Genomic DNA, 139,007 nt, shown 5'->3' on the forward strand with positions numbered 1-139,007 from the left:
AATATCCAAGAGTTATAGTTAGGAACAACTCAACTTGGAACGATTATATTGATAATGTTGTGGAGAAGGCGACCCAAAGACTGCCTTTTGTTATAATATTAAAACACAGCACCTGGAAACGGATATTTTATCAACATATAATTTTATCCCTTTTCTTTCGTTCCTTTTAGTGGTTTGTCCTATGAGAAGAGAATTAGCCGGTTGTACTATGTAAGAGGTAATCTTGACCTGGCTATAATGTTAAATCCCTTATTACAAAAGGTAAGGATTGGAAAGTAACTTGAAACAACGTCAACGATGAGTGTTTCGCAACTTCTAAATTTACTCAGAAAACAATTTCACCTGCTTCTCTACTGGCTTGGAGGAATTGTACCACAAAGAGGCCAAATCTTAGAACAGAGAGGGTGAATGGCTACAGCCGTTCCGTCTACTCTGAAATCAGACTGTCAGTATTAGCCGAGCCTGCACTCACTACACGACACATAGAGCTCCCTAGCTATTGGCTTATGGTTTTATTAGCTGCGCTACTTCTGCCTAGCCCTCCCTGGCTTCTCTCTGCTTCATTCTCCACTCTCTCTACGAGTACTATCTACATGGAGAGTTCTGCCTCCGAGTTATGTTCTGCTTTCTCCTTCAGCCCCGCCTGTCCTTCACACGATGTGACGGAGAAGACCTGTCCTTACCTCATTGGCTTTAACTGTGCACTGCTCGTCAATAGTTTTCTGAGAGGCTGGGTAAAGGGAGAGAGCTGTCTCTCCCGTTATGGTCACACACTGCGTCCTAAGCTTGTCATTGTGTTTTTCGTGACGTATGGGTGTCTCCCTTTATCCCTCTCGTCCCATGCTCTCTGTCTAGCCAGGAAATGCTGGGCTCACTGTCGTTGCCGATATGTGTACTGAGTACACTTGGACGTATGCCTATCTATGTGCGCTCTGTGATGTTCTTGGATCACAGCTTATAACGTTGTCGCTATACGTGGCACCCCAGCGTGCTGGCGCCTAGCCGGCCCGTTGGCTGCTCTGTGACTTCTCCTAGCCATGCCCTAAGACTACTAATATTTAACGTTATTCTCCATACGTTACTATTTATTTACAAAGCTTTTTTCTGCGGATACGACAACACTGATTTCATTACAATTTCCTGCTTTTTAGGGAGGTTGTACAATTAATAATTTATTTATTACAATGATACAGTTAATTTGCTGTGTGCAGCATTTGACATCAATATAGTTGATTTAATCAATGATGCCTCATTTTTATATAACTTACGTACGAAATATATTGATGAAGTTGCAGGAACATAGTTTTGTGTACTGAATCACCTAGATACAGTCCTATCCTGAGACCATTACCAATTCGCAAGATCAGCAGCTAATAATCGTATAATGATTCAGCACCTGTCTAAGCTCAAAACACAGTGAACAAAGCCACACTATTGGCTATTAAAATAGCAACAACATCTAGGCTGCAAGCAAGAAACATCAAATGACATGAAGTATACTACTGTACACGCTTGGATATGCAAATGATTACCAGATCTGCAGAACGGTACAAAGCAGGTATGTCACTCTGTACATAAGACAAGATCACAGAGGGTGTTTGACTGTTTCTGTAGCCAGCATGTTCTTCAGACCTCTCACCCATGAAAACACCTTTCATGGGTCATGGGTTGTCGAGAAACTGGAACTCGCTTGTTAAAGCAGCGTGGATTGATGTAGTCGTGTCTGTGACATAAATTTGGAAATTTGTGGTAAGTTCCTATGGGACCAAACTGCTGAGGTCATCAGTCCCTAGGTTTACATATTACTTAATCTAACTTAAACTGACTTTAAGAACAACACACACATCCATGCCCGACCGAGTATTCGAACTTCCGACGGGGGGGGGGGGGGGGGGGGAGGGGTCTGTCATATAAGCTCAGGTTTACTCGATGCCAGCCGGGTTGGAGCCACTGGCCACTCTCGTTGGGTGCAGCTGGGGTACTAAATTTCGCACTCTCTTCCTCCTCGAACCGAAAAATTCTAATTATGTAATTTCTCTTTCCCTCCATAGTGTCCTTACCTTGTTGTGGTGGTGGGGCTTATGTCGTCGAATGATTCTGAGAGCTAGGCTGGCTGGTAGCCTTGCTACTGGTAGGGTTTCCCACACCAGATAGGTCAAAGGTGATGATCCATACTAAATGGGACATCCTGGTCCTCCAGGTTGGGGGTTGGGCGTGGGGCCAACACCTCTACAACGTAAAAAAAGATGATTGTTATGAAACACCAAGAAATAACCTCGGATTCGGTATGGAACAATGGAAACGACCCCAGCAAGACAAAAGTTAATGCCAGTAGACCACGGAACAAACATAGAGTGAAATGCGGCACTTGGAATGTAAAAACACTATTCTCACCTGGAAAGGTGAAGGTCCTTGATGAAGAACTGAGTAGGTACAAGCTAGACATAGTGGCACTGCAAGAAGGCCTGGAGAAGCAATGCATAAAGTAGTACAGTTACTTCCACAGTGGAAATAAGAAGGTAAACACCAGTTTGGAGTGGGCTTTGCAGTAGCCAACAGAGCAATGTTAATGAAAGAATGTGCTGGATAAGAATAAAAGGAAAATTCTACAATGTAACTCTGGTTTCATTCACGCACCTACAAAAGATAAAGATGACAGTGAAAAAGACTGTTTCTACTGAGACCTAGAATCAGTACGGTATATAAAGATGCACCATCACACGATGTGAAGGTTTTTCTAGGTGATGCCAATGCTAAAGTAGGAAGAGAAGATAGTTTGAGACCTTACGCTGGCCTTCACAGTCTGTATGATTCCTCTAACAACAACGGAATGAGATTAGTCAATCTAGCAGCTTCAAAAAACTTAAGAATTATGAGTATCTACTTTCCTCGCAAAGACATTCATAAGATAACATGGAAGTCACCTGACCAAGAGACTCAGAACCAAATAGACCACATACTTGTGGATGTCAGACACAGAAGTGCTACCCGGAATGTAAAATCGCAAAGAGGTGCAGAAATAGGATCCGACCGTTACCTTGTGGTAACAACCATACAGGAGAGGATAGAAAGCCATAACAGCAGGAGAAGAGAAGCAGACCAGAAAATAAATGCAGAACTGCCGAAAGAGGACCACATTAAGGAAAGATATGCACTTGAAATTGGAAACAGTTTTGCTTCCATAGAAGAAGAAGACGAAGATGAAAATGAAAAGTTTTGGTCGAAAATCAAGACAAGTTTAAAAAATGCTGCAAGTGAGGTGCTGAAACCAATGGAGAAAAGGAGGAAGAGCAGAGGATCGTTTAATAACTGGTGTAGAGGTGCAGTCACCAAGAGAAAAGCAGCGAAACTGTTATGGCTGACAAACGAACAGGATGAAAGAACAAGGTTGGGATACATGGAAACAGCTAGAGAAGCAAGACAAGTCCTTCGAACAGAAAGCGAGAGTTCATAAACAACAACCTAAAACTGGCAGAAGAAGACCGGACAGTAGAAAATTCAAGAAACTTTTACAGGGCAGTCAGGTTCTTCAAGAAAGGATAAAATCCAACGATCAGAGCTCAAGAAGGACAGATACAGATGATATGAAAGCTATGTAGGAATGGAAAAACTACTTCGGAAACCTCCTGAATGTGGATGTAAACACCATGAGTGCTACAACGGAAAATGAAGTAGAAGAATCATACAGAGAAAACGGAGATACCGTAACATGGGGGGAGTATGATCTACCAAGCATGGAAGAGGTAAGAGCGACCATAAGACTGCTGAAGAGGGGGAAGCACCAGGAACAGATGGCATAGCCGGCCGCTGTGGCCGAGTGGCCCTAGGTGCTTCAGTCCGGAAGCGCGCTGCTGCTACAGTCGCAGGTTTGAATCCTGCCTCGGTCATGGATGTGTTGTGTGATGTCCTTAGGTTAGTTAGGTTGAAACAGTTCTAAGTCTAGGTGACTGATGACCTTTTAATATTTTTGTTGTGGTATTCAAAAAATTTAAAAACCTCTCTCACACCGGCCTGATTTAGCTTCACTGATCAGGATAGTAAAAACATGCGCGTATTAAGGGAATTTTCATTCACAAAGGAGGCTTATCACATTCACACAGCTCAATACTGTTCTATCCTCATTAAATTGAGTTTAACTTAAATTCCATAAGGCAGTGAAGCAATTTCGAAGTCTCGGTGCGACGAAAATTGTCAGTCGATCTCCTGAAAACATTTGTAATAATTATTAACTTTCGGTGATCACATGGGGAAGACCGGAGATCTGCTGGTAAGACCGTGTTAGCCTATTTATTTGAAGTAACTGGATATCTTGAGCATACAAAACGGCAGGTTCGTCCAGTGTAAATCAGACGTTCCCCACTGATCCCGTGCAACACAGCGTAGTAAGCAGACACTGTCAATAATAATCTGTTAAATAATACGCGAACACACTTACTTTAGTTTAGTACATGTATTAAATTCCTTCTCATACAGAATCTCATCAAGATGGCGACTAGCTCAACAATACATACATATACATTCTCCTTCTTTCACGGCTAATCGGCAAGCATTGCCTCATTCTTTTCATAAGAGAAAACAGTTAGCAGAGAAGCTATTCCATGGAGTAAATGGACGCTCCAAGGAATAATAGGGCTTGAAACTACTTTGCATTGATAATCATCGCATATTAAAGTTTAGGAATCGGTGAGATAAGAAGAGATATTTCGAGATATGTACTGAGTTATATAATTTCTAAAATTTCTGAAAATATCGCGGAGAGACCGCTGCAAGAGACAATACAACCTCATATGTTAAGTCCCATAGTGCTTAGAGCCATTTGAACCATTTTTTGGACAGATGTCATACCTGCAGAGGTGCTGAATGAGGGATGAGCTACTCTGCAAGCAGGACTATGCCACTTAATCTGCTTAATTTGGAAGAAGGAAAGGATCCCAGAAGAATGGATGGAGTCTGTCATCTGCCCTGTACTAAAGGAAGGAGACCCAATGAGATGTGGAAACTATAGAGGAATCACACTACTATGTACAGCTTATAAGTTCTTGAGCATGTTGTTACTGAAGCGAGAAAGTACTGGGATTCCAACAAGTAGGTTTCAGAAAGGGAAAGTCAACGACATGAAAAGGATTGAATGGTGAAGCCTCTGGCAGTTGATCCTGAACGTAAATAAATGTAACATATTATGCGTACATGGGAAAAGAAATCCACTACTTTACACTTCCTCTATTGATACAAACTGCTGGGTACAGTATCCACTGTAAAATTTCTGGAGTAACTATCCACCTTAAGTGGAGTGACCATATAAAACGAAAAGTAGAAAAAGCAGATGCCAGACGGATACATTGGGAGAATCTTACGTAAATGTAGCTCATACACGAAAGACGTGGCTTAAAGCACATGTTCGAACAATTCTTGAATACTGTTCATTCATATGGGCTTCTCAGCAGGTGGGACCGACAGTAGAGATAGAGAAGATCCAACAAAGAGCAGCGTGTTTCGTCATAGGATCGTTTAGTCTACGCGAGAGTGTTACAGAAACGCTCAACAAACTCCATTGGCACAGCTACAAGAGAGGCTTTGTAGATCAAGGAGAGGTATACTATAAACATTTCGAGACTGTACTTTTCGGGACAAGTTGGACAACATACTACTTCCCCCCCCCCATCCCCCCTCCCCCCATCCCCCCTCCCCCCTCCCCCCTCCCCACATGTGTAACGCGAATTGGCCTCGACAAGAAAGTTCGATAAATTTGATTTAATGCATTGACCTGTTCGCCATTCGCGAGTGAAACAGGAAGGGGGGGAGGGGAATCAGTTAGTGTTAGTAGAAGTACCTTCCGGTACGCACCGTTAAGCGGCTTGCGGAGTATCACGTAGGTGTGCTGCACACTCACGATAAGTAGTGGAATTTTAGTGACCTACAGTAAAAAACCTCATACAATTTTCGTTACACAAGACTCATGTGGGTGATAATAGCTGGTAGTGCCACACTTCAATATGTAAATTCCACTGAAGTTGACAATAACGGGGCGTGGGATTCTGGGACGGAGGGAAACAAACAGCTGCCGCGATAAACTTTGACACCCACGTTGTACACACGTGCAGCAGTAAGAGGGCACGCGCCTGCGCGCTGCTCCTCCAGCGGAGCCTGGAGCAGACACGATTGCAGCCTCCAGGAGACAGATGAAAGAGCTGGATCCAGGAATGTCAGTATCTGTCCAGCAGTTGTGCGCGTCTTACAGGGGAGCAACGGTTGCGTTCTGAGTGTCAGGGTCGTACGAAGCAGCAAGAATCACACAAGTGCCGACACAAACATATTTAATCCGGAGCAAGAAACTGGTTGTTTCTAACGAACTTCGTATCTGCACGAGGTTCAATGTCACACGGGAACATGATGATCGGCGTCTCTGGTAATGTACCTATTCTTCACTTTCCTTCACGCTCTTCATTACATTATCACTCATTCTAAGCATATGTTATAGACGCAGACACTATGGAACAAGTGTGAGAAATTTAGATAACGTGGGAAAGTTAACCTTTGTTTGTTTATAGTGTCGAATTATTACCTATAACTCTGCCTGGAGCCTTCTTCAACCCCTGAGGTACACGCACGGCACATTTTTTTTTTTTTTCGAGGTCCGCGATTCACTCATTATAACGATTAAACTATGATATTAACTCGATCTTTTTTTTTCAAGTAAAGTAAGTCGTCAATATCGTCTTGAAATGAGGAGAACCAGTAGTCGAAAGAACCAGTATCAGTGTCGTCAAAAACCCGCCAGCTTTCGGAAGAACTGTTCTCAGACAATGTCAGATTTTTAAAAAAGGAGGAAAATTGCAGGTGGAAAGCCCATCAGGGGTTTCTACAAATAAGAAATGAAATACAAAATTTCGACGTTTGGGGTGGAAACGACATAATAGATACTTATTACGATGTATTTCGTGCCTTAAAAGCAGGAATGCCGTAATGTCACGTTGTTAATTGCAGTGCTTTCATTAACGTCTTCTTCATAAGGAAATACAGACAACTGGATTGCATCTTGTGGTAGAGGTACATTAAAATAAAGCCGGAAGGCTATGGTTGCTACGCGAGTCATGTACAAAATTTTAAAGCTTGCGGATATATTGTGTTTGGAATTAAATAGACCTGTGAAATATTTAAGGATTGACTGCTAGGACTGTAGGTTAATAGTGAGCCGATTACGATCTAGGAGTTGTAGAAAACACAGAGGTCGTCGATGTGGGGGAGCAACGAGAGACATTTGTTAACCAGATGTAGGAATCCTTAGGGAATATACGAATGTAAAATATGTTTCTTCTAGAACTTGAAAAGAAAGAACTTGAATCCGGAAAGACAGAATGATGCCGTTAAGGCTAAGCCCCGTGTAAGTCTAGAGGCAAAAAGGATTGTGACGGTTTGAAAATTTCTGTGTTCAGCCAACTGATAATTCCTCTATAAAACGGGATTTCGGTTATTCGTTTATAAAATGAGCCAATGCGGTCATATAGAGTTATATTTTGATTATTAATAAGACTATAACATTGAACGTTAGCGAAACTGACCAGTGGTGCATCCTACAATCGAAGTTTATTGGACGTTACGCTAAAGCAGTTACAGTTCACTGGTGTAAACAAATTATTACATTAAAATATTTTACACATTTTATCGTAATTAACAGTTTCTTCGTCACCTTATTTCTTCGATTTCAGCCATATATGGACCACGTGAAGTAACTTCGTCATGATTTTGTATTCTTTCTTGATTTTCGGTCTTTGGAGTATTTCTTCATTCTTTCACTGTGATCTTATCCTCTTTCATCTGACTACACAATGATGAGGTTTCTCACCTTTTCCTGAAACCCTCCGAACTTCCTAATCCTTTTTCGGAAAGTTCGCCTGTATACAATTTCTGCTTTGGTAACGTTAGTTTCTGCTAAGTCGTTTTTCACTTCCCTTGACTGATTTACTTTTTGTGATTTTTCAGAAATTGTCGAATATTCTTTCTGGATTCAGTCTTTCTGGGATCAGTCGAACCAGGTGTTCATACAATGAAATTCTCCTTTTCCTGAGAGTACTAGATAGTTTTTTTTTAATTTGGGCATAGATTTCTTTATTGCTTCTCTTCCTCGCACTTCCAAATTTTTTCACAGTACCTGTCTTTTTCTTCTCCAGCTCACCAGTTTTACCCTTTCTGTTGAAGACAAAACATTCCACTGCTTTAAGTCACTCCGGTTTTATGACAGTATTGTAGGGTTGGATTTTTGTTTCCATTGAGAATAATTTTTATTGAGTATGTTCTTGATAATTCAGAAGCAATTGCCAACTTATGTGCTCTGTTTTTGTTTCCTTCTTCATCTAGACCGTTTGTTTCACCTAGGTAAATTTATTCAATGTGTTGGGCCTACCGTGACGTGTGCTTAGGAATTTTTTGAGCATTTTTAATGTACGTTATGAATTCAGTATTTTCGAAAGAGATTGGCAATCGGGCCTTTTCCGTGCTCTCTTTCAACAGGTTAATTTTCCCAGTTGCTGTATCGATTTTATCGAAAATATTTCTAAATCATGTGCAAAGGTAAGACAGTTGGCTTGACGTTAGAATCTTTATACCCCAAACTGATTTCTTGGATTCCTTTCTCTTGAAGTTCGAGATTCCACGCCTTATTACTTTCTCGAATACGCAGTTGGAAAAGCATTGAGGAAAGACCGCCACCTTGCCTTAAACCAGTTTTGATTTCAAATGCTTCCTAAATTTCTCCAAGGAATTTTATTTTGGACTTTGTTTCTGTCAGTATTTCCTTAATTATTTTTAAAGGTTTTTAGTCTGCCCTGTACTGATGACTGTTTCTCTGTCTGTGGAGTTGTCGGCTTTGTTGGAGAGATTTTTGTTTCTTGGACACCAGTTCTTTACGATTTGTTTCAAATTCATAAACTCAGCAGCGGCCCTTCTTTAATTCCCGTTGGTATTCACCGATCTGACGGTCTAATTGCTCTCAAGCTATTCGAACGGCCTTGGATAGGATTTTGTAACTAACAGCCGTTAAACGCAGTCTATAGTTTCCTTTCTTTTGCAAGCAATGTCTGAGAGCGCAATTCCATTCTTCTGGAATTTTTTCAGTTTCACAAATTTTCTGCAGGATTCTTCGAAGTTTTTCAGTCACATCAGCGCTGGCCTTTTTCCATATTTTCACGATAGCTAAATCGTCTTCAGAAGCCTTTTCATTTTTGAATTTCTAAATTATATTCTGAATAACTATCAGGAGGTTGTGAATATGGAAAAACATTTTCAGGTTCTGTTTTGTTAAAATATATCTTTTTTGTGGCTACTTTGCCGTTTTCTCTTTAAAACATAGACTTGGTGCTTGATTATTCGTTAATTTAGTTTCCAAAGTTTAAAAAAATCACATGTTATTTTTCGCGAAGTCATCTTCAATATCACGTAGAAGAACATTTTAAAATTTCTGATCTCAGCATCAAGCCATTCGCTTTCTATGGTTTATCAATCCCACATAATCAACTTATTTCTTTTTAGAATGCCATCTCTTCCGCGTTCTTAACCTTTCCTCTAAGGAAGCTTCACACTCTTAGTTCCATCATCCGAGTTTCTTTCTTTTTGAGGGGAGCTGTTTCCTTGGCAGCATCTATTATTTTGGAATTAATGGTTTTCCAGTCAACAATTTCTAAGTTGTTTAATTTGTCGTGGAATATTTATTTCTTGTTTCGTAATTTCTCTAGGTCAGTTTTAAATATATTATTTTCCTTGCTCTTAGTCTGGAGAACAAATTTTACCTTAATTATCGTCAAGTAATGGTCTGTTTCAATATTTGCTCCGTTATTCACCTAGGCGTTCTTTATTTAACGTTTCCGCTTGAAATCGCAATATGATCAGTTTGGAACGCTTCTAAATTTGAATTTGGTTACCTCCAAGTTTTTGCTGTCTGAATACCTTTTTGAAGTATTATTTTTGTTGGAAGCTTTGCATGTACTTATCTACCTTTCACAATCTCTATTGAATCTTTCTGTGCTGGGCAATGTCTGACGGTTTTGCGACAAGATTTTTCTTTTCCAATTTCAGAGTTAAAATGTCCTAGCATTAATTTGACACTTTTAGTTTATATTTTAGATACTTCCTAAGGTTTCCCAAAAGTTCCATCTTAGTTGGGTTCTTCTTATTGCCTTTATTTAAAGGAGTATGCACTTAATCGGCGTGCGATCTTTGTTTCCACACCGTAGTGTTAGAAGGGGACAGTCTTTCTGACAGAGAATAAAAGTTTGTCACCGTATCTAACACTTTATAGTTGAGGGAAAATGCCGTCCCTAAATATCGTATACCTCATTTGTGACTACATCCCACGTTTCATTTAAAGATGCAATAGTTCTCATATTCCGCAGCATTATCAATACCGTTTCTTGTAATGCTAGTATGGAAATTCTTTGTTGATCCAAAACTTTTCGTAGTTGTTAAAGTATTCCAGTTTTTAAAAGGGAATTTCTGCTCGGAGTATCCAGGAAAGTATTTCTTTTTGGGTTTTAATTTTGACGACTAATTCTTGCATGTTGCTTTGGACTCTACAGAATCCGCAGGATAAATTGCACCACCCACAATGAATGAAGATTTTCTTCTCAGGACACTCTCTGGAATATTTTATTCCTGTGACGTTTCCATCATACATTCAGAAGTTATATAAACTTCGAAAGGAGGAAATGTATTTCTTCATTTCATTCTTAAAGCTGAACTGTAGGTTCCAGAGTTTCGGGGTGTGCTTGGTCCACGAGAGCTATTTCATTCCTCTAAAGTCCGCCGGCAAGCAGCCAGCGAGGCTCTCCTATCCACCACCTAGGATGCGCCTCGCGCTGCTATGACCTCATAGTAGGTTCGTGGTGAATAATTTATTCTTACTGTATTTAAATATTTTATATAATTTATTGTTCTTATTATTAAAATCGTATACACATGTGGCATGTCAAAAGTGAGGAGAAGCCATGTTGTATTTGGGAGGGAGGGGAGACACAGACAGTGGAAAACTGTGACCTGCTCCAGAATCGAACATATGACTCGAGCTGCAAGAGATTGGATTGTTTGGATTTTGGCTTTAAAAACACTTGGGACACTTTCTGCCTTCGAAGCCACAAAATGTTTCGTCTTGTACATATTTCACACATATGTTCAAAGAACGCAGTACTGTCGACGTATTCATGAGACGGAATGGCTGTTCAGGTGAATCACAGTATACAAATATCATATGTTTAAGGTTTATGGGTGACACAGACAGTAATTCCTTAATGTGAAGAACCGTAAAGCAAGCTGTGGATCACTCTGTACGTTTGTGATACACATTCCTCTGCGCTGACCTATGCCAACAGATACCTTTGCCACTCTCATCAGTTGAAGACAATTTCAATTCTGAAGACTATTTTCGGTCTCCAGTCTCAAAATGAGACAATCTCTCTTCACGATAACTCAGACACTTGTTGGTTTGGCAATATTCTAACTTGCGGTGATAATCGTTGTGGAGACTTTCAACCAGTGATCACGACTGCGTATGAAATGAACTCGTAAGATCCTCTAATGAGGCACTGTGCAGATTTCTGTTCGTAGATCAAATTTGCCAACAAGGAAAACTAGAGAGTTATTAGTGAACTGGCCCGGCTCACTATACTTCCAGGGGACTTCCAGCCACGTCTGCATCCACTTGTTGAGGTCATTTCGGCGATGTATAATTTCTTATGTAGTGAAGTGCATAGTAGCGATCGTAAAAGTGGCTAATTTCTGTTCCATGAATACTGTTTCGATTTGTATGTATCCATTACCAGGGAATAATATTGGCTCAGCAACACTTATCTTGTAAGCGATTACTGCAAAAATACTTTCAACTGTACCATCGTGTTTCTGCAACTTAGCTAAGTAACAGATTTCTTTTTTTTCTTTGGATCACAAATAAAACAGTTTAAATGGATGGAATACATAGAGTAATTTATACAGGATTACTTAATTTAAATGTGATGCATAAAAACGATGACTATCACATTTGTTTCCAGAAAACGTGTTTCGGCCTTCCTTTCTATTGCCACTGCTATTTGGTGGGTGCCTCGCTTCAAAAATATTGGTGGTTGCTCCCACTCCATCCATTAGCCACCAGAAGCCGTTCCAAATCTTAACAACAGCTCTTCTTCAAAGAGGGCACCAAATCACATTCTTCACCGCTAATCCATTGAAGGTGAGTCACGGTAAGCCAAATTTCAGCAGATGAAGTCATACATGATATAACAACAGCACTCCTTAAGTAGTTACGACGTGTTTCGGAGATTTAACTCCAGGTTAAACTCGGCTTTTAATTGCTCAGCACAGTGGTCAAGAGAGATCTAGTAAGCATGCTGACGAACTAAAATCCAAAATTGTAGCAGAGATCGTCCTGCTAACTTTGTAAGTTTTACATGTCGTTCAGTTACAAAAGATTCTGCTTTTCATGTCAAGGAATTATCGCCGCCTCGGCAGAGATCGTTTGCTTCCGGGAGCTACTGTGAACGAATCTAAAGCCTATGCATTCACTGTGAATAGCCAGTAACGAACGCAGGGGACGAGTCACATGTTGACTACTAGCTGCCACCCAACTAAAAATGGTTCAAATGGCTCTGAGCACTATGGGACTTAACTTCTGAGGTCACCAGTGCCCTAGAACTTAGAACTACTTAAACCTAACTAACCTAAGGATATCACACACATCCATCCAGACTGTAGCGCCTAGAGCCGCTCGGCCACTCCGGCCAGCACCACCCAACTAATGAGTTATTTAACACGTCAGGACCTGGCTGTAAGATGTGCTTCCATACTCACACCTCATCAGTTCAAATTACATGATGGAGTTAAGTCTCCCAAACACAACGTAATTAACAAGTCTAATATTTATGGACTGGATTCATCAGACTTTTGCTGCTACAGCAGTTTACAAACGGTTGTGGAGGTAGCATTTGGAATGTGATTAGTGCAAAAATATAGTCGTTGAACAAATTAATATGAATAACGGGGCAATACGAGAATTCAAATGAAATATACCGCATACTCAGGTACTCTACTGTTGGAGGGTTCCGCTATGTTGGCAAAAATCACTGAGTGGTCTTAGCAGGTACTATTATGAAGTAAACTAATGTGACAGAAATAATAAGGTAGCGATTTGCACGTGCACAGATGCCAGTAACATCGCGTACACAAGGACTGTGCACTGGCGGAGCTGTCATTTGTATTCAGGCGACTCACTTGGAAAAGTTACCGACGTAATTATGGCAACGTGACGGAAATTAACAGACTTTGGATGCGTAATTGTAGTTGTAACGAGATGCATAGAACGTTCTATTTCGGAAAGCGGTCCTGAATTCAATATTCCGAGACCCACAGTGTCAAAAGTGTACTGATAATACCAAATTTCAGGCATTGCTGTCACCACGGACAACACAGTGGCCGACGGCCTTCACTTAACGACCGAGAGCAGCGGCATTTGCATAAAGTTAACAGTGCTAAAAGACAAACAACACTGTGTGAAAAAAGCTAGAAATTAATGTGGGACGTAAGACGAACGTATCCGTTACGACCGTGCGGCGAAATTTGGCGTTAATGGGGTATGGCACCAGGCGACCGACGTCATTGCCTTTGCTAACAGCACGACATCGCCTACAGCACCTCTCCTGCGCTCGTGACAATATCGGTTGGACCCTAGACGGCCTGGAAAGAGTCGCCTCGTCAGATTAGTCCCGATTTCAGTCTGTAAGAAATGATGTTAGGCTCCGTGTGTTGCACAGGCTCAACGAGGCCATGGACCCAGTGAGGCAACAAGGCACTGAGCAACCTGGTGGTGGCTCCGTAATGGAGTGGGCTGTGTTTACATCTAATTGACTGGATCCTCTGGTCAAACTGAACGGACCATTCACTGGAAACAGTTATTTTCGGCTACTTGGAGATCATCTGCAGCCATTCTTGGACTTCATGTTCCCAGACAATGATTGAATTTTTATGTATGGCAACGCGCCATGTCACCTGGTCGCAATGGTTCGCGGTTGGTTTGAAGAACATTCTAGACAATTCAAGCGAATGATTTGCTTACCTACATCGCCCGAAATGAGTCTACTCGAACATTTACGGGACATTATAGAGCGCGCAGTTTGCGCACAAAATTATGCACCGACAACACATTCGCAACTATATAAGGATATAGAGGCAGCATGCCTCAGTATTTCTGCAGGGTACTTCTAACGATTTGTTGAGTCCATGCCATGTCGAGCTGCTGCGCTATGCCGGGTAAAACGAGGTCTGGCATGATATTAGGAGGTATCCCATGACTTTAGATACCTCGGCGTAAATGATCTGGCGGTCAGTGTAAGCAGCATTCTGCAGCTGTTTTCTGATGATGCTGTGGTGTATGGGGAGGTGTGTACTATAACGCCCCAGGGGAGGATGTGGGCCAGTGATGCAGAAGGTGACAGACCCCAGGAGGCTCCGGAGAAAGTCGGTTGCAAATTTAAAAAGTTCCCTATTGAAACACGTGCTCTGCGTAGTACAGCGGGTCAGTCGCCGGCTGGCCTTTGAATTCTTCTGGGCCGGCTGCTTGCACGCCCTGCCATGCTGGCGCGTAGAATCCATGGTACGCCGCCCCGCCGGCCTCGTTACTTAAGCCGACAGTGAGGCTACCTTTTCAGTGGCGTGTGTATATTCAACAATGGCGTTTCTGCTGCGGATCCGCATGGCACCCGGCTGTGTCACATGGGGGATGCCAACCACAACGAGGTACCCGTCCTGTGATGGTGAAACACATATGGTGTGTAGGAGAGTTACCCGCTGCTCCTTGGGCAGCATCATTCTGAAGTAAACACGGAATAGCCAGCTGTGCCGTGACACAAAGTCCGGGAGGGATTTGGAGCATAAAGCTGTTGCCCTACTGTGTCCTCTAACCGGTGACCGCTGCTGACAGTTCCATGTGGCGACCTCGTCTGGCACAGTTCTTTTGGCCTGGTAGATCTGCAAGACTGAGAATAATTTCGTTACAAAATATCCACTACTTACAATAAGCAAGCCAGCCCGGTTAGCTGTGCGGTCTAACGCACTGCTTTCTGGGCCGGAAGTTGCGCCGGTCCCCGGCACGAATCCTCCCGGCAGATTAGTGTCGAGATGCGATGTGCCGGCCAGTCTGTGGATGGTTTTTAAGGCGGCTTTCCATCTGCCTTGGCGAATGCGGGCTGGTTCTCATTCCGCCTCAGTTACGCTATGTCGGCGATCGCTGCGCAAACACTTTCTCCACGTATGCGTACACTATAATTACTCTACCACGCAAACATTGGGGATACACTCGTCTGCTGTGAGACTTCCTGGTGGGTTCCACTGGGGCTGAACCGCACAATAGCCCTGGGTTTGGCGTGGGGCGGCAGTTAGGTGACGGGACTGCTGTAGTCGTTTGTGGGATTGTCTACCACTGCGGGCTACGGCGGGGACAAGGCCTCTCCGTCATTTCTAGATCCCCAGGTCAATACGGCACAATACAATACAATATACTCAACAATGACCCGCTAGTTGCGCATATGCGCCACTACCTGAAACACCACTGCCACTGTCAGTGTGGTTTCGAGGTGCCGGGGTGGAGAAGAGTTTATACCTCTTTAATTCAGACGAATTTTGCATGAGAACGAGACATGAACTCGACCCCCTCCTTATCTACCAGCTAATTAATTATGAGCACAATGGTAACGGAAGCAAACGATGGTGGACCCTGTTAGTTGTAAAATAAGGAGTGCACACTCACAATAATTTAATAAAAATTGTGATCTACTAAAAAAAAAGAACGTCTTCATAAGAAACAACGGGAAATGGGATTCTGCCTATATCTACGAAATGATATGCGGATTAAATATTACAATGAGATTTATTATACATCAGGACATAAATACACATGACTGTCGACACACACAGTGAGTTAAAGGACAGGGTATACTGAAATATTATGAGAATAAGATTAGGCTCGAGAACAAGGGGCTCCTACTCTCTGTGATGCAATAGATTGACGATAATGACTGTAGGTCCTAATGAATCAAATATTAATCTCCCGACTATATAGCAGTATCGCAATTAGTAGTGGGAGCTCAAATGGGATCACATGGAGAAACAAGCAGAGCGAGCGCGCATGCTGCTGAGCGATTCAGTATAAAATTGATAAGGTCCTACAATGCCGGAGCCGCAAAATACTGTACCAGTACTGAAATCTGCAGCACGTCGTCGGTAGGCAGCGTCCTGATGATGTAGGCGTCAATTTCTGCCGTGCAGCGACTCTGTGTCAACCCCTGGCCGCGCAGGCTGTCCGAGAATTCTAAGTTCTTCCGAAAACGAGCGACCAGGTCGCAAGACCGTCCGATTCCGAGGAAGATCAGATCCCGAATACCCCTCTGTGATGCGATGCAAGCAGCGAAGCAAGCATTGCTCAACTCCCTACTCTCCTCGAAAACCGCGAATCAGCATTCAGTTCTGATTCCAAAATTCCCCCACACTGTCTCAGAACATCATTCGCGCCAATAGTGACCGTTCCCTCCAATTTCTAGCAGGGCTTTATGACGTCAACTAGCCTCAGTTTCAGTTGACCAATCATGCCTCTGCTACTCAGCTGAGGGCACTGAACTTGCCGTTTGGCCGGCTATCAAAACAACCTACCTAGACCACCGGCCATCCAGTGCCAGACAGTCGTACTCAGCAGGGCACAGTCCACAAGTTTTCTCCGAATCAAGAGGACAATGCAGTAAGTCGATGTCAGGAATTTTCGTTCTGGACGCCGGAACGGTAAACACATAAACTGCTGTGACACTCAGACGTCTCCCAGATCGTTTCGCCCTGCATACAATAGGCGAAACTCGACCGACGTCAGTCGTTCCGGCCAGGCGCTTAAGCCTAATGTACGACCCCCCCCCCCCCCCTCCGAATTCAGGGAAGTGCAGCCCCCAACCGGAAACGCAGTGTGCCGCGTCCTCTGATGGTCGCCTCACACAGGCCACCCAAGGAAGTAAAACAACATGTTTAGGAATCAAGTGAAAAGTATTTTTTGAGCTCTCAGTACAAATACTCTCACTACAATAACCTTATTCGGTCTGTTACTGCCATGTAATGACACAGAACATTAATAAAATTGATGAAAATGAGAGGAGACATGCAAAAGATGGCATGGAACCTCTCATTGTAATCTACCTTGCCCACTGCTGCACGAATTTATGCAGTACCGCTGAGTTCGATGTTGCAACAAGGTGACCTACCTAGCAACATTATGTCGGTCAAGCACGATATTTGGGCTCATGCTGACTGAGATTCTGTAGTGAGAATGGTGTCGCTAGAAGTACCGCGTCGACTATGATGACACTCTGCATAAGAAATACGTCAAGTAGCAAGCAAATTGATCGAAAGGCGAAGATTGTGGAGGCACACAAAGAGTTTAAGGCTCTTTGTTACAAAAATGCACAAGACAAAAACAGCAACTGAAGTAACATCTGAGATATACATATCTGCGAAGCTGCACAGTTAAAAACTGTCTGGCGTGAACCGCATGTCCCAAACATTCACCATTGAGTGGCTGTTTCAAAAAATTCATCGCACCACGTAATGCTTTGAAATGATAAAATTGTTGCCGTTATCTGTCGAGTTGTAGCTCACATTGTTCCCGATCAATGGACATACTGTGGCATACTGGGGGCACTTTGCCGCACCGTGGTCTTCACCCACTTTGCTCTGTCGGGTGTGGGACTGCAGCAGTGGCGGACTAAGGGTAGGAGTGAGTGTCGGGGGCGGGGGAGGAGGGGATGGAGGGGGCAGCCCACGCTGAACCTCTTGTCCTGGAGCGCCTACTAGCTATGAGGGCCTCGAGATTTGGAGGCCCCCAGGCCCAAACAATCACAAAATATGTTCTGTAAAGAAGAGGCTGTTTGAAGGTCCCATAAGTATGAAAAATTTGTGAAAAAATAGTTGTGAAAAATTTCAACAGTAGTAGGAACAAGATGGGTCGATTCTGCGTTGTGTGGAGCTCGAATTTACGACAATGTTGCGTCAATGCCAGAAGTACGTGGAGGAGTACGACGAAAAATTCGAGAAGCCAATACTAACGCTCTGTTCAGTTCCTGTGCTAATCATTCCTGAAATATTTGTGGAGATCATGCACTCTCATACGATCCCTCTTGCACCATCTGTTTTCGTAATACTTATTCTCTTTCGCAGGAGAGCTTCTGTAAAGTTTGGAAGGTAGGAAACGGGGTACTGGCAGAAGTAAAGCTGTGAGGACGGGTCCTGAGTCGTGCTTGGGTAGCTCGGTTGGTAGAGCACTTTCCCGCAAAGGGCAAAGGTCCCGAGTTCGAGTCTCGGTCCGGCACACAGTTTTAATCTGCCAGGAAGTTTCATAAGAGCGCACACTCCGCTGCAGAGTGAAAATATCATTCTGTCCCACACTGATGTTTGCGTCTATGTTACGCGGTGTTGCTTCTCTGTTAACATTGGCAATTCTACGCAAATGCCGCTGCTCTCGGTCGTTACGTTAAGGTCGTTGGCCACTGATTTGACCGTGGTGAGAGGTAATGCCTGAAAATTGGTATTATCGGCGCACTCTTGACACTGTGGATCTTGGAATATCGAATTCCCTAACAATTTCCGAAATGGGACGCCCATGCGTCTGTACCACTACCAGTCCGCCTTCAAAGTCTGTTCACTCCCGTCGTGCAGCCACAGTCGCGTCGGAAACCCTTTCACGTGAATAACCTGAGTACACATGACAGCTCCGCCAGTTTATTGTCCTTTTATACCTTGAGTACGCGATACTACCATTTGGCTCTAAAGACAAAGTCGAAACACGAGTCTAATAGGAGACGAATTCATGCCTTAAGCATGTTCAGGCCAGGATGTAGGGTAGTTGGTGCTCGTTTCCAATCGCACAGCTGGTAACGCGGTTTCACCAATTCACAACGATGAGGAAGTACAATGTCTTGTTTAATTTCATTTAGTCTCCTGAACTATATGATATTCTAGGGTCTTTTGGAGGAGCAAGCTATGCTGTCGTCTTCTTCCTACGAGGAGTTCTATGAAGTGGAGTCCTTTCTAAAGGAGAAGTTGTGCATAGCTGGTATTTGTCAATCAGGCATTGGATAAACAGCTGTAATTCATGCAAAAGGTTTGTATACAGACCAGTGCTGTAGATTTCTTTCTCTTTTCAGATGCGCTCATATTATTTTGTCCCACCACTGTACACTCTACTCTGAGTTACCAAAAAGTACGAACGTTTTAAAGACATATTATATTTATAAATTTTTCTCGCATTTACAGTTAATGCATTAAATGATAGAGAAATTCAAACAGTCTATCCTGCAAGTTTACCATACGAGGAATATGTGTCACAGGTCACACATTCAGTTAATGGGCTACTTCTCTAGTTCGACCACTGTCTGGAATAACAGATGGGGTAAATCTTCTATCCCGAGCTGAATAGCTCAGCTGGTAGCAGAGTAGGACCTACTAAAACGGATAGATTTCTACACGGATTCAAAATGGTTCAAATGGCTCTGAGCACTATGGGACTTAACATCTGTGGTCATCAGTCCACTGGAACTTAGAACTACTTAAACCTAACAAACCTAAGGACATCACACACATCCATGTCCGAAGCGGGATTCGAACCTGCGACCGTAGCGGTCACGCGGTTCCAGACTGAAGCGCCTAGAACCGCACGGCCACAACAGCCGGCTACACGGATTCCTGAATCAGGAAGTGGCAATTGATAAAAGCCACCACAGGACTTGATGTGAAACGTAACGAAATGAGAAGAAGGAGGTAGATGTTGGTAGGGCGTGACAGTGAGTTTGTATGAGAACCTGATTAAACTTGTGACGAATTACAGAACTGGGGAGGAACGGAAATCCGATTAAAGTAAGGATGGATCTGCTACGAATTTCGTACGTTTGAGTGATGGTGGATTCGAGGGAAGTGCCGCAGTGATCAAGGTCTGCAGTCTCATTCGGGGGGATGGCGGTACAAATCCCATTGAGTTTGCGTTGTTTAGGGAGCCCACTGTTTCCTTATGGCAAATACTGGGATTGTTACATTAAAAACGACACGGCCCATTTTAAATTATTCCTCCTTCCACAATACTATCATGTGCTCGCTTTCTATTGATCTCGTCACCGGATAGACGTTAAACAGTGTCGATGGAAGAGTGTACTCGCCATGTCTCGAACATTAGCAATTTTAGTCTGTTTTGGGGGTTTTGCCATACAGCGCGGTTTCCAGGTTCGTTTTCAGTTGAAATTTAATGGTTTAACAAGTTACGTAGGACTGCAATATACAGTGAAGTGGATGTGTCAGAGTTGGAAATTACAGTTGGTCAGGCTATTGCCATCGTTTAAGTTTAGCAGTATTGATTGTTACGTACCAAAATAAGAAAAATCCAGTGTTTCAGAACTGCTACCCATTGCCAGAGAAAGTATCGTGATCTGCTGGAACTGAAGGTGTTCTGTGATGCAGAGGGCGAAGAGTACTTTACAAACATCCCCCTTCGGGGTGAATTTATTCTTTTATCGAGTTCATTTTGTATTATGTATTTTGTATAAGTAAAAGTGAAACATGAATACTGCAATATATAAAAAAATCATGATTTATGCTTAATAATTGAGCTTATATTCATCAACTATATTTTTATTGTACGTGTTGTAAAAGTTGATTGAATGTTTATTGGAAATTAAATACTAGGTGAACGCAAACCTCGAGACAGTAAAGTATAACATGGACTCATTAATCATTATAATTTAAACAAATTCATTCAAAGTGAAAACAGAATACTGAGAGAAATAAACAAGAAACAAACACCGTCCGATGGTACCGACCGGCCACCATGCCATCGTTAGCCCTTAGGCGTCACCGGATGCGGATGCAGGGGGGGCATGTGGTCAGTAGTCAAGTAGCTCCTCAATTGGCTTCACAAGGGCTGCGTGCACCCCGCTTGCCAACAGCACTCGTCAGACATGGATGATGACACATCCAAGTGCTAGCCCAGCCCGGCTTCGGTGATCTGACGGAAACCGGTGTTACCATTGCGGCAAGGCCGTTGGCATTGACAAAAATATTATTCCTAAAAGCCAGTTAGTCATGAACACTTTCTATGACTGACTCAAAAATGCACCGAATTTTGTCGTGGGAGCTTCGCGGAGGTTATGTGGTGAATTATGATCTCAGTATCACATTTGATTCTGAAATTTAGAGTCTGATGCGAGGATTATGCTAAGAAATTGAAAAATATTTTTAATACTTGTAAGGAGTATTAAAAAATGGTCATTCAGTACACTGTATAAACTAAATAACTATATATTTCAATAAACACTGGAAAAATAACGTTTCAGAGAAAGCTGTAAAATGGACGGAACATTTTCTTACCCTATAGTCACCATCAGTTCTTGAAAATGGAGCTTAACACTCTGACGCCCAGACTTTGCCTGCCCCCTTGAACGCCCGGAGGGGTCATTTTGACCCCTACCATTTAAAAAAGTTTTATGCTTTATTACTTTCAAATTTTAAGCATTTATTATATCATAATGTTTACAAGATTTATATCCAGTTGTGCAAAAAAGGAACAGGCTCAAATTGTATTATTTATTGACATATAATCAAATTTCACTGAACCCGGTAACACACAAACAACTGTAAGCAAGTGACAAGCTTTTCTTTGTTCTAAATTCATAAAAAATTGAACTTTTCATGAGCACAGAAATGTCAGCTACTTCATTGTTTTACGCAATTGACACAATTGTATTCAGTTTCCCTTGTACATTTTACACAAACCATCTTCTTACAAACATTGCACATGGAAACAGTTTCATTAAATTTGCTTTTACCGAGCTTATGTGACATTTCGTGTTCAGTTTCATTCTTTTCATACTTGCCTGTGGTCATACAAGGAAAGCGACTCTTCACATGCTCAGAGCGTAGTTCATCTGCAAGCTGCTGAATAAAATATCTTCTTTGATCTTCTTCCCAGTAACAACTCTAAATACTACATATGCATTTATTCCTGCTAGGTCAAGGATATTGTAGAAGTAGTGCACTGGCCACCTTCTTGAGGAAGCCTTGACTGAATGCTGCCTCTCCATTTTGTCTACTATGTCAACCCCAAATTTTGTTTTGTTGTAATAACATACAGTTTGTGGAGTCTTTTCTCATTTGTATTTATGGTAACTCTAGGATGAAGGGAAGACATTACTAGTAAATTTTCTGCTTTCTTTCCTTGATATACTGTCAAGGAAATATCATCATGTTTTAAAACTTTTGTGGAATACAGAGGACTTCCGAACATGTGGCATTCCTCTTCTTGTTCTATTTACTGTTTCTACAATGGAGGTTGATTTTTCTTTCACTTTTTGGCTAGTTTGAGTGAAATGAAGTAATTGCCTGTAGTGTCATTTCGGCCTTTGCCCAGAAATGGTTCCATCATTACATAATCTTGGGATCGTGCAGTAGCCTTACCAAGATAAAGGAAACTATTGAGTATGTACTTGCTTTCAACAGCTTCAGCTAACCAGTATTTGTGCCCATACCTGTCAAGCTTTGAAGCCATGAATTGTGTGAATGGGCATATAGTTTAACTTGGGAAGAGCTTCTCATCTATTGTCATGTCACTTCCAGGTTTGTAACACATTATATAGTTTTCTATGAATTTGATCCAGACAGGATAAACCAATGAAAAATTATCGTTCTGTAATTGCATTGAATGTGTACACTTCTCGTCAAACCTCAGGAATCTCATAATCTCACAGAATCTATTTCTACTCACGGTTTCCACACAAAATGGTACCCCATGAATCTGACCATAAGCTGTGAAGGTCTGTACTTGGGGAACTACTCACACCACGAGCAATAAATGCTTCTAATTCTTCCATGGTCATTGACCAGCTGTCATTTCCTAGTATTCTGTGTGCCTCTGTTACAGTGCATTTCAAAATATGTTTGCTTATATAATTGTCTATGAACAAGTGCCAAGCACTTGATACAAGTTCATCACTTACATTTCTTTCTGCGTGTGATTAGGAAGACGCTCACCTTGTGAATTAGGTACTGCTTCTATCTAGACTGTCCCATCAGGAGCAACTTCTTTCTTTCATCAGCCGATGAAGAAGCAGTAACTTGTTCTACACTCCGAGGAACAGAATTATCTTCTCTTCTGTTACATTATTTTTCTCGATATATAGAGCACGAATAATAGAACAAATGTAAGAAAGCCACCATAAAATCTAAATTAAGTTCAGTAACATTACATGTATATAAGAATATGATGATTATAAATTAGCAGCAATAATAATAATGTACTTAGTAGACTCTAAACTTCCATTATCTGTATCTGAAGAATCAGAATCATTAGTATTAGATGAATCACCTTCTTTCACTGTCTGCGGTAAAAACTCTTCCTCTGAATCCTCACAAAAAAGTGAGCCACCATCTGAATCACACTCCATAACTCTTTGTAACTATGCAAGAATCTTTTGATCCCCTAAATACTCTTTCCGATACGTTTCAATCTTCAGCTCACAATCACCTTTGAAAGACTGATTCTTACAAGGGGATGACGAACAATGGTGAACCGAGTCCATTTTTGTTATTTCATACAGCAGTAATATGAACGAAAGTAAATTATTGCACTACAGAGTAAAGGAGCCGAGACTTGAGAATGCATGGAACAACTATAAATAAAATTATAGCTTTTTTCTAAAGTGGTCAATATGACCCCTCTGGGCGTCAAAGGAAAAACTGGAAAAAGTGATTATGAATTAGGCGAAATGCACTGTTTTTTTAATATAATGAGAGTATATGCGAAATAAATAAATGTCACGAAAGTAAATGTCGCTTGAATCATTCTTCAAAACATAGCTAGCACTTAAAAACCGAAAAGGGTCATCTTGATCCCTCTGGGGGTTCGAGTGTTAAAAGATCTTCAGGAAAGAGGAATACTAGTATGAGATTTTCACTCTGCGGGGGAGTGTGCGCTGATATGAAACTTCCTGGCAGATAAAAAACTGTGTGCCGGACCAAGACTCGAACTCGGGACCTTTGCCTTTCGCGGGCAAGTGCTCTACCGCTGCAGAGTGAAAATCTCATTCTGGAAACATCGCCTAGGCTGTGGCTAAGCCATGTCTCCGCAATATCCTTTCTTTCAGGAGTGCTTGTTCTGCAAGGTTCGCAGCCGGCAGGTGTGGCCGAGCGGTTCTAGGCGCTTTAATCTGGACCCGCGCGACCGCTACGGTCGCAGGTTCGAATCCTGCCTCGGGCATGGATGTGTGTGATGTCCTTAGGTTAGTTAGGTTTAAGTAGTTCTAAGTTCTAGGGGACTGATGACCTCAGATGTAAAGTCCCATAGTGCTCAGAGCCATTTGAACCATTTTTTTGCAAGGTTCGCAGGAGAGCTTCTGTAAAGTTTGTAAGGTAGGAGACGAGATATTGGCAGAAGTAAAGCTGTGAGGACGGGGCGTGAGTCGTGATTGGGTAGCTCAGTTGGTAGAGGAGTTGCCCGCCAAAGGCAAAGGTCCCGAGTTCGAGTCTCGGTCTGGCCCACAGTTTTAATCTGCCAGGAAGTTTCAGGAAGACAACTGTTTAACGTCCCGCCGACATCGAAGCATTAGAGACGGAGCACAAGCTAGAATTGTTTCAAGCATGGAGAAGGAAATCGGCCGTGCTCTTTCCAGGAAACCATCTCGGCATTTGCCTAGAGCTATTTAGGAAATCACGGAAAGCCTAAATCTGTATGGCCGGAGGTGGGTTTGAACCGTCTTCCTGCCGAATGCTGGTGGAGTGTGCTAACCACTGCGCCAACTAGTTCGGTGCGTTCAACATCCAGGCGAGGAAATACGGTTTTATTGGTTGCGGCACAGGGTTTAAAGTTACAGCTACGGCACAAGTGAACAGTGAAACAAGCGGGTATACGTCTGTTGCTAACAGCTGATAACATAAATAGTCAGAAAGATAAAAACTATCGAGTCTACTGTTTTAAGTAGCTGTAAAGTGCGTATACCTGACGAGAGTGGAGTATTGACAGATACATGCGTCTCGTATTTGCAAAGAACGTACCAAATAGCCTAGTTTCTTACTGAAATTAAAATTAGTAGTCTGATCCACAGGACGCAAAACACAATTAATATTTTGAGCTAACAGAAGCTTCTGCGATTTTTTACGAAATAAATAAACTATACCCCTATTTATATAAACGCGCACGATCCGTGGAATTACCCGACCCCTTATGGGCGTAAAGAAGAATTTAAGTAAGGTCACAAAAAACAGCCTTTTCTTGGCCGTTATCAAAAACTACGAAATCAATCAGCGGTACTCCCTCTCTGTAAAATAATGCAGTATCAGTAGACAGTTCAGGAGTCACATTAGAGAAAGTAGGAAAGCCGTGAATAGAAAAGCTGTATTTTGCGGCTGTGCAGAAAGGCGACTGTCGCATGGGACAACGTGGGGGGGGGGGGGGGGGAGAGGGGGGTCCTTTGAAATTCAATGTCAGGTACAGAGGATACACCCCACTCTTTCACAGGTGGTCGGTGAGGCTCCTGGGAATCAACAGAAACGAAAACTGATGGTACGTCTTTTACCGTCACCACATGTTCCGCTGGCAAACTTGGGTCGATCTGATTCTGATCAGCAGCGGTTTGTGGCATACTTTCCCCATCCAGGGGAGCAGAAAAATGGAGGGGGGATACCTTACAGACTCAGGGATGTCAGAAAGTCCATAGATATAGTACGGAGCTCCGGAACAGATCTATCTTCATGTGATTTTGAAGAGGCTGTCTCAGTCTCGGGAGTCAGGTCGGAGGGAGTGCTGGACGCTTTCGACACTTGAACGGCACCCGACATGTTACCATTCGGTCTAAACTCAGTGAGGGGAGAGGCCTCTTCTACCGGAATCTTTTCAGTAGAGCGGAGAAGCGAAGAGGAATGTCTGCCTCGTCACCATCTTGCGTTCGTATTTGTTGTGAAGTGGATGTGGTGGCGGCGCGGAAGCTACAGTGGTGAAGTCCCTTTGCGAGGTTAACGGCGGAAATGCGCTAGGAACATCACGCGACGGCTCGCCTTGCCCCTCAGAAACCTGGTTAGGCACAATGATTGTCATTTGAGAAACAAAATCCGCTAAAGTTAGTTTTTACGTCGTTCATAACTGGTCAGGACGAGAGCAACTTTTACGCAGCTGTCGACTCTTATTACATTTAAAACAGATCCCTTCTTCTCCTGTGTAGATTATAAGTACCCTGTATCCACACATCTGGAAATGATAACCATGTCCACGGATCGAAGTGCGCTATAAACTTGTAACCGATGGTGAGCGGACCAGCGTTCGTGCCGTATATTCCATATACCCCCAAATGGAAGCAGGACGGTCCTCAGAAAAATGTCAACTTCGGGCGGAAGGTTAAACAGCCAAACATTCGAAAATTTTACCTCCGCATTCGCCGGAATAACCACAATAGCAGAGCCATCGCGATGAGTGAAGGGGACTTGTCCGTGCTGCAAAAGGAGCCTGTGAACATACAGATCGTCTAGAAACTTGACGTAAATACATACGATTCGGAACCGAAGTAAGCCACGTGAACCTGTTATGAAGTGATTTTTGTACTTTCAACATTGCAGCTCAGTCAGCAACCGTGATAATTTAATATGTAAGAAACTATCACCCTCGATTGCGGTAATGAAACCAACCTTTACCTAGGTTTCAGCCCAAATAATTGAGCCTTCTTCAGAAGATATACCTGAGTCTATAATTTGTCTAAGAGGGCACGTGAGCTCCCGAGGAGACGAGGCGCACGCCAGAGCTTAAGTCTTGGTGTTGACTTAGTACATACGTACCGCATTTTTAAAATGTGACTACGCCTATTCAGGCTGTTTTAGCTTTATTTCTAGACCATGCCCTCTTAGAAAAATTATAGATTCAGGTATATCTTCTGAAGACGGCTCAATTATTTGGGTTGAAACCTAGCTAAAGTTTGGTTTCATTACCGCAATCGAGGCTGATAGTTTCTTATATATTTGTTATGAAGTGGGTAGAATGTTCCTGGGAGCCATTGACATCACGGGGCAAGACAAAGCCGCATCAAAATGAAATCACAAACACGAGACGCCGAGAGACAATCAATTATGTAAAGCACACAATGACTCACAAGCCATTGAGAACAAATAAGGAAACTCTTGTATTGCTAAGAAAGAGGCGGGAACAAGCAGAACTTTCTCGGCCGTCATGCGAAGCGAAGTGTGCTCGGTGGATCTTCGGAAGGCAGCGGTGTAGTGATACGGGTATGTCAGCTGTGTAAAGGGAAGATAATCGAAAACGGAAGTATCCACAGGAGACTTGTAAAAACCAATGAAAGACATGAAATTGGTTATGGTCGACGGTAATATACGAAGTCCGTTGGGATAAAAACAAGGAAAATTTGTAGACAAGATTGATTTAGTTAAGAGTTTAAACAGAAAAGCTGAATGGCATGCAATATCGAAAGCGTCTTCTATGACTACTAAACAAGGTGGCCGAGCAGCATTTGATTCATTGTTGGTATGAGAGAAGCATTCTACCAAGCTTCGTTCGTCGTATCTAGTGTCTCTTTTTTGCAGATTAGTCATGAGAACTTAACAGAAATCGACTTATCTGTGGGGTACAACATCATCGGCGATTTGGACCTGGAATCTACAGCGCAGCAGTCCCCCGTGGAGACGATGTCGATGCTTCGAGACGCCACACCAGTGTGTGTGCAGTGGATGCTGAGGCAACCCGCCGTCCAGAGTTTCATCAGGTGGGTGTTTTCTCAACGTCTCTTCAGATCCGTTTCGCAGTGAAGCGAACGTACCAACTTTGTCAGTTTCCGGATAGTTGACTTATACGTACAGGGTGTGCCACGAAGAATAGTAAGTACTTTGCGAGAAAGTAGTAAAGACTAATTCGAGTAAAACAATCAGTATCACAGATAGGAACGTGAAGCCACTTTACTCACTATTATTTATTCCAGTGGTTTCGAGCTGCGCTACTTTGAAACGCCTCAAGCTGTGTAGCCATGATTAATTAGTGCGTCGATTTGGATAGGAGGAATAGGCCAAAAACAAGCCAGCATCGTACGTTAGAACGATCTGTGTGTAATAATCGGGGTTCGTGATTGGGTGATAACAGAGACCTTCCTTCCGGTTCTGTGTACTCCTGGTCCAACCACTCTTCCTCTATCTGTCAAAACCTACCTGCTCTTACCTGGTGTGCATTATGTAGTCGCCATGCACCAGAATTCTCGGAGCCTATCCGTAGCGGCTAAATCTGATTGACAAGAACACTTTTATACTCAACTCACAAGCGACTCCTGACTGAAATAATGGTAATAATACTGATACCGACTTCTGACTGAAATAATAATAATAATAATAATAATAATAATAATACTTTCACAAAGGACTTTGATAGTTTACGATCCACTTGGCAATTAAGTACCCACCATATTCTTCAAGGCTACAACAAACGACAGATAAAGTCGCGACGAAAATTGTCATCAGCGACTGTTTAATACAACACCGAGAAAGTTCACAAAACGATGATTACCATCGTCCTGCTTACCATCAGCAGGATGAGAGATGACGTAACGACACGACATAACCTTTGTTCACCTAAGCTACTAATATTTTTGAACTTTCGTATCTTTTTTGGTTCTAATAAAACCCCATGTCATTCCAAGCACGTGTGTCAATTTGTACCTCTCTATCTACATTATTCCGTGATTTATTCAGTTTTCAAATTTATACTGACTTTTTGATCACCCGGTGTTTTGACTTTCCCAACCTATGATAAACGATCAAAAATTTAATTCTGCTTCTGAGGTAACTCTCATCAGTAACAGGTCCGTCTTCGCTCTACACCCTTCACGTTGTTCTTCGAACAAGGGCCTGCGACTCCTACTTACAACTTTTTAGCTGCTTGTGTTGTCACACACATCACATTCCCTAATAGACTCTAACCCCAAAAAAAAGGAAGCAAGCCCAGATGACCATTGGACACACCACGGAAAGCGGTGGGATAACAACCTAACTGTCGCCAGCCGTACGACCCAGAAGTGATAGTCTGGGGTACCATTTCACTCCATAGCATAACTATTTTGGTTGTCATCAGCGTCACCCTTAGAGCACAGTGGTACGGTACGTCAACGGTGTTCTATACCATTCAGGGCAAGCCATCTTGGGCTTACATTGCAGCAAGATAACGTTTGCTTACACCCGATCAGATTTGCTACTGCTTGTCTTCGGGCTTGCCAAACCCTACCTCAGGCAAAAATTTCGCTGTTCTCTCCCCAACTGAAAGCATTTGAAGCATTACGGGCAGCGCCCTCCAACAATCTCGGGAGTTTGACGATCTACGTGCCAATTGGACATAATTTGGCATCCTTCATGGGGACATCCAACAATTCTATCAATAAGTGCTTGCATTCAGGCCAGAGATCGACGAGCGCGTTATTGACATCCCTCAAGGGTGTACCTCCATAAAAGTTATAAAACGGAGTACATTCCGCGGAAAACGGATCTGAAGTTTTACTCACAGCTCATGTACCAGTCAATCTATATGCTATGGCAGTACAGCGAAGTAGCTGCAGCTCCAGCAGACTTGCTTGCCACGTGGCTGGTCCAGCTTCGATCCTTCCTCTGGGTAAGCTTTAATTTTTTAAATTGTTTTAAAACTTATAACAACGTTTAAATTAAGTTAACGACTTAAAATATCATCATTTAACTCATAAAACAAACGCCGTCCAAACAGGTCTCGGAAAGCCCAGTGGTACCGAGCGGCTACCATGTCATCTTGAGCCTTAGCGGATATGGATGCGCATGTGCTCAGCACACCGCTCTCCCGACAGCTGTCAGTTTCCGCATCCAGTGCCGCTTCTTCTCAGTAAATAGAATAGCTAATTCACAGGATAAAATTAAAACCATAATGTCAGCCGTGAAGGAAGTGTCTGGTCAGGAGCACAACGTCAACGATATAAAGTCAGTTCTCAGTAAAAATGTTTCTGTTAGTGTTAAGTCAGATATATGTACAGTACTTAACAACCACTTCCTGAGCATTGCTGGTGAATTAAGTAAAAACTTTGTTTCTACACGGAATCATACAACTGCTGTGGAAAATGCATTTCGGAGACTGATGTCTGAAACACACTTCTGTGATACTGGCAAGGGGGAGATAGAGTCAATAACTAAATCACAGAAGCCTAAGAACCCTCATGGATATAATGGAGTATCTAGCAGAATAATAAAGTACTGGGATGCATTTGTTAGCCCTGTACTTAGCCATATTTGTAATTTTTGCTTTAAGAATGGTCAGTTTCCTGAACGACTGAAGTACCCAGTAATAAAGCCGCATTATAAAATGGGGGAAACGGATAACGTACACGATTTTAGTCCTGTTCCTATGCCATCAGTGTTTGCTAAAGTTTCTGAAAAGAATGTGTTTGTAGGGGTTACTGATGATTTTATTTCACGTAATTTGCTATCAAATGTACAGTTTGGTTTTAGAAGTGGTTTAACAACTGAAAATGCTATATTCTCTTTTCTCTGTGAGGTACAGGATGGCTTAAACAAAAGATTTAGAAGTCTAGACATCCTTTTAATTTAACTAAAGCATTTGATAACAAATTGTTACTCCAGAAGTTGGACCATTATGCAATACGGGGAGTAGCTCATAATTGGTTCACCTCTTACTGTAATAACAGACAGCAAAAGGTTATTCTCCACAGTGTTGAGAATGGCTATGATGTGGCGTCTGAATGGGGCACGGTTCAATTGGGGTGCCCTGGGGATGAGTGCTGGAGCCTTTGCAGTTCCTTATTTATATAAATGATATGCCCTCTAGTATTACAGGTGACTCTAAAATACACTACTGGCCAATAAAATTGCTACACCACGAAGATGACGTGCTACTCACGCGAAATTTAACCGACAGTAAGAAGATGCTGTGATATGGAAATGATTTGCTTTTCAGAGCATTCACACAAGGTTGATGCCGGAGGCGAGACCTACAACGTGCTGACATGAGGAAAGTTTCCAACCGATTTCTCATACGCAAACAACGGTTGACTGGCGTTGCCCAGTGAAACGTTGTTGTGATCCCTCGTGTAAGGAGGAGAAATGCGTACCATCACGTTTCCGACTTTGATAAAGAACGAATTGTAGCCTATCGCGATTGAGGCTAATCGCATCGCGACATTGTTGCTAGCGTTGGTCGAGATCCAATGACTGTTAGCAGAATATGGAATTGGTGGGTTCAGGAGGGTAATACCGAGCGCCGTGCTGGATCCCAACGGCCTCGTATCACTAGCAGTCGAGATGACAGGCATCTTATCCGCATGGCTGTAACGGATCGTACAGCCACGTCTCGATCCCTGAGTCAACAGATGGGGACGTTTGCAAGACAACAACCATCTGCACGAACAGTTCGACGACGTTTGCAGCAGCATGGACTAGCAGCTCGGAGACCATGGATGCGGCTACCCTTGACGCTGCATCACAGACAGAAGCGCCTGCGATGGTGTACTCAACGACGAACCTGGGTGCACGAATGGCAAAACGTCATTTCTTCGGATGAATCCAGGTTCTGTTTACAGCATCATGGTGATTGCATCCGCGTTCGGCGACATCGAGGTGTACGCACATTGGAAGCCTGTATTCGTCATCGCCATACTGGCGTATCGCCCAGCGTGATGGTATGGGGCGCCATTGGTTACACGTCTCGGTCACCTCTTGTTTGCATTGACGGCACTTTGAACAGTGGATGTTACAATTCAGGTGTGATACGACCCGTGGCTCTACCGTTCATTCGATCCCTGCGAAACCCTACATTTCAGCAGGATAATGCACGACGGCATGTTGCAGGTCCTGTGCGGGCCTTTCTGGATACAGGAAATGTTGGACTGCTGCCCTTGCCATAACATTCTCCGGATCTCTCACCAATTTAAAACGTCTGGTCAATGGTGGGCGAGCAACTGGATCGTCACAAAACGCGTTTCACTACTGTTGATGAACTGTGGTATCGTGTTGAAGCTGCATGGGCAGCTGTACCTGTACACGCCATCCAAGCTCTGTTTGACTCATTGCCCAGGCGTATCGAGGCCGTTATTACGCCCAGAGGTGGTTGTTCTGGGTACTGATTTCTCAGGATCTATGCACCCAAATTGCGTGAAAGTATAATCACATGTCAGTTCTAGTATAATATATTTGTCGAATCAATACCCGTTTGTCGTCTGCATTTCTTCTTGGTGTAGCAATTTTAATGGCCAGTAGTGTATTTCTGTTTGATGATGACACTAGCTTGGTACTTAAGGATGTTGTGAACAACGCTGGCGCTGTTTCAAGACATAAGTTCAAGACATAAGTTCATGGCTTATAGAAAATAAACTAAGGCTAAATCACAGTAGGACTCAGTTTCTATAGTTTCTAATGCACAATTCAACAAAACAAGACGTTTTAATTTTATATAATGGGAGTATGGTCAGTGAAACTGAGCGCTTCTGATTTCTGGGTGTTCAGATAGATAGTAGACTGTCGTTGATAGCCAACGTTCAGGATCTTGTTCAAAGACTTAATGCTGCCATTTTTACTATTCGAGCGGTACTTGAAGTAAGTGATAATTCGACACGAAAAGTAGTCTACTTTCCTTATTTTCATTCGCTTATGTCGTATGGTGTTATATTTTGGGGTAACTCTTCCCATTATAAAAGGATATTTTTGGCTCAAAATGGGCGGTTCGGGCAATCAGTGGTGAAAGTTAACGAACCTCTTCTCAATCCCTGTTCACGAGTCTGGGTATTTTGATATTGGCCTTTCAATATACACTCCTGGAAATTGAAATAAGAACACCGTGAATTCATTGTCCCAGGAAGGGGAAACTTTATTGACACATTCCTGGGGTCAGATACATCACATGATCACACTGACAGAACCACAGGCACATGGACACAGGCAACAGAGCATGCACAATGTCGGCACTAGTACAGTGTATATCCACCTTTCGCAGCAATGCAGGCTGCTATTCTCCCATGGAGACGATCGTAGAGATGCTGGATGTAGTCCTGTGGAACGGCTTGCCATGCCATTTCCACCTGGCGCCTCAGTTGGACCAGCGTTCGTGCTGGACGTGCAGACGGCGTGAGACGACGCTTCATCCAGTCCCAAACATGCTCAATGGGGGACAGATCAGGAGATCTTGCTGGCCAGGGTAGTTGACTTACACCTTCTAGAGCACGTTGGGTGGCACGGGATACATGCGGACGTGCATTGTCCTGTTGGAACAGCAAGTTCCCTTGCCGGTCTAGGAATGGTAGAACGATGGGTTCGATGACGGTTTGGATGTACCGTGCACTATTCAGTGTCCCCTCGACGATCACCAGTGGTGTACGGCCAGTGTAGGAGATCGCTCCCCACACCATGATTCCGGGTGTTGGCCCTGTGTGCCTCGGTCGTATGCAGTCCTGATTGTGGCGCTCACCTGCACGGCGCCAAACACGCATACGACCATCATTGGCACCAAGGCAGAAGCGACTCTCATCGCTAAAGACGACACGTCTCCATTCGTTCCTCCATTCACGCCTGTCGCGACACCACTGGAGGCGGGCTGCACGATGTTGGGGTGTGAGCGGAAGACGGCCTAACGGTGTGCGGGACCGTAGCCCAGCTTCATGGAGATGGTTGCGAATGGTCCTCGCCGATACCCCAGGAGCAACAGTGTCCCTAATTTGCTGGGAAGTGGCGGTGCGGTCCCCTACGGCACTGCGTAGGATCCTACGGTCTTGGCGTGCATCTGTGCGTCGCTGCGGTCCGGTCCCAGGTCGACGGGCACGTGCACCTTCCGCCGACCACTGGCGACAACATCGATGTACTGTGGAGACCTCACGCCCCACGTGTTGAGCAATTCGGCGGTACGTCCACCCGGCCTCCCGCATGCCCACTATACGCCCTCGCTCAAAGTCCGTCAACTGCACATACGGTTCACGTCCACGCTGTCGCGGCATGCTACCAGTGTTAAAGACTGCGATGGAGCTTCGTATGCCACGGCAAACTGGCTGACACTGACGGCGGCGGTGCACAAATGCTGCGCAGCTAGCGCCATTCGACGGCCAACACCGCGGTTCCTGGTGTGTCCGCTGTGCCGTGCGTGTGATCATTGCTTGTACAGCTCTCTCGCAGTGTCCGGAGCAAGTATGGTGGGTCTGACACACCGGTGTCAATGTGTTCCTTTTTCCTTTTACAGGAGTGTATATATATTCCTTACTGTTAACAATGTTAGCTTATTCCCAAGAATAAGCAGCTTTCAGTCAGTTAATACTCGACAAAAATCAAACCTGCATTTACATCGGACTTCCTTAACTCTTGTGCAGAAAGGTGTGCAGTATACTACAGAATCCATTTTCAATAAGCTACCACAAGAATTCAAGAATTTTAGCAGTAATCCATGCGCAATCCAATCGAATCTGACTCCTGAGGTATATTGTCGATTGTTGTTGTTGTTGTTGTGGTCTTTAGTCCTGAGACTGGTTTGATGCAGGTCTCCATGCTACTCTATCCTGTGCAAGCTTCTTCATCTCCCAGTACCTACTGCAGCCTACATCCTTTTGAATCTGCTTAGTGGACTCATCTCTTGGTCTCCCTCTACGATTTTTACCCTCCACGCTGCCCTCCAATACTAAATTGGTGATCCCTCGATGTCTCAGAACATGTCCTACCAACCGATCCCTTCTAGTCCAGCATCCAGTTCCGCACGCATACTCCCAGATATTTTACAGAAGTAACTGCAACCAGTGTCTGTTTCTCTATCATATAATCATACAATAAAGGATCCTTCTTTCTATGTATTCGCAATACATTACATTTGTCTATGTTAAGGGTCAGTTGCCACTCCCTGCACCAAGTGCCTATCCGCTGCAAATCTTCCTGCATTTCGCTACAATTTTCTAATGCTGCAACTTCTCTGTATACTACAGCATCAACCGCGAAAAGCCGCATGGAACTTCCGACACTATCTACTAGGTCATTTATATATATTTTGAAAAGCAATGATCCCATAACACTCCCCTGTGGCACGCCAGAAGTTACTTTAACGTCTGTAGACGTCTCTCCATTGATAACAACATGCTGTCTTCTGTTTGCTGAAAACTCTTCAATCGAGCCACACAGCTGGTCTGATATTCCGTAGGCTCTTACTTTGTTTATCAGGCGACAGTGCGGAACTGTATCGAACGCCTTCCGGAAGTCAAGGAAAATAGCATCTACCTGGGAGTCTGTATCTAATATTTTCTGGGTCTCATGAACAAATAAAGCGAATTGGGTCTCACACGATCACTGTTTCCGGAATCCATGTTGATTCGTACAGAGCAGATTCTGGGTTTACAAAAACGACACGATACTCGAGCAAAAAACATGTTCTCAAATTCTACAACAGATCGGCGTCAGAGATATAGGTCTATAGTTTTGCGCAGCTGCTCGACGACATTACAATGTCATCGACGAACCTCAAAGTTTTTATTTCTTCTCCATGGATTTTAATAACTACTCCGAACTTTTCTTTTGTTTCCTTTATTGCTTGCTCAATATACAGATTGAATAACATCGGGGATAGGCTACAACCCTGTCTCACTCCCTTCCCAACCATTGCTTCCCTTTCATACCCCTCGACTCTTAAAACTGCCATCTGCTTTCTGTACAAATTGTAAATAGCCTTTCGCTCACAGTATTTTACCCCTGCCACCTTCATAGTTTGAAAGAGAGTATTCCAATCAACATTGTCAAAAGCTTTCTCTAAGTCTACAAATGCTAGAAACGTAGGTTTGCCTTTCCTTAATCTTTATTCTAAGATAAGTCGTAGGGTCGGTATTGCCTCACGTGTTCCAACATTCCTACGGAATCCAAACTGATCTTCCCCGAGGTCGGCTTCTGCCAGTTTTTCCAGTCGTCTGTAAAGAATTCGCGTTAGTATTTTGCAGCTGTGACTTATTAAACTGATAGTTCGGTAATTTTCATATCTGTCAACACCTGCTTTCTTTGGGATTGGGATTATTATATTCTTCTTGAAGTCTGAGGGTATTTCGCCTGTCTCATACATCTTGCTCACCAGATGTTAGAGTTTCGTTAGGACTGGCTCTCCCAAGGCTGTCAGCAGTTCTAATGGAATGTTGTCTACTCCCAGGGCCTTGTTTCGACTCAAGTCTTTCAGTGCTCTGTCAAACTCTTCACGCAATATCATAACTCCCATTTCATCTTCATCTACATCCTCTTCCATTTCCATAATACTGTCCTCAAGTACATCGCCCTTGTATATACACTCTATATACTATTTCCACCTTTCTGCTTTCCCGTCTTTGCTTAGAACTGGGTTTCAATTTGATCTCTTGATATTCATGCAAGTGATTCTCTTTTCTCCAAAGGTGTCTTTAATTTTCCTGTAGGCAGTATCTATCTTACCCCTAGTGAGATAAGCCTCTACATGCTTACATTTGTCCTCTAGCCATGCCTGGTTAGCCATTTTGCACTTATTGTCGATATCATTTTTGAGACGTTTGTATTCCTTTTTGCCTGCTTCACTTACTGCATTTTCATATTTTCTCCTTTCATAAATTAAATTCAATATTTCTTGTGTTACTCAAGTATTTCTACTAGCCCTCGTCTTTTTACCTATTTGATCCTCTGCTGCCTTCAATATTTCATTCCTCAAAGTTACCCATTCTTCTTCTACTGTATTTCTTTCCCCCATTCCTGTCAATTGGTCAATTGTTCCCTTATGTTCTCCCTTAAACTCTGTAGAACATCTGGTTCTTTCAGTTTATCCAGGTCCCATCTTCTTAAATTCCCAGCTTTTTGCAGTGTCTTCAGTTTTAATCTATAGTTCATAACCAATAGATTGTGGTCAGAGTCCACATCTGCCCCTGGAAATGTCTTACAATTTAAAACCTGGTTCCTAAATCTCTGTCTTACCATTATATAATCTATTTGATACCTTTTAGTATCTCCAGGGTTCTTCCATGTATACCACCTTCCATGTATACAACCTTCTTTCATGATTCTTAAACCAAGTGTTAGCTATGATTAAGCTATGCTCTGCGCAAAATTCTACCAGGCCGCTTCCTCTTTCCTTTCTTAGCCCCAATCCATATTCACCTACTATGTTTCCTTCTTTCTCTTTTCCCACTCTTGAATTCCAGTCACCCATGACTATTAAATTTTCGTCTCCCTTCACTACCTGAATAATTTTTTTTATCTCATCATACATTTAATCAATTCCTTCGTCATCTGCAGAGCTAGTTGGCATATAAACTTGTACCTGTAGTAGGCGTGGGCTTCGTGTCTATCTTGGCCGTTCAAAGTTCTAGGGGACTAATGACCTCAGCAGTTGAGTCCCATAGTTTTCAGAGCCATTTGAACCATTTTTTTTCTATCTTGGCCACAATAATGCGTTCACTATGCTGTTTGTAGTGGCTTGCCCGTACTCCTATTTTTTATTCATTATTAAACCTACTCCTGCATTACCCCTATTTGATTTTGTATTTATAACCCTGTATTCACCTGACCAAAAGTCAAAAGTCTTGTTCCTCCTGCCACCGAACTTCACTAATTCCCACTATATCTAACTTTAACCTATCCATTTACGTTTTTAAATTTTCTAACCGACCTGCCCGACTAAGGGATCTGACATTCCACGCTCCGATCCGTAGAACTCCAGTTTTCTTTCTGCTGATAACAACGTCCTCTTGAGTATTCCCCGCCTGGAGTTCCGGATGGGGGACTATTTTACCTCCGGAATATTTTACGCAAGAGGACGCCATCATCATTTAATCATACAGTAACGCTGCATGCCGTCGGGAAAAACTACGGCTGTAGTTTCCCCTTGCTTTTAGCCGTTCGCAGTACCAGAACAGCAAGGCCATTTTGGTTAGTGTTACACGGCCAGATCAGTCAATCATCCAGACTGTTGGCCCTGCAACTACTGAAAAGGCTGCTGCTCCTCTTCAGGAACCACACTCTGAACAGATACCCCTTCGTTGTGGTTGCACCTACGGTACGGCTATCTGTATCGTTGAGGCACGCAAGCCTCCCCACCAACGGCAAGGTCCATGGTTCATGGGGAGGGGTATTGTTGATTACGTTAACATATATTCCTTGTCTTTTTTTGAATTCATAAACATTTTATTTCATCTGTTAGTACTTTTATGTTGTAATTTGCTCCTCAGTTTGGTCCTACGAAACTAGACGTGTAAAATAAAATAAATAAAAAGTCCTAATATTCCTCAGTTTACTGAGGATTTGCCTTGTCACTTTAACCGATGTGATGTGTTTTCAAATGTGATACGTGCAAATGATAATTAGTTCCATATTTACTGCTGTAAATACATCCTTTTATCCTTTTTTGTTTATGTCCTTGCCTTCCAGTTTAACCATACACACGACATGCAGTAACTCAAAATACACTCTTGTGGATTATCACTTTCGACTCCTTCAAGTATTATCACTTTTGGTGCAAATCAAGATTGTTACGTATCTCGAAAATGTTTGATAGGGAATCGTATTGTCGACAGGAAACTAGGTACAGTGCCACCTAGAAATGGATATTATTCACCCCTGCTGCTGCTCTCTGTTCAAATCATATGGTTCAAATGGCTCTGAGCACTATGGGACTTAACTTCTCAGGTCATCAGTCCCCTAGAACTTAGAACTACTTAACCTAACTAACCTAAGGACATCACACACATCCATGCCCGAGGCAGTATTCCAACCTGCGACCGTAGCAGTCGCGCGGTTCCAGACTGTAGCGCCTAGAACCGCTCGGCGCTCTCTGTTCCCCGCAGTGTATTACATTGAGGAATTAGGATCCTCTCCAAATAATGATACCGTCAAATTCAAGTATTTGTAAAATGGTGTCACCGTCCTTATGAAGGTTATTTTACCAACGACGATTCTAGAAATTGTGCTTCGTTCGAAATGTTTCAGTGTAGAAAATAATTTTTTACATCGAAACTACCAATGTTTAAAGATGGTGTCATTCAAGTAAACTCTGTAGGTTACGAACACTAACCTTTCTTCCTCATTTAAAATTTAAGAAACCATCATTCGCCGGCAGGGGTGGCCGAGCTGTTCTAGGCGCTACAGGCTCGCTACGGTCGCAGGTTCGAATACTGCCTCGGGCATGGATGTGTTTGACGTCCTTAGGTTAGTTATGTTTAAGTAGTAGTACGTTTTAGGGGACTGATGACCTGAGAAGTTAAGTCCCATAGTGCTCAGAGCCATTTGAACCATTTTGAACCAAAACCATCATTCAAAAAGTAATTTTCACTAAAAATATCTATTTATCTTTACAGTAAGCGAGACAACTTCGACTTGGTGATCATGGAGCGGATGCCATCCCAGGCTTTCTTCGGCCTGGTCCACAACGCGGGTTCGCCTCCGCTGGTGGGCATGATCACGCTGCCGGCGTTCGCGCCCGTCTACCACGCCATGGGCAACCTCATGAACCCGGCCTACTCGCCCGACGTCTGGGTCGGGTACTCCGACCATATGAGCTTCTGGCAGCGCACGTACAACGCCTACTTCCAGCTGAGGTTCTGCTACATGTGGTACTTCCAGATACAGCCGACCCAGGAGGCGATCATGAGGCAGTACTTCGGACCGGGACCACCGCCAGTGCACGAGACGGAGCGAAACGTGAGCCTCCTCATCATCAACAGACACTTTTCCGTCGACTACCCTCGCCCCCTTTTACCCAACATCCTGGAGATCACTGGTATCCATGTGCAGACGCAGACGAAGCCATTGGCGAAGGTAATCAGTGTTTTATATTCTTTCTTCCTATGTGGAACTTTCATAACGATACAAACACACTGCTGGTTTTTGTTGTATGGGCATTAGGCCGTAACCCAGTTCACGGGTATTGGATGCCACCACCCAGTCTCGCCTTATGCAAAATTGTAACAAACGGCTAGAAGCTCGGGGCACTGAATTACGTCTGCTGTGGGTTCACGGGTATTGAATGCCAGGATCCAGTCTCGCCTTATGCAAAATTGTAACAAACGGCTAGAAGTTCGGGGCACTGAATTACGTCTGCTGTTTGAGAAATACCGTCTCCTCGGCAGACTAAAAAGATATGTCGAAAGAATTTAAAATATTCATTTATGTTACTGGGACCATGTACATAGAACTGAATAGAAAAGTGAGGAATAAAACCCTAATCAAATTCTGTAAAACAATGGCAGTACCATCCGTGCTTTATGACAGTGAGTCTTGGACACTAACAGCTAAACGTAAGTCACGAATCCAAGACGCAGAAATTGTGGTGTCACCGCCAGACACCACACTTGCTAGGTGGTAGCCTTTAAATCGGCCGCGGTCCGTTAGTATACGTCGGACCCCGTGTCGCCACTATCAGTGATTGCAGACCGAGCGCCGCCACACGGCAGGTCTAGTCTACAGAGACTCCCTAGCACTCGCCCCAGTTGTACAGCCGACTTTGCTAGGGATGGTTCACTGCCTACATACGCTCTCATTTGCAGAGACGACAGTTTAGCGTAGCCTTCAGCTATGTCATTTGCTACGACCTAGCAAGGCGCCATATTCTTCAAGAATGTATTCTGAACAGATAATATTGTGAATCATGCACCGTCAAGAGCGACGTTCATCATTAATGGATTAAAGTTAACTAATTACGTCCGCTTTCTGAATTCTCATTCCTTGTCATGTTCCAGACCTCACGTCAATATAGTTCTTCCCTCCTCAAGCTAGCCTGCTTGAGCTAACACGGTGTTGGCTCTTCTGCTAACACAAAAGAAATATTTTTAAGAAGAGCAGGTAGCTATAGACTATCTGATACAAGGAATACAACAATCAGACTATAATTAGGACTTAAAAGCATAAATGATCAGATGAAGGAATATAGAAATAAATCGACAGGTCATGTCACAAGAATGAATGTGAACAGAATGCGTCAAGAGCAATGAATTATCGACCAATAAGCAAATGATCAAAAGGTAGACCAAGAAAGAGGTGGAAAGATTAAACACTAACTAAGCACCCACAATAGAGGAACTGAACGAGAAGTCATGAAAAGATAGAAGAGGAAATAGGAGAAGAATATTAATATCAGCTAGATCATGAGTCTATTGCATTGAAAAGATCTTGGAAAAATGTAAATGCTCAAAGAAAATCATTTAAAACTCATTCCATCAAGAAGCAATTCGTTTCACTACTAGATATGTTGTCATTGTTTCACATGATCATTCAGGGAGTGCGGCACTATCGACTTTTGTCTACATCTCTCTAAATATTTCGTGCATCTCCAGTGAGGAAAACTCCCATTTACACTTCTAGCATCTCTTGATTTCGTGCTTTATCAGTCCACGTTGTCCATCTATAGCCATAGACTATTATGTACTTAATCAGAAATAAAATGGCAGTACTTAGAAAGAGACCTTTCATTCCCGCAACAGTGCGTGGAATAGCATGATTTTCACCATACATAGACGTTGCTCGTGCTTCGGACGTTGTACATTGTTCATATTTACCTTGAAAGTGTCAACGAGCATGTTTCTTTTAACTATAAATTTTCATTCAGTCATTTCCTCATGTAAATCCTTTAATACCTAATCTGGTTCCGATTCATTAGTTATCAACTGTAGTCCATAAATAAACCATGGCGGATGGCTGCATCAGAGTATGACTGATTTAACATTTCCCTGCTGCTACTAGAGTATATAATATACCGTCAGGTCGTACGTTTTGAATATTTGAAGTGGTTTTGCAGTTTTAGTGAAATTTTCACTTGCCGTTAGACTGGCTGTGAAAACTCGTCAGCAGGTAAGAAAACATAATAAATTCTGCTTTCGATGCAATTTATAAACTGCTGGCAAAATGTGCAACACACTCAAGGACTGTGTTTAATTGCATGAACGTATAATATGCGCATACAAAGGTGTTGTAGTGTGTTATTTATTCGTCACATCCAGCAGCGATCAGATGGCGCTCAGGAGGTCTAACTGTTTTGAGTCTTCGTGCAGCGAATGTGCTGAGTTTACAGGTGAACAGTGTTTGCAGCATTCATTCTCGGGTAGCCGGTTGAAGACTGCGTACTCCTGTTGAACAACTTCAGACATTTGAACGGGGTCGCACTGCGAGCTTTCACGAAGATGGATTGCTCTGCATATTGCGCATAACCCACATCTACATTAATACACTAGAATCCACCTGCGTGGTGGAGGGTACTTCTAGCACTACTAACTGATTCCCCTTCTCCAGTTCAACTCGCGAATGGTGCGGGCTAAGAACAATTACCGGTAAGCCACTGTATTAGCTCTAATTTCTCGATTTTTTTCATCGTGGTGATTTCGAGAGGTATATGTGAGATTAAGTAATATGTCGTGCAACTATTTCCGGAAATTGGTCTCTCTAAACTTCAATAATTAACCTCTCCGCGATGTATGTAATTCCTCTCTTGTAACACTTGTCATTAAGTTTGTTGGCCATCTCTCTAACGCTCTCGCGCCAGCTAAATGATCCCATGACGAAACGCGCCGCTCTCCATTGGATCTTTATCTCCTCTGTCAGCTACTTCCTCCGTGGATGAGCTACATTTCTGTAAGATTCTTCCTATGAATCTCAGCCTGGCATCTGGTTTTCCCACTGTTGCACTCAGCCTCGTGATGCCAATTGAGGAGCTACTCGACCGATCGAAGAGTAGCGGCATCGGTCAAGAATACCATCTTACGACTGGGAGAGCGGTGTGCTGACCCCATGCCCCTCCTGTCGGCATCCTCCTCTGAGGATGACACGGCGGTCAGATGGTCCCAGTAGGCCGCTCGTGGCCTGAAGACGGTGTGCTTTTTTTTATATATGCACAATACATTGCATTTATTTAGGTCCAGAGACGGTGGTGCGTCTCTGCTTTCAGCAGTAGTCTGTGGAACATTCCCACACGCATTGATCACTTTCTGGAGTCTGCATAAAGCAGACGCACTTCAAGTTCGACCCACTGTGCGAGCAGCAATGGCCGACTGCACAGCATCGAGGGAAGAAAACAGGGAACATGTTGCACCTGCAGTGTCTCAAATGACCATTGGGAATTGTCTGCTTGCAACAGGACTAACAACACTTGTGGATCTGGCCAATCTGACACCACGACACCGACAATCTGGGCTACTCTTCTGTCGTGAAAGAGTTGACTTAAGAGTAGAATGGCGCTTTTCTGTATTCAATGATGAGAGTAGTTTCTGACTGCATGCGAGTGATGGACGTACGAGGGCTATTCAGAAAGTAGGGAACGTTTCCGTCTGACGCCGCTAGGCACGCGCTGATCCCATATATTTTCGTATGTGCGTGCTCAGCAGCTCAGTCGGAATCCATCCGTGACAGCGGGGCCGTCTCTGCGCTTCTGGTTTTTTTCGATATTCGAATCTGAAATGTGCGCTACATTCGAAAATCCCGCCAGTTGTGAGGTGCGGTCTGTGATACGGTTTTGTTGGCAAAACACCTAAAACATACAGAAATTTATCATGAACTGTGCGAAGTGTACGGAAATAACGTAATGAGTGAATGTTTCGTCCGGAAATGGTGCATTCGGTTTAAAAATGGCCGAAACAACGTTCATAATGAAGAGAAGAGTGGACGCCCGAGCATTGTGGCTGACTATCTTGTCGCTAAAGTTGATGGAACGCTTCGTGAAAACCGTCGCTTCACAATAATGGAGCTTTCGCTTTCTTTTCCACAAGTTTCACGGACTTTGTTATTTGAAATTGTCACTCAAAAGCTAGGCTACCACAAATATTGTGCCCGACGGGTGCCCAAAATGCTTACAGAGCACCATAGAGAACAGCGAATGGGGACAACGTTGACATTTCTGGAGGCCTACCACAAACATGGTGCTTCATTACTGGATCGAATCGTAACCGGTGACGAAACTTGGGTGAAACACGTCAATTGCGAGACAAAATTACAGTCCATTGAGTGTAGCACACAGGATCCCCCCAAAAACTAAGAAAATGTTTGCAAACCTTGTCAGCAAGGAAGTTGATGGTGACACTGTTTTGAGAAAGGCAAGGTGTGCTTCTTATTGATTTTCTCGAACGTGGAGCAACCATAAATTCTGCCTGGTACTGTCAAGCGTTGCACAGCCTTAGAAGATCACTTCAAAACAAACGCCGAGGAAAGCTGACGTCCAAAATTTTGTTTTTGCACGACAGTGCCCGACCTCACACGACAAACCGCATTACAGAACTCCTTAATGCATTCAAATGGGAAATTTTCTCTAATCCGCCCTTCAGCCCCGATCTTGCACCAAGCGACTTCCACTTGTTTCCCAAGATGAAGAACTGGCTTGCAACGCACTGCTTTGGTGACGACGTGGAACTCCAGGCGGGCGTGACTCACTGGCTGAACGCTCAGGTGGAAGAATTTTACGACGAAGGTATTTCAGATCTTGTCCACCGCTATAAGTGCCTCAATGTGTTTGGTGACTAAGTGGAAAAGTAGTATGTCAGTCGCTCTTTCAGATGTACGAGGGCAGTTCAATAAGTAATGCAACACATTTTTTTTCTCGGCCAATTTTGGTTGAAAAAACCGGAAATTTCTTGTGGAATATTTTCAAACATTCCCGCTTCGTATCGTATAGTTTCATTGACTTCCGACAGGTGGCAGCGCTGTACGGAGCTGTTAAAATGGCATCTGTAACGGATGTGCGTTGCAAACAACGGGCAGTGATCGAGTTTCTTTTGGCGGAAAACCAGGGCATCTCAGATATTCATAGGCGCTTGCAGAATGTCTACGGTGATCTGGCAGTGGACAAAAGCACGGTGAGTCGTTGGGCAAAGCGTGTGTCATCATCGCCACAAGGTCAAGCAAGACTGTCTGATCTCCCGCGTGCGGGCCGGCCGTGCACAGCTGTGACTCCTGCAATGGCGGAGCGTGCGAACACACTCATTCGAGATGATCGACGGATCACCATCAAACAACTCAGTGCTCAACTTGACATCTCTGTTGGTAGTGCTGTCACAATTGTTCACCAGTTAGGATATTCAAAGGTTTGTTCCCGCTGGGTCCCTCGTTGTCTAACCGAACACCATAAAGAACAAAGGAGAACCATCTGTGCGGAATTGCTTGCTCGTCATGTGGCTGAGGGTGACAATTTCTTGTCAAAGATCGTTACAGGCGATGAAACATGGGTTCATTACTTCGAACCTGAAACAAAACGGCAATCATTGGAGTGGCGCCACACCCACTCCCCTACCAAGAAAAAGTTTAAAGCCATACCCTCAGCCGGTAAAGTCATGGTTACAGTCTTCTGGGACGCTGAAGGGGTTATTCTGTTCGATGTCCTTTCCCATGGTCAAACGATCAACTCTGAAGTGTATTGTGCTACTCTTCAGAAATTGAAGAAACGACTTCAGCGTGTTCGTAGGCACAAAAATCAGAACGAACTTCTCCTTCTTCATGACAACGCAAGACCTCACACAAGTCTTCGCACCCGAGAGGAGCTCACAAAACTTCAGTGGACTGTTCTTCCTCATGCACCCTACATCCCCGATCTCGCACCGTCGGATTTCCATATGTTTGGCCCAATGAAGGACGCAATCCGTGGGAGGCACTACGCGGATGATGAAGAAGTTATTGATGCAGTACGACGTTGGCTCCGACATCGACCAGTGGAATGGTACCGTGCAGGCATACAGGCCCTCATTTCAAGGTGGCGTAAGGCCGTAGCATTGAATGGAGATTACGTTGAAAAATAGTGTTGTGTAGCTAAAAGATTGGGGAATAACCTGGTGTATTTCAATGCTGAATAAAACAACCTCTGTTTCAGAAAAAAAATGTGTTGCATTACTTATTGAACTGCCCTCGTATATAATAAAATATACTTCTTGCACTTAGTTTTTTTAATGCCAAAACGTTCCCTACTTTCTGAATAGCCCTCGTACATATGTACGATGTACACCTGGAGAGTGGCCTATTCCATAGTGCATTTGCCGACGTCACAGAGGTCCCACCCCTGGCTTCATGTTGTGAGGAGCCACCAGTTACAGCTCGCGCTCACACTTGGTATTTCTGCAGCCTACAGTAACCAGTGCCTGTTACTTTGCACAGGTTTTTATCCCCGTGCTACTTCTGTTTCTGCGACAGGAAGCTGATGACCTTCTGCAGCATGACAGTGCGCTCCACATACGACTGCTGCGAAGGAACGTGCCCTTTGCGGTATAAAACTGCCCTGGCCAGCAGGATCACCAGATCTCTCGACAACGAAAAACGTATCACACATGATGAACTGGGGACTCACTCGTTCTCCAGGGCCTACAAGAACCATTGCCGAATCACAACAAAAGGCCCCAGCTGCTTAAGATAATCGATCGCAGGATGCCGTTCGGCACCTTTACGGTCGTTTACACACAAGAATATTCGCCTGCTTTGCACTCTGTGTATCCGTGCGACTGTTTGGTGACCCTCTGTGCGAAATATGTGTTTTATTTGGACTTAATTTTTTATCATACATTCCTACAGTTATAGACTATCTGTCACGTCACTTGTCACTAAAATGAACTTGATCTTGAGAATGTCGCATTTCTTTTCTGGGAGTGTATGTTTCAGTACTTCAAACCAAAGAACTGACATTGGGGCCGGCCGCGGTGGCCGAGCGGTTCTAGGCGCTTCAGTCCGGAACCGCGCGACTGCTACGGTCGCAGGTTCGAATCCTGCCTCGGGCATGGATTTGTGTGATGTCCTTAGGTTAGTTAGGTTTAAGTAGTTGTAAGTTCTAGGGGACTGATGACCTCAGAAGTTAAGTCCCATAGTGCTCAGAGCCATTTGAACCATTTGAACTGACATTGGTTGTATATTCTCGTGGCTCTTCCAGGATATCCAGGAGTTTATTGACGGGGCAGAGCACGGTCTGATATACATGAGTCTGGGATCCAATGTCAGGAGCAGCGGTTTGCCGTGGCAGAAAGTCCAGGCCTTCCTGGACGCCTTTCGGGAACTCCCACAGCGCGTCCTCTGGAAGTGGGAGAACAAGACCCTACCCGGACAGCCACCAAACGTGATGGTCAGCAAGTGGTTGCCTCAGCAGGACATACTAGGTGAGCTCCGATTTCGGCTCCTAACAACCGCTTATTTATTTATTTATTTACACGTCAATTTCCGTAAGACCAAATTGAGGAGCAAATTTCCGAGGTCACAGAAGGTGTCAGTAAATTACAACGTAAAAGTAATAACAGATAAAAATAAATGTTTATGAACCCGAGAAAAGTCACTCCATAAGTTTAAGTAAACGCAATCAACAATACAACAAGAATCAGCTTAATTTTTCAAGGAAGTCCTCGACAGAATAAAGGAGTGACCCATCAGGAAACTCTTCAGTTTCGATTTGAAAACGCGTGGATTACTGCTAAGATTTTTGAATTCGTGTGGTAGCTTATAGAAAATGGACGCAGCAGTATACTGCACACCTTTTTGCACAAGTGTTAAGAAGTCCGACCCAAATGCAGGTCTGCATTCTGTCGAGTATTAACCGAGTGAAAGCTGCTTATTCTTGGCAATAAGCGAATATTGTTAATAAGAAATAGCAGTAAGGAATATACATATTGAGAGGCCATTGTCCAAATACCCAGACTCGTGAACAGGGGTGGACAAGAGGTTCATGAACTCACACCACTTATTGCCCGAACCGCCCGTTTGTGAGCCAAGAATATCCTTTTAGAATCGGAAGAGTTACCCCAAAATATAATACCATTCGACATAAGCGCATGAAAATAAGCAAAGTAATTTTCGTGTCGAACTTTCACTCATTTCTGATACCGTTCGCAAAGTAAAAAAGGCAGTATTAAGTTTTTGAACAAGATCCTGAACATGGGCTTTCCACGACAGCTTACTATCTATCTGAACACCTAGGAATTTGAACTGTTCAGATTCACTAATCATATGTCCATTCTGTGAAAAACTTCAGGTTTCGCTGAATTGTTTGTTAGAAACTGTAAAAACTGAGTCTTACTGTGATTTAGCGTTAGTTTATTTTTTACAAGCCATGAACTTAGGTCATGTACTGCACTATTTGAAACCGAGCCAATGTTGCACACAACATCCTTTACTACCAAGCTAATGTCGTCATCAAACAGAAATATTTTAGAGTTACTGGTAATACCAGAGGACATATCATTTATATAAATAAGGAACAGGAGTGGCCCCAACACTGATCCCTGGGGCACTGCCACTTGACAGTACCCTACTCTGACCCCACATCACAGCGTTACCAACATTGTGAATAATGACCTTTTGCTGCCTGTTGCTAAAGTAAGAGGTGAATCAATTGTGAGCTACTTCCCGTATTCCGTGATGGTCCAACTTCTGGAGCAATATTTTGTGATCAACACAATCAAATGGCTTAGTTAAATCAAAAAATATGCCAAGCGTTCGGAACCTATTGTTTAGCCCATCCAGTACCTCACAGAGAAAAGGGAATATAGCTTTTGGAGTTGTTAAACGACTTCTAAAGCCGAACTGTACATTTAATAGCAAATCGTGTGATATGAAATGAACAATTATCCTTACACACACAGCCTTTTCAATAACTTTTGCAAACGTTGGTGGCATAGAAATAGGTCTAAAATTATCTACATTGTCCTTTTTCCCATTTTTATAAAGCGGCTTTACTAACTGAGTATTTTAATCGCTCAGGAAACTGACCATACCTAAAGGAAAAATTACAAATATGGCTAAATACTCGGCTAACGTGTACAGCACAGTACTTTAATATTCTGCTAGACACTCCATCATAACCATGAAAGTCCTTAGTCTTCAGTGATTTAATTATTGACTCAATCTCCCTCTTGTCTGTATCACGGGGGAGTATTTCAGACATCCATTAGGAAAGGCATTTGCCAAGAAAGTTATATGATTTCTTGTAGAAACCAAATTTTTATTTAATTCGCCAGCAATGATAAGAAAATGATTGTTAAATACTGTACATATATCTCATTTTTCGGTGACAGAAATATTTTTACTACAAACTGACTTTATATCGTCGACCTTGTGCTGCTGTCCAGACACTTCCTTCACAACTGACCATAGGGTTTTAATTTTATCCTGTGAATTAGGTATTCTATTTGCATACCACATACTCTTCGCCTTCCTAATAACATTTATCAGCGTCTTTCAGTACAGTTTGTAATGGACTACTGTTGCTTGATTTTGACTACTTCTAACATTTTAGTCATTAATTTCCACTTTGTTCTAAAAGATTGTATTTATCATCTATGTTATCGGCACTATAAATATCCTGCCACTCTTGTTCCTTGACAAGGTTTAAAAAACTCTCTATTGCTGTTGGATTAACGTTACTATATAGTTTGTAATTAAATATGGCATTGGTTTGAGTACAAAAGCCTTTTAATGTTAAAACTTGTGCATCATGGTCTGAAAGGCCATTCACGCTCTTACTAACAGATTGTTCATCTAGTAATGAAGAATGAATAAAACATTGTCTATGGCTGTGCTACTGTTCCCCTGCACCCTAGTTGGAAAAAAGACAGTCTGCATCAGTTCATATGAATTTAGGAGATGTACCAACATCCTTTTTCTTGCACCATCATGTACAAGATTAATATTTAAGTCACCAAATGTAACTAATTTGTGGTACTTCCTACAAATTGAATCAAGAACACTGTCTAGCTTGAGCAGAAATGCTCTGAAGTCGGAGTTAGGGGACCTATAAACAACAAAAATTAGAAGTTTAATTTCACTAAATTCAACTGCCCCTGCACAACATTCAAATATCTGTTCAGTGCAGTGTCGTGATACATCTATGGACTCAAAGGGAATGCTATTTTCTACGTACATAGCCACTCTCCCACCCAGCAAGACACTCCTTGATAAACAGCCAGCTAAGCTTTATCCTGGCTTGCTTACTAAATGAAAATTTCAAGTCTCAGATTAATTTAGCAGACCTCATGTTGACACGTCAAGAGATATGTTGCTGGTAGGTATTCAACCGATATGATAAGTCATGGGATAGCGATATGCCCATATGCATACGGCGGTATATCGCGTACACAAGGTATAAGAGGGCAGTGCATTGGCGGAGCTGTCATTTGCTCTCAGGCGGTTCATGTGAAAAGGATTCCGACGTTATTGTGACCGCACGACAAGAGTCAACAGACTTGGAACGCGGAATGGTGATTGGAACTAGGCGTGTGGGACAGTTCAGTCCCAGTGTACTGATAATACCAAATTTCAGGCATTACCTCTCAACACGGGCAAAGCAGCCGACGCCCTTCACTTAACGACCGACAGCAGCGGCATTTCCGTAGAGACAACAGACAAGCAACTCTGCGTGAATTAACCGCAGAAACCGCTGTGGGACGTACGACGAACGTATTTGTTGGAACTGCGCGACGAAATTTTGCGGTAATGGACTATGGCAGCAGACGACCGATGCGAGTGCCTTTGCTAACAGGATGACATCGCCTGCAGCACCTCTCCTGGGCTCGGGATCATGTCGGTTGGACGCTATACGATTGGAATACTTTGGCCTAGTGAGTCCCGATGTCAGCTGGTAAGAGTTGATAGTAGGTTTCGAGTGCTGCGAAGACCCCACGAAGCCATTGACCCAAGTTTTCAACAGGGCACTGCGCAAGCTGATGGTGGCTCCATAATGGTGAGGGCTGTGATACATGTGACACACACTGTGTCCTCTGTCTAACTGACAGATCGTTGACTGGAAATGGTTATGTTCGGCTACTTGGAGACCATATGAAGCCATGGACATCATGTTTTCAAACAACGATGGAAATTTCATGGATGGCAATGTACCATGTCTCCAGGCCACAAATGTTTGCGATTGGTTTGAACAACGTTCTGGACAGTTCGTGGTTTCCCGGCATGAATTCCATTGAACATTTGTGGGATATAATCGAAAGGCCACAAAATGTGCACCGGCAACACTTTCGCAATTATGGACGGCTATGGTGGCAGCATGGCTCAATATTTCTGCAAAGGACTTCCAACGATTGTCACGTAGAGTTGCTGCACTACGCCGAGGAAAAGAAGGCCAAACACGATATTAAGACGTATCCCATGACTTTTGTCACGGCAGTGTCTTTAATGTCGCAGTTTTCTGAAACTATGGCCCGAACACGTAACTGCGGGGCAAGCACTCAGTCGCGAATTATTAGTTGTGTAGACCCGAACAGCTGTTATCTGCATTTCTTTTGCACTCCACTTGGCAGTTCGATTGTGCTACATTTTCTGAAACCGATAAATTACTCTATTGGTATACATGGAAAGCGGAAGTTGATGTTGAACTTCCTTGAGAAGCGAACATGATTTCAGTTTTGTTATATACTTTTGCGTGTGATCACAAATTTGTAAGAAAATTTAAATAATACTGTATACTATTCGTATTTCTAATTATTTAGCCTTGATCTGTCACAGATATTTTCAATCTATTTGTAGTACAATGTGTTTTACAAAGAAAAGTAAACTTGAGACGTAACTACGGTCAAAATATCTATCCATAGGGTGTTCATGTTAAATTACACTGAAGCGCCAAAGACACTCGTATAGGCATACGTGTTCAAATACAGAGATATGTAAACAGGCAGAAGACGGCGCCGCGGTCGACAACGGCTAAATAAAACAACACAGCGGTTGTTAGATCGGTTACTGCTGCTACAATGGCACATTATCAAGATTTAAATGAGTTTGAACGTCGTGTTATAGTCGGCGCACGAGCGATGGTACACAGCATCTCCGACGTAGCGATGAAGTGGAGACTTTCCTGTACGACCGTTTTACGAGTGTACCATGAGCATCAGGAAGCCAGTAAAACATCAAATCTCCGACATCGCTGGGCCGGAAAAGATCCTGCAACAACGGGACCAAAGACGACTGAAGAGAATCGTTCAACGTGACAGAAGTGCAACCCTTCCCTAAACTACTGCAGATTTCAATGCTAGGCCGTCAACAAGTGCCAGCGTGCGAACCATTTAACGAAACATCATCGATATGGGCTTCCGGAGCCTAAGGTCCACTCGTGTCCTCTTGATGACTGCACGACACAAACCTTTACGCCTCGCCTGAGCCCGTCAACACAGACATTGGACTGTTGATGACTGGCAACATGTTGCCTTGTCGGACGAGTCTCGTTTCAAACTGATGCCTTGCAATGTGTTGTTTAGAAGAGATCTCCACCCCGTCGTACTCTTACGAATTTATGGGCAGCCCTGCAGTATCCATGGTGTCAGTTCCCTCCAGCACTACTTCAGATAATACTCGAGTCCATGCCAAGTAGTGTTGCGGCACTTCAGCATGCTCGCCTGGTCAGGTGTACCAGTTTCTTTGGCTCTTCAGTGTATTTAGCCTTATTGGTACAGTATTTAAATACCAGAAATCAAAGTAGCTTTTTAATACCAGTTGCAGATTTTACTGCAGTAAATAACGAGCAAGAAAGTAGATGGGACACCATATCGCCCTTATGCCACAAACACATTGGTCTCATGACTGCGCGAAATACTTGAATAAAACTCAGTCAGAGCGAAGAGATTAAAATTATTTGTCATTGTGAAGTATGAGAGCAAAGTTTGGGCAGATATAATCACTGAAGTCTGCTAAATTGAGGCAGATGAGAGTTACATGGCAAGAAGTGATAGACTGTGAAAAAGGATCTTTTTGTGTGAATTTTAAAATTTTTCCGGACATTGAATTTCAGCTTGCAGCTGTCGACGTTTAATTCATCGGACGATATTTCGAGTGGGCACCTGCCAATCAACTCTAGATGAGCCACCCAATACGAAGACTTCCTCCGTTCCGCCATATGTAGCGCGCTGCGAGTTTGAGTTCATTCCCTTAAAATTCAAGTTAGAGGGTCCACACCTCCCGGCGGCAGCGCCCTCGCTAGTGGAACCGCGTGGCTCAACTCTCCTCTGTGTTACCGCTCGCTGCGGCCGATGGCGCAATCTGTCGTCTTCTTTTTTTTTTTTTTTTTGTCGTCAGTCTACTGAATGGTTTGATGCGGCCCGCCACGAATTCCTTTCCTGTGCTAACCTCTTCATCTCAGAGTAGCACTTGCAACCTACGTCCTCAATTATTTGCTTGACGTATTCCAATCTCTGTCTTCCTCTACAGTTTTTGCCCTCTACAGCTCCCTCTATTACCATGGAAGTCATTCCCTCATGTCTTAGCAGATGTCCTATCATCCTGTCCCTTCTCCTTAGCAGTGTTTTCCACATATTCCTTTCCTCTCCGATTCTGCGTAGAACCTCCTCATTCCTTACCTTATCAGTCCACCTAATTTTCAACATTCGTCTATAGCACCACATCTCAAATGCTTCGATTCTCTTCTGTTCCGGTTTTCCCACAGTCCATGTTTCACTACCATACAATGCTGTACTCCAGACGTACATCCTCAGAAATTTCTTCCTCAAATTAAGGCCGGTATTTGATATTAGTAGACTTCTCTTGGCCAGATATGCCTTTTTTGCCATAGCAAGTCTGCTTTTGATGTCCTCCTTGCTCCGTCCGTCATTGGTTATTTTACTACCTAGGTAGCAGAATTCCTTCATTGACTTCGTGACCATCAATCCTGATGTTAAGTTTCTCGCTGTTCTCATTTCTACCACTTCTCATTACCTTCGTCTTTCTCCGATTTACTCTCAAATCATACTGTGTACTCATTAGACTGTTCATTACGTTCAGCAAATCATTTAATTAATCTTCACTTTCACTCAGGATAGCCATCAGCGAATCGTATCATTGATATCCTTTCACCTTGTATTTTAATTCCACTCCTGAACCTTTTTTTTTTATTTCCATCATTGCTTGCTCGATGTACAGATTGAAGAGTAGGGGCGAAAGGCTACAGCCTTGTATTACACCCTTCTTAATACGTGCACTTCGTTCTTGATCGTCCACTCTTATTATTCCCTCTTGGTTGTTGTACATATTGTATATGACCCGTCTCTCCCTATAGCTTATCCCTACTTTTTTCAGAATCTCGAACAGCTTGCACCATTTTATATTGTCGAACGCTTTTTCCAGGTCGACAAATCCTATGAAAGTGACTTTATTTTTTTTTTTAGCCTTTCTTCCATTATTAGCCGTAACGTCAGAATTGCCTCTCTCGTCCCTTTACTTTTCCTAAAGCCAAACTGATCGTCACCTAGCGCATTCTCAATTTTCTTTTACATTCTTCTGTATATTATTTTTGTAAGCAGCTTCGATGCATGAGCTGTTAAGCTGATTGTGCGATAATTCTCGCACTTGTCAGCTCTTGCCGTCTTCGGAATTGTGTTGATGATGCTATTCCGAAAGTCTGATGGTATATCGCAAGACTCATATATTCTACACACCAAAGTGAACAGTCGTTTTGTTGCCACTTCCCCCAATGATTTTAGAAATTCTGATGGAATGTTATCTATCCCTTCTGCCTTATTTGAGCGTAAGTCCTCCAAAGCTCTTTTAAATTCCGATTCTAATACTGGATCCCCTATCTCTTCTAAATCGACTCCTGTTTCTTCTTCTATCACATCAGACAAATCTTCCCCCTCATAGAGGCTTTCAATGTATTCTTTCCACCTACCTACTCTCTCCTCTGCATTTAACAGTGGAATTCCCGTTGCACTCTTAATGTTACCACCGTTGCTTTTAATGTCACCAAAGATTGTTTTGTTTTTCCTGTATGCTGAGTCTGTCCTTCCGACAATCATATCTTTTTCGATGTCTTCACATTTTTCCTGCAGCTATTTCGTCTTAGCTTCCCTGCACTTCCTATTTATTTCATTCCTCAGCGACTTGTATTTCTGTATTCCTGGTTTTCCCGGAACATGTTTGTACTTCCTCCTTTCATCAATCAACTGAAGTATTTCTTCTGTTACCCATGGTTTCTTCGCAGCTACCTTCTTTGTTCCTATGTTTTCCTTCCCAACTTCTGTGATGGCCCTTTTTAGAGATGTCCATTCCTCTTCAACTGTACTGCCCACTGCGCTATCCCTTATTGCTGTATCTATAGCGTTAGAGAACTTCAAACGTATCTCGTCATTCCTTAGTAGTTCCGTATCCCACTTCTTTGCGTATTGATTCTTCCTGACTAATGTCTTGAACTTCAGCCTACTCTTCATCACTACTATATTGTGATCTGAGTCTATATCTGCTCCTGGGTACGCCTTACAATCCAGTATCTGATTTCGGAATCTCTGTCTGACCATGATGTAATCTAATTGAAATCTTCCCGTATCTCCCGGCCTTTTCCAAGTATACCTCCTCCTCTTGTGATTCTTGAACAGGGTATTCGCTATTACTAGCTGAAACTTGTTACAGAACTCAATTAGTCTTTCTCCTCCAAAAAATGGTTCAAATGGCTCTGAGCACTATGGGACTCAACTGCTGAGGTCATTAGTCCCCTAGAACTTAGAACTAGTTAAACCTAACTAACCTAAGGACATCACAAACACCCATGCCCGAGGCAGGATTCGAACCTGTGACCGTAGCGGTCTTGCGGTTCCAGACTGCAGCGCCTTTAACCGCACGGCCACTTCGGCCGGCTCTTTCTCCCCTTTCATTCCTTGTCCCATGCCCATATTCTCCTGTAACCTTTTCTTCTACTCCTTCCCCTACAACTGCATTCCAGTCGGCCATGACTATTAGATATTCGTCCCCCTTTACATGCTGCATTACCCTTTCAATATCCTCATACACTTTCTCTATCTGTTCATCTTCAGCTTGCGACGTCGGCATGTATACCTGAACTATCGTTGTCGGTGTTGGTCTGCTGTCGATTCTGATTAGAACAACCCGGTCACTGAACTGTTCACAGTAACACACCCTCTGCTCTACCTTCCTATTCATAGCGAATCCTACACCTGTTATACCATTTTCTGCTGCTGTTGATATTACCCGATACTCATCTGACCAGAAATCCTTGTCTTCCTTCCACTTCACTTCACTGACCTCTACTATATCTAGATTGAGCCTTTGCATTTCCCTTTTCAGATTTTCTAGTTTCCCTACCACGTTCAAGCTTCTGACATTCCACGCCCCGACTCGTAGAACGTTATCCGTTTGTAGATTATTCAATCTTTTTCTCATGGTAACCTCCCCCTTGGCAGTCCCCTCCCGGAGATCCGAATGGGGGACTATTCCGAAATCTTTTGCCAATGGAGAGATCATCATGACACTTCTTCAATTACAGGCCACATGTCCTGTGGATACAAGTTACGTGTCTTTAATGCAGTGGTTTCCATTGCCTTCTGCATCCTCATGTCGTTGATCATTGCAGATTCTTCCGCCTTTAGGGGCAATTTCCCACCCCTAGGACAAGAGAATGCCCTGAACCTCTATCCGCTCCTCCGCCCTCTTTGACGAGGCCGTTGGCAGAATGAGGCGGACTTCTTATGCCGGAAGTCTTCGGCCGCCAATGCTGATTATTTATCAAAATTTAGGCAGTGGCTGGGATCGAACCCAGGGCCGAAGACGTTTTGATTATGAATCAAAGACGCTACCCCCTTTTTTTTCCCCTTTTTTTTTTGCTACCGCTTTTTTTTTTCTTTTTTATTTTTTTTTCTTTTTTTTTTTTCGCGGGCAAGTGCTCTACCATCTTTTTTTTTTTTTTTTTTTTTGTTTAGACGCTACCCCCTTTTTGGACCACTTTTCTCCCTTAAAAAGCCCCTTAGGAAAATGGAACTAAAAAATAAATATTTAAAAAATAAAAAATAAAAAAAACTAAGTGCCACCGCCACTTGTCATCCTATAACAAAAAAATCTGATCCACTTCAGGCGTTGGCTCCTGAGTAAACCCGCCCCAGAGAGCTGCCTATAGACCAGGGGAAGTATGGGAATCAAGGTTAGGGCTATTCGTTGCCCCTTTTTCTTTTTTTTTTATATATGATTACATTTAGGGAGCGTGTACAAATGAGAATTCTAGTAACTAAGTGTTACAAGTAAGTGTTACAACAACAAAGGTGGCATAAAAGAGTAATCAAAAAAATAAAAATATAAACCACCGATGGAATTCTAACTAAAAGGTTTTTCAATAATGTAACTGGTTCCACTTGGAGCCTTGCCATCGTTATCTGAAATCTCCAATAGCGCCTTTGAAGGGCATCTGCAACGGAGGCATTCTGCTTCGCTAGTGCCGCAAGGAAAACAGTATCCTTGCAGCAGCTTGTCTCTTCCTTTGGTCATGGCTGACAAGACAGAACGTTGAGTCGTTAGTGTGATGCGGCACAGCACATTAACCACAGCCTGGCACTCCCCAGCTGAGTGGGGGGTTAACGAAAACGCTGCGTAAATAATTTGCGAAGAGCGTACGGTATTTCGGTGTGCGTTCGAGGGCATTGTGAGCATTTTGTAGGAACCACCAGTAATCAAGCTGCTCTTTCTCTCCGTCGCTAAAGATGTAGGCGACGGTAAGTCCTTTGAACCATGTAAGCGCATGATATTTTGCAGCCGGAAAGTAAGTTTCATCGGGACAGAGTAGGGTCTGCGGGTCAATCATATCAGGTGTGACCCGGAGGTAACAAGCCAGTATCTTCTGTGTTAGTCGCCAAACTCCGGACGATGATGCGCAAGTAAAACGATGTTCATCGGTATCCAAAAGGTGACAATCTGGGCAATAAGGGGAGTCTGCCAGTCCAATAGTGTGAAGTCGCTGGCGTGTGGCATATTTTTTGTTGGCGATCTGATACCACTTCGAACGCACCGTGGATGACAGAAAGTGGTGGTGTATCGTTTTCCACACTCTTGGCCAGTGAACCGTAGGGTACTTGTTTTCCACCACGTTATGGTGAACAGCCCGAAGAAGGTTGGTATAAAAATCTTTCGCCTTCGGTGGACGTGTGGCGGAGAGGTTCAAGCTGACATAGCTGTAATCAAGAATGAAGATCGACACATGGGAGAACTGTGGTGCGACGTGCGCAACCGACACCGGCGGGACGTTGGAGGCTGGCATCAGAACCTGTAGTAAACGACCCGTGAGAGAGGCATATTGACTTTTCCATCGTTTCCTCATGTTGCTCATGTAAAGGGCAGCTGCTCTCGCCCTGACGTTGACCAGTCCCAGACCTCCTTTGTGCACTGGGAGGGTAAGAGTGTCGTATCGTACTTTAAAGATATGACCTGCGGAAACGTAGTAACTGAAGGCCGCCTGAAGCCGGCGACCTATCTGCAGCGGTAGTGGGAGGACCTGTGCCACGTGGTTGAGTTTGGAGGCTACGTGGAGGTTCAAGTATTCAACACGTTGTAGCTGATTCAAGTCCCGGAGCAGGTTCTGTCGCACCATTGCGCGTATGATCTGTAATAACCGTCGGTAGTTTGCTGCAGCTGTTTTACGTACATCTTTCTTGAACGTGATGCCCAAATATCGCAGATCAGAAACTGGTGGGAGGGGAGCGAGGGCTTCCGGTCCGAGACCACGCCCAATGTCCAACGCCGCCGACTTGTTGATGTTCAGAAGACTGCCTGCGGCCCGTCCGTATCGCTCAATCCAGGTTAGTACACTTTGAACTTCGTCATTGGAACGAACCAGCAGTAGCAGGTCGTCAGCGTATGTCCTATAGCGAAAGGTGACGTCCCGCAGCGTGATACCAGATAGGCGGTGGTTAAGGCCCCCTAGGAGTGGCTCGAGTGCGATTGCATAAAGGTAGGTAGAAAGGGGACAACCCTGTCGTAGAGACCTCTTAATGGGTACTGGTCCTACCGTCCTTCCATTGACCTGGACGTGTGAGCTGGCTGCGGTCCAAAGACGCCGTAGGGTGTCGATGAGGCCCGGGGGGAATCCCATACAGTCCATCACTCGTAGGAGGAAGTTTTGGTGCACTCTATCAAAGGCGCGGTTGAAATCGACGGAGACGATCGCCGCTCTCAGACGGCACGCAGAAGCGATCGCTATTAAGTCCCTGCAGTCACCGGTGGCCATGTGTATGTTGACTTCTCCCCCCTGCGACGTCTGTTCTGGAGCGAGGATCATCGGCAAAGTCGTCTTAATACGGCTCGCCATAAGCCTGGTGAAAATCTTGTAATCGGCGTTCAACATTGTAAGCGGCCGATAGTCGTTAATCGATAGCCCTCCACCTGGCTTGTGTATTGGTATGAGGAGACCTTCTACAAACGCTGGCGGCACAACACAGTCTGGAGACATAAGTTCGCGGAACATTATAACCCAGCGAGGCATCATGATGTCACGGAAAGTCCGGTAGAATTCGATGGGCAATCCATCAGGTCCAGGAGATTTATTGGCCGCACCTTTGTCCACGGCGTCTTCGACTTCTTCGAGTGAGATTTCCTCTGTTAGTGCATTCACGGTAGCCTCGTCGATAGTACGTGTTATCTGCTGTAACACTTCAGTAGTGGCCTCGTCAATGACGGTTCTTTCCTTGTAAAGATGACGAAAATGATCCTCCACCGCCTTTACTATGGTTGCTTGGGTCGTACATAAGCGACCGTCGTGTGTCCTGAGTTGTGTGATTAAATGTTGACGTTGTCGGCGCTTATCCGCCACAACGTGGTGCATAGTGGGTTCCTCTGCAACCGTTCGGTCGTGCCGTCGCGAGCGGACTACTGCACCTTCTAGTCGACGCTTCGTCAATGATAGTATGTGAGCCTTGATTCTGCTTTGGTCATGTTGTCTCTCCGGGGAAGGGGGTAAGGCGTCGAGGTCCCTGAGTGCCGCGTAGTAAAAATCGAGGGTCTGTCGATGCCACGCAGTCACGTCCTTGCCATATCGCATAAGTGTCCTACGGATTGCTGGTTTGGCACAGAGGAGCCACCACTCCAGGGTCGAGGTGTATCGTGGGTGGCGGCGTTCACAGTCAGTCCACGTTGCTGCAACTTGCCGACGGCAATCCAGGTCCTGGAGATGAGTTATGTTGAGCTTCCAAATGCCATTGCTGCGCCAGACTTGTTGGGGGCGTAGGTGTATAGTGCAGATATAGGCACTGTGATCGGAATAGGCTTGAGGCCATAATTCGGCGTCCACCACACCTTGTGTGAGATCTTGTGACACATATATGCGGTCAAGTCGGCTGGCCGAATGACTGGTAAGATGAGTGTGGCCAGAGCGGTTACCGTGGACTTTTTCCCACGTGTCGCACAAGTGAAGTTCTTGGGTCATCGCACCCAGTTCCGGACAAGGCATGTAATGTGGGATTTGGTCCTTGGGGTGAAGTACGCAATTAAAATCGCCGGCGAAGACGCTGTGGTCGTATCGTCCAAGGAAAAGGGGAGCGACATCTGTGGAGTAGAATCTGGCGCGGTCGTGACGTCTTGTGGTCCCCGACGGCGCGTAAACATTAATGAATCGGGTGTTGAGTGCCGTAAATGCTATTCCTCGCGCGGAGGGAAGAAACGTGACGTCGGTAACTTCAATACCTTCACGCACTAATATTGCCACTCCGGTGTCTGCAGGGCTACCGGGCGTCACATGTGTGGCGTAACCGTAAAAGTGCGGGAGTGCAGTCGTTTTCACTTCTTGTAGGAAAGCAAAGTCAACTCCCATGGCTCGTACGGTTTCTTTCAAAAGTTGGATCTTGACAGGAGAACAGATCATGTTGATATTCATTGTCGCCAGGCGGTAAGCCTGGCAACGCGTTGTTTGGGCGAGGTTATCCATGTTGAAGTTGGAGAGAAGCGAACATCGGAAGTGACGTCACCCCTCGCCAAACGCGGTCCTCCTTGCGCTGCTTATGCTGCATGATCCGGCGGCGCCTCAGCTGGCCGCGGGTCGGGATCTTGTGTCTCGACGTCCTCGGCCCACGAAGCGGGCGCGGATGTCTGTTCATGTTCCATAGCCTCGGAATGGTTGGTAGTAAGGGACCGGGCGACTTCGCTGCCTGCACTGGTACCTTCCCGCTGCTCACTGTTTCTGTTAATGGTCTGATGTTCGAAAGCTGCATGTTTTTCTGTCTGTTCTGCAAGGTTGGAGTCAGTGGAAACAGCCTCAGCTTCGCGGCTGGCTTCTTGAGGGGTCAGTTGTTCTTCCCCGGCCGAATGCGAACCGCTGTGTTCCGACACGGTCCGACGACGGCGCTTTCGGCGTTTCGGTGATCGCTGTTTCCGTACATGGCCTTCGTTGTCAGAAGACGGCACTGACTCACGCTCCGCCGGAACAAACGCTTCGGTCGGTACAATAAGGGAGTCAATTGCCATCTTGCCGGCGTCAATGTCTGTCGCGTTCGGTAGCTCCCGAGTCGTAGTACTATTTTCCACCACTGGCCAGGTCGGCGGATCATCCAGGTTTTTGTCCGTGGAAAGTGATTCTTGTACCGCTGAAGCGGTCGTCCGTGTCTGTTGTGTGGAGAACGTCGTGAGCGCAGCCGCGTAAGTCACGGGTAGAACAGTCTTCGCCGCTGGTGGTGCAACGTCCTTCGGTGGTAGTTGTGTGATCCGACGCTGGAGGCACTCGGAACGAAGGTGTCCTTCTTTGCCGCATCCGGAACACGTCTTCGGCTGGCCGTCATAAATAACTATGGCCCGGCATCCTCCTATCTGTAGATAGGATGGCACGTGTCGTTGGAGATCTATGCGCGCTTGGCGTACTCCATTGAGTACTGGATACGTCTTAAACTGGGTCCATTTTTCAGCCACGTGTTCGTGTACCGTGCCGTAGGGGCGGAGCGCCGCGACAACTTCTGCCGCCGGGAGTTCAAATGGAAGTTCGAATATGCGGATAGTCCGCAGTCCCATTGCAGCATGGCCGACCTCGACGTTGCCAACATTGCCATCTGCGTGGCAGAAGCGGAGTTCTTGTTTCATCTCACGAAGCACCTTGTCGCATGTAGTTTCGTTTATGAGCTTTACATAGACCGTGCTACTGACGATCGAAAAGTGAATGCCGACAATGTCGGCAGCCGGGATCTTGGCTTCCTCTTTTAAAAAGCGTTCGACTTCGAGCGCCTTTGGTCGGGTAAAGTCGTTCCGAAATGTGAATTTCAAGGTGGATCTTCTGTATTGGTTTGCCATGGTCTTGTAGCGCTACGGCGTCACGTTAGTGTCGGCCGAAGAAGGTAAACAAGGCGCGCGGGCTCTCTCTGACAGCGGAGAGCACACACCGCACGTCTGCTTCGCTCGGCTGCGAGAGCCGCACTGTCCTTAGACCGCGGGTCTATTAGAGCGAGTCGTACAGATGACGTGGTTCCACGCAATGTCCAACTGGTGGCCGCTATCACCATTCGTCAGATTTTCTGGCAGGCATATTTCCACAGATTCTTTAATACTGTAGTCGCAGAAAGATATTGTTGTGGTCAGAATCATAGGCCCATCACACTCCACTGAATGTCCGTGGACATACTGCTTTCGGCAATAGCGACTTGCTTAGTTGCAAAAGGTGAGTGCAACATTGATGTTCAGTGCAGCGTTCTTTCACAGTCCGTGTGGTCTGTCCTACGTAAGCCATACTAAACTGACAAAGTATTTTGCAAAATTCCGGCCTTCCGCAGTAAGAGGTCGTCTTTCATCGATCCCAATAAGCCTTGAATCTTACATGGTGGACGGAAAGTCACGTTCGCTTGAAATTTGCGGAGGATTCTTGCTATTTTAAACGAAATGTTCCCCATCGAAAGGAAGGAAAGCTAAAGACTTTGTCGGCGGGTTCTCCTCTTTATCCACTCCCTGATTCTTTCTTTTAACTGACAGTACTCCGTTTATCTTCTGGGTGGAATATCCATTTTTTTCTGAACTCTGTCTTACGTGGGCGAGCTCTTTAGCCGAACTATTTAGATCTCAGACTGTGTAAGCTCTGAGTACGAGTGTTTCAAGTACGCTTATTGTTCGCGCTTGCAAATACAGATACGTATGAGTGGCTTTCCGATAAACTGAAAGCCCCAGAGTTCCGTCGTTCTGTCGTCTAACCAATACTTCCATCATCTTCCTCCATTTCCATAGTCAGCCGAATGTTGTCATGAATGGAGTTGAGGCGATGAAAAAACACCATCAGTTTATCCTCTTCATGGGGTCACACTATGAAAGTACTGTCGGTATTTCCTGCAAAATACAGTTGGTTTATGGGCAGCTAATTCAAGCTCTCTCCTCGAATTACTCCATAAAAGGGTTGGGCACCAGGGGAGACAGAGGCCTGTCCATGGTGACACTGTTAGTCTGTTCAAAATATTCTTCATTGAACATAATACAGGTTGAAGATTGAGGATGCCGAAAGAAAGCGGTGGCGTCCACCTGAAACTTGTTCACAATTAGTGACAAAAAATGAGCGAAGGAAACCTTTATAAAAGGTGACACCACATCAAAGTTAGGCATACGGACAGAACTGCTTAGACGGGGAACCGCCTTGTCTATTGATAAAGTCAGCTGAGCTACGGGTGTGATGTGGTCATTTACCTACCAACGGTCTCAGCAAAGAAGTGAGATGTTGGGCTAAAACATATGTAGGCGCTCCAATGTTGCTCGCTATTGGATGTAATGGAACCCTTTCCTTACGAATTTTTGGAAATCCATACAGTCTTGCTGGTACGCAATTATGTGGTCTTAACCTTTTGAAAATGTCCTGAGGTAAAGAGGAGGAATTCAGCAGTACAGCCCTTGATTCTCTCCACTTCGCTTTACTGAACCCCACCATATGTAGACTGAGCCTTAGCATTTCTCTTATCAGATTTTTTTAGTTTCACTACCTCATTCAAACTTCTGACATTTCACGCCTCAACTCGCAGGACGTTATCCTGTCGTTGGTTACTCAGTAATTTCCCTATGGTCACCTTCCCCTAGGCAGTCCACTTCCGGAGATAATGATAATAATGGCGTGTAACGGGGGCCTCCCGTCGGGTAGACCGCCCGCCTGGTGCAAATCGTTCGATTCGACGCAACTCTTTTTTTTTTTTTTTTTTTTTTTTTTTTTAGGCCGAGACTCGAACTCGGGACCTTTGCCTTTCGCGGGCAAGTGCTGTACCAACTTTTTTTTGGAGTGAGGGGTTTTTATTTATTTATTTATATGAAGGAAGGTAGGAGGAACATAAACCTTTATTATTCACAAAATAAACATAGTACGTCCTGACACATGAGAACTGTCCTGGAAGGAACCTCGCTGCCGTTCTACCATGCAGCATGAAATAACAACAAAATCAAAGTGGGGCCACCTCCGGCACCCTAAAGAAAAGTATTTATGGATATTAAAACAAAATTTGAAGTACATCCATTTGCTAACTGTTCAAGCGTGAGTTTTTCGTAGGTCGCATACGCGCATAGTGTTCTTAGTCGCTCACATTACTTGGTCGGTTTCACAACGAAAGCACCGCCGCTCATCTTTGCGCACCCGGCACACCCCAAGTATATGGCGGGTCCGCAAAAACCGTTACTAGGAAATTGACATACCAATCTTTGTACTTTTGTAGCCGTAATAGTTTTGTGTGTCCATCTTGCAAGTATTGCCAGTAATCCAGGACGTTCAGTAAGTTCGTACGTGTGTCGCTATAGATGTAATGGACCGTCATACCTGTGATCCACGCCACTGCGTTCGTCTTATGGCGCGGAAATACGTTTCCTCTGGAAAAAATACTATGTCAGAACAGACTGCTGTATAGATAGTGCGCCGCATGAACGCTATTATCTTTCTTGCGAGAGTCCAGACAGCCAATGCCTCGCCGCAGACCAGCCGATGGTCGTCCGTATCCAGCACGCCGCATTGCTGACACAAGGGCGAATCCGCCAAATGTATTGCGTACTTTTTATCATTTGTAGGGTATTTGCGGTTGTCGACAATGTACCATGTTGATCTGACTGATGTAGGTAGGTGGGGGTGGTGGACCGTGCGCCACACCACGTGCCAATTAACAGCTGGATGTTTGCGTTCCACTCTATTCCGGGCGATTTGTCGAAGAAGCAGATGGTACACGTCCTTCAATGTCGACTGTCGGGTCGTCGGTGAACGCTCTCGAACGTAACTGTGTTCCACGATGAACGTGTGCACATACGTTAAAGGGGGCGATATATGGCCGACACTGACTGGGGGAAGATGCGATGTTGGTACGAGATCTTCGATGATCGTCCCCGTAAGCGAGTGATTCCTGTTGCGCCACCGTTTGAGCATAGTATTAATATACATGGCACGCGCCTTCTCGTGCACGTTCACTAAACCAACGCCCCCCTCTCGCGCTGGGAGGGAAGCGTGTTGTACTGTACCTTAAAGAGTTGTCCCAGGCACACATAGTGGTTAGCACATTGGACTCGCATTCGGGAGGACGACGGTTCAATACCGTCTCCAGCCATCCTGATTTAGGTTTTCCGTGATTTCCCTAAATCGTTTCAGGCAAATGCCGGGATGGTTCCTTTGAAAGGGCACGGCCGATTTCCTTCCCTAACCCGAGCTTGCGCTCCGTCTCTAATGACCTCGTTGTCGACGGGACGTTAAACACTAACCACCACCACCACCAGGCACACATAGTACCCAAAAGCCGCCTGAATCCTCATAGCCATCGTGCGCGTCAAGGGGAGAAGGTGTGTCAGGTGGCACATCATGGGCGCGAGATAAAGGTTGACGAGTAACACTCGCTGCAGCATATCCATCGACCGTAGGGCGTGTAGTCGTACTGCCGTGCGGACTCTTGAGTAACAGTCTTCGGTAGTTGTCCGCACCCGTTCTCGCTGTCTCTTTATGAAAGGTGATACCCAAACAGCGGAGGGTTTCCACCGCAGGTAAGGGTCCTTCCGTTCCTGGTTCTAGTCCACGCCCCACATGCATGAATTGTGATTTTCGGTAGTTGACCACACTTCCAGCTGCCATACGTCTGTAGTCAATCCAGTGCTGTTTGAGTCTCCCTCTCATTCCTTACGAGGAACACAATATCATCCGCGTATGCTCTGCATTTGAATGATAAATGCCGCAGGGAGATCCCGGTAAGACGGCGGCGAAGGCCTGCGAGGCACGGTTCTAAGGCGATCGCATAAAGGAGGATCGACGAGGGGCAATCCTGTCTCACTGATCATAAGATCTTAAAATACTCAGTTCTCCCTCCGTTTACCACCATCGCTGATCGGGCTCCGTGCAACAGCCGCATCACAGCATTGGTCAATAATGGCGAGACACCCATCCTGTTCATCACGGCCGCGAGGTACACATGATCCACGCGATCAAAAGCATGATCGAAATCTACTGCAACCATCGCCCCCCGGAGGCGGCATGCAGCCGCGAGGGCGACGACGTCACGATAGTCTCCCAAGGCTGTGTGGATATTACTGATGCCGCCAAGACAAGTCTGATTGGCATGTATTCGATTCTCCAGCGACTTTTTGATACGACTTCCCAGGATGCGCATGAAGATCTTGTAGTCACTGTTAAGGAGGGTCAAGGGGCGATAATCACAAGACCGTTTGCCACCACGGGGCTTCGATATCGGTATCGTGAGCCCTTCCGTGAATTGAATGTGAACCGGTACTTCTTGCCGCAGAAGCTCATTAAACATACATAGCCACATCGGTGTCATAATGGTCACAAAGGCACGGTAAAACTCCAACGGGAATCCGTCTGGACCTGGGGACTTGTTGCAAGCACCTCGTGTAATCGCTTCCTCCAGCTCCTCACACGTAATTTCAGATAACCCGTCCGCTTCCCCGTTCACACTCGTCGCGTCTGGGATCTCTTCCAGGACGTTCCCCAGCTCCCTCTGGCCCTCCCCGTTGCTCGCATAGAATCCGCTAAAATGATCCGTGAACGCCTGTGCTATGCCCCTTTGTGTTGTAAAACGACGACCATCGCCGAGATCGATCTCATGTATTAAATTCCTGCGTCTTCTTCGTCTTTCCTTTATCATATAATGCATCGAGGGAACCTCGTTGGGCAGGAAATCCTGCGACCTCGCGCGTATCATCGTACCTGCCCTCCTCTGCGTCGCAAGTTGTACCAGCTTCGCCTTAACTCGGTAGACGGCCGTCTGGCGTTCTGGTGTAAGTGGTTGAGCTAACAGTTCCCGGAGAGCCGTAAAGTAAAACTCAGTGGTCGTGCACAGTCATTGAGAAATCTCCTTCCCGTAACCTATTAACGTCCTCCGTAAAGCTGGCTTCGCGCACTCGATCCACCACTGCAGGACAGAACCGAAAGAATTTCGTCGACGGACGCAGCCATGCCACGCGTCATCCACCATGCGTCGGCATTCTGCATCTCGCAGGTAGGAGACGTTCATCTTCCAATTACCCCTCCGTCTCCATACCTGCTGTCTATCAAGGTTAACCGTACAAATATATGCCTCGTGGCCTGTAAACGCTGTCGGCCATATTTCTGCGTCCACCGTCGGCACTGCTAACGCCCTTGAAACGTAGATCCGGTCCAAACAGCCCGCGGAGTGGCTAGTAAAAAATGTGTATCCTGGTTGGTTGCGATACTTCAGGTTCCATGTATCGACTAATTCCATCCCGTTGGCCAGCGCCGGCCGCGGTGGTCTAGCGGTTCTGGCGCTGCAGCCCGGAACCGCGGGACTGCTACGGTCGCAGTTTCGAATCCTGCCTCGGGCATGGGTGTGTGTGATGTCCTTAGGTTAGTTAGGTTTAAGTAGTTCTAAGTTCTAGGGGACTTATGACCTAAGCTGTTGAGTCCCATAGTGCTCAGAGCCATTTTTTGAACCGTTGACCAGCTCCCTAAGTTCTTGGCTAGTAGTATAGTTAGGTTGTTGGTCCTTTCTGTCGAGCACAACTTCGGCGACTTGCGCGTCGGTGGGGATGAAATGATGATAATTAGGACAACACAACACCCAGTCCCTGAGCGGAGAAAATCTCCGACCCAGCCAGAAATCGAACCCGGGCCCTTAGGTTTGACAGTCTGTCGCGCTGACCACTCAGCTACCGGGGGCGGACACTTCCGGCCATCTGAATGGGGCATTATTCAGGAATATTTTGCCCTCTTTGACGAGTCCATTTGCAGCTTGGGGGTGACTTCTTATGCCGGAAGTCATGAGCCGCCTTTGCCGGTGATTTTTGTTCATAACTGAAGCAGTGATGGATTTCGAAACCGGTCCCCTCCACGTTTTAGATTAACAGACAGCGAAGCTACTCTCAGACTACAGGTGCAAACTCTTAGCTTAGTAACCTTAAAATGGGAAACTGTTGGTCTCCACGTGCCAGAAATGCATGACGTCAATTGAGTGATCGACAAGATATGCACACCACTAAGAGGGCGCGAACGAAACAATGACTAAGACAGTAATTTGAACCACCGAGCGAGGTGGCGCAGTGGTTAGCACATTGGACTCGCATTCGGGAGGTCGACGGTTCAATCCCTCGTCGAGCCATCCTGATTTAAGTATTCCGTGATTTGCCTTCATCGCTCCAGGCAAATGCCGGGATGGTCCGTTTGAAAGGGCACGGCCGACTTCCATCCCGGACCTACCCTAATCCGATGATACCGATGACCTCGCAGTTTGGTCTCTTCCCCCCCCCCCCCCCCCCCCAAACAACCCCACCCCAGTAATTTGAAAAAGAAAATGGCCGTTCGACGAAACTCACACGGTTGCTAGGCAGCCAGATACATTCGAAAGAGACGACACGAGATGGTTTAGCCGACCACGATGATGTGCATAGGCTTCTATATTCTTCAACCACTGCCAGTAGCCAGCATACGGATCGCTATGTTGTCCCATCAGACGTGCCCTTAAACATTTCCGCCAAAGCCACGCGTTACATTGACGCGCTTAAGGCTGAATTTCTGCAATGAACTGAAGTCGCACTACTCGAATGGCGTCACCAACGTTGCAAGTGGATTCCTGTAATGTCACTAGCGTGGTAACATGGCACTAAAATAAGTATTTTTTGCTCTCTAATACCTCTCCTTCTCCCACCCCCGATTAGCTACATTTCGACTGCCACCTCGTGGCTGAATTTCGGGGCACCATCGTTGTGTTCTAGTTGTCTTATTAAAAAAATACCTGAAAAGTGTTCATTAGTAACAGCTGAGCAGCTTCTTTAAGTATACAAGGAAAGCCTTGTTTGTGGATTCACAATATTAATTAGTGCAATACCGACAATATATTCAATTATACACACATCAAAAAAAGTTTTGCATCACCTTGTTTCCGAGAGTCCCGGAACCTGTACAGAAAATTGAAATGGAGATTAACATAAATATCATTTCCGCCCTCTTTATTGCTCATGAAAACCACACATTGCATGTTGTACCACCATACAGCGAGACCTTCAGAGGTGGTGGTCCAGATTTCTGTACACACTGGTACCTTTAATACCCAATAGCACATCCTCTTGCACTGATGCATGGCTATATTCGTCGTGGCATACTGTCCACAAGCTCATCAAGGCACTGTTGGTCCAGGTTGTCCCACTCCTCAACGGCGATTCAACGTAGATCCCTCAGAGTGGTTGGTGGATCACGCCGTCCATAAACAACCCTTTTCAATCCATGCCATACATGTTCAGTAGGGTTCGTGTCTGGAGAACATGCTGGTCACTCTAGTCGAGCGATGTCGTTATCCTGGACGAAGTCATTCACAAGATGTGCCCGATGGGGGCGCGAATTTTCGTCCATGAAGAGAATGCCTAGCCAAAATGCTACCGATGTGGTTGCACTGTCGGTCGGAGGGTGGCATTCACGTATCAGATAGCCGTTACGGCGCCTTCCATGATCACCAGAGGCGTACGTCGGCCCCACATAATGCCACCCCAAGACAGCAGGGAACCTGCACTTACTGCACTCGCTGGACAGTGTGTCTAAGGCGTTCAGCCTGACAGGGTTGCCTCCAAACACGTCTCCGATAATTGTATGGTTGAAAGCATATGCGGCACTCATCGGTGAAGAGAAAGTGATGCCAATCATAAGCGGTTCATTCGGCATGTTGTTGGGGCCGTCAGTACCACGCTGTATAGTGTCGTGGTTGCAGAGATGGATCTCACCATGGGCGTCGAGAGCATCATGCAGCCTACTGCGCACAGTTTGAATTGTAACACGACGTCCTGTGGCTACATGAAAAGCATTATTCAACATGGTGGCGTTGCTGACAGGGTGCCTCCGAGCCATAATCCGTAGGTAGCGGAGATCCACTACAGCAGTAGCCCGTGGGCGGCCTGAGTGAGGCATGTCACCGAAGTTTCCTTTCTCTCTGTATCTCTCCATGTACGAACGACATCACTTTGGTTCACACCGAGACGCCCGGACACTTCCCTTATTGAGAACCATTCCTGGCACGGAGTAGCAATGCGGACGCGATGGAACCGTGGTACTGACCGTCTGAGCATGGTTGAACTACAGATATCACTATCCGTGTACCTCCTTCCTGGTGGAATGACTGGAACTGATTGGCTCTCAGACGCCCTCTGTCTAAGAGGCGCTACTCATGCATGGTTGTTTACATCTTTTGGTGGAGTTAGTGACCTCTCTGAATAGTCAAAGGGACTGCATCTGTAATACAATATCCACAGTCAACGTCTATCTTCAGGAGTTCTGGGAACCAGGGTGATGCAAAACTTTTTTTGATGTTTGTAGTATTAGCAACATAAGGACATAAATGCACTTAGACACCGGTCCAATGAATCTGAGAAAGGAAGAAACATTGCATATGGGGACAGTATATCAGCGTTTCTGTAGTTTTTAGTAAAGCAATTTTATTACCCAATTAGCAACAATACTACATTGTGTTTTAGTGCACAAAGCGTAACTCCAAAATTCTATAAAAAATAACATCAATATTTACAACACGTACTATGTCTCACACAAGTAACGGATGTGGGCGGCATGACCGAAAACATTATTTTTCAAATTAGTCTTCAGGATATAGTAAATAGCACTCAACAGATCAGACAAGAATCCTGAAATTTTAGTTTTTAAAATGTACACACATCAGAAATTTTTTTGCATCACCCTGGTTCCCAGAACTCTGGAAGATAGACGTTGATTGTGGATATTGTATCACAGACACAGTTCCTTTGACTGTTGAGAAATGTCACTAAACCCGCCAAAGATGCATGAGCAGCACACATTAGACGGAGGGAGTCCGACAGCCGATCAGTTCCAGTCATTCTACCAGGAAGGAGGTACACGGCTCGAGATGGCTGTAGTTCAATCATGCCCAGACTGTCAATACCGGGGTACGATCGCTTCCGCATTGTTATTTTGTGCCAGGAAGGGCTCTGGACTTGTCCAGGCGCCTCGGAGTGAAAGGAAGTGATGTTTTTCGGACATGGAGGAGATAGAGAGAGACAGGAACTGTCGATGACATGCCTAGCTCTGGCCACCAAAGTGCTACTACTGCAGTGGATGACCGCTACCTACGGATTATGGCTCGGAGGAATTATGACAGTAACGCCACCACTATGATGAACAATGCTTTCCGTGCAGCTATAGGACGTCGTGCTACGACTCAAACTGTGCGCTGCACAGTAGGCTGCATGATGCGCAACTTTACTCCCGACGTCCATGGCGAGATCCATCTCTACAACAACGACACCATTCAGCGCGGTACTGATGGGCCCAACAACACGCCGAATGGATCGCTCAGGATTGGCATCACGTTCTCTTCACCGATGAGTGTCGCATATGCTTTCAGCCAGACAATTGTTTAATGATATTTATAATTCGGGAATTATTCCTAGGGATTGGTTGACATCTACCTTTGTTACATTACCCAAAAAGGCTAATGCCAAAACTTGTAATGATCACCGTACAATAAGCTTAATGAGTCACACCTTAAAGATATTTCTAAAAGTTATACACCAACGAATATACAAAAAAGTAGAAGAAGGTATAAGTGAAACACAATTCGGTTTTAGAAGTTCCCTCGGTACAAGAGAAGCATTGTTTGCTTTTAACATATTAGCGCAACGATGTATGGAGGTTAACCAGCCACTATATGTGTGCTTCCTGGATTATAATAAAGCATTTGACAAAGTTCGTCATGATCATCTCATAGAATTGTTAGAAAAGAAAACACTTGATAAGAAAGACATCCGCATTATATATAACCTCTACTACAATCAAACCGCAACCGTGAAGGTAGAAAATGAGTTATCGAATGATATAGAAATAAAGAGGGGTGTGAGACAAGGTTGCGTTCTCTCACCCTTATTGTTTAATATGTATTCAGAAGACATAATCCAGGCAGCTCTATCAGATGAAATAGCTGGCATTAAAGTGAATGGGCTAAACATTAACAATGTTAGGTTTGCTGATGACACTGCACTACTAGCTGGAAACCTCAAAGATCTACAATTACTTCTTGACAAAGTCGCAGAAAAAAGTGAAGAATTTGGCTTGACTCTTAACGTAAGCAAGACTAAGTTCATGGTGATATCGAAAACACACCAACAAGAAAATCTTACAATCAATAGGGAAAGAGTCGATCAAGTACGTAAATTTAAATATCTCGGAACAATTGTAAATGAGGAGATTGAAAGCTCAGAAGAAATTAAATCGAGAATAGGACAGGCCAGAAGTATCTTTAATAAGATGAAAAATGCATTCTGTTCGAGAGACATTTGTTTAAACACAAAAATGAGGTTGCTAAGATGCTATGTATTCTCAAAATTATTATACGGAATGGAAGCGTGGACATTGAAAAAGAAGGACATGAACAGTTAGAAGCTTTTGAAATGTGGGCATATAGAAGAATACTTAGAACTAGTTGGGTGTCGAGGATTACTAATCAAGATGTCCTAAGAAGAATGGGAAAGGAAAAAGAATTAATTAAAATTATTAAAGTAAGGAAGCTACAATATTTAGGCCATGTTATTAGGGGAGTAAATTACAAAATATTGCAAATAACACTAGAAGGGAAAATTTGTGGGAAGAGAACGAGGGGTAGAAGACGGACATCCTGGATTGACAATTTAAAAAATTGGTACAACTGTTCAACGTCAGAACTCCTTAGATCAGCCAAATCAAGATCAGAAATTGCCATGATGACAGCCAACCTTCTTAGAGGAGACGGCACATGAAGAAGAAGAAGACAATCATCGGAGTCGTGTTTGGAGGCAACTCGGTCAGGCTGAACGCCTTAGACACGCTGTCCAGCGAGTCAGTAAGTGGAGGTTCCCTGTTGTTTTGGGGTGGCACTATGGGGGCCGACGTACGCCGCTGGTGACCATTGAAGGGGCCATAACGGCTGTACGATACGTGAATGCCATACTCCGACCGATAGTGCAACCACATCGGGAGCATTTTGGCGAGGCATTCTCTTCATGGACGACAATTGGCGCCCCTATCGTGCACATCTTGTGAATGACTTCGTCCAGGGTAACGACATCGCTCTAGTAGCGCTGCCAGCATGTTCTCCAGACATCAACCCTGTCGAACATGCCTGTGATAGATTTAAAAGAGCTGTTTATGGATGACGTGACCCACTAACCACTCTGAGGGATCTACGCCGAATCACTCTTGGGGAGTGGGACAATCTGAACCAACAGTGACTTGATGAACCTGTGGATTGTATGCCGCGACGAATATAGGCATGCGTCAATGCAAGAGGACGTGCTACTGGGTATTACAGGTACCGGTGTGTACAGACCACCACCTCAGGTGGACTCGCTGTATGGTGGTGCAACATTCAATGGGTGGTTTTCATGATGTTTATGTTAATCTCTATTCCAATTTTCTGTACAGGTTCCCGAACTCTCGGAAGCAGGTGATGCAAAACTTTTTTTTTTATGTGGGTATTTTGTATACTGAAAAAGTGACAGGTAATCAAATGGTTCAAATGGCTCTGAACACTATGGGACTTAACACCTATGATCATCAGTCCCCTAGAACGTACAACTACTTAAACGTAACTAACCTAAGGACAGCACACAACACCCAGTCATCACGAGGCAGAGAAAATCCCTGACCCCGCCGGAAATCGAACCCGAGAACCCGGGCGTGGGAAGCGAGAACGCTACCGCACGACCACGAGCTGCGGACGACAGGTAATCGCTGGTTGTCAAATATCGACGTATCACTTGCAGTTTTACTCGAGCCAGTTCTGTAGCTGTTCTACTCGAGACAGTTCTGCATGTTTGAATGTCGGAATTTATTATTATAGTCAGCTCAACAACTCAAAATTTAGTTTTGCTATTCGAAAATAGTTCACGAATGCATCTTCGCTGATCAGTGCTACTTCCTTTACGGGTTTGAGAACCCCTTGTTACTTCTACGCAAAATCCACTTCCGAATCCAACTCTTGTGCTTCCTATTCTTGTTATTGGATTCTTGTCTCAGTTCTTATGAATGAGGACAGCAGTTCCGGCGACAGCACTATAATTTTGACAGGAGCGTATGGGAACATCAGTACATGGCGGCTCAGCCGTCGTGCCATTTGCTGTGCGCCACTTTAGCTGCATGTGGAAACCCAGATTAAGGGTATTCGCTGCTCGCACGTCGTCAGTATGGCCCGGCGATAATTTAACAAGGCCACTGAGTCTTGTCGGCGCATTTAGACCGCAGTATCGCCGTCGCATTCGCAGATATCAAGCTGGTTTGTGTTTCTAACGGAGGCCATCGCCGGCTGTCTTGAAACTGGACCTGTGACTGGCTACGTCAGTGTCACTCTAGCCACGCCGTTATTTAGAGAACTGCTCTTCAATTACACTGGTTCTCCGACTTAATACACCTACATCTACATACGAACTCTACAAAGCACTTTGAAGTGCATTTCCGTTGTACCAGATGTCACTGGACATTTTCCGATCCATTCTCATATGGTGTGCGGAAATAACTGCTTAAATGCCTCTGCAGGCGATGTTATTATTCTAATCTTGTCTTCACGATACCTAGAGAAGTTGAGGAACGTTCCTAGATTCCTCGATGCTGGTTTCTGAAACTCTGTTAGTAAGACTTTGTGAGGTAGTTGGCCTTTGTCTTCAAGCTAATGTTTTTCTGAATTTCCGTGACCATTTGTGTTGCCTTTCTTTGTATTGTTTCAGTATATCAGACAGTACTACTCTTTGTGGGTCCCACACACTTCACCAGGTTTCTAGGGTGGGTGACACGACAGTTCTTTGAGGAACTTCTTTCGCAGACTCACAGCATTCTTCCAGTACCTTACCAATACTTACCAGTATCTTCCACTATACTCAGACAGTTGTGTGACGTTCTTAAACTCGCACTTATTTCACCTGATATTTTGGGTTCAAACAAGACTGAAATAAATGCCCTCTCAATATCGTCAGTCACAGAGTCTCATTCTTGAAACAACGAGGAGCAATTCTCAATCCCAGCACACCTGGAATGACATTGAAGTCCAAGTTTCAGCGTGGCCGGTGACAGTCGTTGCTCGATATCCTCGTCTGGAGTGGATCGAAGCCAACAGCTGGGCGAGTGGCGATGCTGCAAAGTAAAAGCGTCGGTGACTACGTGGCCTTGTCTCCTCATCCCCTGATAATGATTTTGACGTGCGGACTGCGAGGCTGCAACATGAAAGTGGTATTAGAGATGAAATAGCATTGAGCCAGCATTATCCGACATACCTCAGATCTGGCTGTTAGGCCGAAACTGCGGTTCACTTTACAATCTCGAAGTCACCAGTCCAGAACAGCGTATGGAAACTGACATCGGCTGAGGAAATCTACGCATAAGCAAGTTATAAATTGCTTCTATGTTATACAGGTGATTTGCCTCCACTGCAGCTCATTCTACAGGTTTTGCACGATCTGCTAATCCATTAGCATTATCATGCAGTAGCGTGGAAGGAAGATGAGGGATGAGCAGTGTTGCAGTACATCTATATCTACATCTGAAATACCCATGCCGCAAGCTACCTTACAGTGTGTGGCGTGGGGCACTTCCGGTACAGTTCGTGAGTAGTACGTGAACTGTATTCGTAAAGCATCCATACGAACTCGATTTTTGCGTGATGGTCGCTTTTCGAGCAGCGCGCGGGAAATGAAGGCTCTCGAAACTTCAACAGTAAGCCTCTCCGTGGAACACAACGCCTCTCTTGCAAGGTCTGCTGCTGGAGATCATTGAACATCATAGTTATGCTCTCCCTCTTTCAATACGTTTCCGTGACAAAATGCCCCCTCTTCGTTGGACTCTCTGTCTCACGCTCTCTCTACGCTCTACCTTCCCTCCCTCCCTCCCTCTCTCTCCTTCTCTCTCTCTCTCTCTCTCTCTCTCTCTCTCTCGCTCTCACTCCCTCTTCTATTAATCCTACCTGGACTACTACTGTCGTAAGTGAACTGAATTTCGTCAGAGTTTTTCAATGAATCTTTGCTACTTCTGCTTTTCCTACAGTTAATTTTTTGTGGTAGTTTCATTTTACGTTGTTCCGGAAGTCTACTCCAACAAATTTTACATTTTGTGCTGTTACCTGTGTTTTATCATCGATAATGTCCTCGAAAAAATATGAATCCTTCCACTATTTATAAGCAATAACTCACATTTTGTGATGAGGAGCAACTGTCAGTCCTCGCACCAACCGTTGATTCTTTCTGTCACAAAGCAGCAAAACATTGTGCATAACTAAAGTTTGAACAGACAAGAAACGTCGTTGATAAAACGCTATTAAATCCGACAGATTTTACATTAACCCTAGTAGTATCAATGCATTTTCCATAACGCGCATTACGACGTTGGGGGGGGGGGGGGGGGGGGGGAGGTGATTTATTTCTACCTTAAAAGATGTTAGTAAAAAATTCGTTAGCTGTTGTTGAATTACATCAACAGCATACTTTGTAAAGAAGTACTGATATGTATGTTCGCTCCAGAACCTGAAAATATCTTTTCCATATTCTTAGTAACATAAATGCATTTTCAATTACGTATATTACCAAGGCGGGGTTATCTCATACCACCACAAAAAAAATTGAAAAAGGCAAATTTCTTTTGTTTTCGTTAACATTTACTCCCAACACACAGTTTTGAAAGATTTTGATACGTAAGTGAGATCGTGAACATGAAAATCTTGAAAAACATTCATTGCAGAAAGTGACATGTACTACTTAGACTTTTGGGTTCAGTTTAACTGAAAAATTTGAGACATTTATAGCATCTGGTAAAAGACATCGTTAAAAACATTAAAAATCTTTTTCAAAGTTTTAAAATATAAAGTGACTGACTGGATTACAATCTTCTCAGAAGGTGAGCATAAAGTAACCCCCCTGGTACTGCGAGGGTTAAATATGCGAAAAACCTGGTGCCTCTTGCTAGTGGAATAACGGAGCGTTCCAGGGTCACAGGACAAATGTGCAGACCACAGACCTATCTCAAAATGTTCAAATGTGTGTGAATTTCTAAGGTACCAAATTGCTGAGATCATCGGTCCCTATACTTTCACACTATTTAAACTAACTTATACTAAGAACAACACACACACTCATGCTCGAGGGAGGACTCCAACCTCCGGCGGGAGGGGCCGCGCAGTCAGTGACATGGCGCATCTAACCGCGCGGCCACACCGCGTGGCACAGACCTATCTCATTGACGTCACACTGTTATGGAGTAATGAGACAAACTCTGTACTTGCTTAATTGCGATATTTTTGGAGACAGACCAAATGCTTTGTAATAACGAACATGGTTTCCGCAAACATCAATAGAGTAAAACTTACCCTACCGTGTTATTTCACGAGATGCAGAAGGCTTTAGAAAAAGCCCTGACTGATGACGTACACGGTTGAGAGAAAACATAGTGTGCTGCTCTATCGTTGGAACGCAAGCAGTGATTGCACGTCGCTTGTATTCGGCAAGTTCTATATGGTACCAGAGTTCTACGCACCGGTCACACAGTACCCAAAACATCTGGCTGTTGATTTGTGAGTGCGGAGCTGGCGGCGGACAGCGTCCCAGATGTGTTCTATCGGGTATACATTAGACTAATTTAGTGGCATAAACGCGAGTTCATTATCATTCTCCTGAAACCACTGTAGCGCAGTTCTGTACTTGTGACGTGGACAGTTATCCCTCTGGAAGATAGCAACACGGTCAGGGAAAAATCAAGCATGAACGGATTCAGGTTATCATCAATAACTTTCAAATAGTCCATAGCTGTCGTGGTGCCTTCGATTTCTACCACAGGATACTTGGAAGCCCTGGAGAATGTCCCCCCCCCCCCCTCCCTGCTTAACACTGCCCCCAGTGTTCTGAAGTTGTGGCGTGGTGCATGTTTGGAACAGCCTTTGTCCCGTATGACGGTATATCCAGACATTTCTTTCGCCCTGGTCTAACGAGAAAATTGATTCATTCGACAAGGCGTCCAGTATCGACCATCTCGTGCCCACTGCAATCGTAAGCGACGATGTCGTTGAGTTAGCATTGGAATGCGTAGTTTCATCTGCTGACGAGTTCAATATTCAGCAGCGTGCGCCGAACGGTATGCTCCGATGGATTGCAACATCGAGCTTTGCACTCTGTCTTCAAATCTGCCACAGGTCGCAGCCTCTTCTATTTCACAGAGGGAGCAAATCTCCGAAGTTCTACGATAAGGCGTGGACGTCCAACACTTCGTCGCCTTCTAGTTTCACAGTCGTTCATCCACTTTCCATACATTATTAAGACATCAGCGCGCGAACAACTGATTCATAATTTTCAAAATTTTTTTCCCGAAGCATTGCGCCATATTAATATGCCCTTTGGCAAAGGTACCTACGTAAGTGGATATCCATGTTTCCTACCCATTCGCCTCTGCTACACTTATGTAGGCGAATGTCGTGGGCGCATCACCATCAAGCGGCATTCAATCTCGTGGTGGGCAGTGGTCATAATGCTCTGGCTCATCGGTGCATTTCTTGGCTTCCTAAAAAGCATCTCATACACTTTCACATCGTCGCCTACTAAACACACTTTCGGAATATGAAATCAGGTACGTAACTGAAGCCTTGCTACCAAACAAGTCTCGTAAAGGGGTTGCACATGCAGAAACGAAAAAGCGTCCGCCGGTGCTCAAGGCAATGTGGTAGAACTGTTACTGTTCATGATAAAATATAGAAACAATCTGACGGGTAATTTTGTAACACAGAATGGAACAGCCCGTTGGTAATATAGGGTATCGTGCGTAAAGCCAGGTTTTTCTAGAAGCTGGAATTTTCCGCCGCATTTTATGTCATCCCCCGAGAGTAACAAATCACTGATACGTAATCAGGGTGCAATTCGTAGCGCGTCGGTGCTTTACGTAACAAGCTAACTGGTCTGGACGAGTTTAATGCGTTGTGCGCTTCAAAGTGAAGTAAGTGCTGAAAGTCACATAACGTTCGTGTGAAGAATATCTACAGAGTGTGCTAAAAAGATACAAGTGCGTTTGAGTGCCTGGGAAGATGAACTGTTAACTGACGCATTGTCTGTACCTATCTGTTCATTAGACATGATGAATCCTGACTTTAGAAATATAGTGAAGAAGTAATTGGGACAGAAACTGGTGAAGTTGTCATAAGACAAATAAGAGAACTGAAATAAAACAACGTTAATGTAAAACACTTTATGTGAACTCTCTTCCAAGACAGCACGTGTAGTGTGAATAGTTAATGCGCTTTCTGTTTCCTGCTATCTGGGAAAACATAAATGAGCGACTTATGTAAGTTAAGCGTTCTTGTCAACGCAAAACGCCCTATGCTGTTAAAGTAGCGCAAAGGTCCTGCTCCTAGAAATCCCTGCTTCATTTGTTTTCGGCAGCAGCGGAAATGTTGCAACTGTGTCGTGCCAATCCAAATGATTTCTTTGCTCATATGCAGTGAACCTCCATAATGTACTTAAACAGGGGAAAAGACCCGATATAGATTGATCATTCTATCGGCGACAGTCACAACTGTGAAAGATTGGAGAGTATATGCTCGGTGTGATTTAACACTGATGAAGCTAGTATAGACGATAAAGTGCGATTTCCAAGTAGAATCCGGAATTCTCTCACCAGAAGATCGCTCATGAAATCCCCATTAGAGCAATCCTTCCTCTCCCAGACACATTTACCAAGTCTGATTTAAAGCTAAAAGATGGAGATTACTCGAAACAGAGGTGCAAGATTTGTCACAGATTTGTTTAGTGGATCCGAGAGCGATAGATGAGATCAACCAATTCCCACAGATACATAGTTCCTAGTCATCTGTTGTGAGCAAAAGACGAGTGCCAACTAATTCCTTGTACTGCGTGTGGTCTTCAGTGAAGTCGGCTACTTTTCCCATGTTCCATTCCCTTCCCTCCCCCCACCCCTCTCTTTTCTCATATTAGCTGTAATAATTTTAAGACTGTAATAACAGATTTATACACTGAATGTAACGGTTAAGTGTCCTTTTTTAAGTGATTGTAAACAAAAATGATTTCTCATACCAGAAATGATCTTGACTCAGTACTTAATGTCTCCTTTATCCTTCTTATCTAACACTATCCAACATCAGCAAACAGAAATATTTTAGAACTTCCTGTATTACTAGAGAGCATATAATGTATGTAAGTAAGGAACAGGAGTGGCCTCAACACTGATCCCTGGGGCACCCCCATTTGACCATACACCACTCAGACCCCATATCATAGCCATTCTCAACATTATGAAAGATGACCTTTTGCTGTCTGTTGTTAAAGTAAGACGTGAAGCACTTGTGAGCTACTCCCCATAATCCATAATGCTCCAGTTTCTGGAGCAGTATTTTGTGATCAATGCAATCAAATGCCTCAGTTAAATCAAAAAAATATGCCTAGCGTTCGAAACCTTTTGTTTAATCCATCCAGTACCTCACAGATAGCGGAGAAAGCATTTTCAGTTGTTAAACCACTTCTAAAACCGAACTGTACGTTTGATAGCAAATTATGTGAAATAAAATGATCAATTAGCTTTTCATAACACCCTTTTCAATAACCTTAGCAAACACTGATGGCATAGAAATAGGTCTAAAATTGCCTACTTTATCCCTTTCTACCTTTTTATAAAGCGGCTTTTCCACCGAGTACTTTAATCGTTCAGGAACCTGACCATTTCTACTGGAAAAGTTACAAATATCGCTAAATACAGGGGTTATATGTACTTTAATATTCTGCTAGGCACTCCATAATATCCATGAGAGTCGTTAGTCTTCAGTGATTTAATTACTGATTCAGTCTCCCTCTTGACAGTATCACAAAGGGGTATTTCAGACATCAATCTCGGAAAGGCATTTTCCAACAGCGTTATGTGATTCCCTGTAGAAACTAAGTTTTTAATTCACCAGCAATGCTCAGAAAATGGTTGTTAAATACTTTACATTTAACTGACTTATCAGTAACAGAAATATTTTTACTACGTACTGACTTTATATCGTAGACATCGCGCTGCTGACCAGACAGTTCCTTCGCAACTGACCATATGGTTTCAGTTTTATCCTGTGAAGTAGCTATTCTATTCGCGTATGTAAGACTTTTCTGGTTTATCGTCAGAGTTTGTAAATATGTTTAAATTTAATGCAAATGGAGGATATATTCATGAAATACAGTAAATTTTAATCATAAGTATGCTGAAATTGTTTTTCATAAGCAACCACACGTATGTTGCTATAAAGTATGGGTCGTATGCGTTTAACGGTGCAGTTATTGTCTGAATATGACAATTTACTTGTTTCATTTCATTTTTAATCTTTGTCTAATTTATTATGAAAAAAATGGAAATGAAGTCCCATGCTTCTTTACAGGGCGTAGGGGAACGATGCGGCAGACCCGCACCGCCTTACTAGGCAAGGTCCTAATGGAGGTGGTTTGCCGTTGCCTTCCTCCGACCGTAGTGGGGATGAATGATGATGGTGATATACACGTCTATAAAATTATTATATGTAAAAATACGAATTGTTACCCTAGGGCCCTCTTGTAGCCTACTTCACTTAAGACTGCAGGTAGTAGCAGGAAGTAGTTTGCGCTCGTCCGTTGTTCATAATGGATAACTAGGTACTATGTATCCATACGTCAAATCCATGCAACTTTTATCGAGTTTCGGTTAATCTTTGCCCATATATCCTCTATATCCATCGTGCTGGAACTAAATGAAGTCAATTTATTGTCTAAGTGGAATGCTATCAACTGTCTATCTGCTCTTTCTAGCGGAAATACCCTTCTAGACTTCTTGATTGGTTTATTAACTTCAGTAACCAAAGCCGTTATGAAGACATCGTGGTAACTAATCATTGTTTTTAAAGTGACGCTATCGATTAGGTCAAGACTGTTTACAGCTACTAGGTCTAAAATATTTCCATTGTGTGTGGGCTATCGAACTAGCTGCTCAAGATAGTTTTCGGAAAGCGTATTCAAAAGAATTTTAGAAGACTGTATTTCTGCAATGAATCCGTACACGGCCCAGTCTCCAATCGCTAGTTTAAAGTCGCCTCCAACTAAAATTGCGTGATCTACACTGCTGGCCACCGTAAATGCAACACCCTGAAGGAAGCATCCGAATCAAGTGAAATTTACACCATGAGTTTGCAGCGATGAGATATGCAACTGATTAGAATTTCAGCGCAGACGCACATCACGCGCGCCTGTGGCGCCACCTCATAGCGCCATTTAAGGCTTGGCGATTTCGACGAGTGTACGTTCGGCACGTGTGTTTACCTCGTGGTTGTTTCACAAGACGATTAGTTATGCCTCATAGACAACAGTGAACATCTTTTGATCAAGTATCCGAGTTCGACAGAGGAAGGATAGTGGCTTACCGAGATTGTGGATTATCATACAGAGAAATCGCTAGTCGTGTTGGACGAAACCAAACAACTGTAATGCGGATATGTGACCGTTGGATGCAGGAGGATACGATGGACCGACGTGGTCGATCGCATTCACCTCGGTGCACCACTGCACATGCTGATAGGCAAATTGTGCGCATGGCAGTGACGGATCGCTCAGTGACATCCCGAACCATAGCACAGCACATTGCGTCTGTAACGCATCATCCAGTGTCTGCGCGTACCATTTGTCGCCGTTTACAGAAGAGTGGTCTGTCCGCAAGACGTCCATTGCTTCGTCTACCATTGACGCAGAACCACAGACGTCTCCGTCGCCAATGGTGTGATGACAGACGGATGTGGACGGCAGAATGGAATGACGTTGTCTTTACTGACGAGGCACGCTTCTGTCTGCAGCACCACGATGGTCGGATTAGAGTGTGGAGACACCGTGGAGAGAGGATGCTGGACAGCTGCATTATGCACCGCCACACTGGTCTTGCACCGGGTATTACGGTATGGGGCGGTATTGGATATTACTCTCGCACGCCTCTAGTACGCATTGCCGGTACTTTAAATAGCCGGCGCTACATATCCGAGGTGCTGGAGCCAGTTGTCCTTCCTTACCTTCAGGGCTCGGCCACAGCCATATTTCAACAGGATAATGCGCGACCACACGTGGCACGCATTGTCCAAAGGTTCTTCGTCAATAACCAGATTGAATTGCTTCCCTGGCCGGCTCGCTCTCCGGATCTTTCGCCGATAGAAAACATGTGGTCCATTTGATACTTGGTCAACATGTTATCTACAAAATAAATTTTGTTGTGCTACCTCTTGTCTTTCTTGGTGTTGCATTTACGGTGGCCAGCAGTGTAGGTATTTCCGCGCTACTGAAATCAAATTTTCTTTCACTGGCTTTAAAACCGTCACAGCGGAATCTGACGGCCGGTAAAACCATCCAACAATTAACTTTATTTTACCTAGACCTGTTGTACGCGACCAGATAACTTTAATGCAGCACTCAAATTCGACCTCAGTAGACATAATGTTCTGATCGGCTGTAATGGACATACCCCTTCCTATGGCCTCTAATCTGTCTTTTCGATATATGTTCCATGAATCGCTGAATATCTCAGAGCTTTCCTAGTTTCAGCCAGCTCTCGGTCCCGGTAATGATTTGACCGCTAGAAGTTTCCTGGAGGGGAGTAAATTCGCTAACTTTGTTACGAATACTTCGGTGAATGACAGCTAAAATTTTGACATTGGAAGTGTCATTACTCTGAACGCGTACAGATTTCTCTGTCTGCGAGATGTCTGGCGATTGTTCATCAGAGAACCTCAATCTATGACCTAGCCTAAAACAAGACCCATGTGCACTCCAGAAGTACACTTCTACCCGAGTAGCAGCTTCCTTTGCACAGTGCACCCCCGCCTATCAAGGGGAGTCCTTCAGTTCCCCAGCCGATAACAAAGCTCCAGAAATCTGTAGCCAATAACGTCTTAGACTCGACGAAACCTTTAAGTGAGACCCTCCACTTGGCTCCAAACCAAAGGACCCCGATCGACTCTGGGAAAAATGTTTCATATTGCGAGCTCTGATTGTTGTCGAACATAGAAGAGTAGGCAGATCTCAAAAGATGGGTCACCCCATGTGCAGTCTCCTGCAAAAAGATCGTAGTAAAATAGTATTTCTTACAGCTGCCACCATGCTGCCTGGATGACGTGACTTCTTCTGTCAACAGCTCACCGAAAAGTGCGCCTCTTCATCACACAGGGAGGCCTTCAGAGCATGAACGAAGCGATGTATCACGCAGTTCCCTTTCTTGCCATTCCGTTCTTTGCTGACCAACCGTACAATGTGGCCAAGATTGTGCAAGCTGAACTTGGAGTCTCTCTGCAATTCAACGATCTCACAAAGGACTCCATACTTCAACATTCGCGAGCTGTTCTAGAGAATCAAAGGTACGTCTACCCTAAATAATAACAATTGTTTGGAAATTATGTACTGTTGCTGAACATATAAGAATAGATGATCTCAAAACTTACGACAGATCACCGCGGGATGTATATTCAACCACACGTAAAGTTTAAGTTCAAATGGTTCAAATGGCTCTGAGCACTATGGGACTCAACTGCTGTGGTCATAAGTCCCCTAGAACTTAGAACTACTTAAACCTAACTAACCTAAGGACAGCACACAACACCCAGCCATCACGAGACAGAGAAAATCCCTGACCCCGCCGGGAATCGAACCCGGGAACCCGGGCGTGGGAAGCGAGAACGCTACCGCACGACCACGAGATGCGGGCAAAGTTTAAGTCACTGCACAGAAACACAGCACAGTATTATTTAAGATATTTAATATTCACTTACCAAAAGAATTCGAATATAATTTTCTGTTTACAGTAAATCAGCTACTAGAGATATCGTGTATGTTCTGTCAACGTATCCCATAAACTCTCAGAAACTCGTTGTATTCAGATCCATGTTATACAGGTCACATTCATTACCACTAAAAGAACCTTAGCTGTGGCAGGAGATAGACACCATCAAAATAATAAAAAGACACAACAGCTACTCTTAAAATCTGCTTGACATGCTATCCATCAAGATCAATGAGACCATTAAAAATAAAATCCATGCTGAAAATGTATTACAATGTTGCCAGGGTACTCAAATCAATAAATAAAATAAATACAACAAACAGATAAATAGGAAACATACCGTATTTATTAGAGTTTTATCGAGGCCAGAACAGAATCAGATAGTGGTAGAGTTTAAGCATAAGATTAATTTGAAAAATTGATGATATACTTGAAAAAGGAGACAGCATTGGTCGTATATTTTTTACTATTGCAAAATCGATTTTCTGTCACTGAGTGACCATCTTCAGTGCTAGAAGTTAAAAATTTTTTCACATTACGATCAGAGAGTACAACATAGAAAATCACAATTACATCTGCATATGAACATAACACTTGTTAGAAGCAAACCTATATTGTATAACTTAAATTGGGATGCACTGTTGTCACTAAGCTTACGGCAATCACATAGACTGAGGTCGCTGTTTACCTGCACTTGTTCAGCAGACCTCGATGTGACGGGGCTTGACACGGCCTCTATGTGACATGTGTCACGTGAAGACATAGTATTATTGGTTTTGCGAATTATTAACACTAAATAACTCTTGTACTTTTGTGAATGGTGTAGTAATTCAAATTTAAAATGTACGTACAACACATAGCAGACGCAGGAGAATACCTAAAATTCATTGGCATATTTTTTTTATAAACTATAAAACATAAAATAGATCGATGATAAGTTGTTAGAGTGCAGAACATATAAAAAGCAAAAGATAATTATGTACTGTTGCTGAACATATAAGAATAGATGATCTCAAAACTTACGACAGATCACCGCGGGATGTATATTCAACCACACGTAAAGTTTAAGTCACTGCACAGAAACACTGCACAGTGTTATTTAAGATATTTAATATTCACTTACCAAAAGAATTCGAATATAATTTTCTGTTTACAGTAAATCAGCTACTAGAGATATCGTGTATGTTCTGTCAACGTATCCCATAAACTCTCAGAAACTCGTTGTATTCAGACCTTTTCCTCACCGCTATCTAGGGGGGAGCTGTTCTAGAGAATCAAAGGTACGTCTACCCTAAATAATAACAATTGTTCGGAAATTCATTGTGGTCTTCAGTCGACGCAGCCTTGTTCCCACATCTTTCTGAACGTGACCTACGCACTCCTGTTTAGTAATGGTAACATTATTTCCATAAGGTTTCAGCTCAGATACAGCAGCAAAAGACTTCGAATCACCATCACCCAGAAACTGTAGGTATCTGACCTTGTACCACAGAAGAGAGCGACTGAAAATGTCTTTCACACCGGAAAGTTCCATGGCCCCACTAGACCCACTGTAATTCCTTCGACAGTTTTCTGAATGCTCGTCCTTCAATCTTTTAGGACACCTACAGTGCTTGGATTTAATTACAACATCTATAACTTTTGTAGTATCAGCACTTGTTGCCGTTATTACCCCATTATGTGGAGTGTGCCCACGCTTCTGCCACGTACCATCTAGTGCGACAGTCAGGTCCCTAGGATTCTGAACGTCTGGAATTTCTTCATTCACCGCCACAGATTCCTCCACTGCTTCTTTCATGGGTTCTTGGGCAATATCTTCAACACAGGATCCAACAACCGAGTTATATTTTGAGAATTTCGTTGGTGGTGATGGTAGATTCATTACACCACAAAACATTTGGCCAGCAGAGTATCCCTTACTGATTGACCTTAGAGCATAAACACATCTAATATTTACACCATAGTGCTTGCTTTTCTCACTATCAGTTTCACCTTGGCCTATTTCGACATATTCTGAGTTCCAAAATGAAACACTGTAATGACAACAAGCACAGTGAAGACAGATTTCTGCTGCAAGTCCTATGTGTCGCTTAACATTTACTGACATACTCAATTTGCAACATTCCTTACACAGTACTGAACTCTCAATCACCTTTGAGGGCAATGAAATGTTAATTATTTCGTTCACATTATCCTCACTACACTTCTCCAATAAACTGCAGTATTTTTCAGTTGATCCATGCAACTTCTTGCTTCTGCTAGAGACAGGAGTAGATTTCACTTCATGAATAACCTCACTATTTTCAGAATCATTTCCCAAGGTCGGAGAAATTGTCACAGTTCCATTAGTGTACCTCGGAGGAGGCTTCTTCCTCTTGTGAACTCTGTCACTAAATCGAGGCATTATGATAAGTTCCATTTACGCAATAGAAATACAAGACAAATCGTGCAATAATCACCAAATGCTCAATGTAAACAACAGTATCCAAAGACTACAATACGCAGACAAAAGAATTGCCTATCAAATCGTGTTGCCAACATAATATAAAGTCTTTGGAAAGACCAGAAGTTTTGAAAAACGATGTTTTCAATGAACATGTATCCATGGAAATTCAACGTCGCGACATGCGCTCTACAGCACATTATTGAAAATAATATTTTCAGTACTTGGAGTTGAGCTACAGGTAAGATTAATATGTCATTTTAAAGAGGAAGATCTGTAGTATTTTATTTCACAATAAACTGAAAACCCATAATTTCATCATTTTTAGGTTCTGGGCTCCCTTAAGGTAACTTTCATTAACACCTAAGAAGTGAGGGCATTTCGTTAGTATATGCTGTGCACATTTTTTAAATTATTAACATGATTACGGCTGCCGTCCTTTAAGAGCTAATAATTTAAAATTATATTTCTATATGATTAAATCGAACGTCCACTTCCAGTTAACAAGTAAATTTAGAAAATATTCACAATAAATGATGTTATTTTTTTTCCATATTTTTGTGGTAAGTTCCTATGGGACCAAACTGCTGAGGTCATCGGTCCCTAGGCTTACACGCAACATAATCAAACCAATTCACGCTAAGGACAACACACACACCCATGCCCGAGGAGGACTTGAACCTCCGACTGGGGTAGCTGCGCGAACCGTACGAAGACGCCTGAGACCGCGCGGCTACCCCGCGTGGCTAATGATTTTATTCACATACCAATAATAATGGCTTGACATTCGAAAAAGTCAGAATGACTGGAGAAACTTTTGCTGTATAGCCACAAAAATAATAGAAAATCAAGAAATAAAGTTTTAAAAATAATTATGGTACAACTTTCGTAGAATCACTAATATTTTGTTTGCTTTCGAAACTTTACATCACCTATGTTAATGGATTCATTGAATTAATTTCGTTACAAAGTGAATCGAGGGCCAGCATTCCACTAGATGAATATGCGATCGTTCACAAAACCATAGTTAAATTGACCTTAGACTTAACCAAGACTATAGTGACCACAGTGAGTCCAAACAAACAAATAATTGTTCTCAGATATTACAACAACGAACACTTTATTTCTAACACAGGAAATGAGAGTAAGTAACAAGTAGGTGAGACTGGGGCACATTGGCCGTAGAGGCACGATGAGCAGTTGATATTATTTCGTGAAACTGCCGTCAGAACACGCAACCGACCAAGGGGGGTTGGTAGCAACAGTACCGTCGTTTTCCCACAAACACGTCGATACAGTTAAATTGTCGAGTGAGGGTATGCACGCATTTCGTGCTTTCTTGTTCGTGAAAGTAAATTTTGCTTACTCAAGCTATTTTGTTGTGTGCTCGAATACAATACTCTTTCTAAACAAATAAGTAGAGCGATCGAAGTCTATAGCTTAAGAATTATTTTAACAGTGTTTACAGAGGTAAAGTTCTAAACGTTTTCATAAAAGAACTAAAATAATTCCAATATGATAATGGAGCACAGTGGCCCACTTAAGTATGGGCACGTCTGTTCATATGGTCAGCCTGCCCCACTCTCTTTATGAAAGTAAGTACTCTTATCTAATAAGTATATTCGTAATCAAAGTCTACATCACATAGGATGCAATTTTTACGTAAGAAAATTGTGTCTTGCATCGATTTTTAGCCGGTGGCATGTATGTGATTTTCATTTTTATTTCTATTTAATTTTTTGTCACCGATTCCCTCTTAGATAACAGATAGACGTGATCCCGATACTGTTGGCTGTGTTTTCATTGTTTAAGTTGTCCCTTCAATTATTCAAGAACTCAGTGGTAGGCTTATGCTGTCGAAACAATGGCTATTAATTTGAAAGTCGTGCTACCCAACGCCTGAAAAACGTAACCATTTGAGAAATGGCAACCAAAGAAAACGATAGAAAACTGACGATAAGGAACTTCAGCAATACTGACCGACCCTCCAGTGAAATACGCGTTACAATAAAAACAACAAGCCTCCACAGACAGAAAAGAAAACACTATAAAGGGAAAGATGGGTGTTCTGCGTAATAATAAGCTATACTCTAAAGAAGTTCCCCTGATCATGCAAAATCACACGATAAAACTCAGTAAGCCAGTATATATTCCTAAGATGGTTCTTTAAGACGAAGAAGATGAGGATGCCCTGTCTCGTAGTTGTCTTAAACCTTTTCCTCACCGCTATCTAGGGGGTGAAACGATTCAATGGACAAAATGTAAGCGTTGGTCACAACTGTCATGTGTTAAAAATGACACAAAAGGACTGTTTTTAAATAATGTTGAACTATGAAGATGCTGTTGGACACTCAAACGAAGATTTATAAAATTTCTGGACATACTTTTCCGTCAAACTATTACTATAACAAAGAAAACACGATTTATGATTGTAGCCTTTGTCATAATGCTGTAGGAATTTATATCAAAATAAACTGTGAATATTAAAGTCGATATTTTTTCGATTAAATAACCAAAGTCGTAATTAATCAAATGATACAATCACCTGGGTCAACTTGCCGCACTTGCTGGGCCAAGTTGCGCCATAGGTGAGATAGATTGCCCTAGGTGATATTACTCTACCAAACAATTTTTTTATGAAAAGACAGTCGGTGAGACGCCATGATTATTTAGTTGTAAGGATCCCGATAGAATAAAAGATCAATGGAAACATTTTATATACAAGCTGGAAAAAGATCAAGGAAAAAGTTTTGCCAACCTGCCCTGGTCTCCACTGCATTTCCATAGGGACGCTATTCTAGGTAAATCTGAAGGACACACAAGATGTAATGTTCCTGAATGAGGAGTAGCAAGAAAATTATAGCTCCCCTAAGGTTATTAAATCTTAATTGCGAAAAACAACACTTTTATTATTTTGAGTCTGGTCGGATGAAGGCAATCGCATGACACCAGCATGAGGTATTAAGTTGAAGCAATGTATACTGTCGCAGGAGCGCAGTGTCTAACTGATGCCGTTGTCAGGGTAGGCGATGACACTGGTGACTCCTCGCAGTACCACTTCTGTGTAGATGCTCCATTGATGTTGCTGCAGTTGGAACCCTAGATGCCACGAGCAGTAGATCCCACTGTGGCTTTATGAACGGAACTGATCGCTCTGTGTCCTCGTGGCTACTTAACTACAATCTCGACGGTCTGATACTTGTTCAATAGCTCTGCGAATACGTGATCGGCGGATGCAAAGTCGTGCCGCGAATGTGGCGCCGACAGCAGTGGGTGGCTATGCGGGTGCCACTCATTCCCGTGGAGTCCACTGGAAGCTAACTCAGAAGCAGACCACCGTCTTTTGGTCGGCCACTGTGTTGGTATACATGCGCAGCGCACCAGACTGTGTTGTACTGCCTGTGGTGGATTTGCAACGCGGCAACCCGCTGGTCTCCGCTTCATTGCACACTACAGTACTCTGCAGCCATCTAAACAGGGCTGCTGTATTCATATTGTATGACTGCACGTTCCGCAGCGTTCACTCCATAAATTTCGGGAAAATGTCAAATCCAGGTACAGACTATTTTCTAAAATTTAAATTTTCACGCTTTCCTTTCCTTTCCTAGTGCTGAAAAGTTTCTTTTTACCTCATTCTGACTGTTGCAATTGGGTGCACAAAGAAGAGTAGACCTACGTCATAAGTCGAAGACGTTCTTCAGACTTTACTAAAATTACTCTACCATGTAAAAGTGACTGTAACCTCACGAAGCCACCAGACAGTCTTTATCTGTCAACGGATAATGGGTAAACTATAGCTGTCTTTAAATTTTGTGGCAGGGAAAGAAGGAATGCCCTTGTGAGAATTGGGGTCAGGTTTTGGCCAAGTTTACTCTAGGCATGTTTATGCTGCACTGGTGAAAGAGAGGAAAAGTGAGCTGGGGTGTTTCTACACTCTTCCCTAAAGATTTGCATCCACATTGACTACAAGACAGCATCCAAACTTCCGGCGTACCAAGGAAGCTCCACGGCAACTCATTATCATGCTGACAAAGAAATAGACACGAATTAAGTATTGACGGCTTTAGCCACACTGTTACCATGCCCTAGACGTCTATTTGTGGTTTATTGGAACCTTACAATATTATTGCTAGACATGCGGGATAATTATGTAAGGAATAAGAAATTTGCCACCCAGGCTACTGGACGGCCAAAGCAGGTTCTCTTCTAGCCATTAAATACCTTCTTTCTAGCAGATCGGTGTTGGAGCTGGATTCCTATTCTTCGTTGTGGCATCGGGCTTACCTAAAGGCTAATTAAAGCTTTACCCGTACTGTATAATTCTTCACAGCAGGAAAAATCAATATAGGATTTGAAGTCCAATGCTGCTAAAAGAACTAGAAAAATTCGTTAGGGAAGTTGAGTCATAAGGCTCATTATACATTATTAAAACTCGTTATATATCACCCAGCCGCGCGGGATTAGCCGAGCGGTCTGAGGCGCTGCAGTCGTAGACTGTGCGGTTGGTCCCGGCGGAGGTTCGAGTCCTCTCTCGGGCACGGATGTGTGTGTTTGTCCTTAGGATAATTTAGGTTAAGTAGTGTGTAAGATTAGGGACTGATGACCTTAGCAATTAAGTCCCATAAGATTTCACACACAGTTGAACATATATCACCCAGTTTATTAACTGTTGGTCCACAGCTTATAAATATGAGTAATGTTGGTATACAGACAATCACGAGAACAGTTATTTATGTCTGTCCCCTACCATAACGCAGAGGCAAAGAAAAAAAGATACCTTAGTTCAAGTCTCTTCATTTTTTACCAAACAAACTATGTGAAATTTTTGCAAATGCCTCCAGGAAATTACAATTACTTCAGATGATGTCCGTTACACTTGTGTTTTTCACCAATATAATGTGATGTAATATAATATTAAATAATCGCTCGAGACTGTTACACTTAGTGACGTTCATCACTCCAGCGCAATCTTCTGTTAGACCACTGACCCGACTCTAATAATCGTTGCCTTGTTATAGTGGTCCTCAGTCCGAACAGTGATACGATGCAACTGTCTGTGGCAGTCTATCCTGTGGAGACCTCTTCATCGCTACATCACTACCGCAACCTACATCATTTTGAACCTGCTTACTGGATTCAAGCCTTCATTCTCTCTCCGCTTTATCATCCCCACCCCAATACGAGGTTGCTGGTGCTACCCCCACAGCATTTATTTTCAGATAGTAAGTAATGTGTGTACTAGTTTTGATTGAAATCGATCGAGGTGTTTAGGAGGAGCTTTTTATCAGGAGCTTTGCCCACATGCGCACGTATCACATATATATGTACACATATTTCTCCTGTGTCTCCAGCGAAATTCCCCTGGCAGTTTCGTTTTTATGCAGGTTAAGGATTGTGACATCATATCTCTTGAACAAATTATATAATTTTGAGGGCACTTTCAACGGCATACACACACTGAAGAGCCAAAGAAACTGTTACATCTGCCTAATATTGTGTAGGGCCCCCACGAGCACGCAGAAGAGTCGCAACACAACCTGACATGAACTCGAGTAATGTCTGAAGTAGTGCTGGAGGGAAGTGACACCATGAATCCTGCAGGGCTGTCAATAAATCTGTAAGAGTGCAAGGGGATGAAGATCTCTTCTGAACAGCACATTGCAAGACATTTCGAATATGCCCCATAATGTTCATTTCTAGGGATTTTGGCGGCCAGCGGAAGTGTTTAAACTCAGAAGAGTGTTCCTGGAGACATTCTGTAGCAATTCTGGACGTGTGGGGGTGTCTAATTGTCCTGCTGGAATTGCCCAAGTCTGTCGCAATACACATTGGACATGAATGGATGTAGGTGATCAGATTGGATGCTTACGTACTTGTCACCTATCAGAGTCGTATCTAGACACATCACGAGTCCCATAAAACCCCAACTGCATACAGAGCCTCCTACCAGCTTGAACAGTCCCCTGCTGACATGCAGGGTCCATGCATTCATGAGGCTGTCTCCATACCAGTACAAGTCCATCTGCACAATCTGAAACGAGACTCGTCCGACCAGGCAACATGTTTCCAGTCACCAACAGTCCAATGTCGGTGATGACGAGTCCAGGCGAGGTGTAGAGCTTTGTGCCGTGCAGTCATCAAGGGTACATTAGTGGGCCTTCCGCTCTGAAAGCCCATATCGATGATGTTTCGTTGAATGTTCGCACGCTGACACTTGTTGATGGCCCAGCATTGAGATCTGTATCAATTTACGGAAGGATTGCACTTCTGTCACGTTGAACGCTTCTCTGCAGTAGCCGTTGGTCTCGGTCTTGCAGGATCTTTTTCCGGCCGTAGTAATGTCGGAGATTTGATGTTTTACTGGATTCCTGATGTTCACGTTACAGTCGTGGAACGGTCGTACGTGAAAATCCCCACTTCATCGCTAGCTCGGAGACGCTGTGTCCCATCGTTCGTGCGCCGACTATAACACCATGTTCAAACTCGCTTAAATCTTGATAACCTGCCATTGTAGCAGCACTAACGGATCTGAGGACTGTGTCATACACCTGTCTTCTATAGACGTTGCCGACCGCAGTGCCGTATTCTGCCTGTCTACAAATCTCAGTATTTGAATACACATGCCTATACCAGTTTCTTTGGCACTTCAGTGTAGATACTTCTGCGAAATGTGTTGCGAATAGAGTTAGTAGGAAAGAAATAACAAATGTAAACGTCATGCATAGTGCAGTAATTTTTCACGCATCTCAAGAGTTTATGAGGTTATGTCTCCTGAACTATCTGCCCTACAATGATATATTCAGTGGCATATGTGAACAGTGTCTGCCAAGTATGTACCTATACAGTTAGCAGTAAAGAAATAATAAATTAAAACGCCATGCCTAATGAATGAACAGCAAAAATGTAGTAAGCAATTAATTTTTTTCGTCATTTTGTGGGGGTTTTCTGCGAGAAAAAGTTTCGTAAAGATTTCAAATTTTGTGTGAAGTTTGTTAGAATTCACGAAGTTCTCTCATTCTCAAATACTGGATTAGTAAGTTCTGGGTGCTGTCGAGGCGTGAGCCTTAATCCATTTTCACCCCCTCCCCCATACCTTTGATAGTAGGTGGTTCTTACCCCCCACAGTGATTCTTTCTAAGTAATAAGTGATATGTGTGCGAACTTTGGTTGACATCGCTCTAGAGGTTTAAGAGAAGACGTGGAACTTCTAATAGCAACAAACACGTCACCGCCAACTGTATTTAGCCTATACTCTCCGAGCACCGTTAGGTCTTACCCAGAAATATCGGCAGAACTTACCTCTAACTTTAGCCAGCTTTCAGTGCCTATATTGATTTGAGCATCAGTGCTTCGTATTAGCGCTACCTGTGTAGCCACCTCCTGTGTGTAATGGATTCAAAAATGGCTCTGAGCACTATGGGACTTAACATCTGAGGTCATCAGTCCCCTAGAACTTAGAACTACTTAAACCTAACCAACCTAAGGACATCATACACATCCATGCCCGAGGCAGGATTCGAACCTGCCACCGTAGAGGTAGCACGGTTCCAGACTGTAGCGCCTAGAACCGCTCGGCCACCCTGGCCGGCTGTATATCGGACTTCTGACCTATTTAGCGGAAGTCTGAACTCCACCAGCCTATGGAGCAAGTGGAAGAATCTGCAGCCTACATTGTAACAGGACCATCTGAGGCTCTGACTCAGAACCTGCACTCGGCTATGTAGCACACGTTCGCAATCGGTCCCGTCGTCTGTGCTGGCAACGGTGAGCTCTGCTTCCATCTCGTAAGCTAGACTGGCAGCCTTTATGACTCTCTCGAAACCAGAGATAACTTCTTCCGATCGAAAGCGACACACATCTTTGGTACTAACGTGAGCCGCTACCTGCACTTGGCGTTGCACACTGTGCTCCACATGGCGTCGGAAGCCCACATTCCACGTCCTGAATGATTTCAGCCAGTATGAACATGGAGTGCACACTGACTTTCGCTCTATCCTTGGCAGCCGTGTCCCTGAAGGGTCCCATAACGCGTCTAACATAGGAGTTTCCAACTACCAATAATCATTTCCTCTATGACTGTCCGGATCTTGCAGGCTGAGAGGTTTACTCTGAATCAGGGTCAGATTAGATTAGATTTGTACTTAATCCATAGATCATGAATACTACGCTTCGTAATGATGTGGAACGTGTCAGGTTATAAAACATTACACAAAATATTACATGACACTTAATATTTTTAATTTTTTTTTGTGGCGATTGGGGAAATTACTCACTTACTATATCCAAAAATTCATCTAATGAGTAGAAGGGGTTGCCATTAAGAAATTCTTTTAATTTCCTTTTAAATGCTGTATGGCTATCTGTCAGTCATTTGATGCTATTAGGTAAGTGACCAAAGACTTTTGTGGCAGCATAATTTACCCCCTTCTGAGCCAAAGTTAGATTTAACCTCGAGTAGTGAAGATCATTCTTTCTCCTAGTGTTGTAGCCATGTACACTGCTATTACTTTTGAATTCGTTAGGATTGTTAATAACAAATTTCATAAGTGAATATATATATTGTGATGCTACAGTGAAAATTCCTAGCTCTTTAAATAAGTGTCTACAGGATGATCTTGGATGAGCTCCAGCAATTATTCTGATTACACGCTTTTTTGCAATGAACACTCTTTTACTCAATGATGAGTTACTCCAGAATATGATGCCATACGAAAGCAGAGAATGAAAATAGGCGTGGTAAGCTAATTTACTGAGATGTATATCGCCAAAATTTGTAATGACCCTAATGAACTGAAACGTTTCAGCAGATCTTCAATGTGTTTTTTCCAGTTCAACCCCTTATCAATGCATACACCTAGAAATTTTGAATATTCTACCTTAGCTACCGATTTCTGATAGAAGTCTATCTTTATTAATGGTGTCATTCCATTTACTGTGTGGAACTGTATATACCGTGTTTTGTCAAAGTTTAATGAGAGCCCATTTGCAGAGAACCACTTAATGATTTTCTGAAAAAACATCGTTTACAATTTCACCAGTTAATTTTTGTCTGTTGGGTATGATAGCTATATTTGTATCATTGGCAAAAAGTACCAGCTTTGCATCTTCGTGAATATAGAATGGCAGGGTATTAATATATATTAAGAACAGCAGAGGACCCAAGACTGAACCTTGCGGCACCCCATTCTTGCGACTGCATCTGGCTGAAAGCGTCAGCCACAGACAGCACCTGGAAGCTGTTTGTCAGACTAACAGGGTAGACATTACATTCGCCCCTGGGAAGTTTTTTTCAGCCTTCCATGCCCTGAGGCCACCTCCCATTCTACCACGGATGAGAGGTCAACTTCAATGCAAGGAGTAAGTGGCCTCATCATTGGGGCGGACTGAATGGCGAACTCGTAGAGGTCGTTCTGGACGTCCGCTGGGTCCCCACAGGCGGCCCACATAAGTGATATCTATCCATTGCAGCCTCAAGCTGTGTACCTGAAGCCAACACAGCCTGAAGCTGAGAGCGAAGTGTCACATCCGCACACAGCAGTCACAGTCCCTATCCGTGCTAAAGTCCGTGGAAAAGTACACTATACAGACAGGCATAGGACTGTCGGCAGACGCTGCGGAATTCTACTGTAGACCCCACGAAAATGCAAGAACTGTCTAATAAATTATCCTAACACTCAGAGATTCAAAAACTAAACTACCAAAGCACACAGGTGAGACCAAATAATTCACTCCTTGTTAGGAACCTGTTAAATGTCACCTAATTAGATACTTTCCGACGCAAACGGTAACGTGAGAACTGTGTCTAATAAAACAGATTGACACGCAGAAATTCATAATCTTAACTACCAAAGAACACAGATGAAACTATATAATTCACTGCTGGTTAGGAACTTGTAAAGTGTTGCTGCTCTGCCTTGGTCGGCGACTGCTGCCTATTATCTATCATACCTTCTACAGTTTGCCACATGCAAACAACAAACCATTTCCTATTTTCTGTTTTTTGTTCACTTCAGACTGAAATTCGAGTTATGTGTCGCGTTGTTTACGGCATCTGATGTTGTAATCTTGTTTCTCGTTATTTTAGGCGTATTAAAAGACTCAATTCTTGTAGTACTACTGCCCTTGACAGCTACACTCCTGTTTAATTGGTTTTATCACAAAACAAAAGTTTTTACTGCCAGGTCACGTGTTATTGTACTGTAGGCATTCTATGTTCATTTGTACAGCTGCCTTTTTTGGGGGGGGGGGGGGGGGGAATAATAGACAAAACCCAGTCAACATAAGACAGAAGATGCTGAAACATATTTGGGGAAACCAAAACTAAATAAATGATTAAGTAGAATTTCTGCCCTTTTTTTCTTAGCAATCACAGAAATTAAAGCACAACATCCAAAATACTGTATTGTGCACAACTTCATAGCGCTTTTGTTTTACATTTTGGTATTTCCATTCCAATAGGTCTGTTTGTAGATTGTCGTATTTCATTTGTAGTTCACTGTTACTATTTGAGTTTAAACATCGTCATTTTGTGAGTTAGTGAGTCAAGCTGTGGACGCTAGACAGTGGAACGCCAAGAACAATCAGGACATTAATAACCTACTTTTCTGTTTGAGTTTAACAGAGGAGTGACTGCAGCGGAGGGAGCCAGAGACATTTGCGTCGTGCATGGGACAATGCCATTGGACAGAAAGCAAATGGTCTTCTCGTTTTAAGGAGGATCGTTTTGATATTAGTTAGTCTCCATATTCAGGCAGATCTAATCCACGATAATCGACGTCACTGTACCCCAGAACTGGCAGATGTGACGAACTGTGACTATTTCATCATGGAGCAATATTTACATGCATTGAGAGAGGTTGAAAATTCTCATATATGGGCACTGCATTATCTAAGAAAAAATCATAGAAATCTGCAAGTGGCCATACGTGCATCTCTGCTTGATCGTCATCGATTAGCTCGTGAACAACACCGATCATTCGTATCCTGTACTGTTAGTGTGACGAGAAATAATGTCTTTATGCTAGCATAAGGAAAAGAAGGAACGGTTCAGCCCAAACAAAAAACAACAACAACTGTACACATACACCAATGATAAGTGTTTTGCATCTGGTGGAACAACGACAGTGTGGTGTTCTAAAAACTGCTTCCCCGAGGAAATAAAAAAGACACTCACTGCACGAGAGTTCCTATGGGAAGTTATTCTGCACTCACCTTAACCAATTGATCTAGGGCCCACAGATATTCACCTTTTCCACTCTTTATCGAACAACTTTCAAGGAACTTCCTTTCTGGATAAAACTGCGCTCCGAACGTGACTCGACAAGTTCCTCGTTTCAAAGCCACGTGATTTCCACAGTTGCAGAACCGAAACGTTACGCCAACGTTAGCAGACTATCCTAAATAGTGAAGGAAAACACATTATTGACGACTATAAAGTGTTATGTTTAGCTGGCCGGTGTGGGCGAACGGTTCTAGGCGCTTCAGTCTGGAACCGCGCGACCGCTACTGTCGCAGGTTCGAATCCTGCCTCGGGCATGGATGTGTGTAATGTCCTTAGTTAGGTTTAAGTAGTTCTATGTTCTAGGGGACTGATGACCTCAGATGTTAAGTCCCGTAGTGCTCAGAGCCATTTGAACCATGTTGTTACGTTTATCTGTTTTGTTTATTTAGCTCATGGTAAAACTCTACGAACTTTCTGCTCGTATCTCTTCCTACTCATACCTTTCGTCTTCCTGTGCAGGTACAAAGAGAACATGAACAGGCTATCAGAGATATTCCGCGAGCACCAGGCGGACTCTTTGGAGCGCGCCGTGTGGTGGGTGGAGTATGTGATACGTCACAAGGGGGCCCCGCACATGCGCAGTGCTGCCCTCGACCTGCACTGGTGGCAGCTGCTACTACTCGACGTCATCGCTTTCATCTTGCTGTCAACGTGCGCCGTTATGTACGCCGCCTTCTACTTCATACGGCAGATCACTGTTGCGATGAAGGATACTAAGAGAAAAGTGCAGAAACAGTTGTGATGTACGACGCCTCTATTTAGCTGTTTAATCACGTTTCTCATACTGAACTGCCTCATATGTTGAAGAGTGTACTCTTCTTTCTAAGTATGATTCATGCTATAAACATTATGATGTGAATGCACAACACCAGATTGATCCTGTTATACTGCAATGTATTGGTTGTAAAGAGGAAACAAGTAATCGATTTCCTTCTCAGTGTTTTTTTTTCGTTCTTAAAATAATAATATGTGTCTAGGGTATTGATAAATCGCTTCAGCTGTGTTTAGTCCTTTATTTTTAGACCGCTATCGGTTTCATGGCATTAACAGGCACATCTGAGGGTGAACATTTAAGTAAAACATTACAGCTAAAAGGCTTGACAGTTTGTAGCCAATATCCGTTGCCTGTCACAATAAAACGCCTCTAAACGCCGGTGCGCCATTGAATAAAACAGCCTGATGGATGGATTGACTTCAGTCTCATATGGTAGATGGGGCCGCTTCTATAGACAGTTGCAAATGTGGGACACGGCCATGTGATGTGCTTCTGTTAGACACAGCACGTGCCCATCTCCCCTATTCATGATTGTCTATAGACTGGAGAAATGGCACCACCCACCAGATTAAATTGGAAGAAATACATTCATCTGGCTCTTTTATTAATTGACATAGCGCCTTTTAGTAGTGTGACGGACAACGATTTTTGGGCACAAAGGTCCGAGCACTTTAGGTATAATGTTTTAGCTATATGATCACCTGAGGATGTGGTTTTTAATGCCACAAAACCGGTGGTGATATGAAAATAAAGGACTGAATACAATGAAGCGGTTTCTTATTACCCAAGATGATTGCTCATAGCTCTGGTTGCCCTACCTGCATGATTGGCTGCAATAACATTTGTTGTCACCATACTTAGCAAGTAGGTTGGGTTATGGTAATGGGATTCTAATTCTCTTTGGGATTCAGACAAGCTACTCACCAAGCCCTTGTGACTACATTAATTTTTAATTCATACTCGAATATTGACTACCGCTCTCAGAGAAGAAGTACTGCAACCGTGTGTGTGTGTGTGTGTGTGTATGTGTGTGTGTGTGTGTGTGTGTGTGTGTGTGTGTGTGCGCGTGTGTGTGTGTGTGTGTGTGTATGAGTTGGCCATTATGAAGGTATACACATGTGGGTGGCTTATCGAATTTCCAGCTCTCGAGCCACTGGTTATCGACGCAGGTGTAGCTGCACCTCTACAGTCGTCAGATAATTTGGGTGGCTTATTGGAATGGCGGATCTAGAGCCAGCAGCTGTCGACTTAGCCATGGCTGTATTTGTGTGGTTGTCCGACAATGTGGGCGCCTTATGGAATTAGCTGCTCTCAAGCCAGCGGTTCTTGACCTAGAGTCGGCTATACGAGTATCTCTATGTTCGTTGGACACTGTCTCCCACTGCTGCTACTGCATAAAGGGAGCATTTGATGTGGCGCGTGGCAGGACAGAGGGTGACGGCGGCAGCGGTGACGAGGGCAGTGGGACACTAGCACCCATTCATGGCAAGTAACAGTACTTTCTGTGTTTCTCACTCTTTCAACAACATAGGTAGCTTTCTTCGATAAGGCAGGGCAAGAACAAGAACAATTTGTAGGAAACATTTTGTTTTTATATCCATACGTACAGTTTACTTCCATTGTATTCTGCGATATTTTACAAACAATTGTCTTCTATAAGCCTTAAATTTAGCTTGTATTACATTCAGTGCAGTAGGCATGACAATGTACGTAGCAATACTGTCTGAGAATTGTGCTTCTATGGACTTTATAAGGTCAACACTTGTATTCTTAAAACACTTGTGTACTTTGGCTCTGGCTGAATATATGCATTCATACACTGTTATAATTGATTCACATTATTTAGACATTTATAAATTCATATTATGTATTTATGTTTTTGTGCAAATAGTTCACAAAGTCGTGGTACATGCCTCTAACATACGGACACCAGTGATTCAGTCTGTCTATGGGAATCCTCAAAGCACAGCATATTAAGAATACTAATTCGTTTTACGTAGATTACTGTGCCAACGTAATCAGTTCAAGCACAGCTTCCTCATGTACATTAACTATTGGAACATTCCTCCTAAACCTATGAATGTCGATTCGGGTATGTGATTGATCAAACTCGGTGGTCATCTTCTTCTCAACGTACTTCACTGCTATCTGGCTGCACAGAGAGTCCCATTCATACTAAGAATACAGCACTCTAGCACCAACACACTGAAAGCTTTCTAAAATTTTGTACATGGCTGCACGTTCAGAGACCGTGAATAGTTACAATTAAAAGAAAACAGCCCTCGGTCACTATTAACCGGGTTTCAACACTGCTAGGAGTGTCTTCCTCAGAATTTAAATCAAAAGAATGGTCTATAACATGGTCACAGAATTATGACTAAAAACGTATGATAGAGTATAAGTACGGAATTATCGTGAAAGACTGGCAGTACTTATGTCATTTATAAAATAATAAATATGCCAAAAGGACATTAGTCACAAAGATATTCAAGATAAAGAAAACTGTGATGGCGAGTCACTAAGGGCTGCTCGTTACTTGCGTGGTGCAGGTTGAAAAACGGACTGAGGTGCCCTCGTTAACAAATGCGGCCAGGTGAACATGGCACTGCGACGAGCGTACTTCGCATTGAAATATAGGCAGAAATGATTATAAATAAACAGTATTTGATACATAATGGAAAGCATTGTTAGTTTGATAGTTAGCATACAACATTACATTTTGTCTACATCAAAACTTGTAACAGATAAAACATGAAAACATCATTATGAAAGTGTAGATAGAACTGAATGACAAATTGTAGAAAGCAATTTTACGTGAAATGGAGCCAAGAAACATTTGATAATTGAAAAACATAGGACTACCTTAGAAGGAAAAGAACATATCGGCAACCTGCACAAGGAGATCCGAAGTCAGATATCGAGTAACGGCTTTATACCGTTCAAAAAATTTGTGTTACGTAGCTGTAGCTGTTCGTTAAGGATGAGGCTATCATTTCGAGCAAAATGCTTGAAAATCTCTAATTCTTCTAGAATATCTAGTCTACGCCCTTTCTTTTCGGTGTGCAAAATGTTGCTATCGCAGATGGCTTTAGGTGAATGACCTGTAATTAGAAGATGGTCGGCAAAAGACGAATTTTGGGGGCTAGTGCCATTTTTTCTTAGCAAGTGTTCTTTATATCTGGTAGCGAAGGCACGCCCAGTTTGTCCTATATAGTAAGAGGAGCAAGTATCGTAGACAATTTTGTAGACACCAGAATTTTCTAAAGGGGAACGCATTAGATGTAAATTATGAATGAAGTTCTTTTTTTTTTCAAATTGTTATTAGTAGAAAAAGCAACGTTGCAATCGTATTTCTTTCGAAGAATGCGTTGGATCTGATAAGAGATAGGCCCCACGAAAGGAATAGAGAATTTTTTTTTCGTTAGATTCGATAACAGAAGTGCCTAGCGTAGTAATTCTTTCAGCTGTTTCCTTTTTAAGGACGTCATCTGCTATGTTAGGTTTATACTCGTCGTTAACTGCTATTGTTTTAAGTAAATTGATTTCGTCGTTGAAGTTTTCTTTAGAAAGTGGGACGGAAATGGCTCGGTGAACAGCAGAATGAAAGAAGGCTTTTTTATGCGATTGTGGATGAGTAGTAGATGCAGGAACGATCTGGTCGGTATAGGTTACTTTACGAAAAATATTGAAAGAAATTTTATTTGTTTCTATAGTAAGCGTCAAGTCAAGGAAGTTTAATTGACAGGCCTAATTTTCAAATGCGATAGTGAAAGAAATTTTCTCATAAAGATCATTGAATAGGTTAAAGATACGATCAACACCGTCAACGGGTCCTTTTTAGATTATTAGAATATGATCAACGTATCTGGGATAAGAAAGAGTGCCTAGTGACGCAGCTGGAAAACAATTAAAAATTTTTCTTCTATGGAGTTGATGAAAATATCGGCAAGGATACCATCTAACGGATTTCCCATAGCGAAACCGTCGGATTGCTGGTACAAATGTCCATTAAATTCTAAATAGTTGTACTTGACTACGACTGAGATGAGATTCATGAAGTCTGTGATTTGTTCAATTGAAATATCTTTTTTGAACCGACGTAATTTTTTTTTCTACAGTTGAAGGCGTTTCCTGTACAAGGACGTTAGTATAAAGATTTTTAATATCGAAAGAAGCTAACTTGGTGTCTGAACTGCATTCTAAATCTTTTATTTTTTGGACTAAGGTGTGACTGTTTGGGAAGGAAAAATTGTTCACAAAAACAAAGGATTTCCTAAGAGCTTCATGCAGAAATTTGGCCAGATCATGGTATGCACTGTTCATACTTTTAGATATCGGGCGTATCTGATGATTAGGTTATTGGATTTTAAATAGAGACCGAAGTTTTGGGGGCTGAGGGTACATGTTAATGAGCATTTTCTTCTGAAACGGTTTGAGTAGGAAATTTGCGCTGTTGATGGCTGTCATGACCTCGTTTTGTAAAACTGGAGAGACCAACTTTAAGATCTACAAGTTGGTCTCGATAGTAAAAAAATAGATAATGCTTGTCAAACTCATATTGCTATGACTACATTTACACATTTAGACCCACTGGCAGTCAAATTATATGTGTTGGCGAATAGAAGTATTCTGCTAGAACTTAACCAACGATGGGCGATGTGAGGATGTTCGAGTCGTCGCTGCTGTAGCGGTTGTGGAGGTACAGGATAGGAAGACTGTGCCTCCTGCTGCAGCTGCGGTGGCACACCTTCTGCAAGTACTGGACAGGAGAACACAGAGCTGCTGGTAAATAACAATATGAATATATGATTGAATATATTAATAAATGATTATAACAGTAAAAATATTAATAATAATGGATGGATAAATGCTTACTTTCATATGAAAGTCTTATTGTTCTTATTTTGCCTAGGAGCGCTGCTTAGTCCCTGACAATGGTGGTCTTTTCACCACAGAACTCGAATAAGGAGGCTCAGGCAACAGGATTTTTATAAAATAAAGTAGGGAAGGTGAAGAGAGAACTCGATTCCTATTGGTCCAAGGATTTCGCGCCTTCTTTTAAGACGGAAAGGAGACGAGGGAGAGATGTGACCTGGAATGTAACACTACCAGTGCATGGGCAGGTCTCGGGGGAGGGGGGGGGGAGAAGTATGTGCGTTGTACTGGTGTTCCTCTGGGTGGCAATGAATACATGTTACTCAACTGTCCCAGGTGTAGCCTGTCACTAGAAGTGACCTTAAGATTGTTATCTCAGCTCATATGACCACTTGATAACTCATGGACTCAAGTTTGCAATAAGGAAGCTCAAAAAGTCCCTGTAACTTTCCTCGTATCCTCTTTTTCCAGGAGCTCTAGTTAAAGAAGTCAAGCGTGTCTAGAGTGATTTCAGGTGGTAGACTCGAGCACTTGTGTCTGATGTGCATGGTGACAGCACTGACCAGCCGGCCAGTGTGACCGAGCGGTTCTTGGCGCTTCAGTCTGGAACTGCGCGACCGCTACGGTCGCAGGTTCGAATCCTGCTTCGGGCATGGATGTGTGTGATGTCCTTAGGTTAGTTAGGTTTAAGTAGTTCTAAGTGACTGGTGACCTCAGATGTTGAGTCCCATAGTGCTCAGAGCCATTTTGAACACTGTCCATGAAATACAGGAGTCCTCGTTTGAGTCCCAGTACACAAAATAAGAAAAAGAATTGGTTTCATTAAATTTAAATCAAAACAAGAAATAATGCAGCAAGTAACTAAAGCAATAAATCTATGATATAAATGCACTTGTATGCCATAAAATATGATTACTTCATGTTTAGTAGCCTTAAGGGGATCGCCCTCTCTGAAAGCTTGAAAAGTAAGTTACAATCATGATTTTTTTTCAGCTAAAATATTTAATGCTGTATCAGATGAGACAGTTTCTCTTCTAACACTTTTGTCCTTAAGAAATCATTTTTGTGTTCACTTCAGACGCTACCTGTAACCGCAGCACCAGGTGGACAGACTCATGGCCCCCTGAACGTTGGTCGTCGGTAGGAATTCCGGACACCCTTCTATTGGACTTATGACAACATAACTTTCCATAAGCAGTTTTCAACATATTGAGTTACAGCAAAATGGTGACACGTTGAAACGATTGTCATGTTCTTTGCCCACAAAATCGAAGCGAAACCGTACACAGAAAATAAATTTTTGAAAATATCAGCTACATACGCTGGTAGAAAATTTAATTTAGAATTACAGCATCAGATTTCGATCTCGGTCGTATGTACCGTTCGCACGTTATATTTCCCTCCGATCTGAAAAATAGTGTTTCGAGAGAATGGCGTTTAGAGTCTTAGCTTCCATTTCTCTAGTTAAGTTAAACATGCCCGTAATCAGCGATTTATGGAGCAAACAGCAATTCTTCCAGATCGAAAGATCCATTTTTCCGAGGCCATGGTGGTCGTTCGGGCCTCTTTGGCAGCTTCTGTCATCGGCTGCGCTGTTCGCCCAATACGCTTTCAGTCCGCTTGTCAGCAGACGTTGTAACAGGCTGGTCCGATCTCAAGTTCGAGCATGTTCATAATTTCGATAATCCCTGTCACCCCGTCGTTGAAATTACATGCTGCCACACTGGCCGCGATGTCGACTATTTTCCCCCTTTGCTTGAATGGTTTTCGGAAATGTTTCTTCCCAAATCGCCTTGTAACTCGATAACGGAGTTTCTGCGGACTTGAGATGAAAGCAATATTTTAAGCATAAAGAAAAAAAAGAATGAAAAGAGAGAAATTCTTTGAAACTTTCGAAGAGGATAACCCCCCTTTAAGACGGCCCAACAGCGTTGACGTTACAAGTAGGCAGTCGTGACTCATATGATACTTACCTACAGGAGAGCAGTCAAACTAATCTTTTGGATCCTCCGAGTCGTCAGGCACATTTTCTCTGGTCGTCCAGAAGGCACTTGCAATGTCCTTTTTGTGTTGTGTGGCTGGAGTCAGTCGAAACAAATACTGCTCATCATCACGACTCACATATGACTCTGTGTCGATGAAAGGCGTCAGTTCGTTTCCCCTTGCAAACAAAATTATTTTTATAGCGGAATTTTACGTGTCCTTTCGACAGAGCAGTTCCAGGTAAGTCTCGTCCGACACCCGTTTTGTAGTACGTATTAACAGGGGCAGTAAAACACGTAGCGTAACGAGTACCCCAGCAACGACACCACTGAGCTGGCAAGCGCTGTCTGCTACTGCCAAGCATACAGCGGTAGAAAGTCGCTGCTGTTTATTCTTCGTGTCTTACGGTCCCTGTTAATACATATCTACACACATCAATAAAAGTTCCGGAACCTGTACAGAAAACTGGAATAGAGATCAACATAAACATCACATCTGTCCTTCTTATTGTTCATGAAAACCACACATTACATGTTCCTCCAAACAGCGAGACCCTCAGAGGTGGTGGTCCAGATTGTTGTACACACCGGTATCTCTAATACCCAGTAGCACGACCTTTCGCATTGATGCATGCCTGTATTCGTCGTGGCATACTATCCACAAGTTCATCAAGGCACTGTTGGTCCAGATTGTCCCACTCCTCGACGGCGATTCAACGTAGATTCCTCAGAGTGGTTGGTGGGTCACGTCGCCCATTAACAGCTCTTTTCAATCTATGCCACACATGTTCAGTAGGGTTCATGTCTGGAGAACGTGCTAGCCACTCTAGTCGAGCATTGTCGTTGTCCTGAGGTAAGTTAAAATGGTTCAAATGGCTCTGAGCACTATGGGACTTCTGAGGTCATCAGTCCTATAGAACCTAGAACCACTTAAACCTAACTAACCTAAGGACATCACATACATCCATGACCGAGGCAGGATTCGAACCTGCGACCGTAGCGGTCGCGCGGTTCCAGACTGTAGCGCCTAGAACCACTCGGCCACCCTGGCCGGCTGAGGCAAGTCATTCACAAGATGTGCACGATGGGGTCGCGAATTGTCATCCCTGAAGACGAATACCTCGCCAGTACGCTGCCGATATGGTTACACTATCGGTCGGAGGATTGCATTCACGTCTCTTACAGCCGTTACGGCGCCTTCCACGAGCACCAGCGGCGTTCATCGGCCCCACATAATGCCACCCCAAAACAGCAGGGAACCTCCACCTTGCTGCACTGGCTGGATAGTGTGTCTAAGGCGTTCAGCCTGACTGGGTTGTCTCTAAACACGTCTCCGACGATTATCTGTTTGAAGGCATATGCGGCACTCATCGATGAAGAGAACGTGATGCCAATCCTGAGTGATCCATTCGGCATGTTGTCGGGCCGATCCGTACCGCGCTGCATGGTGTCGTGGTTGCAAAGGTGGACCTCGCCATGGACGTCAGGAGTGAAATTGTACATCATGCAGCCTATTGCGCACAGTTTGAGTCGTAACGCGACGTCCTGTAGCTGCACGAAAAGAATTATTCAACATGGCGGTGTTGCTGTCAGGGTTCCTCCGAGTCATAATCCGTAGGTAGCGGTCATCCACTGTAGTAGTAGCCCTTGGGCGGCCTGAGCGAGGCATGTCATCGACAGGCCCTGTTCCTCTGTACCTCCTCCATGTCCGAACAACGTCGCTTTGGTTCACTCCGAGACGCCTGGACACTTCCCTTGTTGGGAGCCCTTCCTGGCACAAAGTAACAATGCGGACGCGACCGAACCGCGGTACTGACCGACTAGGCTTGGTTGAACTACAGACAACACGAGCCGTGTACCTCCTTCCTGGTGGAATGACTGGAACTGATCGGCTGTCGTACCCCCTCCGTAAAATTGGCGCTCCTCGTGCATGGTTGTTTACATCTTTGGGCGGCTTTAGTGATACAATATCCACAGTCAACGTCTATCTTCAGGAGTTCTGGGAACCGGCATGATGCAAAACTTTTTTTGATGTGTGTGTAAAACGAATATCGGAATAGATTAATTTGTGAGCTCTCTGTCGAATGGGGAAGTAAAGTTCCGATTTAAAATCAATTTTGATTGTAATGGGATCAAACCGACACTTCTCTTGTTACTGAGTGTCGCATGAAAGACGTGGACAGTAATTGTTTCGGATGACTCCAGCTACACAGCGCAAAAAAGAAATTGCAGATACCTGCCAAAACACAAGAAAAAATGCGCCTGAAGGCTCCTAGACATTCGGTTCTGTGGAGTCTCGTTTATGTATACCTCATTCAGCCAGTATTGACCGGAATGTGGCCCGTGTGACCGAGCGGTTCTAGGCGCTACAGTCTGGAACCGCGCGACCGCTAAGGCCGCAGGTTCGAATCCTGCCTCGAGCATGGATGTGTGTGATGTCCTTAGGTTAGTTAGGTTTGATAGCTCTAAGTTCTAGGGGACTGATGACCTCAGAAGTTAAGTCCCATAGTGCTCAGAGCCATTTGAACCATTTTTTTGACTGGAATGTCTATTGACTCACTGCAGGGGGTACAGACAGGCAGTCGTGGGAAGTACTTTTGAACACTTTTTCTGAAATCTGCCTTCAGCATCTACCTCGGCAGCTCACACGCAGTGGAAATATTTTGGCCCTGTAGCTACAAATAGGCCGGATCTTACGGACAATGTGGGCATAGAAACGGGGATTAGTAATCACGATGTCATTGTAGCAATTGTGGTTACGAAAGGTAATATATCAGTCTAGAAAGCTAGGAGGATAGAGCAGATAAATTGTTGTTAGCATCTCACTTAGACAGTGAACTGACATCACCTAGGCCCAATAAGATGGGGACGTAGAGGAATTGTGGACAAAATTTGAGGTGGCTGTAAAACGTGGTCTAGAGAGTTACGTGCCTCATAAGAGGATAAAGGTGTAAAAAACACCATTCCTTGATACAGAAATTCGGAATATGCTAGGGCAGCAGAAGTTGTCGCGTTCTCGGTTGAAAACAGAACGCACAAATGACGACAAGCAAAGATTAGTAGAGATTCGTACATCTGTGGTAAGACATGGGCGAAGCATATAACAACTACCACCGTCATACCTTAGTAAAAAAATCTGGCAGAGAACCTGACAAAATTCTGGTCCTATGTAACATCGATAAACGGGTCTAAAGCTACTGCTCAGTCTCTTGTAAACCAATCTGGTGTGGCAGTTGAAGATAGTGAAACGGAAGCCGAAGCTCTAAATTTCACCTTCAAGAATTTGTTCACACAGGAGAATCGTACAAACATACCGTCATTTGACCATCGGACATATTTCTGCATGGATGACATAAAAATAATCGTCCCTGGCATAGAGAAACAACTGAAACATTTGAAAGCAAATAAATCACCAGGTCCGGATGGAATCCCAATTTGATTTTACAAAGAGATTTGTACGGCACTGGCCGCTTACCTAGTTTGCATTCATCGTGAATCTCTCCCCCAGCAAAAGGTCCCAAGCGACTGAGAAAAAGCGCAGGTGACTCGTGTATATAAGAAGGATAAAAGAACGGACCCAGAAAATAACAGACCAATATTCCTAACTTCGGTTTTCTGCAGAATCCTTGAACATAATCTCAGTTCGAATATAATAAACTTTCTTGAGACTGACCAACTTACGCCCACGAATCGGCATGGTTGTAGAAAGCATCACTCGTGGAAACTCAGCTTGCCCTTTTCTCGGGTGATAGACTGTGAACTACGGATGAAGGGCAACAGGAAGGTTCTATATTTCTAGATTTCCGGAAAGCATTGGAGAAGGTGCCCCACTGAAGGCTGTTAACAAAGGTACGAGCATATGAGATAAGTTCACTGATATGTGAGTGGTTCGAAGACTTCTGAAGTAATAGAACCCATTATGTTGTCCTCGACTTTGAGTTTTTATCAGACAAGGTAATCATCAGGCGTGCCCCTAGGTAAGTTTGATAGGACCGGTGTTGATCTCTGTAAACACAAATGATTTGGCGTTCAGGGTGTGCATCAATCTGCTGTTGTTTGCTGATGATACTGTAGTGTACGGTAAGGTGTCGAAGTTGAGTGACTGTACCAAGATACAAGGATGACAAAATTTCTACTTGGTGTGATGAATGGCAGCTAGGTCTAAATGTGCAAAAATGTAAGTTAATGCGTATGAGTAGCAAGAACAAACCTGTAATGTTCGGATACGGTATTAGTAGCGCCCTGCTTGACGCAATGTCGTTTAAATATATGGGCGCTAAGTTGCAAAGCGATATGAAATGGAACGAGCGTGGGAGAACTGTGATAGGGAAGGCGAATAGTTCAAATGGCTCTAAGCACTATGGTACTTAACATCTGAGGTCATCAGTCCCCTGGACTTTGTACTACTTAAACCTAACTAACCTAAGGACATCACACACCTCCATGCCCGATGCAGGATTCCAACCTGCGACCGTAGCAGCAGCGCGGTTCCGGACTGAAGCGCCTAGAACCGCTCGGTCACAGCGGCCGGTGGAAGGCAAATGGTCGACTTCGGTTTATTGGGAGAATTTTAGGAAAGTGTGATTTACATGTAAAAGAGACCGCATACAGAATGCTGGTGCGACCTATTCTTGAGTACTGCTCGAGTGTTTGGGATCCGTACCAGATCGGATTAAAAGCAGACGTCGAAGCAATTCAGAGGCGGGATGCTAGATTTATTACCGGTAGGTTCGAATAACACGCAAGTGTTACGTAGGTGCTTCGGGAGCTCAATTGGGAAACCCTGGAAGGGACACTACGTTCTTTTCAAGAAACACTATTGAGAAAATTTAGAGAACTGGCATTTAAAGCTGACGGCCGAACGATTTTACTGTCGCCAACACACATTGCGCATAAGGACCATCAAGAGAAGATACGAGAAATTGGGGCTCATACGGAGACATATAGACAGTCGTTTTTCCCTAGCTCTATTTGAGAATGGCACATGAAAGGAAATGACTATTACTGGTACAGAGTACCCTCCGCCAAGCACTGCACGGTGTCTTGCAGTGTATGAATGTAGTTGTAGACGTAGACTAATTTTATCTTCAGTGCATCCGGGTCGCTTTTATATTTTTAAGTTTTATTTTTAATATAATAGCTGTGTAGAGAACTTGATAGTCCGGAGGAGAAGGATGGTTGTAGTGTCCATGGACACACAGAATGCTCAGATATGGATGTTAAAAATGCTAATGATACGCTGGAGCCGGCCAGTGTGGCCGAGCGGTTCTAGGCGCTTCAGTCCGGAACCGCGCGACCGCTACGGTCGCAGGTTCGAATCCTGCCTCGGGCATGGATGTGTGTGATGTCCTTAGGTTAGTTAGGTTTAAGTAGTTCTAAGTTCTAGGGGACTGATGACCTCAGATGTTAAGTCCCATAGTGCTCAGAGCCATTTGAACCATTTTGATACGCTGGAAAAAGACAATGACACTGGCTACAGTATGATTTCTAATGACGAGATTGTCGTCGTTTGTTCGTCTGCAGTCAAGACGACAATGATAACGGATTAGCTAACGAAGTATGATGTTGTTTCGTTGTCGAATGACACTGTTTTAGCTTCTCGAACACTCCCCGAACATCACGTAACAGTTCAGATAGCAAAAGATCTCTCTGCAGATACTCTGTACTCTGCTGTGTACCAAAATTCTTCATAATTTCATTCTTTATGTTGGCAGGTTCAGCGTGAGAAGGAGAAGGTAATAAGCAACGTAGTGCAGGGATGACGACTGTGATAAACTTCGAGTCTACGTGTCCTGTATAGCAATCATTAAATCGAAGCAGGCCCGCAGCGAACTTCTATTTGTCGTCCAAAAATAATAAATCTCATTTCTGCTTCTTAAGAGTGCCTTGTCTAAATAGTTCAACAACCCATGAAACGTATTCGCAATTGTGAAACGGAGAACTACCAGCTGTAAAGTGGTATGACGACAATGAAGTTTTGTGCCGCTTTACGCGAGCGGTCGTTTTAATCGCTTTCGCTATCCAAGGACGACTCACGGCCAGACCCAAACTTCCATATGTTCATGCGTCACAACCTTTACTTGTACACGTTATGTAATTCTCGTACAAGAGGAGGATATCTCTACTGAAAGTAACTGCCTGGTATCGGCGGATAAGTACGATACTGCAATGTCTCTGTTGCCTGACGGGAATTACATACTGAGTACAAGTGCGGGTTGTGACGCATGAAAGACAACACGTGGAAGTATGGGTGTGGCCATGAGTCATACACGGGCGAGCACCAGATGAGATACTTGCTTTTAGATCTCATGGGTGATATAATCCATACGATGATCCGTACTTAAAGACGGCTCCTGCACCAAATTACAGCAGGGATAGCATCTCACCGCCTGCGGTGAACGTCCTCCAAACGACACGGTATGTTAATTTCTACCTAGCGTCACGCATCTCGCACCTTGCACGGTCTCTTCCTATTACGAACCCAATGGCCTGAAGCTTTATGGTGATCCTTGGTAACTTCGTTAGCACAGTAATGTTGCTCATATGAATCCCTCACCCTCCGATAGGTCGGGGGAGGATTAGGGATAGTAAACGTCTACGATAGAGACGTGGCCCGATTTTAGTTCAGCTTTACGGTTATTGTTATGGAATAGTTGCCCCACTTCCCCACACCCCGCAGCCAAACGAGCTTGCTGCTGGAAACACAAGTGCAGGTCTCTCTCGAGTCCCCGGTGTCGTTGCAAACCATCCCGGCACTGTTCTTCTATCTTGGGCATTTCTACTTGAAACTGAGTTACACACGCTGACGCTTTCCTGCCTCCAACCTTGGCGACGGTGAAGGAGATCTACTGCACCCTGCATCAGAAATGAAATGAAATGCGCTTATGGCATCGTTGGTCGGGAGGCCCCATCCTGGCAAGTTGGGCTGCCAAGTGCAAGTCTTATTTCGGTCGACGCCACATTGGGTGACTTGCGCGCCAGTGATGAGAATGAAATGATGATGAGGACAACACAACACCCAGTCCCCGAGCGGAGAAAACCTCCAACTCAGCCGGGAATCGAACCCGGGCCAGGTTGCATGGGAGGCGAGCACGTTACCCCCCAGCTAAGCAGGTCCTGCATCGGAGACGGAAACGAAATACCCCAGCACGCGATAGTGATGTGGCGGACAGTCCACGCAGTCATGCTCGACTCAGACGTCCAGTCCACGTGGCATGCGACCGTCACCAGTTGCCACAAGAATGTCTACAAAAAATGGTATGGCGCTGGCAGAGTCCGACAATTCCATGTTACGTTATTGACTCGGACGAATATCTCCTGAGCCGCGGAGAGGACGCGGCAGTTTGGTACTTCGCCAATCAAATGTTGCCTTGTCTACTGTCGATAACACCGACGCACATCACCACCCAAATTCTTCTTCTTTCAATACTGTCCGTGGACGAAAACCAACGCCATCACGTGATCCGGGACCATGCTGTCCATTACTTATTAAATGACGCTCCAAAGGTTGTCGATTTTTGGAACTACATTCAAGAATGACATTGCGCGATAGTTAGGAATCCAAGTATAGACGATATTTTTCGAACTACCTGTGGAGTGTACTATACAACCCGCCACACAGTTGGATCATCCATGACGAGAGCCGATAGACATGAAGTAACGCAGATGACTTTAGAACAAACAATGGTGAACCAACAAAAGATACGAGAAGACACGCTATAATGATCTTGCGACGTGAGAATCCCTTGTTGCAACTACTAGTATTCTGAATGTTTACTTTTTTTCAGTGGTAGGGTGACTCTCTCTTTTCATGGCAAGACGTGACTCGTATATATCGACTCAAAAATAAAGTAAAATAAATAAATAATTTTAAGGAATTCCTGCTTGTGGATAGCGTTTATTCCCTTGAGTGCTAGGTGGACACCGTGGTCAAGCCTCGAGAGATGACTCCTGTCCACTTTGCCTCCCCCCGCCCCCCCCCCCCCCCCCCCCCCGCGCCCCCTCCCCACCCAGGTGTTTAAGGGAACCGTTCGCGTCAAGCGGGAAATCGGGGTTCGAATCCCGTTCCGACCGGCACAAATTTTCACTGTTGTCATTCCATTGTACAGCTGACGGTTGTCCGTATTCGTAACCGCAATATCGTTTCGTAGTTCAACAACCTCTTGTTGCCCGTCCCATAAACTCCTCTTCCACTTCCAGCCTATAATAAAATTTATAATAGATTTTTTGGTAAAATTGATTTGCATCCGGGTGCAAATTTAGCATTAACCTGCTAGGTTCAAAAACATTTATTTATTGTCGTAAGCTTTCTTCATCTGAATGAACAGACCAATCTGATAATAACTGCTGTCACCTCAAAAACATTTCCATTTAACTTCCCGGTAGAATAATTACTGTGAAAGTCTCACGGAAAAGAAAAAATTACATGGAGAATATGTGATCGTTGCTCTTAGGAAAGATAGTCATCGGAGGGTTACGGTATGTGACCGGATTTAGACAGCGCGACCAGTGTTTAAAAGCATCACACATTCTCCCCGTGCTCTGTCGCTACATGGAAAGAGAAAACTATAATTTCCATAGTCACATAATAGACACATATTTCAACATATAATAGAACTTGTAAAACGGCTTGTACAGTTTGGGACCAAAAAAAGTGACCCAGAGACTAGGTCCACAAGGAGCATTCGCCGTCATGATCGAAGTGGTATGCCGGTCTCTTGCATCATGCGTCGGGTTAATTTGATAAGACCCTGAAGCATTTTCTGGTGTACTTCAGACAGAATTTCTGATGTGCTGGCACTTTTCAGAATCTTTTTTTGACTTGTTCAAAACACACCTTGTCTGACACCATATTCTGACTAAGCGTTTCATGGCACTCTGCTGGCACTTTGACACCATTAAACTTCTCAGCAAACAACTGACGACACCTTATCCATGACTCTGTTGTCACGTAACTTCCCACGCATCGTCCCCTTTGCAGTGCTCCACTCACACTGACACAGCCCGCACTATTCTCTGAACTGGCGTGGATTACGCGGCGGGCATACATATCGTTTAGGCGTCTCGGGGTATGGATATATGCACACATTCGCGTCCAGTCGTATCCACTCGTCCGAGCCACATTTATTTGCTCTACCCTGTACGTACATTGGCTTGGTCTAGGGCGTCTTGTCACGGTCCGCGCGACTCCCTCCTCCCCTTCCCCGCGCTATCCCGTCGGAGGTTCGAGTCCTCCCTCAGGCATGGGTGTGTGTGTGTGTGTATGTGTGTGTGTGTATGTATGTGTGTGTGTGTCGTCCTTAGTGTAAGTTAATTTAAGTTAGATTAAATAGTGTGTAAGCTAAGGGACCGGTGACCTCAGCAGTTTGGTCCCATAAGTCCTTAACACAAATTTCCATTTTTCGTACATTGGCTCGGCTATTACAGATAGCGAGTGTAAGCGACAATTTCGTGACTTTTCAGAAGCTGGTGCTCAATATGAATACATTATGGCACACACGAAAGGAACAATGAAGGTGGACAAAATGACGATTTGTTTGGAAAGCCAGGCAGAAAGAACATCCGCCGAGCTGCTGCTTGTGAAGCGCCTGCGTCATCATGTTGAGCTAAAAAGAAACCTATTCATCAGTTCAGTCCTTTAAAACGTTCTGTATGTTTTTTCAGTATCTGATTAAAATTTACGCGAAATTATGAATAAATTGTGCGTTCAGGTGAAAATAAATACAATGTGGTGGTTTATAGCATTTAAGCAACGTCATTATAATTTTTTTCGTAATTTCCAGGTTCTCCATACCATACTTGATACAAGTAATGGAACCATCTAGGGAAGTACAGACAAATATCAATGCCGCCATCAACGGAGTGAGTCTTCAAGCAGTTAAGACCTTTCCTCACCTCGACAGCACCCTCTCAAGATATGGAAGTGTAGATTCAGACAGAATTAACTGTTTACAAGCATCCTTTGCCAGACTATGATCTTGAGTATTTGACAATCATGATGTCAATGTTGGAGCAAATATCCTTGTCTACAATTCATTGCACTTCCTGCTGTGTCGAGGTCTTAGGCCTACTCAGCCAGCAGCCAACAACAGACAGGTTATGCAGGCAAAGACCTCGCGGAGGACAGCTCTTCACACGACAGACAAGGGATGCCTGCACTCCACATGGCTACCAGGCGTCAACCAAACACCGCTAAATATCACTGGCAGGCCACAAGACCAGTATCCTGGTCCCCAGGCAGTATTTAGGCCAACGCGCACGCTACACTTTAGGAGTTCACTCTGAGTGAATATCCTAGCCCAGGCTCCGATTACGAAAGCACTCCCACAATTAGGATCTTCCGTCTGTGGTCGACCTTCGCCTTCAGGAGCTGGCAGCTGAGGACCTGTTCCCTTTGGAACAAGTGGATGTTATCTCTGTCACCATGAACAGCAACTGACTTGGTAGCATTTGTGTTCATTTTTCATTGCCAATACACTAAGCTTTTGTGCATTGCTTCATGATTGTAACTCCTGCTCTTCTTCCCAGGACTTTAACTTTTACACATTCCTTACGATCTTTGTTTGCGGCGCACTTAGTGTATGGGCATCAGATTTTGCAATTTTAAATTTATGGTGACATTTACAGGCCTTCAGATATTATTGTTACTCTTTCAGTATTCAGGAAGTGACTTGTTTTCACTAATTGTATTCCAGACTAACTCTCATCAGAGATAATTTTATATGTGTGTTACAATAAACTTCACATTCATTTTGTAGCTAGGTATATTTCTTGCATCACCTTCGGTCTATGTACCATTTAGTGACAAGGTATTTTCTTTTAGAGTCAGTGACTCAAGTATGTTCTCCGACCCAGGTAGGCAGTGCTATGGTATCTGTTCTTCAACAATCAGAAACACCTACTCTTACGTTACTTCCTCCATGAAGGAACCCGTGGTTACCTCTGCTCAAGTGTTGTCTTTGCTCCAGCAGATCTAGTACAACCACAGACTCCTAATCAAGTGGCTGGCAGCCATCTCCAAATCGACTCTAGATCTCTCCAACGCGTCTCTTGAATCGACACCATGTTCGAGGGCTTCTGGACACACTGTCCCCCCCTCCCCACTTTGAAGCCCATGGATAGCAGATGATACCGAGCAACACACCTTATTTCTGGCTTATTTGGGTCCAGACATTTACCACCTTCTGCAACAACTTAACCTGTTAATGGAACCCCAAGCTCTGCCCTATGGCAGATTGACATCCAGTTTGACACAAGTTTTTCAGTTGCCATAAACTTAATGGACAATCTTACTGCGAATTGATCGCCTGCCTCCAGGTCACTGGCCATGCAGAACCCGCAATTGCCATTTCCAGTGTAACAATCCTCAGAGTAAGCAATTATATGTTGATTCCTGGGTCTGGGATATAATTTCCGTGCACACCCCCAATGAACGACTAGACATAGATATCCTTAAACTGTAGGACTCTCTCTTAAAAACACGTCTGTCCATTGTCAGAGCTTTTGAATAATCTCTCAGATAGTCAACCACCCTGCAGGACCAATCACATGTGTTTGTCACATCACCAACCATCAGCCTCCGTCACACCTCCCACCCAGGTCGGATTCTCCCATTGCAGACAAAGGCTCAGCGGCCAGGCGCCTCCCTCAACAGCTAGATTCCTGAAGCCAGTGTTTCTTTAGTCACTGGATACGACAATGCAGCTACTGGAGTGCTAAGCGCACCTCTTGTGGGAAATACACAAACAGCTCTGAAGTATGCCAAGCAGCACTCAAAATGAATGTCGACTGTGCATGCATGGACACCTCATGCACAGGGGTGGACGACCGAGCAGACCTGTACCCAGATGTGTCCTATATCCAATACGGGATTCTCCACTCAGAGGAGTCTCTACCGCTCATGGTAGCCATCAACAATGTATGCATCGAGCTAGAGATAGACACAGGATAGTCTGCAACCTTGATAGGGTCCTCTCCCCTTCAACATTTTGACACTCTGCTGCATAGTTACACCAATGACAACAGTTAAGTCAACAGCCATTTGGCTATCCATGTTTAATACCATTTGACCACCCTCACTGACAGGATGTCAGCTGTCGATGGTCCTGAAGTCATCAGTTTCTTGGACCTGGATGTGTTCAATGACCCTGCATGATTCTGCCTCCACCATCAATTTGCTGGGTGACAACCCTATCTGAAGGACTTCCTTCCCAAGCTTAGCTCATTGTTCACACAACCATCCTTGGGTGTCAAAGACTTCAAGACACATGTAGCTCTCGTTCAATCAGCGGCACCATAGTCCATCTAAGTCAGAAATGTTCCCTTCGCACTCCGGGGCAAACATCGGCTGGAACTACCAGCTGAGGATAATCGTATTCTCTCTCCCCTTCCCCTTCCCCTTCCCCTTTCTAACAGCCAATGTGTCGTCCCTAATGTCACTGTAAAAAAAAGGCATTTGGATTGGATTAGTATAATAGACTTCCATTTGGCACTGCCAGTGCTCCAGTCATTCCTCAGCACTACCTCAAGCACTCCACCAACAGTGAGCCAGGCACAGCAAATTGTTTGGATGACATTTACATCGCAGGCGACTTGGCTAACAAGCTGCACAGTCTGTTCATGGTCCTCCAACAGGCCAAACTAAAACGTAATAATGACAAGTGCTGTTTTCTTTCTTTTATTTTTTTTTTTTGACCATATGTAATACTTGCATCATAGTTTTAGTGTGTCATTTTTCTTCTGTACCCACAGTAAATTGAGGTGGTACAAAATTTCTAGGCCCTACCAACTCCAGCCAGACGAAATCAGTGCTGTGGCAAATCAGTTATTAAAGTAAATTTATTCTGCATGCAACCGCCATTGCAGAACCTCTCACACAAGAACATTTGCTGGCAATGGACTCTGGCAATGGACTCTGGCAATGGACTCTGGCATGTGATAAGGACTTCCAAGACTTGCACCAAGCCTTTGCCTGTCCTTCAAGACATATGATCCCACCAAGCCCCTAATCTTAGCAGTTGATGCATTGGATTATGGTTTGGGGTGGAACTTTCACATGTGACTGACACGGTGGAGTGACCAATTGCATATTTGTGTAAGACGTCCTCCACTGCACAGTGTGGCTACAATCGAATAGAAAAATAATCTCTACCAATCTTATTTGGCCTAAAAAAATTTCATGACTAAGTCTATGGCTACCAGTTTAGGCCATTCATGAGTCACAAGCCCTTATTCCCTCTTTTCAAAGTGTCAGCATATATTCTGACCAAAACACCCCACTACCCTTAAAGGAATGCTCTGTACCTTTCAAGTTATAATTATCACATTCGGTACTGTTATATAATACTTAATTCCTCCCATATGTGTCCCCTGGGCCAGAATCCAGCCTTCAACATGGATCCCGAGGTTCTTTTCCACCTGGATGTCGTCGAAGAGGTAGCTGCATAATGCAACACAGCTGGCCATGAGACTGCAGGCAGCTGCTACGCTCAGAGGTCCAGGCATACTGGTATTGCCAGAACGAGCTTTCTACCTTCAACAATGTGCTCCTGCTCCATAAGTACAACAGTCGCACCAAGTTGTAATCCTGACAGTCCTGCAGTAGCGCATCTTGTCTCTCTTGCATGTCAGGCACTCACCAGCACTTGGCCTGCTTGGTGGTGCATGGACATAGTGATCTCACACTTGGTTACCTCCCCCACTGCCAGAACAAGCACACCGCCCCTCCATATCAGTTATTTCCTTAGTCAGACACTTCTTGCCCCTGGTCCTGGCTTTATCTGGATTTTGCAGGTCCCTTCCTGGGGTACTATTGGTTAATCTCCATAGATGCTGGCAAACTTTCCCTGTGTCACATGCATCCACATGATAGACCTTTCAAACCTGGTCCCACATTTTTTTTTCTGTCGTGGGTAATGGCCATTAATTTGCTTCTATGGAATTTTCCATTTTCTGTGAGGCAAATGGCACATAGCTGTAACATACTACACCCTGCAACCCAGGTTGTAATGGTGTAGCCATACCCTTCGACCATACCTTTAAATCACAGCTGTCCACGCCCTTTAGATGAGGCTCATATGCTCTTTCTGGCTTCTTGTCGTTCCACTCCTCAGTATCTGTCAATCCCAGCAGTAAAGTCCATGGTCAACCACAATGGTTGGAAGTATTTGTCATCCATTCCACTAGCCACCACTACCCTCTCAGTGATCCATCCATCACTGTTGCTGTTTACAAGATTCCATGTGGGCCTGGGTCTTCAGCAAAGGCCGCTAAAACTGGTTTCCTGTGGTCGTTTTTTATCTTCTGTGACAAGGTGATGCTTCAAGACAACACAGTGTGCAACAAACACAAAAGACATTTGTGGCATCACCATGGTCCTCGCCTGGGTACAGTATTATCCGATCTTCTTTCTTTCCAGAGGTAAAAACTTCCACAATGACCATACTGGACACCACCAGGCTGTCTTATATCTGGCCTGTGGTCAGCTCCCTAGAGGGGCCTTCAGGTGCTACACATGCCGCACCAGTATCGATGGAAGTCGACTGCAACCCCCAAACACGCTGGCCTCTGGCAGGTACCAAGCCCTTCTAGGGACATAGAGATGTGGTACAATCTTGGTCCCCTTCAGTGGAGGAGAGGGAGGAGGAATGTGATGCGAAAGTCTTGCACCTACTCAGCCACCAAACAAAACAGAAGGATTATTTGGGCACATAATTTGCAGGGGACAGCTCTTCAGACGACAGATAGTGAATGACCATGATCTACCCAGCTACCACGTGGCAACACAAGTGCTACCAGAAGTCACTGGCTGTGCAGACCTTCTCTCCTTCATGAGTCTCATGACCGAAACTATGTCACTCTGGAGTCGCTGCTACAACACCGACGCCATTCACCTCGACCTTTGCCTCCAGGAGCTGCCCCCTGCTGCCTATACCATTCATCACCTCTACATCATAGAGACATCGCCTCTGACGCCATGATCAGCAACTGTACTGTATAACATTTGTCTTTCTTTTTCATTGGCAATACGCTTGACATAAACTCTTGTACATCTGTTTGGCACTTTATCTTTGCCCGTTGTCTTGGTACTAGGTTTTGCACGTCGCTCCTGAACTTCGATTCTGGCGTGCTTAGTGTGTGGACTTACAATTTTGGAACTTTCACATCTTCATCTGTTTATGTTTATAAATGAGCTAGCAGAAATCATCAGAAGCTCTTTAAACTACCCACAGCTGATGTCGTTGTCAATAAGAAAGTAACAACGCCATAGGACAGTATCGATTTGCAAAATGACCTACAGATGATTGGTGGATGGTTTAGGCTCTGGCAGTTTACTTTGAATGCAAAAAAGGAATTAAAGTAATATACTCTACATACATAGGAAAAGAAATCCACAACTCTACAACTACATTATTAATGGCAAATTGATCTAAACACTATTTGCCTAACCATCCAGAGCGACCTTAAGTGCAACGACGACATAAAACAAATAGTAGAAAAAGCATATGCCAGACTGAGATGCAAAGGAAGAATCTTAAGGAAATGTAAAAAAAAAAATAAAAAAAAAATGCTTCAAATGGCTCTGAGCACTATGTAATCCCTCTTGCCAACATCAAGCAACCCAGGGCAATGACCCATCCAGGTGGTACCCAAGCCCGACAGCGCGTAACTTCTGTGACCTGACTGGAACCGGTGTTACCACTGCGGCAAGGCCTTTGATCAATCAGGTAGATGTAAATAGCATATTAATTAAGTGTTACATTCTCTGTTTTCAGACATTCAGATCGTACTTGACAGTTTCATCACAGCATTTTGGATATGTTCCGTGATAACGATATGTGGTCATATCAGTTACGTTCCGTCTGACAGACACAACAAATCTACAACAGAGAGCCTAATTTGTCAACACACGTTAATAATACTTCCACCTGTGAGGTTCAGAAGAGGTTTCTTCAGTAATGTGCCGTTAGTTTTAAGTTTAATGAATTTTCAGACTTGTAACATTTTACTTCCAAACGTGCGGCTCTTCATCACGCAAGGAGACCTACAGAGTCTGAACGAAGCCATTTACCACGTCGTGCCGCTGCTCGTCATCCCGTTTTTCTCCGACCAGGCGCACAACGCCGCCAAGATATATACAGCAGGCGGGGATAGGCGTCGGGCTGGAGTACAGTGACGTCACCACGCCATGTAATCCATAACTTAGTTTTTCTCTCATATGTGATACCGATTTGACTGTTAAAATCAGATGATCTTAAGTAGCCAGGATTTAAGAGAAACTCTCAGTCTGAAATCAGATCAATACGTCCCACGCATTCAAGTACCATTTCGGTTGTTTATGAAACAATGAGTATAAATACATTCGGATTCTATTTGTAATTTGTCATTTGTACGGTTCTTCATTACCAGAGTTGTGAAGGAAGTAAGTTCCGATCGGAAGCGAAATGGGAAAAAAAAAACATAGTGAAAATCAGAAATGTTTCATCTGAACCATTTAGCCACACATTCCAGCTATTTCTCTATATAGTCGTCGCTCCGCCTTAGACACTTGTAGCGTTATACCAATCCAGTATCTTTATCATAGGAGGTACCTGCCTGTGCTTTCCGCAGTTCTCTGCTATGGTCTGCTGCGCACTGATTGTGCAAAAAGTTGTCTTGATAGCGAGCGGCTCATTTGAGCAGAGATGAAGCTCAGAGGGAGGCACGTCCGGGCTGTTTGGCGGGTGATCAAACACTTCTACTCGAAAACACTGCAGAAGCGTCTTCACTGCTCCTATAGGGATCGGCCGAGTATTGTCATGGAGAAGAAAATGCATGACAATTACGTTACGTGAGGTTGCATGAAATCAGGCGAAATATCTCGGCAGGCACCCATACTTGGCGGGAGATATTGTTTTCCAATCATCTGCACGTGCTCATTGTTAGATTAAAACTCTCGTGATCAGTGAATTTGTCTGTGTATGTAAATAAACTTACAGATACAGGAAACTGTATTCTGTACTGACGAATGTGGACAGGACTTACTGTGTTATATTATGCGTGTGAAAAACATCATAACTTCTCTTTCATAGGCACGAAACTTGCCGCATTTCAGGTAATGGGCCATTTCACATTTTCTGTCGTCTAGGAAACCAGATCTCGATGAGGTGCTAGAGTATTGTTACTTAAGACCTCAATCGGGCGGCTCTCCACAAGTATTTCTGGACATGTATCTATAGGACTTTTCCTCTAGTTCTGATTAGTAATATCTCCGGTTCGAATATCAGACACTTTCTATACGCCCTGAATGCGTTATGTGCAGTGAAAATATAACTCAGATACCACTTTTCCAGATTCCACGATTTGGTTATCAAACCTTTACAAGAAATCGATTTCTTAATCATGAAAGTTCACAGATAACTGGAATTCTATCAGAGTGCATTCCAAAGTCTCAATTTTGTGAAAAAAAGAAGTGAAGGGATTAATTACAGTGATGAATTTTTGTGTCAAGTTTACTAAAACATAAATATTAAATTTTGACATACCAATGATACAGATCACTGCTGACATTATCGTATTGGAAATAGTATGCTTTGCGTTCCTCCACCGAACAAGTTGATTGACCCGGCGAAGTATGGTGTATAAGACAGTCTCTAAATCACGTCTAAACTTGACATTTTCACATATGCACATACAAGAAAGATTTGTTGACTGATACGATGAGTGCTAGCAAAAGTAGAGATAGAATAATAATCTTTTCTACCACTAACTCTCACTGCCATCAGAGAAAATGAAATAGAATTAAGCAGTTTGATTCACTCTGTATTTAACGTGTACAGATGGCTACCAGAAATAGCGTTTAAATAATGCAGAACGTGAATGTGGTGTTTGTGTAATTACTAATATGGGCTGTGCCCACAATACATTTTTCTCAATACATCACAGAAAATTCATCACCATATTTGGTATAGAAGAAGCTTTTCCTTTAAGTTCGCTCACTAAAATATGTTTTCGTAGAGTCTGGGAGCGACATACTTACCTGTCGACTGAAATATATCAGTAAAAGCCGAGAAATGTGACTACTGTGAAATTTAAAGTTGCGAGCCATGACTGTTTTTTTTTCTATGTATATAAAATTTCATTAACATGTGTGCAGCCTAGCTCGCAGATACACAAGATTTATTAGCGCTCAACATGTGAAGGGTTACATTATTTGAACGTAAGATTCTTTCATGACCACCACATGCATAGTAGATGAAGCAGAAGATTCGCATTTGCTCCGCAAATAAAGAAGACGGAAAGAATAGTGAATATCAGTGGTGCAATGTAAGCTATGCTAGGAAACAGACTGTGATGATCTCTTGGCCTTTCACAAAGGATCTTTATGTACTGACTGCCATGTGCATCTCACAACCATTGTATATGGTATGTTGCTTACATCTATGAAGAAACGACTGTACGGTCAAAGAACGTCAAGAACCAGCGTTAAAACAAGCAGTGCAACAGTACAACGTTCAACAACAGCTCCATCAGTCCACCAGCGATGTAGATGAAGTTTTGGGACGACAAAATCGTAAGTGAACAACCGACATATAAAAAGTATATCGTGTCACGCGATCATCACGTGATAACAACTTACACAATACTATTTGCATTCTGCACAGGCGAGATGCACAGCTCCACGCCAGCAGAAGACAACGCTGGACATCAATGTCTGCCCCCTCCCTCCCCCAACGCAAAAAAAAATACACAATGGCCACTCCAGTAGCAGAACACGTGCTCAAAACAGTCCTACATAAATTTAAAACAAAACATTTTAGCTTCACGTAAAACCTGTATGCATAAACGTCTGATGATGAGCAAAACATGCTCGAAACGTGTTAAATTAAAGATTAAATTAATAAATGTGAATGGTAGGAGAAAAACACGAATAATTATTGTATAACTTTTATAAGTAAGTAGACACAAGAAATGAGACACATGCAAGGCTACAGTAAGTCAAGCGCTATGAAATGATATTCGGAACAAAACTGACCGTGAAGAAAGCGCCAGTACAAACAAAGAAAAACTGAAACTACCATGCCTTGTTACAAGTGGACTGAACAATGTCCAACTTGAAATTTAGAAAAATCGCTCATCTAGGGCTTAAGCAGTAAAAACGGGCAGTGACTATATTATGCTGGAATTGCACTCAAACGCAACACATTGACCAGAATACATGCCAAGAGATTGATCTGAGCCAAGCGCTACATGAGACTTTACTGCGAGAACTATAACTCCACAAATAAAATTGAAAACTAAATGCCCGCATCTCGTGGTCGTGCGGTAGCGTTCTCGCTTCCCACGCCCGGGTTCCCGGGTTCGATTCCCGGCGGGGTCAGGGATTTTCTCTGCCTCGTGATGGCTGGGTGTTGTGTGATGTCCTTAGGTTAGTTAGGTTTAAGTAGTTCTAAGTTCTAGGGGACTGATGACCATGGATGTTAAGTCCCATAGTGCTCAGAGCCATTTGAACCATTTGAAAACTAAATCAGACAACTAGAGTTGAATACATCTTTAACTGCTCCATTTCGTTTATGCTCCGACACTTACGTACAGGTTGTAACAAAGAATGACCAACTTTCAGGAAACATTACTCACACATAGAGAATGGCATGGCTCAGAAAACGCTATATTTCCACGTTAGAGCTCATTTTCTACTTCTCTTAAAAATCACATTAATCGTGGGAAACACACAAAAACAGAACGTTCCAACATTACATAAAACTTCAAAATATGCTCCTAGTTAGCTTTGGTTACAATGCCCTGTAAGGTGTAATTCCTAGGTTCACCGCCGGTGTTTTGTGTTACAGTGGAACGAAGATAACGTTGACATGTGACTCATTTCACTACTTGTCTTAACATGCGATTACCCTATCGCTCTACTAGCATCATCAAGGACTTAGTTTCCGGTGTAGTGCAATGCGAATGTACTCAAATGCGCAGATGGCAGATACCCATTTACCACGACGGAAGGACGTTCGATGGTACTGCGAGTCGTTTCGGGGAACATGAATGTTTAAGCGACTGTGGGAGGCCCAGAAGGACGAGAACATCTCACCTGGAGGACCAACTTCTTTGTGCAGTTGACGACAACCCTAGTGTCAGCGTAAGACAATTATCTGCAACAGGTAATGCTGACCGCGTGACTGTCCGGATAGAGCTACATGAGAATGTGCTGTGTCTGTATCACGTACAGTGTGTGTGCATACATTATCAGCAGCCGATTACCTGCAAGGGTACACTTCAGCAAACTGTTCATTCAACAATGTGTCAACTCCCACATTAGTGCAAATGTTCAGTGCACGAACGAGGCATCGTTTCATCGTGATCAGAGGTAAAATTTCACATTTAGCACATATACACTATCGAGAACCCTCATGCAATTGTGCAATCGCATGATCAACACAGATTTTCTGTCAACGTTTGGGCTGGCATTTCTGGTGATTATTTGTTAGGGCCACATGTTCTTCCATCCACCCTCAAAGGAGAAACATGTCGTTCCGTTTAGGGAATATTATACCTGTTCTCCAGATCATGTGCCTTTACGAGTGAGACAAAACGCACACTTCATGCACCATGGAGCTCCTCCTCATTTTTATGTTAATATTCGTTGGCTTCAATTTAACAAAAAAAATTGGCTCTGAGCACTATGCGACTTAACTGCTGTGGTCATCAGTCGCCTAGAACTTAGAACTAATTAAACCTAACTAACCTAAGGACATCACACACATCCATGCCCGAGGCAGGATTCGAACCTGTGACCGGAGCGGTCACGCGGTTCCAGACTGAAGTGCCTTTAACCGCACGGCCACACCGGCCGGCTTCAATTTAACAAACTCTGTGATAGATGAATCTATAGACGGTGACCCATCCCTTGGCCTCCATGCTCTCTGGGTCTAAATCCAATAGATTTTTATTTGTGGAGGATTTGAAAGCTCTAGCGTATGGAACTCCAGTACTAGATGCACAGAGGCTTTGTAGAAGGCTGTGGAACAGCACGCAGTTCTCCAACGACGCACTGGTGCATCAGATATTCAATACAACTGCGGGTTGATACATGTATCCTTCCTTATGGAGGGCGTTTTGAACATTTAGGTTAGGAAAGTGTTTCATACTGTAATATCTCTTCCTACTTGTTTTCCACGATTAATGTGTGAAGAGTTGTGGAAACTGAGCCCTAATATGTAGGTGAAGGGTTTCCAGAACCATATCCATACAACTTACGTGTGATGAACGTTTGTGGAAAGACTGGTCATATCTTTTTTTTTTTCGCTCTGTATCTGGTAGCCTGCTACCAACCCGACTCAGTGCTGTTCAGCTTGCACAAATACTCACATAAGAATGTAATTCTGCGTCCTGGGACAGAAGTACCTGTGACTTCACGTCATTTGACTCGCAAAATCGGAGATGCCTTCCTAGAAAATTGGCACCAGCTCCAACGTCCTTTTGTGCAAATCAGAAGTGCTCCACTTTCCAAAGGAAAACTCTCACCAAAAGAAGCTGCTACGAAGAGAAAGACAGAGAGAATGAGGTTGAGAAAAAGAGAATGCGATATACATGCAGTGACTCACAAAATTGTTTCCTACACAGCAGACTTCAGTATTGATTATGTTATTCTTTATATTTGTTATGAGGAAAGCTTGTAGAACCGAACAACTACATATCAAAGCTAGTAAATATTTCTGAAGCTTATGGAGCCAGCAGGTAAACACATGAACAACACTTACTCTGAGCGTAGTGTGCTGCAACATCATAAAACTGAATTCGTAAATTGGTTTAAAGCTGTAGTGACATAAATCTTTCGCTGTAAGGTGACAGACTCCCTGGTTGTTCATTTTTCCAGCTACGCTCAAGTGTAAAATCCAGTCCTTTAGCATTTTGTCGTTTCTAGGTGCAAGGAGAACATGAGGATTTTGTCGTCGACATTCCGCGAGGACAAGACGGATTCAGTGGACCGCGCCGTGTGGTGGCTGGAATACATGATACGTCACAAGGGGGCTCCGCACATGCGCAGTGCTTCCCTCGATCTCCACTGATCGCAGCGACTGCTACTCGATGTCATTGGCTTCGTTCTTCCGATGACCCCCATCGAATTCTGTCTGGTGTACATATCCACTCGGAGAATCGCCCAGCTCCTCTCAGGATTTAGAGTGCAGGTCAAAGCTGAGTAAACATTCAGCTGTGTAGTCAGTAAAAAACACGTCTGTGATAATGTATCAGGATCTGCACGTGAAAAATCTTTGCTGTGAACATGTGGCCACATTTTTCTGCACATAGGCATGGAGCACGATTTTTGGAACTGCTTCGTTACTTTGAAAAAAGGGTTTCTGTACATGTGTACTTTCACATCAAAAACTGACAGATTTATGGTACAAAAAATACTCTGATTGATATATCTGAGAGTGCTCAGAAAAGTCTTGAGGTAATTTCGGCAACGAATATTGAGGAACAATATTAAAAACTCCGTTAATATTTCGAAACATTTATTTTTCTGAAAACAGCTGAGGATATCTGGTTCGAATTTCCTTGTTACCTCCACTAGCAAAGAACATTTTTATTAAATGTATAGTTAGTATCAAACGATTATGTCAATGAAATTTACAAATCGAGTAAAAACAATTTTGAGCCGTGGCGGCTCATATCGATAGTGCCACTCTGGTGGTTTATCTTTCGTGCCACGGTCAGGGCGGTAAGCAGCGCCCTCTGGGGCCTACGCGAGGAGTAACGAGGTGAGGTCCTGGGGTGTTGTGCTCCCGGACGTGGTGGAAGACGGTTGTCGGTTTGGCGCAGAGAGTGTGGGACCGGATCTATCGCATGGAGCTATACAAGTTGGCTCTGAACGGAAGGCGCCGTAGCAAGCAGCGGGAAGCTGGCGTCCAGTAATTTGTGTGAAGGAGTAACGATTTTTCCATTGAATGTCCCAGTGGTTCCCGAGGGTTGCGGTGGCTGCTTTCGGAGAAGCTTGTGTCTATGCTCTTTTCCGTACGATGTTGCTACCTGCCGTTATAAACGGGTGAAAATCAGGTGCTCGTATTGACGATACGGGAACTGGTGATGTAAAATTACATATGTGATTGAGTCTTACTTGTACTGTGACAATTTAGAGGCGAAAACTGTGGTGGTTTCATTAGGTCTGGTTCTTTGCTGTGCAACTAAGGGAGTCAGTTATTTGGGGTAACTGAGGGAGCACCATTATATTCTCCACGTTTTGTCTATGGCTTTGCGAATCGAAATCGTGGGGGAGTACACGTGTGAGTAAATTGCTATTGTATTGATGGTTATGTTGTAAGGACTGTTCTCTGGTGTGTTAAATCACGCGCTGATTTGTAGCCAATCTAAGCAGAAGTTACCATTGCTACTTGCTTATGTGCTACTGTCCTTATGATTGGAGTTGTTTGTCTTTGGATTGTGGGTGTGCTCACGTTTAAAAAAAATACGGCTACTATTCATAAGGGTTGTCTAGTAAGGAAACTGCTTAAGCTTTTATCATACGCTGGTCTGTTTGCCTATCACATTGGCTTTCTATGCAGTAACTGAAGGATTGTGTATGGTGGTTCAAGATTGTAGGCTGAGGTTAAGGGTGAGATCAGCATCCCGCAATCCCTCACGCTGCGCGTGGTTAAATGTTGCGCTATTGGAGAGCCGGCTCTCTGTTCTTGGATTTTGTAAGGATACGTGATGAGTGCATCGCTGTAGTTTTTCGCGTGCTAAATTGCGGGGTGTCGGTGAAGTCCTAGGGATAGACTTGTGATGTATGTTATGTTGAAAGGGAATTAACTGTACCAAACCTAAGAGAGCTTTTAGTTTGTTTTATGTCTGTACATGGAATGATGTTGATATTTTGTCGATTGCGGCAATAACTTCCTGTGTGGGGAGATCCTCTGAGGGACTTGTATTGTACTGTTGCAGTGCAGTCCATCTGAAACGTGCTGCTTAAAACTTGGGACTGCAGCTCTCTAATTTTATATATTTCTGTTTAATCTTAAATGTCTTGGACGTAATATGGTTGTTGAGGATTATGTAATTATGATCGCTGGTTTCTTAAAGAAAGTATTTCGTTTTAAAATATGTGCTCGATCAGAGCCTCTTTGAATATGATTTTAAGACATCATTCAAATTTCCTAGTCTTGCTTTCTTAAAAGGCTTTCAGTTGAATGATTGCTATTTGCCTGTTTAAATGTTTGAGTGACTTAGAGGAAAAGAATATTATTTGGTAATTTGTACTGATTGTTCCTTTTGAGTAATACCTGACTTATGTGTCCAATAAATGAGTGTCTAGTCAATGGTGATGCACTGTTCTATTGCTAGCCTACCCCTTCCACTCCGCAGCCTATTGAGCTGCTTTGTGTCGAAATTGTGTTCAGAACACCCCTCTGACTCGACACTTCAAATTTTATATATACATTTAAAAAAAGGTTTTGCATCACCTCGGTTCCGAGAGTTCTGAAACCTGTACAGAAAATTGAAATGGAGATCAACATACACATCATTTCCGCCATTTTTATTGCTCATGAAAACCACACATTGATTGTTGTACCACCATACAGCGAGACCTTCAGAGGTGGTGGTCCAGATTGCTGTACACACCGGTTCCTCGAAAACCCACTTGCACGTCCTCTTGCATTTATAAATGCCCGTATTCTTCGTGGCATACCAGCCATAAGTTCATCAAGCCACTCTTGGTCCAGATTGTCCCACTCCTTAACGGCGATTCGGCGTAGATCCCTCGGCGTGGTTGGTGGGTCACGTCATCAACAAAAAGCCCTTTTCAATTGCCCCAGGCATGTTCGATAGGGTTCATGTCTGGAGAACATGCTGGCTACTCTAGTCGAGCGATATCGTTATCCTGAAGGAAGTTCACAAGATACGCATGATGGGGGCGCGAATTGTTCTCCATGAAGACGAATACCTCGCCAATATGCTGCCGACATGGTTGCACTGTCGGTCGGATGATGGCATTCACGTATCGTACAGCCGTTACGGCGCCTTCCATGACCACTAGTAGCATACGTCGGCCCCACATAATGCAGGGAACCTCCACCTTGGTGCACTCGCTGTACAGTGTGCCTAATGCGTTCAACCTGACCGGTTTGCCTCCAAACACGTCTCCAACAATTGTCTGGTAGAAGGCATATGCGACAATCACCGGTGAAGAGAACGTGATGCCAATGCTGAGCGGTCCATTCGGCATGTTGTTGAGCCCGACTGTACCGTGCTGCATGGTGTCGTGGATACAAAGATGGACCTCGCCATGGTCGTCGGGAGTGAAGTAGCACATCATGCAGCCTATTTGACAATTTGAGTCGTAACACAACGTCCTGTGGCTGTATGAAAAGCATTGCTGTCAGGGTTCCTCCGAGCCATAACCCGTAGGTAGCGGTCATCAAATGCAGTAGTAGTCCTTGGGCGACCTGACCGAGGCATGTTATCGACAGTTCCTGTCTCTCTATATCTCCTCCATGTCCGAACAACATCATTTTGGTTCACTTCGAGACGCCTGGACATTTCCCTTGTTGAGAGCCCTTCCTGGCACAAAGTAACAATGCGGACGCGATCGAACCACGGTATTGACCGTCTAGACATGGTTGAACCTCAGACAACACGAGCCGTGTACCTCCTTCCTGGTGGAATGACTGTAACTGATCGGCTGTCGGACCCCTCCGTCTAATAGGCGCTACTCATGCATGGTTGTTTACATCTTTGGCCGGGTTTAGTGACATCTCTGAACAGTCAAAAGGACTGTGTCTGTGATACAGTATCCACAGTCGACGTCTATCTTCAAGAGTTCTGGGAACGGGGATGATGTAATACACATTTTATGTGTATAACGATAAATGATATAATTACAGTATGTGTGTAAGTTAATATGACCTTGTATACAGTATTATGTCATAAACATTGTCTATAATTAAAAGTGATAATCATTTTATTCCTAAACTCTAACTGGGCCTGTTTTTCCACGTACAGCAATCCTTTCCCCGTTATCAGGTTTCTCCACAGCATAACATTTTCTCGATCTCAGTGCTATTAATTTGAGCAGGTTTTTTAGTTACTTCATTTCCCATTATTGTACATTATTTCAACGATGTTAGTAGGTAAAAATATTTATTCTCAAACATTACACTAATAACAGTGTTCCAATAAGTATAGATATTTATGCAAAGTGGAACGCTTTCTTTTTATTAAATAACGAATCTTATGATTATTAATTGTTTTTCATTCCATTGACCATTATAGTCACTTTCCTTCCCACAGCTCTTCTTTTTTCTGTAAGTGATTTGCTAAACTTTTTTGGCACCTTCTGTAACTGGCATTACTTTTACCCTGAATGCTTTCCCTATTCATGTGTTCTTCTACTGTCTTCAGGTACATGGGACGTGGCAGTAAGTGTAACCTCATTGACCTTGCTCATTCCCAAGTTCTTTCGCTATGAAATCCTGATAGCTGATCACTACAAGAAAGAGGGTTGGAACCTGTATGTGTGTGGTCTGTTATTTAAGATCGATTAGTGCAACTTCATTGTCATCCGATCTACGAATCACGAGCGTTAATTTGCGGGGATTGATACCCCTTAGCAACAAGCACGTGGATCTGTTCCTTGCCCTGAAGCCCAGAAAAAGAAAAAAAAATCCAAATATTTTTAAGAGACAGAATGAAGAGAAAGTTATTTCAAGTGGTCTCCACTGAAGGAACCGATGTAGGTCACAATATTATTAGCAGGGAAAATATTGGTAAAACGGCCTGTCTGGCATCACAGTAGTCCAAAAGTTATAAATACGTGTGACCATTGTATGAGTGAAAACAGATCGAGTGTTAGCTGAGACACGACCTTTGCCAAATGTCAGTTCCACCTCAGTTACGTATTAAACTTCGTATTTGTTGATTTTATGTCGACAAAGTATGAATAAGTATAGTTACGTGGGCACTGCATTTTTTTTTTTTTTGGTGTTGCTAAATATATTTTCAAAAATGTTCAAATGTGTGTGAAATCTTATGGGACTTAACTGCTAAGGTCATCAGTCCCTAAGCTTACACACTACTTAACCTAAATTATCCTAAGGACAGACACACACACCCACGCCCGATGGAGGACTCGAACCTCCGCCGGGACCAGCCGCACAGTAAATATATTTTGATGGTGATAATATTTACAGCCCTAGATGAAAGCAGTGTCATTAACAATGCTTATGTCAAGAAATATGACATCACTCAGTCTTCTGCTGGTGAGTTCGACGATGTTGTTTATTTGGTTGTGTACCGCCTCAATATTACTGTTAATAGATAGCCGCTGATGGCCTTCTAATTGATTGTGAGATTAGATTATTTTTTGTCGTGGAAAATATTTTGCGAACTATTGTCACTAAGTCAAAACTACCCTGGAGCTATATTTCTGCACCCCAATTTATAGAGCAGCATTGTTATGGCAATTGTATACCCGAGTAGATATTTTGGTAAAGGAGGACGCACGGAGGTGGAAGAGGTGGTAAGTTCCGATGGGGCCAAACTGCTGAAGTCATCGATCTCTAGGCTTACACACTACTCAATCTAACTTAAACTAACTTACGCTAAGGACAAAACTCACACCCATACCCGAGGGAGGACTCGAACCTCCGAACCTCCGACGGGGGGAGCCGCGCGAACCGTTACAATGCGCCTCAGATCGCGCGTACACCCTGCGCGGCGCCAATGTACGAGTATGTTGGTTATCGAAATTAGATTTCAGTTGGATAAGCTCCATGAATTATGATGAATGTCACATCTTACGTTGCACAATCGTTGTAACTAATGTGCACCAACCAAACTGCATACAACAATGTACAATGATTTTATCAAATTAGCTTGTTATTTACTTTATATGCGCTAAATTCTCATGGAGTGTTATTGTGTTAAAGAAAAGCTGAGCCGGCCGGAGTGGCCGTGCGGTTCTAGGCGCTTCAGTCTGGAACCGCGGGACTGCTACGGTCGCAGGTTCGAATCCTGCCTCGGTCATGGATGTGTGTTAGGTTTAAGTAGTTCTAAGTTCTAGGGGACCTATGACCTCAGCAGTTGAGTCCCATAGTGCTCAGAGCCATTTGAACCATTTTTTGAAAATCTGAACCAGGTTTCACACTTTGAGGTGAAAAGAATTAACAATTACATAACACTAGTAAGGGCAGGTAAGGTTAACAGGTAGAATATGTGCGACTGGACACAGCATAAGAAGGTAGGTCTGTGTTGCTACTCAGTCACACACGGCTCTTGGTCTTCCGCTTACTGGACCAAATAGTTCATTCTGTATTACGTCATAGCAGTGAGTGTTTTACGTCTCTCTTCTCTGCTTCTTAACTAGTGTATGAACAGGTCCGGAATAATTAATCTGCAAAGTTCCGATTATGGCAGGTCGTATTCCGATTAGCACCAAAAATTCCAAATAAATTCATAAGAGGGATGAAATAAAATGTTCCATACTCTAGGATAGAATTCACTTTATTAATACTATTCTTTTCTTTTCCAAACAAACATGCAGTTGCCTTGCTTTCACGTCGCATGCTCTTCTCTGCTGTCGCACTCACTCGTCCAGAGCCGCGACATGAAACAAAACGGCAAGAAGCGCCAACGCCGTTTCGCCAAGTTCCCACTGCCAGGCCATCGCTGTATTGTATTTTTGCCAGAGTCCTTCTTAGCTCTAATTCCGCTACTCGTCACAGACTGAATGAGCAACTCTGCTCTTGCTGAGACACTCCAGCAGACAAGCTGTCGGCTGTCATTAGCCCAATAACCATCGAACATACATTCTTTGACATACGATACCTTCCCTTGTCAGAATTGATTTCCTGGAATAATGATGGCTTTTTACCTGCAAGCTTAATCTTTGACTAGCAAACCCAATAAATGCTTTGCGACTGCTTAATATGTATTGGAATTGGAAATAAGCCCTAAGGTCCTCCTTCCGCCTCTCTATCTTCCCCTCCCCCTCTCTGTATCCATCTGATCCTCTTTCTCCCTCTGTCCATCGCCTCCTTCCCTGTATCTCTGCCCATGTCTTCCTCACCCCCTTCTTTGTCCATCATCTCTTGCCCCCTTTCTCTGCTCTTGAACACTGTTAATTGTTATTGCAAACAAAACTTTGAATGGAATTGAAGCCGCTTAAAACGAGGGGTTAAACAACCTCATGTCTTTATATAATGGTATAGATCAGCGCTTCCCAACCGCCATGTCGCGACATGTTGGGGTGTCGCGAAGAGATGTCAAGTATGTCGGGAGATAATTATAGCCCTGGTTGAGAGTAATAAGCTTATTCTACTGTATGCCTTATGTTTCTGTTCATATGTTCCTATTCAAGAGTCTTTGCAATGAAATTGCAAAACTATGTATCTCATAGTCGTTGCAGAGTAAAAAAGTGTTGTATATACTTTATATATTTGCTTTTTTGCATCTAGGAGAAAGGTCCCATGTAGAGGTGTCGCGAAGATTTACTATGCAGCTAAGAAGTCCATCTTTGAGTCTCTCAGCGTCTATCATACTGCAAGCATTGCAGCAAGGCTTCTTCGTACTTCTAGTAAATCATAGCGAAGCTTGTATCACGTTATGTGTAACCTGAACCGTAGTAATTCTGTAGGAACACGTATTTGCTAATTATACCTTCACATATACTCTGCAAAAACACTACACAGTGTGAGACGCAGGGTACTTCAAGCCACTATTATGGAATTTTTGTCCAGTTACATGCTCATATTAAGCGACGGAAGAATGTTGTCCATATTTTTGCCTCTGCGCGCGCGCCCTAGTTTCTGCAATTCTCATAGCCCCCACACAACTTAAACGATGGTGGCAGAACAACTGTTGTACCGTCTTCCTCGGATAAACGTTCCTCATCTTTCCGTTTAAACTACGAAAATGGACGGCAAAACTCAAAGATCATTGACCTTACTTCCCTCAATCTTTATTTTCATTTCTTATCCAATACACGAACTGATATGCCCTCAAAGAAATTTAAGAATCGTCGGAATTGCACTAAATTTCTAGGTAAAGTACATTTATTATCACGTGATAAACTTGCCAATAAGAGGTTTCATTATTATTTTTACATAATACGTCGGCTATCCACAAAGACTTCAAGAAATCTAATTTAAATATATGAGCGTCAAGATCTGTCTGAATATAAAGCCTACAGGAACCTTTATCAGTGTATGTTCTGTCTAGATTGACTGTTCACTTGTCTACATCACCTATTTAAAGGCTCGTATAGAAATTATAGAGGTATTACATATTCAGTAGTAACATGGTAGACAGGTACGACAGATAACGTATATAAACAACTGGTAGTTAAATAATAACTTCATTCAGCTAGAAGCTGTATATTCTTTAAGTGACGTCAATACTTATTTCAATTATTTGGTTACCCGTTCCAGTTGAATGTTACAGCTGGTAATATTATGTCATTTCTTTTCCCGTTAGAAAGTGTTACTTTTATTGTCGTACTTCACAGCTCCCTCCTTTTTTTTTTGAGTAAATTCTGTGTACATTGTTAATCAGCCTATGATACTGAGTCAGGCACAGAAGTGTCCAGTTGGATAAAATACAAGAAATATAATAATAAATAACGGCTATGTCATTTCTCTCTTGCATTTCATTTGCCGTCATTTACTTATCTAAAGCTTTATAATTTCTCAAAAGATCAAATATCAACAAAAATTCTAAAAGAACCAAACTATAATGAGTACACATAACGTTACATGCAGAAATGGGAAAGAAATTTTTCATTTATGAACACTTACAACGTAATAAAAAAATCCTTCCAAAATGAACATACAGGAAAAGAATGCATTTAGCGAATGTCCTCTTCCTCTGGAATTTCAACACACTGTTGGGTACTGTTCACAATAAATGAAATCCTTACACAAAATTATACATAATTTATACTAAAAGCCGAATAAATTATGTGTAAAATTGATTCACATATTGAATGAGTGAAAAATGTTGTGAGCACCTTGTCAGTGCACCCAAAACAATTTTATTTTAACCATTAGAAGAAAGCTGAATACTCGACTCATTATCTCATTCCTGCGATGGTTTTACATTAATTTTCTCATTTCATTTCAATCCAATAGCCACGATTTCTTCTGTAAACATTAATTACACTTCTTAGTTCACAATATTATTAAAGCCACTTCAATTCCGACCACAACAACCAAGAGCTGCCGAAGGAAAATTAGGATTTAGCTACTAGTCGTGAACGAGACGGAGCACGACGTGAGATTGTTCCAAGGATGAGGAAGGAAACCGGCCGTGCCCTTTCGAAGGAACCATTGCCGCAGTTGCCTGCAGCGATTTGGGGAAATCACGCAAAAATTAAATGTGGACAGATGGACGCGGATTTGAGCCGTCGTTATAGTAAGTGAGAGTCCAGTGTGCTAACATCAGCGTCACCTCGCTTGGTGGCTGCAAAAGGATCACTCTAACGTGAAGATCACTTTCTGGGCAATACGTTTTGGTGCAGAGTCTCTTCTAGTGAGTAGGTTTCATCGATGAATTTTGATCTATGATATCTGAAAAATACAAAAATACAATCTACAAATATCAGAACAGCATCCTCATTGGACTAGAAAGGTTTTCCAGGAAGAATTGCACTTACATGCGAGACTACTCAAAACAAGAGGGTGAAGAATTGGTGAATAAGATGAACTTCCTAACAATTCGCACTTGAAATTCCGTAGCTTTGTCATCACCTAAGCTCATTTAGAAGAGGGACGTCGCTTGAAGTATGATGACTTGCAATTCAGGCCTATTATCGTGCTATTTTTTACTTACAATAAAAAAGAAAGAAAGGTTAGGACTTCATGTCTGTGGACGACAAGGTCACTAAAGCCAAAGTGAGGGTAAGTCTGGATATGGAAGAAAATCAATTTGGCCACTTCCTCGTCTTAGGAACTGTCTGGACATTATCTCACATGATTTTGGTAGTGGTTTCTAACCCTGCACCTTCCGAATCCTCGTCCAATGAGCTAACCGCTTCTCTTTCGCTTTAATCTAGTTGTGTAGTATTAACCAATACTGTTTGCCCCTTCTCAGTCCAGAAAAAACTGCCTGGAACTAACGACTATTTAATCTGGTGAATAGAATGTATGAGATTGACGACGTACCATCAGACTTCCGGAAAAATGTAGGCTCGCAACGCCGAAGATTGCATATAAGCGCGAGAACCATCGCATAGTCATCACAACAGCTCATCCATCCAAGCTGCTGACAAGAATATTATATAGAAGAATCGAAAAGAAAACTGCGAATCTAATAGATCACCACCAGTTTGGCTTTAGGAATGGTAGATGCACCAGAGAGGCAGTTCTGACGTTGAGGCTGATAAATGGAGCAAGGCTAAAGGAAAATCAAGGCACACTCATAGAATATGTAGACCTAGAGAAAGCATTGGATATTGTAAATTGGTGCGAATATGATCAAAATTATAAGAAAATGAGGAGTAAGCTGTAGCAAAAGATGGGTAATATACATAGTATTGTCGGCAGCCATTTGTATCTCGCGCATGGAGAGCCGGCCAAAAGTGCTGCCGGCAGTCTGAGAGCTTCTTGCGCGGTTTGGACTAGAGTGGCGGTCGACTGCTGACCTGCAGTGGACTAACAACTACAGGAACAGATTTTCTCTTTCTTTCTGCCAGCCCATAGCAAGTAGCGAAACCTTGCCAAGGGAAAGGAATAGCTATGCCACCATCCCAC

At 43.6% G+C, this 139,007-nt stretch overlaps 2 protein-coding genes across 2 annotated transcripts; both read left to right on the forward strand.

Moving 5' to 3' along the window:
* The first annotated feature begins 6,126 nt into the window (after positions 1 to 6,126).
* LOC124594552 (UDP-glucosyltransferase 2-like) lies at positions 6,127 to 46,653 on the forward strand. The gene is made up of 5 exons (XM_047132923.1): positions 6,127 to 6,406; positions 12,033 to 12,211; positions 27,625 to 27,803; positions 39,372 to 39,831; positions 46,633 to 46,653. Exons 1-5 carry the CDS (start codon positions 6,373 to 6,375, stop codon positions 46,651 to 46,653), a joined length of 873 nt encoding a protein of 290 aa, XP_046988879.1. The 5' UTR covers positions 6,127 to 6,372.
* A 248-nt stretch (positions 46,654 to 46,901) lies between these two features.
* Positions 46,902 to 99,534, forward strand: LOC124595861 (UDP-glycosyltransferase UGT5-like). Its single transcript, XM_047134768.1, has 3 exons — positions 46,902 to 47,120; positions 84,284 to 84,503; positions 99,109 to 99,534. The coding sequence occupies exons 1-3, from the start codon at positions 46,943 to 46,945 to the stop codon at positions 99,389 to 99,391; spliced, it is 681 nt and encodes a 226-aa protein (XP_046990724.1). The 5' UTR covers positions 46,902 to 46,942; the 3' UTR covers positions 99,392 to 99,534.
* Positions 99,535 to 139,007: the final 39,473 nt, after the last annotated feature.

Source organism: Schistocerca americana, chromosome 2 (assembly GCF_021461395.2).
Source record: "Schistocerca americana isolate TAMUIC-IGC-003095 chromosome 2, iqSchAmer2.1, whole genome shotgun sequence".
Taxonomy (NCBI): domain Eukaryota; kingdom Metazoa; phylum Arthropoda; class Insecta; order Orthoptera; family Acrididae; genus Schistocerca; species Schistocerca americana.

Excerpts from the sequence above, each read along its gene's own strand:
- LOC124595861 (XM_047134768.1), top strand. The coding sequence starts at position 46,943 with ATGAGTCTGGGATCCAATGTCAGGAGCAGCGGTTTGCCGTGGCAGAAA. Across the intron at positions 47,121-84,283 it reads GCCTCAGCAGGACATACTAG|CTCACCGAAAAGTGCGCCTC; the intron begins GTGAGCTCCGAT and ends TTCTGTCAACAG. Across the intron at positions 84,504-99,108 it reads GCTGTTCTAGAGAATCAAAG|GTACAAAGAGAACATGAACA; the intron begins GTACGTCTACCC and ends CTTCCTGTGCAG.
- LOC124594552 (XM_047132923.1), top strand. The coding sequence starts at position 6,373 with ATGTCACACGGGAACATGATGATCGGCGTCTCTG. Across the intron at positions 6,407-12,032 it reads CATGATGATCGGCGTCTCTG|AAAACGTGTTTCGGCCTTCC; the intron begins GTAATGTACCTA and ends ATTTGTTTCCAG. Across the intron at positions 12,212-27,624 it reads TCACCGCTAATCCATTGAAG|ATTAGTCATGAGAACTTAAC; the intron begins GTGAGTCACGGT and ends TCTTTTTTGCAG.